Source organism: Salvelinus sp. IW2-2015, linkage group LG15, assembly GCF_002910315.2.
Source record: "Salvelinus sp. IW2-2015 linkage group LG15, ASM291031v2, whole genome shotgun sequence".
NCBI classification, from domain to species: domain Eukaryota; kingdom Metazoa; phylum Chordata; class Actinopteri; order Salmoniformes; family Salmonidae; genus Salvelinus; species Salvelinus sp. IW2-2015.
In genome coordinates, this window is record NC_036855.1 from 16615020 (window position 1) to 16757416 (window position 142397).

At 42.0% G+C, this 142397-nt stretch overlaps 11 protein-coding genes, 2 long non-coding RNA genes and 1 pseudogene across 29 annotated transcripts in view; 10 read left to right on the forward strand and 4 right to left on the reverse strand.

Moving 5' to 3' along the window:
* Positions 1-3746: 3746 nt before the first annotated feature.
* Positions 3747-7710, forward strand: LOC111974542 (protein SET). The gene is made up of 8 exons (XM_024002312.2): positions 3747-4045; positions 5178-5235; positions 5330-5472; positions 5562-5665; positions 5774-5887; positions 6165-6335; positions 6672-6806; positions 6897-7710. Exons 1-8 carry the CDS (start codon positions 3973-3975, stop codon positions 6915-6917), a joined length of 819 nt encoding a protein of 272 aa, XP_023858080.1. The 5' UTR covers positions 3747-3972; the 3' UTR covers positions 6918-7710.
* A 1330-nt stretch (positions 7711-9040) lies between these two features.
* Positions 9041-18220, forward strand: LOC111974541 (outer dense fiber protein 2). 11 transcript variants are annotated; one of them, XM_024002304.2, is made up of 19 exons: positions 9041-9161; positions 9618-9682; positions 9828-9953; positions 10187-10300; positions 11268-11452; positions 11639-11768; positions 11855-11986; positions 12104-12178; positions 12311-12382; positions 12691-12807; positions 13137-13361; positions 15129-15238; positions 15399-15534; positions 15675-15785; positions 15935-16198; positions 16295-16395; positions 16528-16690; positions 16831-16956; positions 17866-18220. In XM_024002304.2, the coding sequence occupies exons 1-19, from the start codon at positions 9065-9067 to the stop codon at positions 18034-18036; spliced, it is 2520 nt and encodes an 839-aa protein (XP_023858072.1). In that variant the 5' UTR covers positions 9041-9064; the 3' UTR covers positions 18037-18220. The 11 variants fall into 11 exon arrangements, with proteins under 11 accessions (XP_023858072.1, XP_023858078.1, XP_070303076.1 ...); XM_024002309.2 differs by having other exon boundaries at positions 9050-9161; positions 13137-13307; XM_024002305.2 differs by having other exon boundaries at positions 9073-9165.
* Positions 18221-34897: 16677 nt separating this feature from the next.
* LOC139028795 (uncharacterized) lies at positions 34898-35697 on the forward strand. The gene is made up of 3 exons (XR_011481006.1): positions 34898-35169; positions 35258-35397; positions 35562-35697. It is a non-coding gene; the product is annotated as an uncharacterized lncRNA (long non-coding RNA).
* Positions 35698-35779: 82 nt separating this feature from the next.
* On the forward strand, positions 35780-37310 carry LOC111973995 (mRNA export factor GLE1-like; annotated as a pseudogene).
* A 4029-nt stretch (positions 37311-41339) lies between these two features.
* On the reverse strand, positions 41340-47563 carry LOC111975185 (prostaglandin E synthase 2). Its single transcript, XM_024003396.2, has 7 exons — positions 46882-47563; positions 46469-46657; positions 46286-46341; positions 46055-46207; positions 43179-43379; positions 42909-43026; positions 41340-42757 (listed from the first exon to the last, which is right to left on the reverse strand). Exons 1-7 carry the CDS (start codon positions 47167-47169, stop codon positions 42602-42604), a joined length of 1161 nt encoding a protein of 386 aa, XP_023859164.1. The 5' UTR covers positions 47170-47563; the 3' UTR covers positions 41340-42601.
* A 60-nt stretch (positions 47564-47623) lies between these two features.
* LOC111975184 (ral guanine nucleotide dissociation stimulator) lies at positions 47624-80286 on the forward strand. 4 transcript variants are annotated; one of them, XM_024003395.2, is made up of 18 exons: positions 47624-47929; positions 71110-71414; positions 71532-71606; positions 71776-71969; positions 72133-72254; positions 72395-72610; positions 72721-72824; positions 73075-73159; positions 74705-74782; positions 74980-75066; positions 75166-75198; positions 75311-75432; positions 75528-75623; positions 75812-76016; positions 76313-76387; positions 76683-76940; positions 77117-77231; positions 77433-80285. In XM_024003395.2, the coding sequence occupies exons 1-18, from the start codon at positions 47909-47911 to the stop codon at positions 77606-77608; spliced, it is 2367 nt and encodes a 788-aa protein (XP_023859163.1). In that variant the 5' UTR covers positions 47624-47908; the 3' UTR covers positions 77609-80285. The 4 variants fall into 4 exon arrangements, with proteins under 4 accessions (XP_023859163.1, XP_023859162.1, XP_023859161.1 ...); XM_024003394.2 differs by lacking the exon at positions 47624-47929 and adding an exon at positions 55243-55538 and having other exon boundaries at positions 77433-80286; XM_024003393.2 differs by lacking the exon at positions 47624-47929 and adding an exon at positions 57466-57626.
* Positions 80287-80664: 378 nt separating this feature from the next.
* Positions 80665-86071, forward strand: LOC111974237 (SWI/SNF-related matrix-associated actin-dependent regulator of chromatin subfamily B member 1). The gene is made up of 9 exons (XM_024001896.2): positions 80665-80772; positions 81031-81142; positions 81252-81381; positions 81505-81642; positions 81790-81917; positions 82110-82276; positions 82740-82930; positions 85007-85138; positions 85629-86071. Exons 1-9 carry the CDS (start codon positions 80689-80691, stop codon positions 85657-85659), a joined length of 1113 nt encoding a protein of 370 aa, XP_023857664.1. The 5' UTR covers positions 80665-80688; the 3' UTR covers positions 85660-86071.
* A 344-nt stretch (positions 86072-86415) lies between these two features.
* Positions 86416-103445, reverse strand: LOC111975019 (stromelysin-3). The gene is made up of 15 exons (XM_024003153.3): positions 103241-103445; positions 94066-94331; positions 93236-93379; positions 92920-93053; positions 92529-92770; positions 91910-92114; positions 91261-91521; positions 91028-91140; positions 89069-89170; positions 88753-88818; positions 88202-88275; positions 87909-88002; positions 87357-87552; positions 87025-87115; positions 86416-86883 (listed from the first exon to the last, which is right to left on the reverse strand). The coding sequence occupies exons 1-15, from the start codon at positions 103349-103351 to the stop codon at positions 86760-86762; spliced, it is 2223 nt and encodes a 740-aa protein (XP_023858921.2). The 5' UTR covers positions 103352-103445; the 3' UTR covers positions 86416-86759.
* Positions 103446-117213: 13768 nt separating this feature from the next.
* gstt1a (glutathione S-transferase theta 1a) lies at positions 117214-120346 on the forward strand. The gene is made up of 5 exons (XM_024002360.2): positions 117214-117416; positions 117950-118037; positions 118236-118392; positions 119072-119248; positions 119435-120346. Exons 1-5 carry the CDS (start codon positions 117305-117307, stop codon positions 119633-119635), a joined length of 735 nt encoding a protein of 244 aa, XP_023858128.1. The 5' UTR covers positions 117214-117304; the 3' UTR covers positions 119636-120346.
* A 1110-nt stretch (positions 120347-121456) lies between these two features.
* On the reverse strand, positions 121457-122887 carry LOC111974562 (taste receptor type 2 member 40-like). Its single transcript, XM_024002363.2, has one exon. It carries the CDS (start codon positions 122436-122438, stop codon positions 121473-121475), a length of 966 nt encoding a protein of 321 aa, XP_023858131.1. The 5' UTR covers positions 122439-122887; the 3' UTR covers positions 121457-121472.
* LOC111974561 (P2X purinoceptor 4-like) lies at positions 122104-129266 on the forward strand. Of its 2 annotated transcripts, XM_024002361.2 has the most exons (13): positions 122104-124087; positions 124642-124789; positions 124937-125008; positions 125132-125204; positions 125537-125633; positions 126181-126261; positions 126486-126627; positions 126896-127032; positions 127226-127316; positions 127457-127522; positions 127617-127721; positions 127865-127972; positions 128159-129266. In XM_024002361.2, the coding sequence occupies exons 1-13, from the start codon at positions 123855-123857 to the stop codon at positions 128636-128638; spliced, it is 1833 nt and encodes a 610-aa protein (XP_023858129.1). In that variant the 5' UTR covers positions 122104-123854; the 3' UTR covers positions 128639-129266. The 2 variants fall into 2 exon arrangements, with proteins under 2 accessions (XP_023858129.1, XP_023858130.1); XM_024002362.2 differs by lacking the exon at positions 126181-126261.
* A 2155-nt stretch (positions 129267-131421) lies between these two features.
* On the forward strand, positions 131422-133529 carry LOC111974838 (uncharacterized). Its single transcript, XR_002878730.2, has 3 exons — positions 131422-132942; positions 133079-133126; positions 133349-133529. It is a non-coding gene; the product is annotated as an uncharacterized lncRNA (long non-coding RNA).
* A 5531-nt stretch (positions 133530-139060) lies between these two features.
* Positions 139061-140502, reverse strand: LOC111974490 (small nuclear ribonucleoprotein Sm D3). 2 transcript variants are annotated; one of them, XM_024002198.1, is made up of 4 exons: positions 140355-140502; positions 139949-140074; positions 139498-139690; positions 139061-139228 (listed from the first exon to the last, which is right to left on the reverse strand). In XM_024002198.1, the coding sequence occupies exons 2-4, from the start codon at positions 140072-140074 to the stop codon at positions 139164-139166; spliced, it is 384 nt and encodes a 127-aa protein (XP_023857966.1). In that variant the 5' UTR covers positions 140355-140502; the 3' UTR covers positions 139061-139163. The 2 variants fall into 2 exon arrangements, with proteins under 2 accessions (XP_023857966.1, XP_023857965.1); XM_024002197.1 differs by having other exon boundaries at positions 139949-140078; positions 140355-140501.
* Positions 140018-142397, forward strand: part of LOC111974489 (protein GUCD1) — a 4838-nt gene continuing 2458 nt past the window's right edge. The window contains exons 1-4 of one of the 2 annotated variants that reach the window (XM_024002195.2): positions 140018-140099; positions 141776-141860; positions 141964-142129; positions 142286-142377. In XM_024002195.2, the coding sequence (XP_023857963.1) occupies positions 140042-140099; positions 141776-141860; positions 141964-142129; positions 142286-142377 (401 nt within the window). In that variant the 5' untranslated portion in view covers positions 140018-140041. Of the gene's footprint in view, positions 140100-140874; positions 141238-141775; positions 141861-141963; positions 142130-142285; positions 142378-142397 lie in introns of those variants that run through there. The other variant, XM_024002196.2, reaches the window with a different exon arrangement.

Genomic DNA, 142397 nt, shown 5'->3' on the forward strand with positions numbered 1-142397 from the left:
CCATTGTTATGTTTGGAAGAAAAAGGGTGACGCTTGCAACCCGAAGAACACCATCCCAACCGTAAAGCATGGGGGTGGCAGCATCTTGTTGTGGGGGTGCTTTGCTGCAGGAGGTACTGGTTGAGGCAGGAAAATTATGTGGATATATTGAAGCAACATCTCAAGACATCAGTCAGGAAGTTAAAGCTTGGTCGCAAATGGATCTTCCAAATGGACAATGACCCCAAGCATACTTCCAAAGTTGTGGCAAAATGGCTTAAGGACAACAAAGTCAAGGTATTGGAGTGGCCATCACAAAGCCCTGACCTCAATCATATAGAAAATATGTGGGCAGAACTAAAAAAGCGTGTGCGAGCAAGGAGGCCTACAAACCTGACTCAGTTACACCAGCTCTGTCAGGAGGAATGGGCCAAAATTCACCCAACTTATTGTGGAAAGCTTGTGGAAGGCTTTGACCCAAGTTAAACAATTTAAAGGCAATGCTACCAAATACTAATTGAGTGTATGTAAACTTCTGACCCACTGGGAATATGATGAAAGAAATAAAAGCAGAAATAAATCATTCTCTCTACTATTATTCTGACATTTCACATTCTTAAAATAAAGTGGTGATCCTAACTGACCTAAAACAGGGAATTTTTTCAAGGATTAAATGTCAGAAACTGTGAAAAACTGAGTTTAAATGTATTTGGCTAAGGTGTATGTAAACTTCCAACTTCAACTGTAGAACACACCATTCAAAACCTCAAAAAACAAAGATACATGCCTCAATAACTTAAGCATATTTTAGACCATTTTGGGATTCAATACATTAGGCAGAAATACATGTAAAAGGTTGGAAACACTGGTTGACATTAAACAAATTATTGTTCACTGGCTGCTGCCTATTYATTCAGACTCATGAGACGGGTGTGTGCTTACTCAAGATTTGGTTTTGCCCTTAACACACTCTATTGCTAACAAGAGAGCAAATTTCCTCCCAGACTGCGCCATCAAGCATCATATGCCATTTTGTCACTGGATGAGGCTCAGGGACAAGCCCAAGCACATTCTCTGGTTGGTCCTCTCTCATTGGCCAAAATAATTAGTTGGCTCCCACAAAACTTATCGTTTGACTAGAGCGCATCTCTCTGCATCAACGTCTTGTATAATACCCGGGTAAGGGTCTTCATCATATTTCACAACACACCACTTTCAAATCAGTCCCTCATGTATGTCTGCTAGGAGATGGCTGTAGCGCTGTGCAGGTGGAAGTGGAAGGTTGTGCTTTGTCTGCTTCTGTATATTGAATTATTACAGTCTATGGGCCAAAACAATCACATAGATGTGGAGTCATTTGAGTCATTTGAGGGGCAGTTAGGTCATCATTCTGAAGCTGTAAGACTTCAGGTGAGTGTGGTGGTGTGTTCCTTGACAGGTATGACTCCATAACCACTATTTTCTAGATAGTTGATCTTCTGTTTCTTTGGTTTATTTTCTATGGCCTCCTTTTTTTCTTTTTTCTCGCTGGGAAAGTTGTGAGATGGATTTCAGCTCACCACTTTATTTTCTCTTGAGGTATCTTTCTTTTTGTTTCTTAAAAGATACTCCTGGTATCTTAAAGGATCTTGTTTGATTTTGTTAATATACACTACATGACCCAAAGTATGTGGACACCTGCTCTTCGAACATTTAATTCCAAAATCATGGGCATTAATATGGAGTTGGTCGCCCCTTTACTGTTAAAACAGCCTCCATTCTTCTTGGAAGGCTTTCCACTAGATGTTGGAACATTGCTGCAGGGACTTTCCTCCATTCAGCCACAAGAGCCTTAGAGATGTCGGGAACTGATGTTGGGCGATTAGGCCTGGCTCGCAGTCTGCGGTCCAATTCATCCCAAAGGTGTTCAATGGGGTTGATGTCAGGGTTCTTTGCAGGTCAGTCAAGTTCTTCCACCCCGATCTCGACAAACCATTTCTGTATGTCATTGTGTTCTGTAACGTTAAGGTTTCCCTTCACTGGAACTAAGGGGGCTAGCCGGAATCATGAAAAACAGCTCCAGACCATTATTCCTCCTCCATCAAACTTTACAGTTTGCTCTATGCATTTGGGCAGGTAGCGGTCTCATGGCATCCGCCAAACTCAGATTCGTCCATCGGGCTGCCAGATGATGAAGCGTGATTCATCACTCCAGAGAACGCTCCAGAGTCCAATGGCAGCTAGCTTTACGCTACTCCAGCAGACGCTTGGCATTGCGAATGGTGATTTTATGCTTGTGTGCGGCTGCTCTGCCATGGAAACCCATTTCATGAAGCTCCCGACGAACAGTTATTGTGCTGACCTTGCTTCCAGAGGCAGTTTGGAACTTGGTAGTGAGTATCGCAACCGAAGACACGATTTGTACGCGCTTCAGCACTCTGTGGTCCCATTCTGTGAGCTTGTGTGGTCTATCACTTGGCGACTGAGCCGTTGTTGCTCCTAGATGTTTCCACTTCATATTAACAGCACTTACAGTTGACCGGGGGCAACTCTAGCAGGGCAGAAATTTGACGAACTGACTTGTTGGAACGGTGGCATCCTATGACGGTACCAGTTGAAAGTCACTGAGCTCTTCAGTACGGGCAATTCTACTGCCAATTTTGTCTATGGAGATTGCATGGCTGTGTGCTCGATTTTATACACCTTTCAGCAACGGGTGTGGGTGAAATAGCCGAATCCACTAATTTGAAGGGGTGTCCACATACACTATATATTCAAAAGTATGTCCTTGTCATCTCCTTGGTTGATTTAGGAGGCATCTTATAGAAAAATAAAACATAATACAATTAAAGTCAGTAACCATAGTAAGTCATATAAATAGGCATCAAAATCCCTCAATCATCCTAACATAATAGAAAATGTAATGGTCTTATTTAGCAAATAAGTATTCAATTTCAACTAACCATGATCATATGTGTAGTTTGTGTGTCTTTTCAGGTCTTAATGTAAGTAAAATTGTATGAACTAATACATTTTGTCATTACCATCACATTCTGTCCTTAACATCACAGTTCATTATGTGGTGGTATTATTATGTGGTGGTAATGACCTGTGGTGGGAATTACATTTGTACAGTATTTGGTTATAAATAGCAGGGTTTCTAGCATGCTAACTCCAGTTGAACTGCTAGCATACAATGTATCCTATATACACATATTTAAAACATAATTCAAAAAATGTAACATAATTTGATTAAATTATATCCTATTTGGTAATGTGAGTCTCCCTCCATGACATCCATGTTCTCCACTGTCGCTATTCATATCCATGGTAACCAAGTACACAAACGTTTGAAAAAACATTATTATCATGTAATTTGCTTGTCGTGGTGGCAATGACACAATACTGACACAAATATTTTATATTTTCCTTTCAAGCCTATTTAAAAAAACGCATTACCAAGGACACCAAGATTTTTGCAGGGGTTATATATGTTGTTTTTAAAGTATATATCCACATAACCTGAAACAAATACATTTCCCTTTGCAGCAGGGTACGGTAGGAGGGCAAATGCGACGACAAAATAAATAGACTTATTTAAAAGTGAAACTGTTAGCCGTGATAATTTTAATGTACGTGATTATGTAAATTCATTCAACATTTTACAAAGACCATGTTGATGTAAAATCCCGCCTTTTCGAAGTTAATCTCACCTATGAGAAAGCAACACTAGAACCCAGCATGCAGACTTGTTCTCGAGAGGCGGAGCCCAATCGGTTCCATTTGCTGAGGCGCGTTCGTAATGAAAGGGAGCGCGTGAGCGGGCTAGAGCTTCTTGGTGGAGTGTCTAAATGTGCTTGACTTCTTCGCATTATATTGTGTGGAGGAGCGCTGCACACGTTGTTATAGCACACCGACATCGTACTTAGAAATACTAATCTCCTGTTCGGGGAGAATACAAAACCAAATTCAGTATTCTTTCCCGAAGTCTGTTATTCACAGCTTGCGAAAAAAATGTCGGCACCGGCGGCAAAAGTGAGTAAAAAGGAGCTGAACTCAAACCATGACGGAGCGGACGAGACCTCCGGTAAGGAATGGCGGCCTCCAGTTCACCGCCATTTTCACTTCCTTTATTACTTCTACCAAAATCTACTACTTTAAAGTAAAATAGTTCACAAACCGTAATTTGTCGTCTGTGGGCTTTTCACTATGAATCTGGCCGGTTTTAGGTCCAGTCAGTATTGTCTGTCGTGAGTGCGTAGTTAGTTCTGTCTCTAGCTGTTAACGCTACTACGTTAGACCGGTGATGGAGGCCATGTTACCTAGCTAGCAACATTTCCTAACTGGCTAACTAATTGTCCAATCAATGCATGTCCTGTTAAGTATTTTCGTTCTCAAGTCTAGTCGTTGCTACTATAAATACAATTACAAAACATTTGTTTTATAATAGACTGTATTTGTGCAGTTGACTGAGGAGTAATGTGTTTTCTATGTTGAATGAAATAACCGTGGCCTAGTGTTACTTTGTTGTTGTGCATATCCGCCATGATGAAGCAAGCCGTAACGCTAGCTAGTTTGCGAATGTGAAATTGGCAACATGGCTAACGGTAGTTAGCTACCATCTAGTGAACCACAGTTTTTGAGAAGAAGCCCATTGGAAGAGTTTAACGGATTTAACGATTGAGGGATATTTGTCTAACTTGGTCATAGTCTCGATACAATGCGCACTTACCTAGCTATTAGACAGTGTTGGGGAAGGAGGCAGAGTGTAGTGTGCGGAGTACCACATTTAAACCACGCGGCCATCCTCACTGTAGCCAGCAGGAAACGCCGTTTGCAAGCTGCTATGAAATCGCTACAAAAAGGTGCTGCTAAAACTCATGCATTGCAATTAACTTGTTGGTTAAGATTTATATAATATTTCCGCAAAATGTTCACCCCTTTTCAGATTGCAAATCGTTWGTGATTAGCTCATGCAACCTATTGCAATGCTTTTCCATCAATGGTCTTGAGAACAGCAGCTTGTTGAGGGTCAATTTCAAAACCACCAGCTCGTAACTTTGTTTGCTACAGTTAAGTTACATCTTTAATTCTTTGTTGGTAGTGCGCAGGAAGTTAGTGTGTAGTTACTCTTTAATTTTGACGTCTGGTGAACACCAATGCACTGAACCGATGGTTTCCAATATTTTCTGACATTATTGAACTTTGTTTCCTAATAGAAAAAGAGCAACAGGAAGCTATTGAACACATCGACGAAGTTCAAAACGAAATTGACAGGTAAGCCAGTCAAGTTAAAATGTATATGTATCAGAAAAACTAAAGTGTTTAACCGTGTGATAATGGTGCTTGATGTGCAATCTCTTTTCTCCAGACTGAACGAGCAAGCGAGTGAGGAGATATTGAAAGTAGAACAGAAATACAATAAACTCCGTCAGCCGTTCTTTCAGAAGAGATCAGAACTGATTGCTAAAATCCCCAACTTCTGGGTCACCACATTCGTCAACCATCCACAAGGTGAGCTTCAGCATGTCCCTTTGGGCTCTCAGGATTTTTCCACTGGAACCTAGAATATTCTGACTTTGTTTTCTTGTTTGTCCCTACAGTTTCTGCTCTTCTTGGGGAGGAAGATGAGGAGGCACTTCACTATCTGACCAGGGTGGAGGTTACAGAGTTTGAAGATATCAAATCAGGCTACAGAATAGATTTTGTAAGTGATAATGATTGCCACCATATTGTGTTCACYGGATATTGCATTAATGTCTGGACTTTATAGCGTACCTTAAAATGTACTAAATTAAATTGACGTGTGTTCCAGTATTACGACGAAAATCCATACTTTGAAAACAAAGTCCTTTCCAAAGAGTTCCATCTGAACGAGAGTGGAGACCCATCCTCAAAGTCAACAGAAATCAAATGGAAATCAGGAAAGGTATTTCACGTTTGTATTTTCAAATGCTTGGTAATACTGCAGTCTATTAATGCATGGCATTTGGCAGAAACCAGTGCGTCGCTTTCTTTAAAAAGTCCAACGTAAMGGCGAAACGCTGTACCTGAATGTTGTATGTACCTTAGTGATCGAGCCTTTTGGTTTTCATGCCAGGTAGTTGTGTTAAGTATTTCATTTGTTTTGCTATGCAATCAAACTCATCGCTTTAAAACAAGCAAAAACAAGCTGGTTTGTAATCCCTGTGACGTTGTCTCTGAAGGACCTGACAAAGCGCTCCAGCCAGACACAGAACAAAGCCGGCAAGAAGAGGCAACATGAAGAGCCAGAGAGCTTCTTCACCTGGTTCACTGATCACTCAGATGCTGGGGCAGATGAGCTGGGAGAGGTTATCAAGGATGACATCTGGCCAAACCCCCTGCAGTACTACCTGGTGAGTGGTCTCCACGGCCTAACACCTCCCTCTTATCAATGTTCTCTTTACTTTGAATGGGACTTTTATGCCCATTGTGCTACCTACTGTATTGTTAATTCTTTGGATGTGTCATTTTGATTGTTTAGTACTGTTCGTGTTAATATGTGTTTTTTGTTTTTATTTCACTTTGACCTGAGTTTAAGATTTCCACTGTACCCTGTAATTACAACAGCAACCCTGTACATGTGACTATTAAACGTCTAATCTATTGGCTGTAAATGTCACCCAGGAGATTGAAGTCTGCTATGTCGACAAAGGATGTATAGTTAAAAGGTTGGCTAATTTGATTGGCAGGTTCCTGACATGGATGATGAGGAGGGTGAAGGTGAAGATGATGACGATGAGGAAGGTCTTGAGGATATTGATGAGGAGGGTGATGAAGATGATGGGGAGGAAGATGAAGAGGAGGATGACGGTGATGACGGGGAGGTATGCCCTAAATAAATAATTTGCTCAATTCACTTTATTCAATAGTGAAATTTGTTTGCACAGTATTGATTTTTATTTCCTTTTGTTTAGGATGATGGAGAAGATGACTAAACCGGAAAGTTAGATAATCTACCAATACCCTTTGCTATTTCCCCCCATTTGGTTATCCACCCATATTTAGGAGCAAGATTTTTTTACTTTTATTTTGTGCTTCATTTCCTCATTCTGAAGCCTCTCCTGTCTGTGCCATGTTTCATTTTTGTCTCCTCTAAAACCAATGTCAAATTCCTGCCTTTGAATTGTCAAACCACAATAATTCCCACATTCATCTAGGGGGGGAACTACTAGAATAAGCAAGCCATCTTGTAGTTAAATGAATGGCAATTTCTATAAATTGTTCTTCCTGTTAAAGGTTGTGCGATTTAAATTAACAAAAGCCATGGTGCATTGACTTGGCACTAGTGGACCCCTCCAGTTTTTATACTTTTGTTCAGTTGGGAGTAGATCCCTAAAAAAAAATCCCCCTATGTGGTTAAAAGTCAACAGATAAAGTACTAGCTCATTCCTATCAGTTTTTGCAATGTTTGTGGTCAATGCTGGGGTAGGGTAGAGAGACATCTTAGGGTGTTGGGGAGGGTGGGAATTTTGAGGACATTACTATGTTTTATTTTTTTTCATTGTATTGTTTTACAGACATCCGTGAGATTTGAAATTACATTTTTAATAAACAAAACAAAACTTATTAAAAAAAATGCTTGTAAATTTGGGCCCCCACTGCTTCATGAAAAAGGACCTTGTTATCTCATGGAATTTGCATCTAATCACCATTTTATTTTCTGCTGGGGYAAAAAATGTTTTAAACTTAGTGTACAAGTTTCTTTGTTACAATAAAACTTAATGTGTACACGAATGTCTCATCTAACCAACCATAGTAGTCAATTGTAGTTCAATTAGTTATCTAGAGCCAGAAACTAAATGATAAATGTCTGGTTGTTACATCTAGAATTGTGGTACGCTTGCAGTATTGGACAGGTATGTTAAACTCAGTAACAGTATCGATCTCAAATGTGCGTACTTTGTGTATTACAATCACCGGAAATACTACATGCTGTATTATTGCCATTTTTTTTATTATGAAATGCAAAAAATAGTATCGTTTTTATAGCCAGGTATAATTTGTAGCTTTGAATGCAGTGGATGTCAACTTCTGAATGATTTCGGAGTCAGTAGTGTTGATGCAAATTTTTCTTGTAACAATCGATTAGTGACCAAAGCCACAAATGTCTCRTCCGATTCCTCAAATTCCCCTTTGGTTAAAGTCCTTGGCCATTCAATGGGTTGAAAGGCCCAACCTGGGGGGGAAATTACATTGTTACAAAACAGCATAAGGTAGAGCCATTTGATTTTGCAATTGATGCCTAGGGTTAGAATAGACCCACTTGCCAGACACGTTTAATGGATGAGACACGGAATCAAAATATATAATTCCCAACCCACCAAGGTGTGCGTTACATCGCGGACATGTAGCCACTGTCCAGGCATATCCAGGATACCAGGTGAAATGTTTGTCCGCAGGCCAGTGCTTGACAACGTCTGCCTTTCTGAAAGTCATGACTTCAAACTGGTAGCCCTGTGGGTTTTCGAACCGCTGGACGGGCACTCTTCTTTCTCCAACAACCGTATCATTTCTATAGGAGAGCGCAAGTCGACTGTGGATAAAGTTGGCATCTTTCTCAAAAGCCAATTCATGTCCACAGGACCTGCAGAGTAACAAGTCACCGACTTCTTCGCCAACACAGGATTCGACGAGTTTTAAATCGCACAGAAATGCAGTGAAAAACAGAAGTGTTTGTAGTCGAATTCCCCACAGCTGTKTCACTCTGACCGCCATTGTTGGCAACAATGTAGCAAATCGAAACGCATATTTATACTTGTGTATCATTATGAAAATCTAGCTCGAATATATTTTACACCTAGATGCAAATCAGGAACGAGCGAGTTCGGAAGAAACACGAGAGTAGTCGGAAATGGCGCTGCCTACAGCCGATCAATATATTTATAGACATCTCAAATTTGGTTCGTTTGAAAACCTCCCACATTAACTGGAAAACCACGTAATGTTTGCAAGGACCGTCAAGATCGAATGAATCCCTTATCGTATTGCGCCGTCTACAGGTGGAGGTGGGCATTTCGCGGAAATATTACGTGTTGACGTCRTGTTACTACTGGCAACGTAAAGTCGAACGTGGGTTCAACGAATGTTAACCAATCACAGACAGCTGTCGTTACAAATCGGTTATGAACGAGCCAATTGCGTACGAGATGACCGGATCGTGTCCCGTCAGCAGAGATTCAGTAGGTAAACAAAAGTTTGTAAGGGCTTCAGTAAGCTGTAGAGCACGTTTATGAATAAGGAACATCTTACATTTTTTAGGTTAGCTTGCTGGTCATGCATGTTGTGATCTCGTGAACTAGACATTTCAATTAACAATTTTGACAACATTTTTCAAATACATGTTCATTTAAATGGATAACGTTAGTTGCTGGTCGGAGCTAATCGTGAACATGATGCATTTACTGTTCTTGTCGTGGTTAGCTGAGTAAACTGAACTTGACCATATGGAGTTGAGTTTGACCAAATGGAGTTGACTTTACTCGGCTATGTCGTGGTATTATTGTCTCTGGTGTATGACTTTCTGGCAGCTAGAGCAAATTCTGTTCTATCATGTGCTCCAATTTCTAGATGAACTGATCATTGTTAAATAATGAAAACGCGTGATTCTTCCCCACCATTGCACGTTCACGTGCCAGAGACCACACCTGTACATGTACACCTGAAGAGGAGGCAGAAGAGCTGTACTACAACGACACCACAGGTTAGTTAATGTTTAGTCAATGACTAACCTGTGGTGTCATGATACACTTACTCAACCTTCGAAATAAAGTAGGCCTATAGCAGAAATAGGCCTCCCTTGACTGCCGCAACAGTTGCATGTCAGTCAACCACTGCTCTCTTTGCAGATGAAGATTAAAGAGGTGCAAATCAAAGGGGATATTGGGAACCTGCGTGCCAGAGCGAGGTCCCGGGCACCCTGGGTGCTGGCCCCAGGAAGAACCTCCACTCGGGATGACGCATACAAGTGGGAGGTCCTGGAACTGTTATTTGCTCCTCACAGATACATTTTCATCCAATGCTATAGATGTTCCTTATGTGTCACATTGACAAAGATACATTATTTCTCACTTCCCACAGATATAATATCCTACATGATATCATTAGATATACTACCAATGTTGATTTTCATGTCTCTCAGGGGCCTTCATACTGTCTGGAGCTCACAACTCTATCACAGGCTAACCCTTCCCTGTCCCCACTGCAGTTGACTGACCTGTCTGATGAGGATAAACAAGAACAGAGGATGCATAGCCAGTGTAACAAATATAGGAGGAAGATTGATGGACTCATGATGGATGTTGGGTCTCCAAAGAATGACGTATGTACAGTGCCTTCAGAAAGAATTCATACCCCTTGACCTCTGCCACATTTTGTTGTTACAGGCAGAGTAAAACATTTATTAAATCATCCATCTACATACAATGTCCCATCATGACAAAGTGAAAGCAAGTTTCTTGACATTTTTGCAAATMTATTGAAAATTAAATACAGAAATATCTAATTTACATAAGTATTCACACCACTAAGTACATGCTTTGTAGACACACCTTTAGTGCTGATTACAGCTGTGAGTCTGCGTTGCCACACACACCTCCAACTCAATCATCAAGTTTGCAGACCGCACAACAGTAGTAGGCCTTACTACCAACAATGACGAGCCAGCCTACAGGGAGGAGGTGAGGGCCCTGGGAGAGTGGTGCCAAGAAAATAACCAATCACTCATCAACAAACAAAGGAGCTGATCGTGGACTTCAGGAAACCGCAGAGGGAACACCCCACTATCCACATCGACAGGACCGCAGTGGAGAAGGTGGAAAGCTTCAAGTTCCTCGGCGTACACATCACTGACGATCTGAAATGGTCCACCCACACAGACAGTGTGGTGAAGAAGGCGCAACAGTGCCTCTTCAACCTCAGGAGGCTGAAGAAATGTGGCTTGGCCCCTAAAACCCTCACAAACTTTTACAGATGCACAATTGAGAGCATCTTGTCGTGCTGTATCACCGCCTGGTACGGCAACTGCACTGCACTGCCCGCAACCGCAGGGCTTTCCAGAGGGTGGTGAGGTCTGCCCATCGCATCACCGGGGGCAAACTACCTGCCCTCCTGGACACCTACAGCACCAGATGTCACAGGAAGGCCAAAAATATTTACTGCTTCATTACAATACAGAGCCACAATCTCACTGGAATTCAGCAATATCATGTTCATCCCTCTTGTTTGTTGCATGATTGTGTCCAGTAAACAAAGATGTGTGTGTGTTTATGTCTGCTTTTGGTAATCAGGTGAGGCTGTGGAAGAAGGAGCGTATGATGGAGCACCAGTTAGAGTGTCTGAGCGCATGCCAGCGTGTCATCGACGAGCAGGAGGAGGAGCTGCTGGATGCCACCAAAGAGCTGGACCTCAGAGAACGAGAGAAGATCTCCATCCAACACTCCCTAAGGAAGAGGGGCGAAGCAGGCTACAACAGGTGTGGACTCCACCTGTAATATCATAAGGACATTTAGTCATCAAGCATAGGATTATCAGTATTAGATTGAGTAGCCAATAGAATAGAATGAAAATACATCTGAACTATTTAATSTTTACAAGACAACTTAAAAATGTGTGAGGCAGTTTAGGAACAGCATGGTTTTAACCTTTCAATTCTGTGCAGTGCTTATTCGGGGACTCTACACGGGGAAAGATACATGCTACTGAGGAAGCTGGTAGAAGCGGAGTTTGACGGGGTGGCAGTGGTCACACAGTTGACAGCATTGAATGAGTCCATGGGTGGTGTGAAAAAGGTGAATTTGATACAAGTGACCATGTTAAATATTAAATATGGACTTAAAAAAAAAAAATCTTTAAGACTGTCCTTTCTCCTTGCTAGGATAAGCGGTTGTCCAAGGCGGACGCTGCCCTGCTTGGTAGGCAGCAGGAGCTGCTGACAAAGAAAATAGAAACATTTGACAGCACAAACCGCACTCTCCAAGAACTCCTCAGGGAGTGCCATGAGCGAGAGGTACTCTCCCCAATACATTGACTTGCTCAGACTGACGAGGACAGTGGCTTTGAAAGAATATCTAAAATGACAATTAGAATTGTGGTCTTATATTTTTGTTGATGTATTTATTGTTAGATAGAATCATTGAGGACATCAGAGCAAAGGCAAGGCATACTGAAGAGACTGGCGGACACAGAAGCAGAAAAAAATGTGTGTATGCATCACCATGTGCTTTTATCTCTTACATTCCCCTTTTATATTGGTTTCCTTTCACTCTGTGTGGTGCATATCCATGGTCATAGATGACATTAAGAATGTTGTTTCTGTTTTTCTGGCTTTCAGCATCTTGCTGCAAAACTCAACAACAAAGAGAAGGAAGCCACCCAGCTTGCAGTACGTTTGGATTCTGAAAAGGTACATCATTGGCTCTAGTTCTCTAGATTCTCATTCGTTTGCATTTGATGCGGAGCGAGATCATAAAGATCATTATTTATTTATAGAAATATAAAAAATATATATCAAATTGGTGGATACTTATTTTTGTCCTATTTCAGTCATGTACAAGTGTGTAATTTATACGTGTATGTAAATGAAAAATGCTCTGGGATTTGAAACAGCAACCTTTTGGTTAATGGCGCAACGCTCTAACCGCTAGGCTACCTGCCACCAGTGCTCACAAATAGCATCTTATCAATATTCATCATTCCATATCCTCCATACAGGACATTGTGAAGACCACAGGAGAGCTGTCTAAAGTTCTGGAGTCAACCTGCAGCCAGCTTATTTTTCAGTTACGCAGCAAAGAGACTGAAAATGACCGCCAGGCCAGCCGGAGTAAAGTGGGTACCAAGGTTTATAGGCCACAGAAGTAATAGAGTGTTATTTTTTGGTCCTTGGGGGCAATTCAAGGAGTTGGTCTGATGATGCACTCTGATGTCATCGGCCTCCCCCTTGCTTGCCAGAATAATAGAGGAGCAATTGAAGACACTTGTGCCATGTCAGAGGACACCTGGACCACCTATTGAGCCATTTGTTAAGTAAATCCGGTGATAAATGAGGTTCTAGGGAGGCTGGAGTGGGTCTTTAAAGTATAGACTCTGGAACATCTGACCACAACAATCATCTCTCTCCATTGCTTTCTCTTATCTCCCTTCCTTGTGTGGAGTAGGAGATGGAGCAGACCCAGGAGCAGCAGAAGGAGGAGATACAGGCCCTGCTGGAGCAGCTGAAGCGACAGAGTAAAGAGGACAAAGAGAGTCTGAAGCAGGTCAACCAGAGGCAGAGGGCAGAGCACAGTGAGGATTCAGCCAGACATCTCTCTGCACAGCTGCTGGAGAAGGTCAGACACTCACTGGTCCTCAGGCTGCTCTCATGGGTTGACACGTGGTGTTGGGTGAATATTATTATATGCTGTGCATATTATTAAATGGGAGGAGTACATGTATACTAACATTAACAAGCAATCTAAGAGGGCCCGGTTCAACGAGGGGGCAAAAGGGAACTTAGCCCCCTCTGAAACTTGTGCCACTTCAGTTTTAGTTTAATCTCCTTATATAAAAATAGCATAAAAGTTCAAATGATTGAGTGACAGGTTGGTGCGAAATCTGTATCACCACTGCGCTGTATCAGCACCATGGACAGAGCATGCCGCGGAGTGTGTGTGTTTGTGTGTAGGGGGCTATAGAAAGCCACTGGGCGGTTAGATAGGCTATGACTGCTTTCCATAAAAAAACAGGAAAAAACCCTGCTCTTCTGTGGTAGGCTACGTGAATAACATGGCAGGCAATGTGAATAAACTGATACGCCTCCCCCTGGAATATTGGATTTTGATTTATAAGGACGGGGTCAAGTTTACAGTTGAAGCTGCTTCACTCAACTCTGCCTCACTCCCCCCACAACAGAGTTTAGCTAGCTGTAAAAGCCATTCGTGTTATTAGCCTATTTAGCTCTAACCAGCAAATCTGCCACGATGGATATCAGAAATCAAACCACAGAGGCCGCTGCCAAGACCAGCAGTGATGATGCGGATAGAGCGCAAATGAGATTTTGCGTGCAACATGTCACTTCATGGTCAAAAGCACTCAAATGTCTCGGCATTTGAACTTTTATGTTTATTGTGGTATAAGCAGAATTCAATATAATTCCAATGCAAGAACCCAAATGACGCCCCTGCGTATAGCTACATATCGATATGTTTCATCATAGAAATAGATAACCATAGAAATAGAATGTAGGCTTTATTGGTAGGCTATTGCTTTTCATGGTTATAAATGGAAATGTACGTATTGAAAACATGTTTATAGTAGGCTGGCATTGCTTAATTGATTATGTGGGTCTAATTCGATCCACAGAAGTGTATTGTGCCATATCGCAACCTGTTACTGAACGCATGAGCTGCATGATTTTCCATGTTTTAAGCTGGACTATTTATTTGGCAAGACAGCTGTGCATGGCTGCATCTCACTGTAGTAGGCTGTAGGCTATGTTTTGGGTATTTGCTTTCGCCTTTTGTTTACTGCTTCTTTTTTTTACTGCTAATGTAACTAGCCTAAATATAGATTGTGTCATGCCTTTATCAATCTGATATTTAGTTTCTAGGCCTATAGTAGGCCTACCACTGTTTTGTTCTGTTCGCATTCACTTGTTCGCATTCACTTGTTCGCATTCACAGCTGTCGGTATTCTAAGCAAAACTGCTATTCAGTATTTTTGTTTTGCATGAATAACTAGACTACTACTTTCAGCATTTAGTTTGCATTATTGTGGTAAGACAGCTGTGTGTATGGCGGCATTCACATAGATAGGGTAATTCACCTATTACAYACAACCTATCTTGTAGCCTATATCCATTGCCAAATAGGCCTTGCTTTAGTGTGTAGGGCGCTATCCATTGTGCTGATACAGCGCAGCGGAGATTGGCTACAGATTTCGTGCCAATCTGTCTCTTCAAAAGCACTCAATGGTCTCCGAGTCTCTGCATTTGAACTTTGTTTATTGTGAAATAGAGGGATATAAGTAGAATTCAATGTAATTCTAATGCATGAACCCTGTTAAATTGTACCCTCTCATTGATTTCAACTGCCCCTTAGTTACTTTATCTTTGGTGCCGGGTCTGGGCCCAAGAGTCACACTTCCCTATGTATTTGTGTGCCATAATTCAGGAGACTGAGTTGGCAGAGGCCCTTACCTCAGCTGAGAGCTGGTGTACCCGCCACTCGAAAGAGGTGACTGTTAAGAGCCAGCTTGAAGTGGAAATCGCTGTTTTCAAGAAGTGAGTAATTGTGACTGTTTGTTATGAACGGTTCAAAAACTTTCACTCTGTAACGGTTCGTCTTTGGCAAATGATCTTGTAAAAAAAGTTGTCTAAAACCTTTTAAGTGTTTCTCATTTCTTATATCTTCATTATGTGCTCTGCTGTCTTGTCTGTGCAGCCAGGTGAGTGAGCTGACTGCACAGATCCACACTGTGGAGGAGAAAGGCCATCCAGAGAGGGAGGGGCTCCTGGACCAACTGCACCGCCTCACCTCTGACAACTCCTCCAACAAACTACAGAACCAGAAACTGAAGGTAAACATCTGTTTTTCTTCACTACCAGTCATCGAGTGTAATAAACTGTAGAATATTAGACATAGTAAGGATTGAAGATAAAACATTCTATAACTTTTAATGTCTGGAGAGTTTAGTTATTTGTGCATCTTCTTCTTGAGATCACCCTGTCTGCTGCAGAGGAGAACCTGATGCAGTCCCAGTCTGAAGTCCAGCAGCTGAAGAGTTCAGTCAAGAAGCTAGAGAGCCAGGTGGAAAACTATAAGCGCAAGGTACAGTTGATCAGCATACCAGAGTGTGGGCTGTACTTCAACCTTATGAGAAGCCAAGGCGTTATAATCCAGCAATAAATACTGTACATGCTGCATGCTATCCAGTCTGTAGCATAGATTTTGAATAGATAAGTGACCATGTGCTGCAGGTTCAGAGGGCTCGATTAGAGTCAGAGGAGTACTGCTTAAAGCTGGAGATCTCTGAGAAACATGCACAAGGGATGAAGGCTGACCTGGAGAGGGAGATTGAGCAGGTCAGGAGGCAGCTGCTGGGGCGTCTGAAAGAGCTGGAGCCTCTGCCTGAGAGGCTGAAGCGTTCTGAGCTACAGTTGAGAGTGGCCCAGGAAGAGACACAGACTCAGGAGAGGAGAAACACTGAGCAAAACAATGCCCTGTCTGAACTCAGACACAAGGTATGCACACATACTGTAAATGAACAGTTGTGTATTCACAGATTGATTCTGATCTGTGTTTGAATAAGAAGGGTGTCTGTGTGTGTCTCTGTGTAGGTGGAACAACAGGGATGTTGGGTGGAGACTTTTCAAGAGAATAATTTTCTTCTGGTGGAGGAGCACAAAAATCTGCAGCAGAAGATAGAGAGTATAGAGAGGTAAGTCATATCAATACCCGAGGGGGAGATCGCCTATTTGGTGTCCCTATGGACAATGATCACACTCAGGTCCACAAGACATCCTTACATGTTTCTGCTGGTCAATGTCTGGACTGTTCCGTCCCTCCCCAGGAAACTGGAGGAGGCAAACTTGCAGAACAGAGATATGGTCCATGTAATCGGCAAGCGGGAGGAGACCATCTACAGCACCCAGAAACAGCTGGAGGAGCGGGCCCGGGAGTGCAGCATCCTCTCCAAGCAGCTGGAGCAGGCCTTCGAGGATGGACAGAGAGAGGTCTGTCTTACTCCTGAATATCACTTAAATACCTCTGTAGTCTTTCAGTTTCTGTTTCAGCCTCAAGATTATTTCGTTTTTACCGGTTTTGTTAATGTTATTTCTGAGTGTCAACTTGATCATTTTGGTTGGACTTTTAGGCGGATCAGAGCCTGGAGCAGGCTTTATTCAAAGAGAGGTCCATCCAGACCAAGGCTCTGGACCTGGAGAGCCAACTGGGCCTCAGAAGGACAGAGCTCAGTCAGTTACGCAGAAGCAAAGAGGATGTGAGTGAGAGATTTTAACCCAACAACCTAGTTTTATAGAGTTATCTATGTGTTATACATTATACATCCAATATATTTTTTAATATTTGTTCTAACTTCCCAATCAATTGCAAGGGACAGGAATACTGTGTAGCTCTGTCCTTGAGCTGTTCTTGTCTATTAATGTTCTGTATTATGTCATGTTTCATGTTTTGTGTGGAAATAGGAAGAGTTGCTGCTGCTATCCAGTGGTGGAAAAAGTACCCAATTGTCATACTTGAGTAAAAGTAAAGATGCCTTTAATAGAAAATGACTCAAGTGAACGTCACCCAGTAAAATACTACTTGAGTAAATGTATAAAAGTATTTGGTTTTAAATATACTTAAGTATCAAAAGTAAATGTTATTGCTAAAATTTACTCAAGTATCAAAGTATAAATCCTTTCAAATTAAGCAAACCAGTCGGCACTTTTCTGATTTTTATTTATTTACGGAGAGCCAGGGGTACGCTCCAATACAGACATATTTACAAACAAAGCATTTGTGTTTAGTGACTCCACCAGCTCAGAGAAAGTAAGGATGACCAGGGATGTTCTTTTGATAAGTGTGTGAATTTGACCATTTTCCTATCCTGTTAAGCATTCAAAATGTATGGAGTAAAAAAGTACATTATTTTATTTAGGAATGTAGTGTAGGCAAAAAATATAAATAGTAAAGTACAGATACCCCCAAAAACTACTTAGCAGTACTTTCAAAGTATTTTTACTTAAGTACTTTACACCACTGCTGCTATCGCAAAAGCTAATGGGGATCCTAATAAAATACCCCAAAATACTGTATATCTATACAAACTTCAAAATCTGAACACCATAATAAGGTATGATGTTAACTGTGTCAAACTGAATGAATATGTGTCTTTTTTTTTTTGCAGATGGKGCGACGATTCCAGAATCAGTTGAAGAACATGAAGGAGAGACTGGAACAATCTGACTCTACCAATCGCAGCCTGCAGAATTATGTTCAGTTTCTCAAAGCTTCATATAGTAATGTGTTTGGTGACTCTGTGCTATCAAGSTCTCTACACACACACTTACCAATCTGATTGAAGAGTGTTAGCCTTATATTGTATGAGTTGTGTACCAATGATTTGTTATTTTCAGTATAAATGTACTGTATACTGTTTATCAAATCTATGATCAAATCTTAAAATGAAAATGGACTGTCAGACATGTTTCACTCTTTCACAAACAACAAACTCACAACATGAATAAAAAATGAAATATTTATCCAATGTTTTTCCCAAGTATTTTCCATAGATACATAACAAAAATATATATACGTTTTGATTTAATTGTATCCATTATGAGGTCAAAGTAGCTTTGTAACTGTCTGGTCCCTTGACGCGGAACCATTGTTGTATCTGAACTCGAAATAGACGGAAATTGAGCACTTCGGAGTTTTACTTTAGGCGGCCCCGTATGCAGCAAGCCCATTAAGCAAGCCGATGACAAGTTAATCACGGCATCACCGATTTCTCCGTGTCGATTGTGTGTTTATTTACACGCCGACATGCCTGTTGAACGTTTACGATGGGATTCATTGGAGGCCTTGAAAAACTCATCAAAAGGAAGACAGAAATACAACCCAGATTGGCCTGAAAGGGGGGAGATGATGAACGTGACCACTACCTAGCATTCTAGATACTGGTTCAGTTATTGTAGAAGTTGTGTTTTTACTAAAACAACATTGGAAGATGATCAGTATAGTTGGCTCATGAGTAGTCTGATTAATCTGGCTGTAATACACAATTAATTGGTATATACAGTACCAGTCAAATTCTTTGGACACCTACTCATCCCAGGGTTTTACTTTATTTGTACTATTTTCTACATTGTAGAATAATAGTAAAAACATCAAAACTATGAAATAACACATGGAATCATGTAGTAACCAAAAAAGAACTAATCAAAATTATTGTATTTTATATTTGAGATTCTTCAAAGTAGCCAACCATCGCCTTGATGACAGCTTTGCACATTCTTGGCATTCTCTCAACCAGCTTCATGAGGTAGTCATCTGGAATGCTTTTAAATTAACAGGTGTGCTTTGTTAAAAGTTAATTTGTGGAATTTCTTAACTTAATGCGAGCCAATCAGTTGTGTTGTGACATGGTAGGGGTGGTTTACAGAAGATAGCCCTATTTGGTAAAAGACCAAGTCCATATTATGGCAAGAACAGCTCAAATAAGCAAAGAGAAATGACAGTCCATCATTACTTTAAGACATGGTCAGTCAATCCGGAAAATTTCAAGACTTGCTTGGGCCAAGAAACACGAGCAATGGAAATTAGACCGGTGGAAATCTGTCCTTTGGTCTGAGTCCAAATTTGAGATTTTTGGTTCCAACCGCCTTGTCTTTGTCAGACGCAGAGTAGGTGAATGGAGGATCTCTGCACTTTGTGGAAAATGGCGCCGATAGATAGGGCAGCCGTGCTTCTAGCCCCAAGGCAACTTTGCAGTATTTTGTTTTTTATGTGTTATTTCTTATATTAGGTTATAAATGTTTTTGTGTTATTACATACAGCCGGGAAGAACTTTCGGATATCAGAGCGGCGGTAATTCACCAGCATTACAACCAGGAATACGACTATCTTACTTTTTCCGACTCAGGAGGCGCACACACCATGCACCGCTTCCATGTATATTACTTGCTAATCTTCAATCTCTGGATAATAAAGTAGACGAGCTCAGGGCAAGGATTTCCTTCCAGAGAGTCATCAGGGATTGTAACATATTCTGTTTCACGGTGACATGGCTCTCTTGGGATATACTGTCTTTGTCCATACAGCCAGTTGGGTTCTGAGTTCATCGCGCGGACAGGAAATCATATCTCCCCCCGGGAAGAAGGGCGGGGGTGTATGTTTCATGATTAACTACTCATGGTGTGATTGTGATAACATACAGGAACTCAAGTCCTTTTGTTCACCCGATCTAGAGGACCTCACAATCAATTGCCGACCGTATTACTTCCCAAGAGAATTCTCTTCGGTTATAGTGACAGACGTGTATATTCCCCCTCAAGCCGATACAACAACGGCCCTCAAATAACTTTACTGGACTTTATGCAAACTGGAAACCACATATCCTGAGGCTGCATTTATTGTAGCTGGCGATTTTAATAGAGCAAATTTGAGGAAAACGCTACCGAAGTTAAGTTAACACATTGACTATAGAATTCAAGCTGCTAAAACACTCGACCACTGCTACTCCAACTTCCGGGATACCTAAAAGGCCCTCCCCGCCCTCCCTTTGGAAAATATGATCACGACTCCATTTTGCTCCTCCCGTTCTATAGGCAGAAATTCAATCAGGAAGTACCCGTGCTAAGGACTATTCAATGCTGGTCTGACCAATCGGAATCCACACTTCAAGATTGTTTTGATCATGCGGACTGGGATATGTTCCGGGTAGCCTCCGAGAATAACATTGACGAATACACGGATACGGTGCCTGAGTTTATCAGGAAGTGTATAGGAGATGTTGTACCCACTGTTACTATTAAAACCTACCCTAACCAGAAATCGTGGATAGAAGGCAGAACTCGCGCAAAACTGAAAGCGCGAACCACCACATTTAACCATGGCAAGGTGACTGGGAATATGGCCGTATACAAACAGTGTAGTTATTCCCTCCGTAAGGCAATCAAACAGGCAAAACGTCAGTATAGAGACAAAGTGGAGTTGCAATATAAAGGCTCGGACACGAGACGTATGTGGCAGGGTCTACAGACATTCACGGACTACAAAGGGAAAACCAGCCACATTGCCGAGACAGACGTCTTGCTTCCGGACAAGCTAAACACCTTCATCCGCTTTGAGGATAACACAGTGCTACCGACGCAGCCCGCTACCAAGGACCGTGGGCTCTCCTTCTCCGTGGCCGAAGTGAGTAAGACATTTAAGCGTGTTATCCTTCGCAAGGTGTTGGTCAATTTCTTCAACAAATGATCAGGTCTATATAATTATCAAACATACATTAGTAATGGAAAGGAAACACAGACTCTTTGTTTAAGTATTAAAATGATCCTTTAGTAATTCAATTGTTGGCAGAAGTTGGTACAGAGTACAGTGTATGATAGCTCTCCCCAGGTTCTGCAAAATGTCTAAGACATCCTGTAACTCATATAGCCTTTCCCAGTCCTCCTTGCGTGAGTTTCCCTGGCAACAACATTTTAATAAATCTAACCTCCCCTGACAGCAGCAACCATCTTATCAGCAATTAAAAGCTCAGAAGTGGGTTTGACTGAAACTTGACCTTTCATCACAAGTATAGAGTCACAACAAGGTAAACGAGTCCAAGCATCTTCTGACAGGTGGCTGTTTCCATCAGGCCTGCGGAAGCCTTGTGTTCTCAGAAAAACAGATAACCACGGCGGGGCCCAGACAGAATGAGTATGAACGTACTGTAGTTTTCCTTCTTCTGATAGTGTCTGAAGGGCACAAAACTCAAAACAGGTGTTAAAACTTCTTATGGCTGCAGGGGCAGTATTGAGTAGCTTGGATGAAAGGTGCACAGAGGTGCCCAGAGTAAACGGCCTGCTCCTGAGTCATAGTTGCTAATATATGCATATTATTATTAGTATTGGATAGAAAACACTCTGAAGTTTCTAAAACTGTTTGAACTATGTCTGAGTATAACAGAACTCATATGGCAGGCAAAAACCTGAGAAGTTCCACTTCCTGTTTGAATTGTTTCTGAGGCTGGTAGTTTTTCAACCAAACTCTCATTGAAATTACAGCGAGATATGGATCTCGGCTTCCACTAGATGTCAACAGTCCATAGAACTTTGTCTGATGACTCTGCTGTGAAGGGGGGCCGAAGGAGACAGYAATGAGTAACCAAAGCCATGAGGTGACCACGCGCGTTCACGTGGGAGGCAGCTCCATTCCATCGCTCAACTGAAGTCAATGTAATTCTCCGGTTGGAACGTTATTCAAGATGTATGTTTACAACATTCATAAGATTGATTCAATACATCGTTTGACATGTTTCTACTGACTGTTACGGAACTTTTGGACATTTCGTCACGTTATAGTGGACGCGCTTTGTGACTTTGGAATTGTTTACCAAACGCGCTAACCAAAGTAGCTAATTGGACATAAATAACGGACATTATCGAACAAATCAAGCATTTATTGTGGACCTGGGATTCCTAGGACTGCATTCTGATGAAGTTCATCAAAGGTAAGAAAACATTTATCATGTATTTTCTGGTTTCTGTTGACTCCAACATGGCGGCTAATTTCACTATTGTTCTGAGCTCCGTCTCAGATTATTGCATGGTTTGCTTTTTCCGTAAAGTTTTTTTTAAATCTGACAGCGGTTGCATTAAGAAGAGGTATATCTATAATTCCATGTGTATAACTAACTTGTATTATCATCTACATTTATGATGAGTATTTCTGTTGAAACGATGTGGCTATGCACTATCACTGGATGTTTTTGGAACTAGTGAATGTAACACGCCAATGTAAACTCAGATTTTTTTATATAAATAACTATATAATAACTATCAAACAAAACATGCATGTATTGTGTACCATGAAGTCCTATGAGTGTCATCTGATGAAGATCATCAAAGGTTAGTGATTAATTTTATCTCTATTTGTGCTATGTGTGGCTCCTCTTTGGCTGGAAAATGGCTGAATTTTTCTTTGAGTTGGTGGTGACCTAACATAATCGTTTGTGCTGCTTTTGCTGAAAAGCCTATTTGAAATCGGACACTTTGGTGGGATTAACAACAAGATTACCTTTAAAATGGTATAAGATACATGTATGTTTGAGGAATTTTAATTATGAGATTTCTGTTGTTTGAATTTGGCGCCCTGCACTTTCACTGGCTGTTGTCATATCGATCCCGTTACCGGGATTGCAGCCATATGAAGTTACACACAGAGTTTATCATAACACAATTTATTAACCCTTTAAAAGGTTTGCGGCCTTGGTTTAACTCTTTTCAAAGGCTGCCGGGCCAAGACGGCATCTCTAGCCACGTCCTCAGATCATGCGCAGACCAGCTGGCTGGAGTGTTTACGGACATATTCAATCTCTCCCTATCCCATTCTGCTGTCCCCACATGCTTCAAGATAGCCACCATTGTTCCTGTGCTCAAGAAAGTAAAGGTAACTGAACTAAATGACTATCGCCCCGTAGCACTCACTTCTATCATCATGAAGTGTTTTGAGAGACTAGTCAAGGATCATATCACCTCCACCTTACCTGACACCCTATACCCACTTCAAATTGCTTAATGACCCAATTTATCCACAGACGATGCAATCGCCATCACACTGCACACTGCCTTATACCATCTTGACAAGAGGAATACCTATGTAAGAATGCTGTTCATTGACTATAGCTCAGCATTCAACACCATAGTACCCTCCAAGTTCATCATTAAGCTCAAGGCCCTGGGTCTGAACACCGCCCTATGCAACTGTGTCCTGGACTTCCTGACAGGCCGACCCCAGGTTGTGAAGGTAGGAAACAACACCTCCACTTCGCTGATCCTCAACACTGGGGGCCCCACAAGGGAGAATGCTCAGCCCCCTCCTGTACTCCCTGTTCAAGCATGACTGCGTGGCCACGCACGCCTCCAACTCCATCATCAAGTTTGCAGACGACACAACATTATTAGGCCTGATTACCAACAATGATGAGACAGCCTACAGGGAGGAGGTGATTGCTCTGGGAGTGTGGTGCCAGGAAAATAACCTCTCACTCAACGTCAACAAAACAAAGGAGCTGATCGTGGACTTCAGGAAATAGCAGATGGAGCACCCGCCTATCCACATCGACGAGGCCACAGTGGAGCAGGTGGAAAGCTTCAAGTTCCTCGGCGTACACATCACTGACAAACTGAAATGGTCCACCGACACAGACAGTGTGGTGAAGAAGGCGCAACAGCGCCTCTTCAAACTCAAGACGCTGAATACATTTGGCTTGGCCCCTAAAACCCTCAAACTTTTACAGACAATTGAGAGCATCCTTTTGGGCTGTATCACCGCCTGGTACCTTACTGCCCGCAACCGCAGGGCTTTCCAGAGGGTGGTGCGGTCTGCCCAACGCATCACCAGGGGTAAATTACCTGCCCTCCAGGACCCCTACAGCACCTGATATCACAGGAAGGCCAAAAAGATAATCAAGGACAACAACCACCTAAGCACTGCCTGTTCACCCCGCTACCATGCAGAAGACGAGGTCAGTACAGGTGCATCAAAGCTGGGACTGAGAGAACCTGTTTTTCCAGTCTATCTCAAGGCCATCAGACCGTTAAATAGCCATCACTAACACATTAGAGGCTCCTGCCCTATATACTGTACATAGACTTGAAATCACTGGCCACTTTAATGATGTTTACATATTTTGCATTGCTCATCTCATATGTATATACAGTATTGTATTCTATTCTACTATATCTTAGTCTATGCTGCTCTGGCATTGCTCGTCCAAATATGTATATATTCTTAATTCCAATCCTTTACTTAGTATTGTGTGTATGGTTGTGAAATTGTTAACTATTACTTGATAAATATTACTGCACTGTTGGAGCTAGAAACACAAGCATTTCGCTACACCTGCAATAAAATCTTGCAAACACGTGTATGTGACCAATACAATTTGATTTGATGTGTGGTTCCCACCGTGAAGCATGGAGGAGGTGGTGTGGGGGTGCTTTGCTGGTGACACTATTGGTGATTTATTTAGAATTCAAGGCACACTTAACCAGCATGGCTACCACAGCCTTCTGCTGCGATACGCAATTCCATCTGGTTTGCGCTTAGTGGGACTATCATTGTTTTTCAACAAGACAATGACCCAACACACCTCCAGGCTGTGTAAGGGCTATTATTTTATGAAACCATATCATGACCAAGACTTGGCATCTATAAGGTCTTATTTATGCATACATTTAAGCAATGAGATGAGATAAATATATATATGTTAGATACACACACAAAACTAGTCAAAAGTTGGAGTGTTGGAGATGACCTGGCCTCCACAATCACCCAACCTCAACCCAATTGAGATGGTTTGGGATGAGTTGGACCGCAGAGTGAAGGAAAAGCAGCCAACAAGTGCTCAGCATATGTGGGAACTCCTTCAAGACTGTTGGAAAAGCATTCCAGGTGAAGCTGGTTGAGAGAATGCCAAGAGTGTGCAAAGCTGTCATCAAGGCAAAGGGTGGCTACTTTGAAGAATCTCAAATATAAAATATATTTTGATTTGTTCAACACTTTTTTGGTTACTACATGATTCCATATGTGTTATTTTATAATGTCTTCACTATTATTATACAATGTAGAAAATAGTAAAAATAAAGAAAAACTCTTGAATGAGTAGGTGTGTCCAATGCTCCTTACAAGCCAGAATGTTGATTCAAATTACATTTAAACGTACTCTACCGGTTGTCTGTGCGGTTTGTCCTTCTACTAGAAATTTGAGATGAAATATCCACAGGGAAGTATTGTTTACCCAACTTTTTAGAGAGACTGTAGGTTAGAGAGCCTGTAGGTTATATGGCTCTAATATTGGCAGTTGGGGAGTAACGGATTTAAAAAAAAAAACTAACTGTAATCAGTTATGTTACCAGCAAAAATATTGTAATCAGATTACAGATACTTTTGAAAAAAATAGATTACTCTGAGGATTACTTTTAAAATTCAGGAAGGATGTTTGCGGGAAAAAAATTCTCTGTTTTCTCAATGACATTCAAATCAGCATTGAAAAAAGACACGTTTAAATTTGTTCAATGTGAGTGAGTCTGACCATAAATCAGAGACAACTATGATGACACCACAAATGTGTTTGATGGATCGCGGGAAAAGAGCAGGAATGGGCTTGACAGCAGTGGTGTAGTCTACGGCGATACGGATATCACTTATTATTGATATCTACATAGCACATTGATGTGAATCACAATGCTGCTCTCATTTAGCTATTTGCGCCTTACGGGTTGTGGTTGTTGTGGATGGCTGTTCACAAATCTAAATGTGTATTTGAACCCAATAAAGGTTGACCCCAATAATGGTTGAATTCAAGAAGTCTAAGCTGCCTATCAATCATTGATTTTGAAACCAGTGGACAGCCAGTGAAAAATGCGCTCTTGTAACAGCTGCATAGTGCGGATCCCAGCCTATGGAATAAAAGTGAGGCTTTTATTGTTCAATCTAATTCATGCTGATAAAAAAAATCATAGGCCTAATGGACAAACTCACACACTTTTGATAGACTTAAAGGGGCAATCTGTAGTTGCTACATCCATTTTTTGACTTATTTATTTAACCTTTTTAACTAGGCAAGTCAGTTAAGAACAAATTTGTATTTACAATTGTGGCCTACCCCGGCCAAACCCAGAGGATGCTGGACCAATTGTGTGCCGCCCTATGGGACTCTCAATCACGGCCAGTTGTGATACAGCCTGGAATCGAACCAGGGTCTGTAGTGATGCCTCTAGCACTGAGATGTAGGGTTGCAGGGACTGCTGCGCAATTCGGGAGCCCTTATAAATGATACATTGATTCTTGAAGAATAGAACTTATAGATGCCTCGTGAGCTTGGTTCAACTGTCACACTCCATGAGAACCCAAAATATAAGCTTGTTTTTCTGTAAACAAAAAATGTATAGCCTCATAACATGGTTAAAACTATATTTTTTATATAATGGATGGTCAGCCCTTGCATCCATCCTGTAAATCTGTCTATTATTCTGAGAGTGGTTACATTCATCCAGGCCCATCCCTCAGCTTTTTACGAAAACAGAGGCGGGCCGACGTTTTGTTATTGTTTCATCTGTGGATTTGCCCCTTAAACAGCTGCATATTATCAAGATATCAAAGTGTCACCAACAAAAAGGTAAATAGACCTATAGCAAATGCAGCATATGGCATTCATTTTTCACATGTAAATAGCACTTTTCAGTAGGGCTCAAAGCATGCCATTCCTTGAGCGCAGCATTTATTTTTCAACTCAAATCAATGAGCAGAGTAGAGCTGGCTAATAAATCCTTAGTTTTGGGGACATGCTGAGGTAAAACAATTTGCRTAATCTATACTTCCAAGTCCTATTCTTGAAGATCAAGGGTCTAAGATGTATTGTAATGACTGGAATTCTGATACTTAGATTTTTAATGTAAAGATATAATTTAATCATATTATTATATGTAGTAGAAAGCGATGGGTTAGAAGAAGCCTACATAACCAACCCATAAAGTAAAATGTAACATCCATATATGGCCAGCTATGTAAACTTTAACATTGATTTATCCTGCAATAGATGTCGTTCAATTGGTAAGAGACATTTTTGTCTTCTTCTAATGCCTCTTAAGGAGAAAGTCATCTAAAAGTAATTGGCTGTAATCAGTTTACGTTACTGAGTTTGGAAAATCCAAACTAGTTACTGATTACAATTTTGGACAGGTAACTAGTAACTGTAACGGATTACATTTAGAAAGTAACCTACCCAACCCTGAATATTGTGCATCCGCCATTCGCTCTCCCTTAAATGGGCAGAATAACTAGCGAGCTAAATTATTACAAACGTTATTACAGTGATTTAACAGTTTGCAATTGTGAGAAAATAAACAACAAACAAACCAGTAACTATGGCTTGCACAAATTCTGTGCAAGAATGTTGGTTACCAGTGCAGTGGCTTGATCAGCTGTGTAGCTAACTGTGGTATTTAGCAAGCTTACTGGCATGAAAAGCTTTTTTAGTCTGTTTTAATTACCCTGAAGTTGTAGACATGCAGCCCTACAATTAAGAAGAAATTACTGTTATCAGAAATCAGTCCGTAGGTCAGCATGTTTCTCTGCAATCGTATCGTTGGGTCAGCTGAGCACAGTCAGCAGCTGACTCGGGATACTACTGCAATGACTAGTTGTGGCAGAAGAACAGCTGCTTCATGAAAACTCATAATGTAAGAATTAGCACTAGTAACTACTTTAGCTTGCTAGCTAGCTTTTGATGGAAGATTCAACATTGTGTTTGCAGCACTAAGTAGGTAGCTGGTTTAGGGTTGCAAAGGGTCGGAAACTTTCTGGTAAATTTCCAGAATTTTTCTGTTAACTTTCCGGAGATTTTCCCTGGGAAGTTAAGCCCTAGAATTTGGGTGATTTTGCTTAAATTCATCAAAAAAGTTAGGTTATAACAGTGAAACTTTTTTGTGGGATACACATAAGGCAATTCTAGGTCTTGTGGCATATTTTGGTTAAACTATCCTCAATTCAACAGAATTGCAACCCTCTGCATGCACAGTGCATTCTTCCATCACATGATGCAGTGCACTCTTCCATCACATGTACAGCTGATTCTCAAGATCTTGCACACTAATGAGATGCTATTGAGCCCACACTACTACACTATCTGAGCCAAGGACTACATGCTTTCTGGTAATTTATTTTATTTGACATTATTTTTTGGTTAACTAGTAAATAGTAGCCTACAGCAAAATGTGTTTAAATCATTTCTAACTTGTTAACAATTTCTGCCAGTTAGTTTTTGCTACCATGTGGGTTTTAGCTTGCTTGAGCCTGCTAAATGAGGAGTGTTAATTCACCTGTTTCCATACATGTTTCATTTTAAAACATTTATCTTACAAAGGAGTTGTTTAATCGAACTGCTTAACTATTTATCTGTACATGGAATTGTATTTGGGTTTTTTTACTCATTTTTTTCCTAATCTTTGCAGGAAAATGCCACGGGCACTATCTGATGTGTGGAGATATTTCACTGCAGCTAATGTAAAAGGAAAAGCTGTGTGCATTTGCAAATACTGTGRCAAATCATATGTGAAGAATGCAACAAAGATGCAGAATCATCTGGCCAAGTGCATAAAGTTCCCTCAGCACTCACAACAAGCAACCTCTGACAAAAGTCCCTCTACTTCTATTCAAAGGTGAAAATGATGAATCAGACACCTTATCGATAGCAACAGCTCATGGTCCTCCTGGAATCAGAAGTTTTTTTGACTCAATGGAGGAACATAGTCAGACAAATGCTGATGAATGTCTTGCTCGAGCTGTGTATGCAACTGGTTCACCTCTGATGCTCACAGGCAATGTGTATTGGAAAAGATTTCTGAATGTTCTATGCCCAGTATACACCCCTCCAAACAGACATGCTTTATCTACTCATTTGCTGGATGCAGAGTTCAACAGAGTACAAGTGAAGGTCAAGCAAATCATAGAGAAAGCAGACTGTATTGCAATCATCTCTGATGGGTAGTCGAATGTTTCGTGGCAAGACTAATAAGCACAGTTCATCTCCACCCCTCAACCAGATTCTACAAGAGCAAAGACACAAGGACAACCGACACACAAGTCTCGACATTGCAGATGAGCTGAAGCCAGTCATCAATGACCTTGGACCACAGACGCGTATTTGCACTGGGGACAGGACAATGCTGCAAACATGAAGGCTGCTAGGTTTAAAGTGGAGGAGTCCTCCCCTCACATCACACCCATTGGCAGGGTTACATTCTTGCCGACTCTTTTCTCTGTATACATCAATGTGTCGCGTCTTGCTGCGTGGTTCTCCTGATCCACCTCTATGCAGACGACACCATTCTGTATACTTCTGGCCCTTCTTTGGACACTGTTGTAACTAACCTCCAGACGAGCCTTCAATGTCATACAACTCTCCTTCCAGGCCTCCAACTGCTCTTAAATGCAATAAAACTATAATGCGATCTATTCAACTGATCACTGCCCGCCCGTCCAACATCACTACTCTGGACGGCTCTGACTTAGACATACGTGGACAACTACAAATACCTAGATGTCTGGTTAGACTATAAACTCTTCTTCCAGACTCACATTAAGCATCTCCAATCTTAAAATTAAATCTAGAATCGCTTCCTATATCGCAACAAAGCATCCTTCACTCATGCTGCCAAACATACTCTCGTAAAAACTGAACCATCCTGCCGATCCTCGACTTCGGCGATGTCATCTATAAAATAGCCTCCAACACTCTACTCAACAAATTGGATAGAGTCTATCACAGGCCATCCTTTTTTCACAAAGCCCATACACTACCCACCACTGCGACCTGTACCTTCCGTTGGTTGGCCTCGCTTCCATACTCGTCGCCAAACCCACTGGCTACAGGTTATCTACAAGTCTCTGCTAGGTAAAGCCCCGCCTTATCTCAGTCACTGGTCACCATAGCAGCACCCACTCATAGCACCTTCTCCAGCAGGTATATTTCACTGCTCACCCCCAAAGCCAAATCCTCCTTTGGTCACCTTTCCTTCCAATGACTGGAATGAACTGCAAAAATCACTGAAGCTGGAAGACTCATATCTCCCTTGTTACGGATACAAGTATTCTGTGTGTATCCTGTGTGTATTTCTTTCTCTCCTTCTCCCCTAATCACAGGTGAAATCATCATTCCCCAATCAGTCGCTAATCAGAAGACACCTGCTCCTTTTTCTCCTACCCAATCACAGTTCCTTTCCCTTGGTTTAAAACCCTGTCAGTTGTTTTCTCAAGAGCTCAATCTCTCTGTAAATGCATATGTCTGTAGATCCATTGTGTGGTTTTGCATCTACATGTCACTTTGTCCCCACCTGTGAGTATTGTTTTTTGGTATGTGTGTTTGAGTGTTTGTTTGATAGTAGGAAAGGGGTAACCAGACAGTTCGCCCATGGGCATACACTACCGTAGGTAAACTTTGTTAAATACACTAGTTAGAAAATGGGCGGACCACCCACTGTATTTTTGGTTAGTTAGTTAGCTGTTTGTTGAAATAGGCTAGTCTAGCTTAGGGGTGTTTTTGATGCATATTCTGTCTTTCCTTGGGTCCAGCTCAGCCTCCCCCCCCCCCCCATTACCGTGTGTTTACTAATAAACCCTGAGTGTTTGACGGTAGATATTAGTTGTTGTGGTTATTTCGTTCTCACTCTTACTTTGGCACTACTATAATTTGCATGAGTTATGTTACGGGTCCCATTACCATCCCCCCTAGATTGTCGGGCCAAAGGGATTCGTAACATCCCTCAATAGCTTTAATCACCAGCTGTCAGAGCAGCTCACAGATCACTGCACCTGTACATAGCCCATCTGTAAACAGCCCATCTATCTACCTCATCCCCATACTGTATTTATTTATTTATCTTGCTCCTTTGTACCCCAGTATCTCTACTTGCACATTCATCTTCTGCACATCTACCATTCCAGTGTTTAATTGTTATTACTTCGCCACCATGGCCTATTTATTGCCTTAACTCCCTTATCTTACCTCATTTGCACTCACTGTATATAGACTTTTTGTTTTATTTGTTCTACTGTATTATTGACTGTTTTTTTAAATTGTGTGTAACTTTGTTTGTGTTGTATGTGTCGAATTGCTATGCTTTATCTTGGCCAGGTCGCAGTTGCAAATGAGAACTTGTTCTCAACTAGCCTACCTGGTTAAAAAAAGGTGAAATAAAAAAATGTTTGACAGTCTCCTGGAGGGGAAGGAGTGTCTCCAAGAAATGGCAATATCAGTCTGCCGATATGGACAGCCCCGTCAAGAGGATCCTCCTGGATTATGTATTTTTGGAGAGAGGGGTAAGCAGCCTGAAACTCCTGAAACCTATAGCAGTAGCTATTGCACGGATTGAGGGAGACAATGCCATCCTGTCTGATGTTCGGACTCTGCTTGCAGATGTAAGAGAAGAAATCCGTACTGCCCGCCCACTTCACTGTTGCTTCAAGCAGAGGAAACTGCAGTTCTGAAATACATTAAAAAGCGTGAAGACTTCTGCCTGAAGCCCATCCACGCCGCAGCGTACATGTTGAACGTATATGCTGGCAAGAGCATCCTGTCTGGTGCAGAGATCAACAAGGCCTATGGTGTCATCACTACCATGTCTCGCCACCTTGGCCTGGAAGAGGGCAAGGTTCTTAGCAGTCTGGTGAAGTACACTTCCAAGCAAGGGCTTTGGGATGGAGATGCAATATGGCAGTCGTGCCAACATATCTCATCAGCCACCAGGTGGAAGGGACTTTGTGGATCTGAGGCTCTTTCCCCTGTTGCCTCCATCATCCTCCAAATCCCACCAACATCAGCTGCCTCAGAGCGCAAGTGGTCCTTGTTTGGGAACACACACACCAAAGCACGCACCAGGCTGACCAATACAAGGGTTGAAAAATTGGTGGCCATCTGGGGAAATTTTAGGCTTTTTGAGCCTGACAACAAGCCATCCTCAACAAGGTTGGAAAGTGACAGTGAAGATGAGGCCTCAGAGTCTGATGTTCAAGAGGTGGACATTAAGGAGGTCCAGGGAGAAGACATGGAAGCCTGAGAGGAAGACAACCAAAGCTTTAGTTTCTAGACTATCATTTTACAGATGTATGTTAAATGTTTTTGGGAGATGCGGTAGATCATTGGGGATCATTAAATATTCCCTTTTGTTGTTCAGTGAAATCATCCCATGTGAGGCGTCATTTAATTAATGTTCAATTCGTACCTATATATATATATAATATATTTATATATTATATATATATACACTGCTCAAAAAAATAAAGGGAACACTTAAACAACACAATGTAACTCCAAGTCAATCACACTTCTGTGAAATCAAACTGTCCAATTAGGAAGCAACACTGATTGACAATAAATTTCACATGCTGTTGTGCAAATGGAATAGACAAAAGGTGGAAATTATAGGCAATTAGCAAGACACCCCAATAAAGGAGTGATTCTGCAGGTGGTGACCACAGACAACTTCTCAGTTCCTATGCTTCCTGGCTGATTTTGTCTTTTGAATGGCGGGTGCTCTCACTTAGTGGTAGCATGAGACTGAGTCTACAACCCACACAAGTGGTCAGGTAGTGCAGTTCATCCAGGATGGCACATCATGCGAGCTGTGGCAAAAAGGTTTGCTGTGTCTGTCAGCGTAGTGTCCAGAGATGGGGCGCTACCAGGAGACAGGCAGTACATCAGGAGACGTGGAGGAGGCCGTAGGAGGCAACAACCACAGCAGCAGACGCTACCTCGCACTTGTGCCAGGAGGTGCACTGCCAGAGCCCTGCAAATGACCTCCAGCAGGCCACAAATGTGCATGTGTGTCTGCTCTCACGGTCAGAAACAGACTCCATGAGGTGGTATGAGGGCCCGACGTCCACAGGTGGGGGTTGTGCTTAGCAGCCCAGCACGTGAGGACGTTTGGCATTTGCCAGAGAACACCAAGATTGGCAAATTCGCCACTGGCGCCTGTGCTCTTCACAGATGAAAGCAGGTTCACACTGAGCACATGAGCACATGTGACAGAGTCTGGAGATGCGTGGGGAACGTTCTGCTGCCTGCAACATCCTCCAGCATGACCGGTTTGGCGGTGGGTCAGTCATGGTGTGGGGTGGCATTTCTTTGTGGGCGCACAGCCTCCATGTGCTCGCCAGAGGTAGCCTGACTGCCATTAGGTACCGAGATGAGATCCTCAGACCCCTTGTGAGACCATATGCTGACACATGCACATTTGTGGCCTGCTGGAGGTCATTTTGCAGGGCTCTGGCAGTGCACCTCCTTGCACAAAGGCGGAGGTAGCGGTCCTGCTGCTGGGTTGTTGCCCTCCTACGGCCTCCTCCACGTCTCCTGATGTACTGGCCTGTCTCCTGGTAGCGCCTCCATGCTCTGGACACTACGCTGACAGACACAGCAAACCTTTTTGCACAGCTCGCATTGATGTGCCATCCTGGATGAACTGCACTACCTGAGCCACTTGTGTGGGTTGTAGACTCCGTCTCATGCTACACTAGAGTGAGAGCACCGCCAGCATTCAAAAGTGACCAAAACATCAGCCAGGAAGCATAGGAACTGAGAAGTGGTCTGTGGTCACCACCTGCAGAATCACTCCTTTTTTGGGGGTGTCTTGCTAATTGCTATAATTCCTCACCTTGTCTATTCCATTTGCACAACAGCATGTGAAATTTATTGTCAATCAGTGTTGCTTCCTAAGTGGACAGTTTGATTTCATAGAGTGTGATTGACTTGGAGTTACATTGTGTTGTTTAAGTGTTCCCTTTATTTTTTTGAGCAGTGTATATATATATATATATTTTTTTTTTTACTTCTATTGGAAGGATTTAATCATTTGCAATTATTTCTACTTATGATAAGGTAAAAGGTTTATGTTTCTGTCTCAATATGAAATGAATAATATACCGAATGCAAAAAACATCTACATCTAAAACATTAAATGGTATTAATATTAATTTCCATATATTCCTGTTAATTCCCATATTTCCATTAATTCCCCCAGAAATTTTCCACCTCTGAAAACTCCCAAAATGTCAACCCTAAGCTGGTTGGTTAGGAGCATTGTTTCAGTCAAAAAGGATTTCAGTGACGGCTCAGCTAACATTAGCTCTAATGTTGGACAATTTATGCTAGCTTTCCTGCCATAGTCAAACTTCAGAAATACTGCTCATTGACGTGAAATAATCCTTTGTCACGACTTCCACCGAAGGTGGCTCCTCCCTGTTCGTGTGGTGCTCGGCGGTCATTGTCGGGGTCCTACTAGCTGCACCGATCCATTTTTCCTTTTTGGTTTGTGTCTGTCTGTTTTGTTTACACCTGTGTCCTATTAGTTGATTTCGGTGGGTTTATTAACCTCCGCTGCCTGCTAGTCTTTGTGCTGGATTGTTTGCTGTGGTTACTTTGTTAGGGGTGCGTGTCTGCACCACGGGGTTTTCTTTCTCACAGCAGTTGTACCGTTTTGGAATGTGTTTAGGAGTAGAGGTTTCTCCTCCGTGTGTAGCGTTTATTTCCCTGTGTGTTGCGACCTCGTTTGGGCGTGTTCCCCCCCATGTTGTTGAGTTGGGACTTCTGAATAAACGATTGTGCCACTGGGACTTCCTTGCTCTCCTGCTCCTGATTCGTGCACAATAATCAGCCTTTCATTGGAGTAAATGTGATATTGCTAGCTAGTTTATTATTATCCTTTCTCATGTCTCCTGCAGGCAATTGTCAGGTTGTAATGAAGCTCCCAGCTTGTTCCCGCTCTCTGGCGTTATCCTGAAGAGGCTTAATGTAAGCCCTCGTCCCCTTCAAAAGACCTTCTCTTTGGGCTCTGCTTCCTGTGACCCAAGCCCTAGCCTGTCTGAGGAGACCCCAGTCTCCTCAACCAGCTCATTACCTTCAGCCAATGATCAGCCCACTCCCAGGTCGAAGAAGGAAGAGGAGCAGGTAAGTCTCTCTCCCATATTTTAACTGCCCACCATCTTTGTACATTCTTAATAACCTATAACAAATTTATCTTAATATCAATCTGCAGCAGATTGTTGGTGATGAAGAAAGTGCCCCAGATGCCAGCGATGATCTCAGCCCAGTTTTCAACCCCACCATCTCCCTGCTGTCTCCCAGAGCAACTCAAATGGCAGGACTTGCATGTGTGTGAAGAAACATCGTGCCAAGGTTGCATAGGCTACTTTCTGTTTTTTTCTTAGTTTGTTCATGAATCAACATATCACTGTTACATATTGTCTCCAACACTGTTTGTTTACTATATATGTGGGAGCCATCATGGCGTTATGTTAGCATTTCAAACCTAATCTAGAGCCTTGAATGTCCTGGTGCAGATGAATCTGAGGCAGGAGCTGCAGGAGATGCTGGGACTTCAGTGGCGAGTTGTGAGTCAGAGCAGCTCAAACGCTTTGAGGAGTTGATGGAGCTGAAGCAGAGGCAGGAGTACCAGAGTATGAGGGACATGATGAACAGAGAGTAACTGCTTGTTTTACCTCAATTTTTTTCTTCCTTTTCACCCACCAATAGGCTTCTGTCCCTGTGACAGGACTGAATGTGTTACGTGTCAATCTTCATTTGCTGCTTGTCTTTCTCTTGTTTAAAAGAACACAAAAAAGCCTTGGGCTCCAAGAAGTTGTAAGAAGAGCACAAAAACAGAGTAAAGGTATTGAAAGTTTAACTACTAGAAATTCAGAAGGCAAAATGCAAAACAATAGTGTTCAGATAAAGATTGAAAAACCTCCTCCACAGATCCTGAACCTGCGGGAGGAGCAGCAGCGTTTGCGGGAGGCGGAGTTTGAGAGGCAGAGACAGCTGGAGGGCATGGAGAGACTGCGTGCTCAACGCCATCCAGGAAGAGATACTGCAACTCAATCAGTTCCTGAATCAGACCCCACCCCTGGTCTCACATCCTATAGCACCTGCGCCAACTATCTATGCTCCCACGTGTCGGAGGTGGTGCGCACGACAGCTGAGGTCAGTTAGATCCTATTCTTCATTCATCTATAATGGCATGAGTCTTTAATGGCCTAAATTGCACTTTCAATAGACATTATAGCACCACGTGAAATGGTGGAACTCTTCCATCATGGTTTTTCATCAGAGTATTGGGGGAAAGTAAACAACTCCATTGTTGCCATCCTGTTTTATGTTCCTGCTCTGGTCAATATGTGGCTGTGTGCTTGTTTAGGGGGAGTTCTCCCGTGTGGAGGATATGATGGTGGCAGAGCGGGCACGGCATGAGATGAGGTCACTGATCCGGGTGATGCAGGAGGCGGCTGCCCAGGTGACGAGGAAGAAGGAGCGGGAGGGGAAGAGGAGCGCAGGAAGTTGGCAGAGCTGCAGGAGGAGCAGAAGAAGAATGCAGCTCTGTCAGCCAAAGAGAAAGCACGGAATAAGGTTAAGGAGAGGGAGGATAAATGGATGGATAAAAGGAAAGTCAGGAATGTTTTAGTTTGGATACGAATGAGTGAAAGGTTAGATTGAACAATCGGTTTAAAAGCACTGTTCTGCCGAGTGGTGCAGCGGTCTAAGGCGTCACTATAGACCCTGGTTTGATCCCAGGCTGTCTCACAGCCGGCCGTGACCGGGAGACCCATGAGGCAGTGCACAATTGGCCCAGCGTCATCCGGGTTAGGGGAGGGTTTGGCCGGCCGGGTGGGGGGCCGCGACTCCTTGTGGTGGGCCAGGTGCCTGCAAGCCAGTGATGTAAAGTACTTCAGTAAAAATACTTGAAAGTACTACTTAAGTCGTTTTTTGTGGTACCTGTACTTTACTATTTATATTTTTGACAACTTTATACTTTTACTTCATTACATTCCTAAAGAAAATGATGTACTTTTTACTCCATACATTTTCCCTGACACCGAAAAGTACTCGTTACATTTTGAATGCTTAGCAGGATAGAAAAATTATCTAATTCACACAATTATCAAGAGAACATTGCTGGTCGTCCCTACTGCCTCTGATGTGGCAGACTCACTAAATACATGCTTAATTTGTAAATTATGTCGGAGGGTTGCAGCATGTCCCTGGCTATCCGTAAATAAAACAAACAAGAAAATGGTGCCGCCTGATTTGCTTAATATAAGGAATTTGAAATGATTTATACTTGTACTTTTGATACTTAAGTATATTTAAAACCTTATACTTTTACTCAAGTAGAATTTTACTGGGTGTCTTTCACTTGAGTCATTTTCTATTAAGGTATCTTTACTTTTACTCAAGTATGACAATTGGGTACTTTTTCCACCACTGCTGCAAGCTGACTTTGGTCAACACTTGTACGGTGTTTCCTCCGACACATTGGTGCGTCTGGCTTCCGGGTTAAGCGAGCAGTGTATCACTACCGAGTCCGTACGGGAGTTGCAGTGATGGTACAAGACTGTAACTACCAATTGGGGAGGAAAAAGGGGTAAAAAAATAATATATATATAAAGCTCTCTTCTTCCCAAAGGCCTGCAGACTAAAGCTGAGCAGATTGGTACCAAGAGCTCCAGGTCTCAGCTAACCAGTGGTACCAAGAGCTCCAGGTCTCAGCTAACCAGTGGTACCAAGAGCTCCAGGTCTCAGCTAACCAGTGTGCGCAGTCTTTTGAAGGCCTGAACAACTCTAAGGATATCCAAGTTGGTTGATCCTGCATGAATGAGAAATGCCGTTATAGGAACATGCAGTACCCACTTTATGATACACCTTCACATTAAAAGCTGCATTAAAAATGAATGGCAACATTCCTATTGCTTAGTTTTTTTTATGTTTCAGAAAAATAAGGTAAGAATGAAGCTCCAGAAGGCAACCGCCATCCCTGTCAGCTAGATCTCAAGTATCTCAGGTGAGTCTGTGGGTTATGGACATGGATCAGAGACTAATAATGACACTCATATCTATGGTACAGTGAAAGAAGGTAAACATTGCTAAAACATGTGAGATTGAAATTGTCTGCGGCATGTTTGTCAAATACCCAGGTTCCAAGCTCAGCGACAAGATTGACAAGCTGTTGTCTGGGCGATCGGTGGTGTCTGTGTGCACCTCCCAGCATCCCAACAACATAACGGCATGGACTTTGTCAGCTTATAACTGTCCGAGAAGTTTGTGGGGAGTTCACATGACCTTGAATTTGAACTGGTGGAGACACAGGACTATTGGTCTGTATTTTCTCTTTACAATCCAATGTGTCTTCCATACAGTGCCTAATGTTTAATCAAATCAAATTTGATTGGTCACATACACATGTTTAGCAGATGTTATTGCGGGTGTAGTGAAATGCTTGTGTTTCTAGCTCCAACAGTGCAGTAATATCTAACAATACACACAAACCTAAAAGTAAAATAATGGAATTAAGGAATATATAAATATTAGAATGAGCAATGTTGGAGTGACAGACTAAAATACAGTAGAATAGAATACAGTATATATGTATGAGATGAGTAAAGCAAAAATATTGAACATTATTAAAGTGGCTAGTGATTTCAAGTCTATATACATAGGGCAGCAGCCTCTAAGGTGCAGGGTTACGTAACTAGGTGGAAGCCGCCTAGTGATGGCTATTTAACAGTCTGATGGCCTTGCGATAGAAGCTGTTTTTCAGTCTCTCGGTCCCAGCTTTGATGCACCTGTACTGACCTCGCCATCTGGATGATGGTGGGGTGAACAGGCAGTGGCTCGGGTGGTTGTTGTCCATGATGATCTTTTTGGCCTTCCTGTGACATTGGGTGCTGTAGGTGTCCTGGAGAGAAGGTAGTCTGGTGATGCATTGAGCAGACCGCACCACCCTCTGGAGAGTCCTGCGGTTGCGGGCAGTGCAGTTGCCGTACCAGGCGGTGATACTGCCCGACAGGATCCTTTCAATTGTGCATCTGTAAAAGTTTGTGAGGGTTTAAGATGCCAAGCCACATTTCTTCAMCCTCCTGAGGTTGAAGAGGCACTGTTGCCCCTTCTTCTAGGGTGTCCAGCTGTTGCCCCTTCACCACACTGTCGGTTTGGGTGGACGATTTCAGATTGTCAGTGATGTGTACGCCGAGGAACTTGAAGCTTTCCACCTGCTCCACAGCAGTACCATTGATGTGGATAGGGGCGTGCTCCCTCTGCTGTTTCCTGAAGTCCACAACATTGTCGACATTAAGTGAGAGGTTATTTTCCTGGCACCACACTCCAATGGCCCTCACCTCCTCCCTGTAGGCTATCTCGTCATTGTTGGTAGTCAGGCCTACTACTGTTGTCGTCTGCAAACTTGTTGATTGACTTGGAGTTGTGGGGCCCCTGTGTTGAGGATCAGTGAAGTGGAGGTGTTTCCTACCTTCAACACCTGGGGGCGGCCTGTCAGGAAGTCCAGGACCCAGTTGCACAGGGCGAGGTTCAGACCCAGGGCCTCGAGCTTAATGATGAGCTTGGATGGTACTATGGTGTTGAATGCTGAGCTAGAGTCAATGAACAGCATTCTTACATAGATATTATTTTTGTCCAGATGGGATAGGGCAGTGCAATGGCGATTGCATCGTCTGTATCTATTGGGGCGGTAAGCAAATTGAAGTGAGTCTAGGGTGTCAGGTAAGGTAGAGGGGTGGTCCTTAACTAGCCTCTCAAAGCACTTCATGATGACAGAAATGAATGCTACGGGGTGATAGTCATTTAGTTCAGTTAACTTTGCTTTCTTGGGTACAGGAACAATGGTGGACATCTTGAAGCAAACAGCAGACTGGGAGAGATTTGAATATGTCTGTAAACACTCCAGCTGGTCTGGGCATGATCTGAGGACGCGGCTTGGGATTCCGTCTGGGCTGGCAGGGTTTAACACGCCTAAATGTCTTACACGTCGGCCACGGAGGAGAGCCCACAGTCCTTGGTAGTGGGCCGTGTCGGTGGCACAGTGTTATCCTCAAAGTGGACGAAGGTGTTTAGCTTGTCCGGAAGCAAGARGTCGGTGTCCGCAACGGGGCTGGTTTTCCCTTTGTAGTCCATGATAGTCTGTAGACTACATACGTCTCGTGTCTGAGCCGTTGAATTGCAACTCCGCTTTCTCTATACTGACATTTTGTCTGTTTGATTGCCTTACGGAGGGAATAACTATACTTTGTATTCGGCCATATTCCCAGTCACCTTGCCATGGTTAAATGTGGTAGTTTCAGTTTTGTGCGATTGCTGCCATCTATCCAGTTTCTGGTTAGGGTAGGTTTTAGTCACAGGGGGTATAACATCTCCTATACACATCCTGATAAACCGTGTCAGTGTATACGTCGATGAGGCTACCCGAAACATACCCCAGTCCACGTGATCAAAACAATCTTMAAGCGTGGATTCCGATTGGTCAGACCAGCGTTGAATAGTCCTTAGCACGGGTACGTCCTGCTTGAGTTTCTACCTATAGGAAGGGAGGAGCAAAATTGAGCTGTGATCAGATTTGCCGAAGGGAGGATGGGGGAGGACCTTGTAGGCATTTTGAAAATCTGAGTAGTAGTGGTCTGTTTTCTCAGTGTGAGTGCTACAGTCAATGTGTTGGTAGACCTTGGGTAGCGTTTTCCTCAAATTTGCTTTGTTTTTATTTATTTAATCTATTTTAGAATAAGGCTATAATGTAACAAAATGTGGAAAAAGTCAAGGGGTCTGAATACTTTCCGAATGCACTGTATAGTATGCCAAAACTAAATTTGCGTATCGTGAATGCAACGTTGGATAAAATAGTTAATCTTGGCGCTCACTGCAGTGGTAATCTTTGGGTTCGCCAAAGTCATATGGCATTACTTGTAAATTTCAACCTATGGGGTATTTTTATTGGATGGATTTCTGTCCCTTAAGGTTTTGAGAATGGGATTACCTTGTCTTTCTGTTCTTATTTGTTGATTACTTTTAGAACCAGTAACAATCATGACATCCACTCTTCAAGTCGTGTTGTCGTAGAGAATGTTAGGTAATCCACAAACATTTGTTCATAGACATGTAATTTGCTCATGTTTTTAGTGTACAACTATTTCATGTTTTTATATTATACAACTATTTCTCAGTTGGTGTTGAACCAAATAATTATATTTCGAATACTTGTAAATTGTAAAGTATGACATTTTATAGCCATATCTTGCAAAATAGAAGAATGTAGTGTTCCTGAATGAAAACATGATACATTATCAGTTTACTTATTTTTATTGAACATTTTTACATGTCTGCACATCATTGGGGTGTTTTGGTACTAGTTTGTCCAATGGATGCTGCCAAATTATAACAATCATTTCACTTCTTACACCCCATAGTTGATAAGAATGATGATAATGTAATTCATCTGGCTATGACTGGAACCCTCAAGAACAACAATGAGGAAGACTTAGCATCAGTCAAGTTAACCGATGAAAGAGAATCTTGAAACAGGATTACTGTGCATTTTTTTAGGGGAATTCAAACCCTGAGGAAAAGAATATATTGATTATCAGATGTAGCTAATTAAACAAAGTCATGTTAGCTTGTGAAATCATTTTAACCTTCAAGTAAATTGGAATGGGGGGGGAAATGTAATCCAAAATGCTAAGACTGCGTGTAGGAGGTATTTGACAATGTTTACACAGATGCAATGTAAATTTTAATGCTGCTCATTTGGTTTTACTTATGTTATATACACTGAGTATATAAAACATTAGAAACACCTAATGTCGTCTCCCCTTTAGCACTCAATTCGCCGGGGCATGGACTATACAAAGTGTCGAAAGAGTTCCACAGGGATGCTGGCCCATGTCAACTCCAATGATTACTGCAGTTGTGTCAAGTTGGGTGGTGGACCATTCTTGATATACACAGGAAACTGTTGAGTGTGAAAAACCCAACAGTGTTGCAGTTCTTGACACAAACCGGTACGCCCGGCACCTTCTACCATTCAAAGGCACTTAAATATTTTGTCTTTCCCATTCACCCTCTGAATGGCACACATACACAATCCATGCCTTAAAAATGATTTAACCTGTCTCCTCCCCACTGAAGTGGATTTACCAAATGACAAGGTTCCTAGCTTTCACCTTGTCAGACTCATGGAAAGAGCAGGTGTTCTTAATGTTTAGTATACTCAGTGCACATGTCACTGCAGCCTTGACACTGTGGGACACCAGGTAGACAGAATGCCACAGTAACCAAGGATCTACAACTAAACGGCTTGCTGCTACCAGTTTATTCAAGCAAATTAACAGATCATTTGGGTGCATTTTCACAGGAAATAAATCAAGAGGTTGGCCTTTTGCCTAATCCATATTAGCTAGAGAAGTAAATTTCTGTGAATTGCATCAGGAGGACAAGATCCTTAGGACAAATGTATAGCATTTTCTTCACCCATCTCTACTTAATGCAATCACTCTTCGCATCTCCTGATTAAGTGAGGGCTGGAAGTGCTATTGAATCAGATCTCCTAGTGCTGGTCAATATTTGGAGCKGGGTCAGTTTGGCCCTTATCGCTTTCTGTAGCTTTCTCCATTCGTCTGTACCAGCTCTTCACCTTGGTGTTCTCCATCATGTCATCCCAGGCCTCAAGACCCTCCATCACTCTCAGGATCCCATACACTGCCTGCAGAGAGAAGAGTCGTGACATTAGCAAACACTTCCTGTTTACCATGTGTCTATAGTAAACAAAAAGCCAAACAAATGTCTCATCAGCAAAACTGCATAAGACAATAGAAGTCTAAGATAATACTTCACATGACATGTGGTGCTCTTACCAGGTCAGCCAGATTGGGCTGGTCTCCGCCCATGAACTTCCTCTTCTTGCCAATGGCCACCACCCACTCATTGACTGCCTTGTACAGATCCTGTCTCACGTCATCCTGCAGGTTGTGTCTGCAGGATAGAGGCGTTTAATATAAAACAGAGCTCATCACCAAACATTGGCTGGATATTCAGAAAAATCCACTTATTCAAGAACTATTAAAAATTGTATACATGTACAAAACCTTATAGAGCAGATCATATTTTTTTATTGGGGCACCCACCTACTTTTCAGTCTTTTTGAGATGACAAACATGGCAGCTGCTCCAACATACTTTGCAAAGAATCCCTCATAAGTGCCAAACTTGCCCTCACGGACGATATAGTCAAAAGAGGCCAGGGCCTCTCCGGTGGTCCGGTAAACATTGGGTGAGATCAGGTGCACCAGCCAATCATCTGCCCACTTACGCCATTTGATCTCCTCCCTAAAGCAGATTGAAGGGAAAGAGAATAAGCGAAAGGGAAATTTAAGCCGAACTGATGCTTGACATGTAGTATTTTATTAGCATCCCCAATTACTACTCTTCCTGGGGTCCAAACAGGAAACAAAACACAAGTAAAATACATAACACAATACAAAATACACTACATGACCATAAGTATGTGGACATGCTTATGGTACTGCTCGTCGAATATCTCATTACAAAATCATGGGCATTAATATGAAGTTGGTCCCCTTTGCTGCTATAACAGCCTCCACTCTTCTGGGAGTTCCACTAGATGTTAGAACATTACAGCAGGGACTTGCTTCCATTCAGCCACAAGCGCATTAGTTAGGTCAGGCACTGATGTTGGGCGATTAGGCCAGGCTAGCAGTTGACGTTCGATAGGGTTGAGTGCTCTGTGCAGGCCAAGTTCTTCCACACAGTTCTTACCAAACCATTTCGCGTTGTGCATGGGGCATTATGCTGAAACGGGAAAAAGGGCCTTCCCCAAACTGTTGCCACAAAGTTGGAAGCACAAAATCCCCTAGAATGTCGTATGCTGTAGCATTAAGATTTCCCTTCACTGGAACAAAAGGGGCCTAACCCGAACCATGAAAAAACAACCCCAGACCATTATTCCTCCTCCACCAAACTTTAGTTGGCACTATGCATTGGGGCAGGTAGCATTCTCCTGGCATCTGCCAAACCCAGATTAGTCTGTTGGACTGCCAGATGGTGAAGCGTGATTCATCACTCCAGAGAACGCGTTTCCACTGCTCCAGAGACCAATGGCGGCGAGCTTTACAACACTCCAGCCAACGCTTGGCATTGTGCATATGGTAATCTTAGGCTTGTGTGCGGCTGCTCGGCCATGGAAACCCATTTCATGAAGCTCCCGACGAACAGTTCTTGTGTTGATGTTGCTTCCAAAAGCAGTTTGCAACTCGGTAGTGAGTGTTGCAACCGAGGACAGACAGTTGTGTTAAGCGCGTCAGCACTTGAAGGTCCCATTGAGTTTGTGTGTCCTACCACTTCGCAGCTGAACCGGTGTTGCTCCTAGATGTTTCCACTTCACAATAACAGCACTTACAATTGACCAGGGCAGCTCTGGTTGGAAACTTGACAAACTGACTTGGAGAGGTGGCATCCGATGACGGTGTCACATTGTAAGTCACTGAGCTCTTCAGTAAGGCCATAGCTGTGTTTGCATAGCTGTGTGCTCGATTTTATACATCTGTCAGCAACAGGTGTGGCTAAAATAGCCCAATCTACTAATTTGAAGGGATGTCCACATACTTTTGTATATAAAAATGTCTGTCTTGACAGTCCCCGTCGCGCCATAAGATGTTCTTTTATCTGGTTTTATTGCTAGCTTGAGTTACCTGGGGTGGCAGAGAGTTCCATGTAGTCATGGCTCTACTTAATACTGTGTGTTTCACAGCATCTGTTCTGGACCTGAGAACTGTGAAGAGACCTCTGGCTGCATGTCTTGTGTGGTACCGATGATTGTCTGAACTATGTGCAGACAGTTCGGTACATTTAACCCATCAACATCTCGCACAAAGACCAATCGTGATGCAGTCAAATCTCTCAACTTTGAGCCAGGAGAGATTGACATGAATACCACTGACATTCTCCCTCTGTGTACATCTACAGTAAGTGCAATACACGCTGCTCTGTTCTGGACCAACTGCAATGTCCTTCTTTGCCGCACCACTGGGCAGTAGTCCAGCTGTGACAACTAGGGCCTGTGGGACCTGTCTGGTTGATTTAGATGTCAAGAAAGCAGAACACCTTATCATGGACAGATTTCTTCCCATTTTAGCAACCATTGAGTCTACAGTATATGTTTTGACCATGCCAGCTTGCCATCTAGTGTTACACCCAGAAGATTTGTCTCCAACTTGCTGAATCAACACATTATTCAGTAATAGATTTAGATGAGAACAACGTTGTTCACCTCTCCTACACCAACACCGTTGTTCACCTCTCCTACACCAACACCGTTGTTCACCTCTCCTACACCAACACCGTTGTTCACCTCTCCTACACCAATTTTGCAGAACTCAAAACTACAGTGCTTGTCTTTCATTATTTGGTCCATTAAGCATGAATATGAAGACTCAGCGTTTGCTGTTTGCATGTGATGCCTAAATTTGCTAATCTGGTCAACAAACAAAAAAATTCAAGTGAATATATCAAAGGGTTTTGTTATGAACAAACCATCTGCCTCAATGAATGATGGAGCCAAGTTTGCTTTTTTTACCTAAGAATTTCATTTAAGGTACTCCAGAGCTTTTTACTATCATTCATCTTTGTTCCAAGGTATATTTTCTCCTTTTTGTTTAGTTACGTGATTTCTCAATTTACTGTATGTTTGCCAATCTGCGGGGTTGTCAGACTTATTTTCTATGCCTTATCCCTCTCAGCCATATAGTTGTTTAATTCCTCTATCCATGGGGATTTGGCAGTGCTAACAGTCAGTTTCTTGATGGGCGCAGGCCTATCTGTAACTGGAAGAAGCAATATCATAATCTAAAAAGAGTAGTGATGTATGTACACCTTTAGAGAGATTTAGACAGACATACATGTATTTTCATGAATGACTAATGCACGGAATGGTTTTTGGTCATTATATGTTCAGCAGTAATTTGGCACCCAATGTGAACACCTACTTTCTGGAATCTTTCTCGGGGTACATCGTCTGACCTTCAGCTTCATTCACCATCACCCAGTACTTGTTGTTGAACTCGATCACCTCTTTCCCCTTATCATTGACGGCCTTCATCTCTGGGTAACAGCGCAGAATTTCTGAGATGGTTTTATCCCTGAGGGGGAGATAGAGAAATCAGACCACTTCATGTAAAGAAAACACAAGAACACTTTTCATATAGGTAGTTACTTACTTGCTCATCAACTGTGTCTTCAAGGCACTGATTATTAATGAGGAGTCATTCAGTTGCTGATGAGTCAAGAGCACAGAAGGGGAGAGAGAGAGAACACCTGACAAGTTTTCCCATCATCCCATACACACCTGTACGTTGTAACTATAATACCAAGTCATGCAGAGTGCCTGTGTCCCCTCTTACCACATCATCATTCACCATCACAATTGGCACTTTTCTGTAAGTTGACCACTTGATTTCCTTCCTCATGACGGGGTTGACCTCCACAATCTCATATGGAAGCCCATGGTAGTCTAGGAAAGTTCGCACTTTACTGCAGAACGGGCAGGCCTTGTACTGATACAGGGTCAACTTCAGGCCACCAACAGAAGGCTGAGAAAGACAGGGAAGTCAGTTAAAAGTCAATTTCATTCATTAACGTTACATTTACATTGCAAAATGTGGCACATTTGAGGATGTAACATTGGCCAAGCTACTTGACAAAAGCACACCACAGAGGTTGTTAGCTGACAAACATAAGATTACTTTGCTTCAGGTATACATGGCCAGTAATGAAAATATTTTTCACATCTAATATTCTTGCCCAGTATTATTACCTTGACATCTTCTTCAGCAAGGTGATGTTGGACGGAGAGCTTTATTGTTTGATACAAGCCAAGCCCCCCTCCAAACAGGAACGCACACCCCAGGACCCTGCCACCGCGCAGAGGTGTGCTGAATAGCAGTTTTGAACGGAATCCTGCACCACCTGTTCTGTAGGCCCTGCTCGATCCATGTAGTGGGACCCTTGGAATCAGGGAGGCAATTTTCCCAGCACGACATGGTGGAGACTCCAAAATGTGCCATCCGACCTTACCGAGAGTTCTCGCACAGGCGGCTGCCATCTTAATTTCACATAAATTCCCACAARTCTGTGCGTTGGGACTTGTTCAAGTACATCGTATCAACGCTGAATTTGCGTTTTTGGTAATGSGTTTAGGTGGGATGTTCAAGAGCAAACACTATCTATACGCTTGAGCTAACGCATACTGTAAATTCCTATTTTTTCTTGACTGGTTACGAGCTGGATTTGAAAGATTTCACATTTAAAAAAATGTGAGTCGCACAGCTGTAAATCATATTTGCTTAAAAGTTTATTTTGAGCATCAGTCGACATAATGCATCACTGCTTGATGCGATGTACACCAACGTAAAATGATAGTATCTAGCATTACATGACTAGTGTTTGTATTACTATTGTGGCTGGATTAAATTAACTATTCCAAAGAAAGAAATGGCATCATGAAATTGTTCAAATCAGACCAATGCGCATTGCACGCCCCCCGTGGTTGCAGGGGGAGGTTTGAGAATGAAGATAGAGGATGACCTAGAAATTAAATGCAGATCGATTGCAATGGATTGTGAAGTTTAGACTAATAGCTGAATAAACTATTACAGTATCGTACTACACATCAACTCAAGGTGGTGCTGAACTCACTGAGGACATTTCCACAAGGATACCTTTCGCTGATTTGGTACACGAACTGTGGATAATCAAAATGCTGGATGCCGGTACAGAAGAAATGAGAATCTATTCTGAACGTGCACGAGAAGACATATGAAGAAGGTCATGAAATTGAGAGGATGATAATGCTGGAAAAACAGGTATACTACAATCACCTGGGGTAACGTTCATTATGTGAGGTGCACTAGCTGTCACGGTGTTGTAGTGTTGCGTCGACACACATAATAAATAATACATCATATTATTATTTTGATCATGGTGGATTATTTTAATCTGAAACCTCACTGAATAAACCCCTAATCTGAATGCATGTGAATAGTAATTTGTCAGCATGCCCATGACCCCAAATATGTTTATGCCTTTCTTGGATGTGTGGATAATTCTCCCTGTGGTCTACTATGCTGAAGGTGAAATATCATCCCCTCATCGTCGGTGCATGAATAAACATCATTATCTCACATCCATCATTGCAACAGCATCTGTTAGTCAGCTTCCTTAGATATGGTCTGAATGTGATATACATAGGCTCTCTCTCTCTCTGTGTATCTCACTCACTCACTTATACACTCATGCATGCTTTCTCTCTCTCTCTCTCTCTCTCTCTCTCTCTCTTCTCTCACTCACCTTCAACTCAACAAACACCACACACCAACACACCACACACACACACAACACAAGACAGAACAGGCAAACCCATGCACATGTTGCAATACACAAATGCATCCACATAAACCACTTTCTGGAAGTCTTTTGCATTTACAATGTTTTCATCATGTGTGTTTACCTGTCTGTGTTTCCAACAAAGGCCTTGTTCAATACATATTTAGTCTATAGTATAACTGGTCCTTTCTCTGTCTGTGTGTTTCCAACAAAGGCCCCTGTGTAGGCTGCCTTCACATTTAATGACATACACACATGCACACTTTTCTGATTAAAAGATAAAGGGCATGACGCTGAATATTTAAATCTCTGTTTGTTGTTTTTATAATAAGCTGTGCATTGATAAGAATTAACAATAAACACAATGATATTCTTGGCAAGGAAGTGAAGTTCTCTAGGAAATATCCTTTTTGGATCAGGCCCTCTGGCCTTCAGCGTCTGAGGGAGGGTGACCTCCCATTGTTAAACTCAGCTCTTGTGCTATAAAGAAAGCAAAGAAAGCCTCCCCAAAAAACAACAAACTCTCCAACAGCTTTTGAAATGGACTTGTTTGCTCTCTCTGGATTTTGATATATTATACATATGTGAGAGGAAATATCTGGGGTTACCATGGTAACATCACCTGTTGACCATGAGTTTTCAGGCGGGGAGAGGTTTTGCAGGATGTTGCTCCCTGCGTCACTCCTGGAACACAGGTCTTCCTTTGTACATAAACCTATCATGAACTGCCTCACAAAGTTTTTTTTTTTATGTGCACGTGTCTGTGTGCTTGTGTGTGTCTGTCTGTGTCTGGTGGGGGGGGGGTTGAATATTAAGAAACATGCCTAAAAAGGCATGAAATGATGGCTCTGTTCATTTTCGATCTCGGTCTTTCTCCTTCCCTGACTTCAATACTGTAGACAATTGATATTCTTCATGCATTTGCTCTTCATTGTTGTATGACTTTAAGCAGTTTTGATGTGGCGTATGAGCTCATTTCTGATTCTGAATAGAAAAAAGCAGGCCTCCTCTCTAATAGACTGGCCTCACTGCACACATATGGCTCCTTCTTCTTTATGGAATCTGGGAGTTTTTTTATCACACGCCTTAGTTTTCTGTGCACAAGGCAGAAGAGGCACCTTATAATCCTTCTATATATTTTTCTCCCTGTCCTTTAATCATCAGAATGAGTTGCAATGTGAGTTAAATTATGATACAATGCCTTTGTGTGTAACCTTACTTTGCAAGCTGTCATTGTTCCAATAGTGTAAAGGCCATGCCATTACTACTGTAGGAGCCATTTCAGCCTACTTACAGTGCATTCAGAAAGTATTCAGACCCCTTGACTTTTTCCACATTTTGTTACGTTACAGCCTTATTCTAAAATGGATTAAATATATCTATTTGTTCATCAATCTACACACAATAACCCATAATGACAAAGCAAAAACAGTTTTTCTTAACATTTTAGCAAATGTATAAAAAATTTAAAACAGACACATTATTTACATACAGTGGGGAGAACAAGTATTTGATACACTGCCGATTTTGCAGGTTTTCCTATATATATATATATAMAGAGAGGTCTGTAATTTTTATCATAGGTACACTTCAACTGTGAGAGACGGAATCTGAAACAAAAATCCAGAAAATCACATTGTATGATTTTTAAGTAATTCATTTGCATTTTATTGCATGACATAAGTATTTGATCACCTAAACCAAACCAGTAAGAATTCCGGCTCCACAAGACCTGTTACTTTTTCTTTAAGAAGCCCTCCTGTTCTCCACTCATTACCTGTATTAACTGCACCTGTTTGAACTCGTTACCTGTATAAAAGACACCTGTCCACACACTCAATCAAACAGACTCCAACCTCTCCACAATGCCAAGACCAGAGAGCTGTGTAGGACATCAGGGATAAAATTGTTAGACTTGCACAAGGCTGGGATGGGCTACAGGACAATAGGCAAGCAGCTTGAGAGAGGGCCAACAACTGTTGGCGCAATTATTAGAAACAATGGAAAGAAGTTCAAGATGACGGTCAATCACCCTCGGTCTGGGGGCTCCATGCAAGATCTCACCTCGTGGGGCATCGAATGATCATGAGGAAGTGAGGGATCAGCCCAGAACTACACGGCAGGACCTGGTCAATGACCTGAAGAGAGCTGGGACCACAGTCTCAAAGAAAACCATTAGTAACACACTACGCCGTCATGGATTAAAATCCTGCAGCGCACGCAAAGGTCCCCCTGCTCAAGCTAGCGCATGTCCAGGCCCGTCTGAAGTTTTGCCAATGACCATCTGGATGATCCAGAGGAGGAATGGGAGAAGGTTCATGTGGTCTGATGAGACAAAAATATAGCTTTTGGTCTAAACTCCACTCGCCGTGTTTGGAGGAAGAAGAAGGATGAGTACAACCCAAGAACACCATCCAACCGTGAAGCATGGAGGTGGAAAACATCATTCTTTGGGGATGCTTTTCTGCAAAAGGGGACAGGACGACCTGCACTGTATTGAGGGGAAGATGGATGGGGCCATGTATCGCAAGATTCTTGGCCAACAACCTCCTCTCCCAGTAAGAGCATTGAAGATGGGTCGTGGCTGGGTCTTCCCAGCATGACAACGACCCGAAACACACAGCCAGGGCAACTAAGGAGTGGCTCCGTTAAGAAGCATCTCAAGGTCCTGGAGTGGCCAGCCAGTTCTCCAGACCTGAACCCAATAGAAAATCTTTGGAGGGAGCTGAAAGTCCGTATTGCCACAGCGACAGCCCCGAAACCTGAAGGATCTGGAGAAGGTCTGTATGGAGGAGTGGGCCAAAATCCCTGCTGCAGTGTGTGCAAACCTGGTCAAGAACTACAGGAAACGTATGATCTCTGTAATTGCCCCAAAAACAAAGTTTCTGTACAAATATTAAGTTCTGCTTTTCTGATGTATCAAATACTTATGTCATGCAATAAAATGCAAATGAATTACTTAAAGATCATACAATGTGATTTTCTGGATTTTTGTTTTAGAATCCGTCTCTCACAGTTGAAGTGTACCTATGATAAAAAATTACAGACCTCTACATACTTTGTAAGTAGGAAAACCTGCAAAATCGTCAGTGTATCAAATACTTGTTCTCCCCACTGTAAGTATTCAGAACCTTTGTTATGAGACTCGAAATTGAGCTCAGGTGCATCCTGTTTCCATTGATCATCCTGGAGATGTTTCTACAACTTGATTGGAGTTCACCTGMGYTAAATTCAATTGATTGGACTTGATTTGGCAAGGCACATACCTGTCTATATAAGCTCCCACAGTTGACAGATCTGGGGAAGGGTACCAAAAAAAATTCTGCAGCATTGAAGGTCCCCAAGGACACAGTGGCCTCCATCATTCTTAAATGGATGAAGTTTGGAACCACCAAGACTCTTCCTAGAGCTGGCCACTCGGCCAAACTGAGCAGTCGGGGGAGAAGGGCCTTGGTCAGGGAGGTGACCAAGAACCCGATGTTCACTCTGACAGTGCACCAGATTTCCTCTGTGGAGATGGAAGAACCTTCCAGAAGGACAACTATCTCAGGATTCTCAGGTCTGATGAAACCAAGATTGAACTCTTTGGCCTGAATGCTAAGCATCACATCTGGAGGGAACCTGGCACCATCACTACGGTGAGGCATGGTGGTGGCAGCATCATGCTGTGAGGATGTTTTTCAGTGGCAGGGACTGGGAGATTAGTCAGGGAAAGATGAATGGAGCAAAATACAGAGAGATCCTTGATGAAAACCTGCTCCAGAGCATTCAGGTCCTCAGACTGGAGCGAAGGTTCACCTTCCAACAGGACAATGACCCTAAGCATACAGCCAAGACAGCGCTTGAGTGGCTTCGGGACAAGTCTCTGAATGTCCTTGAGTGGCCCAGCCAGAGACCGGACTTGAACCCGATCGAACATCTCTGGAGAGACCTGAAAATGGCTGTGCAGTTACGCTCCCCATCCAACCTGACAGAGCTTGAGAGGATCTTCAGAGAAGAATGAGAGAATCTGAATACTTATGTAAATCTGATATTTCCGTTTTTATTTTTTTTAAATGAGCAATTAAATATTTTTTTGTTGCCTTGTCATTATGGGGTATTGTGTGTAGATTGATGAATGAGGGGGGAAAACTATTTAATCAATTTTTGAACAAGGCTGTAACATAACAACATTTGGAAAAAGGAAAGGGATCTGTGTCACGTTCATTGAAAGGATCGGACCAAGGTGCAGCGTGCGTAGAGTTCCACATTGTTTAATAGTGAAACTTACAACAAAACAACAAAGAATCTAAGAAACGTGCAGTATTGCAGTGCACAAGGCAACTATACYAAAACAAGATCCCACAACACAAATGAGGAAAATGGCTACCTAAATATGATCCCCAATCGGAGACAACGATAAACAGCTGTCTCTGATTGGAACCATATCAGGCCAACATAGACATACAAAAACCCCTAGACATACAAAAAACCCTAGACATACAAAAACTAGCGTACCCACCCTAGTCACACCCTGACCTAACCAAAATATATAGAAAAACTGAAAAATCTAAGTTCAGGGCCTGACAATCTGAATACTTTCCGAATGCACTTTATGTGGTTGTTGTGTGTTATGTTGTCAATAGTTTTTGTCTTTGTATATTCCACGTAATTTGTACACTAGAGGACACACTATATGTTGGGTTATTGGTCACATGTATATTGGCACACAGGTGACCAGGAAGTAGGGATGCACAGGTATGGCGAGCATATGCTGTTTTTATCTTTGCTGATGAATGGGCAAAAGACCCAACAAAAGAGTGACATTTGGAAAGCGTTTTGTTTTGCAAGCCATTTTGCAAATCCCATTGTATCCCACCTGTGCTAGAGTGGCTATCAAGAAGGTTGGCCAACTACAGTTTGGGTCCTGTTAGTAACTATCCCTTTTATGTAGTCTGCCTAACTAGTAGCCGACATTGAAGTTCCATAAAACTATTTGGATATCACCAAAGACGTTTTGTGTTTACAACATGCTGAAATTGGAGAGCAAAGACGATGTTATTAATAACGAATAGATGATGTCCGGTGGCATAGTGTCACGTTCTGACCTTAGTTCCTTTTTTATGTCTTTATTTTGGTTTGGTCAGGGCGTGAGTTGGGGTGGGCATTCTATGTTCTATATTCTATGTTTTGTTCTATGTGTTGTAWTTCTGTGTTTGGCCTAGTATGGTTCCCAATCAGAGGCAGCTGTCAATRGTTGTCTCTGATTGAGAATCATACTTAGGTAGCCTGTTCCCACCTGTGTTTGTGGGTAGTTGTTTCCTGTTTTGTGTTTGTTTTCACCATTCAGGACTGTTTCGGTTTTCTTTGTCATTCACTTTATTACTTTTGTATTTTTTCGTGTTCTGTTATATTAAAGTAACATGGACACTTACCACGCTGCATTTTGGTCCGATCCTTCCTATTCCTCATCTGAAGAAGAAGAAAATCGTTACACATAGACTATTATACTTTCAAGCAGAACAAAACTCACCTTGTCTGCATGGTGTGGGTTCTGAGTGTGCTGTGCACCACCCTGTCCTGCCTTTGTCTACAGGAAGTGGACGTGTAGCCTATGACACAACCAGCTTCCTGTCCTGGCTGTAGCAGTGAGGCAAGACTCGCATGCATGCAGCCATCGCATTGGCCACACGATGTAGCTCTATGAGGGGACATATTTGCCTTACAGTTTCCCTGACAACTACTATTCTACATTATGCAGGCAGTGTGGGACAGGCACTGCATCTGAAAACAGTTTTCAGTGTCTCAACCCTCATTCTATTGAACATAGAGGACACATACTCTTTTCACTGCCCACTTATCTGTCTACCTATAGCCAATGTTAAATTGCACCCAATCTACGAATTAGGGTTTGATTTGGTTTAGATTACAAATTGGTCTCCTCTCACTTCTCTGAATGACCATTGTACGCTAGTACTACATGTAGATGCTTTTGAAACTTACCCTTCACAACAGCTACTGTGAATCACTCTTGTAAATTATGAAACAGGGTGTTTTAAATCAAAATGTACCAACTCTATACGTGCTTTTTTCATGGGAGAAACAACTTATTTGTCTAATCTTGTAAAAAAGGACTTTASTCTTTAGCCATTTGAGCTAAAAGCTGTGTGACCTAAATGCAATATCATGTCTGTGATTCATTTGAGTTCTGCTCTGTTTTAAGTCCTAGTGAGCTACTAGAGAGGGTAGCTGGGGCATTAACAGGAGCAGTACTTCATGCAGAAAGATGTGTGGACTGAGTGTGGACACATTGCACCTCTAATGTATCACTTTCAGCCAAACAAACACTTCTAATTTTGCCTTGACATGGATTTGCCCCAGAGCTATTTTCTCTTGTTTTACCTGGATGTGTTGTTTTTTCAGCACCTCTCTTTACACAACGCAGCCTTGCTTCCAGTGTTAACATTGACTACACTGCAGCACAGTCAGAGAGGAGAGAGAAATGAGCATACCTGCTGCATTTCACATTACTTTTTTTCTCTGCCTTCTGCATACTTCTGTAGGCTGTGGTCCGTGTGAAAAGGTGTGCGAACAACATTACAATGCTACTGAGGAAGGAAAATCAGCCACTAATGTTTGAATGTGCTGCTGAATGCTAAGGGGTTCTACCTACAGCAGGATGAAATAGAAGAAAGCGGCTAGGGCAGCTGCTGAGAACACAGACATTCCCTTGTGAGAAACACTCTGTGGAGCTGAAAAGAGAGTGAGAGGGGGAGTGAGAGAGGGAGGGAGAGAGAGAGAGAGAGAGGCTAGAAGAAGCAGATGAGGGAGCGGAGGGGTTCCTTCCAGTCTGCAGTGGTGGTGTTTCTGTCAGCAGCAGCCCGAAGTTCCAGTTTGTTTGTGTGTGTATGTCATTGATGCAGAGTGAGAGTTAACGCGAAAGGGAGAGTAGCGATCTGTTGCTGCAGGAGCCTCTACCCTCTGTGTTCTGTCTCTGGGAGTGAAATTAGCAGCATGGAGACCAAGTCCCTCTCCAGCTTTCACAAAGCCCTGGCTCAGCCAGTCAAGATGTGTATGTTTGATTTCCCTGTCAACATACTGGATGATCTGGTAAGAAAGAGCTCATCTGTTGTTATTTGAGGCAGTCGCAGTCTCTTTGGCTGTGTGTGTGTGTGTTTATGGGTGAGAGAGAGGGTTGTGATTGAGAGAGGGAGGACTTGTTTGTATGCTACAGTATGCTACCACCAGAGTGGGGTTCAGCTGTTCAGTGTGTCTGGCACACATTCACAGTATAGTTAGGCAACCATTCCCCTGTGATGTCATTCACTTCTGCTTTTTTTCTCAAACATGTTTGATCATGCCCACTGTTGAATGTGGATGTGTTTTTATTGTTTATTACATAGTTATAAATATGGTAATATTGCTGATGGTTTCGTGTTGTTGTTACTCACTGAGTTTGGAAATAGATCTTCTGACTGTGACAGGTGCATCTCTGTGTGTTTCATTGTGTCAGCTGTTTTGCTCTAGCTATACTCTTCTTACTCACACCCTCTTACACTTAATGACAGAGGAGCTTGTTTTTGTTGTACTAGGTCCCTGTGGTAGCTGCTGGTCTAAGATGTATTTACAATTACCTGTAGAACAAATTGGAAAATAGAATCATTGCACTGGGGGCATTTTAAAGAAAAACGTTGTGTTCCCTCTGGCAGTCTTAAAAATGTTTAGTGTAGTATTTCTAAATTAAAAAATGGGCCCGAAAATGAGTCATTTCTTGTTGAATGACAACAAAGAGTTTCCTGAAGGATCCATACTGTTGACCAATCACAGACAAAAGGGCGTAGACTTCAGCTAACGACTTCGGCTTGCCTCAAGAACATTTTTTGTGTGGCTGAACAACCGGGATTTTTCTTTTACCAAAACAAACAAACATCACAAAAGTTGTCATAATATATGCACAAACTCTTCCGAACTGTTTCGGCTGTGAAGCATGCCGACACCCCAAACCATGTCAGAAAGACCATGTTTCCCCTGCTATTAGATAGGCTGTCTCCTCAAGGTATTGTTAAACTGCCTAAGAGTGATTGCTTTTCAAATGGTTCTCAGTTGGCTGCAGTGCAGTTGGTATTGTAAAATGATTTTTAAATGCAAAGACCTATGAGCTAGGAGTGCCTCAGAATGGGCTAGCAGCTGCTTGAAATAATGACAAGCAATAAATCCAGCCGTTCATAAGAGCAGCCTCTTTCTGTCAGGAGCGCCGTGGTTCGCAGGAGTTATTTCACTGTGTTTGAATGGAAGGTTTCTTTAGGAGCCACCTCTCCGTCTGTCAGGGGGAAGTTCCTCTAAGACCTATATCTCTGTGACTTGGTGGACTTTTTTGTTCAGCTTGTTCAGCTTCTAGTTCACATAACGCCCCATAAAACTAGGCTCTGTAACCTTTATCAGAGATTCACCACAAAAACACCTGTAACTTATAGTTCGAACTATACGTACTCCACCATAAAGAAGCTGTGCTTGTGTTGGCAGTGGCACTACTTTTGGTTTAACTGCTTATGCTGACCATTTTTGCTTTCGGTTTAGCTGAAATCTAACATGTCTACATTTGTCAATCCATTAGTTGATTTTCTGATGCAAATATAGAATTATCATAATCATATTTTGTTAGGCCTAATAGCTTTTGTATACATTTTGCCTCACAAAATGAGTGAGACAACGTTAGTTGAATGGGAATACCCCTGGGAATTTCAGGGTAACATGATGCCAGTGATTTCATTTTCATTTTCTGTTCAGAGAAGTAAAGTGCAAAGTTTCTTAAGGTTTGTGCAGTTGAACATAGGGACAGTGTATTCACTCTTACAAGCTATTAACAGGCTTTTTGGAATCCCTATTATTTTTGAGTAGAAGTTAATGTTTTATTGTTCTGTGCGTGTTGACACAGCTGTTTAAGTAAACACCCACTGGGGTGGGCCTGAAGTGGTCACCCAATCTGTGACTGGGGTGGGGAGCGAGGGGAGGGTGAACTCTGAGAACCTGCTCGTCCCGGTCCGGTTTCATCTCCAGTGTTATCTCCTGGTTCTGAGGGAAGCAGTGATGTGGGCTCAGTGGACCTGTGGACTGCTGAGGAGTGGAGGCTGCTGTAGGACTCAGTCTATGTGCCAGGCTGCCTTCATTACTGTGAGACACAGAGAGATAGACAAACAGGTAGGCGTACAACTCTGATACACMTAATATTACGCCGGGAAATGTGAGTTTCTTTGATATCTGATATTTTTTTAAATAGCTTCTTTTAGCATGTTATACATGCTTTTAGTGAGCCTGAGCATGTGCGTGTGTGCATATGTGTGTGTTCCTCACATTTGACAGTGGCATATTATCCAATAGCTTGGCTTTGTTGACTCTATTCTACAGTGTCTTTAGAAAGTATTCACACCTTGACTTTTTCCACATTTTGTTGTGTTACAACCTGCATTTAAAATMGATTAAATTGAGATTTTGTGTCACTGGACTACACACAATARCCCATAATTTCAAAGTGGAATTATATTTTTAGGGATTTCACCATGAGGCCAATGGTGACTTTAAAACAGTTACAGAGTTTAATGGCTGTGATAGGAGAAAATTGAGGATGGGTCAACAACATAGTTACTCCATAATACTAACCTAACTGACAGAGTGAAATGAAGGAAGACTGTACAGAATAAAAAATATTCCAAAACATGCATTCTGTTTACAATAAGGCACTAAAGTAAAACTGTAAAAAAAATTACATAGAAATTAACTTTATGTCCTGAATACAAAGCGTTATATTTGGGGCAAATCCAACACAACACATCACTGAGTACCACTCTTCATATTTTCAAGCATGGTGGTGGCTGCATCATGTTATGGGTATGCTTGTCATCGACTAGGAAACATTTTTAGGATAAAAATAAACGAAATAGAGCTAAGCACAGGCAAAATCCTAGAGAAAAKCCTGGTTTAGTCTGCTTTCCAACAGACACTGGGAGACAAATTCACCTTTCAGCATAACCTAAAACACAAGGTGAAATACACTGGAGTTTCTTACCAAGACAGCATTGAATGTTCCTGAGTGGCCTAGTTACAGTTTTGATTTAAATCAGCTTGAAAATCTATTGCAAGACTTGAAAATGGATGTCTAGCAATGATCAACAACCAACTTGACAGCTTGAAGAATTTTTTGAAGAATAATGTGCAAATATTATACAATCCAGGTGTGCAAAGCTCTTAGAGACTTACAGCTGTAATCACTGCCAAAGGTGATTCTAACGTGTATTGATTGACTCAGGGGTGTGAATACTTATGTAAATGAGATATTTCATTTTCATTTTCAATAAATCTGAAAAATTCTAAAAACATATTTTTACTTTGTTGTTATGTGGTTTTGTGTGTAAGTGGGTGAGAAAAAACATATATTTAATCAATTTTGAATTCAGGCTGTAACACAACAAAATGTGGAATAAGTCAAGGGGTATGAATACTTTCTGAAGGCACTGTAAGTCCGATATGCTCATACTCCTGTATTTTGCAGTTATAGGTTAGTAGTAACAGATAGTACAATTGCACAACCTGAGGTGAGCCCAGTGGCTAAAAACACAATGACAAGTGTCATAAAACGGAAAAGGTTAAGGCCAGGGACTCCTCTCAATTAACTCACGCAGAGAATTGTTCTGATCAACTAGCATTATTTGTATTTCTTCTGAATAGCTTGCACATGATTCATGGTTAAAACAGTCTGTCTGGTGATATAAAGGCCTGTTGTTATATGGTGAGACCGGTCTCTCTGGGTCTGTTAGCTCACAGGGGCTTGTCATGAGACGAGCGGTCAAGGACTGAACTCATGTAACACTGACCTGAGACTGAAAACACCATGGCCTGTGTTGCCTGGCCCTGACCCACTATTGGCAGAGGTCTGCAGCTGCGGAGCTTTGAATTATCAGCAACAGGGCAATTCCACAGTAACAGATTGATGCTGAGACAAAGATTTTTCACATTAAAATTTATACCAAGCAAAAACCAATGATTACAAAGTTAAATAAACCATCAAATTCTGTGCACAATGACAACCTTTTAAGAATTTGCACTGAACATTTGACAAAAACACACTTACTTAAAGAACAGTGCAGATGCAAAGTTTGGTAACAGATTGACGTTTTTTGCTGTTGGTGCCATCATTCTGTTACCATGGAATTGCCCAACAGCAATTTCATGAGCAGCAGATTGCAGCGAAATCATTCAAGTTTCCTAGTCAACAGATACCACCATGTAGATTTMCTGATGACAATGCATGCTTTTCAAGGTGGATTCATTTATGCTTGGTAATTCTTGTTGAATTATGGATAATGGGAACCTTTTTGCCATGGCAACCTCAGGAATTGTGGTCACTGGGTTGAGTGTGTTGGTTGGCTGAAAATGTCAGAAAACTCACATGATTTCAATTAAGGTAGAGTGTGCTGCCTGTATTATGCAAAGTTTGTGTGTTTTGTTTGTGTGCATGCGTGTGTGAATGAAGTCCCTCTCCTGAGAGAGTAGTAAAGCATGTTGGGGTATTTGCCAGAGCCATAGTTTGAACAACACTGCTATTTGTTGATTCCAGAAGGAAGCCTGACAAATGGAATAGCGTGGACTGTTGTTAAATCATCGCAGGGCAAAAGGTAGCAGAGTAATTACATTGCATTGATTGCAACCAACTGCTTGCACCTACAGGCTGACAACTTTCCATTTCCATCTCTCTATCTCTCTCTCTATCTCTCTGTCTCTCTGTCTTTCCTCATCCCATACAGCTGTTCAGGGAGAGATTTGTGAATTTGAAGCGTAGCAGCACTGGTAATCTGTATTTTGTGCTGCTGAATGCTGGGAAAGGGTATAAAATGTGGGCTCAGGAATGTATTGGGGAAAACACCCCCTGTTGTTGAAGCAGATGCGAATGAACCAATTCACATTCACACCTGTTTTTCTTTTTTTCTTTCTATGTTGTTGAATATTGTATTATATTGCTTGGTTCCAAGTGTGTTCCAATTCTGACCAGTAGAGGGGAGTGTCACTCAAGAGAAATACCAGCAAAATGGTCTGGGCACTCATCCACAGAATATAAGAGGCATAAATAACACCAATGATACCATTCCTTTGAACTGCAAATGTATAACCCTTGTGATATAAGCAGCTGTTTTAAAAAATGCGAAAAGTATTGAATGCTATAGTTGATGCCTCACCTCCAGGTAACAGGATAAATAATAACTGAGCAGTAATAATACCTAAGAAAGCCTCATCCTTTGTTCAAAAATTGCCTTTTTGCCTTTATACAGATTATAACTTCTCATTTCCGACTAATTGAAAATTAAACGTAAAGTTTAAAGTATCTCCATTTCTTAAACAAGCCATACAAAGCTGGTTACAATTTCAATTTTATTCTCCAGAAAATATATAACAAATATTACAACAAATATTATGCTTAAATTCCAATATATTGATTGATAAAAAAAACATTCTTTATGGAAAGATTTAAAAAATGGTATTGTATTTATTAAAGATATTATTAATAGAAATGAGTTATGTCACAGACACTGTATTTTTGTTCAGTGTATATGGGAATGTCTGCTAAATCCAAAATTACAACCAACTGATTGCAGAATTACCACAAAAATGGAGGAGGGAAGTGGAAGAAGGAGAAGGTAGGGAACTTGTCTGCCATATATTAAAGATATAAATTGGCTGAAATGGATTGGCATAAATATAAACTTTTTCCTAGTTTCATTTGAGGACAAAAATGCTGACAGCTGCGCCATAAAGGTTGCAAAAGAAATGTGAAGAGATTTTCGATTCCGTGGCACATGGTATATGAACTGATACAAAAACTAGTTTCGACACTTCCGAGTTTTTCCATTTAAATTATAATACAAAATTCTTGCCACCAACAGAATGCTATATATATGGGGCATACAACAATCTCAGCTCTGTAGATTTTGCTTGCAAGAGACAGAATCACAAAATAATTTATTGTGGTAATGCCCCTATGTAGCTTGTTTCTGGTCACAGGTTCAGGAATGGTTAAAAAACATTCACTTAAAATGAACCTTACAAACAGTGTCGGGGGATTTGGAAAGCTATAGTCAATCGATCAATAATATAATAACACACGTTGGAAAGGTTTTCATCTTTAGCTCACAATCTGTCGATACTATGCGATTAGAAAGGTTCAAAATTAATGTACGTCACAATTCAAAAATATATGGCACATGGAAATCAAACGAGGGTGATAGGTGATAGGTGGAATGGGCTGAGAGTGGCTGAGGGAGTGGGATTAAAGAGCTCGTGTTCGGTAATGTTTATTGGTATGTGTTTGCTGTATATAAACGTATATATATATATATATATATATATATATTATAATACCCCAGCGCTAAATTAAGTTATGCTGTTCTACTCACTAATTCCCAGGGAATTGCCCTCACAGTGGTTCACTGACTATGGTCCATCCAATTGTAACACGGATGCGTTTTTTTATTCATAATATTTATTCTAAGGTTTTAGTGGATTATAGCCTACGCTTTAGTTTTTTCTATCCTTTTCCTGTTTCTACTGAGGTGATGCCTAATACCTCTTGCCTGTATGGATATCTGCATTGGAAACATTTTAACAGGACCAATATTTCAGTCTTGAATATACCTTATCTAGAAACGGTTACCACAGCGACCTAATAGCAACAACATTCACAGAGGGACGGGTACCYTAAGAAAGGAGGAGGAGCTATGAGAAACATTCCGCAATGAGTCATGCATTTCTAAGTACAGTAGGTCGAGGCGCCTGCCTTTAGCAGTCTACAGTAGCCAGCGCCGTCTCTGTACTCCACTTTTTACTGTGTGGTCCTCTGGTAAAATGAAATGTATTGTAGCCTATCATCAGACGTAACTATGGATGTACGACAAAGAAAGCTTGTCACATCTATTGACTGCCGTAATCGTATCCGTTACTAATGGTCCACTTTATGGGGATGTGCTCTGATGCGCAAAGCATCAAATCGGGATACCTCGATGAGATGTTCGATGCTGGAACATGGAAGGTGCGCAATATTTGGGATGGGGTAAAGCTGGAGGTTGGCGAGGACGAAAGCCCGGTGGTCCTTAACAGTTTTACACATTTGGACCCTGATCTACCACTATTTGAGGTAAGTTGGGGAACTGTGCGTAAAGAATTCTCCATCAATACTGAGACAGTATTTTAGGCTTACGTTCTATAGCTAGTGTGTCACTATACTGAACATTTGGTGTGATAGTTGCCTAGTGATTTGTGTCTTATTAAAATGTAAAGAATTTAGGCCTACTGAAGTTCATAGTGATGTGGCAGAGTTTTTCTGTGGTTGGTATCATGCTCTCCAGAAATGTGTCCGGAGTGTCCTGTAGCCTACTACCCATTGCATAAGGACACATTTCAATTCTCTAGGAAGGTCCAAAGAGTGGAATATGTTGGTTTTAATTTACTATCTGCTGATGCTCAGTATTGGCCTTATAGGCATATGGGGAAAGAGTAAAGAAGCACATATAATTCAGCACATATTATAAAGTGGGTCGGTTCCTTTAGCAGTTGTTATTCACTAAGATGTTGCACCAAATAAAGCAATGTGGATGACTAATCAAATTGGTTGGCCTTACATAATGCCTCTTTCGATCACATGGAATCAGATGAGGGCAAGAGCGTAATTGATACAGTGACTTTGAATGTTGGAAAAGTAAGTAAGTGAGTTGATATTGGCTTGGCTATTTGGTTAGTTGTTACATCAGATCAAGATTTTCCAGGCAAAACATCGGTAATTCTGTGAAAGTGCATTGTTATGCACACCCTGTCTGTGTATGTGTGTGTGTGTTTTCAATAACATCACTGTCTGGCATGTATGTTTTAAATATGTTCAATAACCTTCTGAAGAATAAAATATGCCTTTATTTTCACCAAGCTTGTGAAACTAAAGGCTGGAACTCAGACGATAAGTTATTTTTATTTTTTATTCAAATGTTTTATTATTAAAGACAGTATGTTTCCTTCATTTATACATGTCACATGCTTAGAGAGGGCAATTCAGGCTCCACTCCTACATTTCTCTCTCTCTCTGTCTCTCTGTCTCCTCTAATCTAATCCTCTCTAGTAACACAATTACTTGATGCTTAATCCCCCTCTTTCATTCTGCTAGGAGCTGCCTCTACAATCACAGCCATTCTTCTCCTTCAGATGAGAATGTATGGTGAATGTACAGTATTGGGATCCAATGGTTCAGTTGTGTATAAACAAACTCAGGACACTGCAATTAATGTGACACTTCAGCCAATGGCCATTGATCGCTTTAGGGCCCCTGTAACCCCACCACAGTTATCCTTGAGCTGAAGCAGTAAGAGACTGTCGATATAGCATCATTTGGTCTATCTCAGTAGTGCTGTGTCACAGGCTTGTTGGCATAAGATTGATAGTGTTATGGTCACTCTGTCTTCTGAAAGATTCAATTACTGGTAGTGGTACAACCAAGGGCAGTGAGGAGGATCCACTCTGTCATCACTCTATACGCGTGTCCTTAGGCCCTATTCCAAAAGCTGTGATGCGTAGTCATCTAGCCAATATTGTCACGTATACTCCCTCTCCGGCCTCTAGGTCATCAGGCTGCTGATTATCCCGCACACCTGTCACCATCATCTCGCGCACCTGCGCCTCATGACACTCACCTGGACTCCATCACCTCCTTGATTATCTTCCCTATATCTGTCACTCCCCTTGGTTCTTTCCTCAGGTGTTATTGACTCTGTTTTCATGTCGGTGTGTTGTTTGTGTTTTGTGTTTATTTTATTTATTAAAACACTCACTCCCTGAACTTGCTTCACGACTCTCAGCGCACTCGTTACAAATATACTGTTATGATGATAAAGTACTGCACTCTATAGCTAATTGTTTATTTAGGGGAATTAATTTATTAGGGCAATCCAGAGATTAAACTGGTGTAACTGGTACAAATTCTCCTTGGTAAAATATGAAGGACCAAAAGCCTGTTCAGATCAAAAAGTCTTATTGTTAATCTTGCATTAATGAAAATATTAGGAAATATTAGGAATTAAAGTGAATTTCCACATATGGGGTTGTGAGCATATTGGACATGTTATTTTGTCAACCAAATATGTCAATAGCAAATCATACTCTCCCTCTAACTAGTGAATTACATACTTTGTTGTTGTTTTGTGTGTGTTTGGAAATGGTCTAGAAATGTCTTGCTGATGTTAAGGAGACCTTTGTTTGTTGTATCTTATCCTGCAGACTGCAGGCGGAAGCCTAACTGAGTCCTCTAACAAGAAACTGGAGGTGGATTTGTAGAAACAGACACAGAGGAGCTTTTGTTGTTGTAGATCATTAAAATGGAGACAGAAAGAAGAGCGAGGGATAGCGAGAAAGAGGGAGAGTGAGTGAAAGGGTGAGGAGCACTGAGYTTCAGGGAGGTTGAATGAGAGAAACAGACAGTGGATGGAATGTTTCGGCCTGAAGCCTGGAAAATAACTTTATTCCAAATTCTCTAGACTTAATAATACCAAATAAGTGGTAGTCTCGGACTTACTAGGTTTGTCTGACTACTCAAAATCTAAGTTTAGTGGATACAGCTCCTGATCTAAATTCACATATAAAAAATAACTCTTACAGTGTGGCATTCAAAAGAGAATGTGGAAGTCAAGCAGATAATGCACTCTTGCATTCCTAATTACTAAAAGCTCAATCAGTTTACACTTGCATTACTAAGTTTTGTGCAAATTGATGTCTATGGAACATTTTCTGCAAAGTTTGCATATATTTTGGGTTTAAAGTTACAATTCTGCTCCAGATAAAGTGATCCTAAGCGGTTCATGCTCTCATTGGCATTCTACAGTCGTTGTGTGTGAGAGGAAGCTGCTGCCTGTGCTAGAGGGCCACTGTTGGACTTCATTATTGTTTGTGTTGTGTATTGTGTAATTGTGTGTACTCTATTTTGGAGCATCTCTTTCTGGTGCGGACTTTCTATGTGTCCTTCCCTGAACAGCTGGAGGAGATGGTGATTATCATCAAACCAGTTGTGGATTGGCCAACCGTTTCCAAATAGCCAACACTATCAACACACTACTGAAATACAATTAGGAAAAGTAGATGGTTATAGCGATGCTATGTGCATTTGCATTAGCTGTTATTGTGCCATGTGACATTGTCTATTCAGGCACATATATAGAACTGATCATCTGTCCACTGATGACTGAAGGATGGATGCCTCTGTTGACACTAGCTCAAGAGTCCAAAGATCAGTGCTTTGTTAATGTGGTCATTGTGGCTACAGCTTCTGTACATGCTATTCATAAGCCTTCTAACTGACTGAATCTAACACATGTTCCAGATAGATAATTTTTATGGATGGGATGTACAATACATAGATGAGACCATTAATATGCCCACTCATTGTTGACATGCTTTGATAGAGGAAGTTCCCCATAGAAGTTTTTATTCTGATGCAGTCTTGCATAAAAAGTGATCTTGTGAAACGGYACCCATTCAAATGTTGCAGTTGTTGTGGTTACGGAGAGGTCCTCAGCCAGTCCATTACAGGCTAGTTTTTTATTTCTTCGTTTTTGACGGACTTTCCAGTTGGATTTCGCTTTCTGATAAACTGCATGATTTATTGGACTTTAGTTCTTCCTCGTGTGAGGCTCCTTTCCTTTCTTCCCTATAGGGATTTCCCACTATTGTCTAGTATCTCGCTTAATCATCACTCTCTCATGAAAGCGCAGTACCTGTTTGTCAATGTCTTGGTTTTTATTTATTAGAATGTATGGTGCCACTCTATTAGTGTGTGCTCAAGTACAACACTTGATAAAATCACCTTAAAACCTCTTTGGGCTAGGGGGCAGTATTTTCACGTTCGGATGAAAAGCGTGCCCAGAGTAAACTGCCTGCTACTCAGGCCCAGAAGCTAAGATATGCATATTATTAGTAGCTTTGGATAGAAAACACTCTGACGTTTCTAAAACTGTTTGAATGATMTCTGTGAGTATAACAGAACTCATATGGCAGGCGAAAACCTGAGAAAAATCCAACCAGGAAGTGGGAAATCTGAGGTTTGTAGTTTTTCAAGTGATTGCCTATCCAATATACAGTGTAAATTTGGTCATATTGCACTTCCTAAGGCTTCCACTAGATGTCAACAGTCTTTAGAACATTGTTTCAGGCTTCTATTGTGAAAGGGGAGCGAATAAGACCAGTCACAGTAGTGGCTCAGCTGAAAGCCTTTAGTTTAGTCACGCGTGTGGCCGRGAGCACGAGCTCCGTTCCCTTTCCTTTCTAAAGACGAAGGAATTGTCCGGTTGGAATATTTTTGAAGATTTACGATAACATCCTAAAGATTGATTCTATACATTGTTTGACATGTTTCTACAAACTGTAATGGAACTTTTTTGACTTTTCGTCTGGACTTAGTGCCCATGCCTTGTGCATTTGGATTAGTGTACTAAACGCGTGAACAAAAAMGAGGTATTTGGACATAAATATGGACTTGATCGAACAAAACAAACATTTATTGTGGAACTGGGATTCCTGGGAGTGCATTTCGATGAAGATCATCAAAGGTAAGTGAATATTTATAATGCTATTTCTGACTTCTGTTGACTCCACAACATGGCGGGTATCTGTATGGCTTGTTTTGGTGGCTGAGCGCTGTACTCAGATTATTGCATGATGTGCTTTTGCTGTAAAGCTTTTTTGAAATCTGATACAGCGGTTGCATTAAGGAGAAGTATATCTTTAATTATATGCATAACACTTGTATCTTTCATCAACGTTTATGATGAGTATTTCTGTAAATTGATGTGGCTCTCTGCAAAATCACCGSATGTTTTGGAAGCAAAACATTACTGAACTTAAGGCGCCAATGTAAACTGAGATTTTTGGATATAAATATGAACTTTATCGAACTAAACATACATGTATTGTGTAACATGAAGTCCTATGAGTGCCATCAAATGAAGATCATCAAAGGTTAGTGATAAAATTCAGCACTATTTCTGCTTTTTGTGACTCCTCTCTTTGGCTGGAAAATGGCTGTATGTTTTTGTGACTAGGCGCTGACCTAACATAATCACATGGTATGCTTTCACCGTAAAGCCTTTTTGAACTCGGACAKTGTGGTGGGATTAACAAGAAGTTTATCTTTAAAATGGTGTATAATACTTGTATGTTTGAGGAATTTTAATTATGAGATTTCTGTTGTTTGAATTTGGCGCCCTGCACTTTCACTGGCTGTTGTCAAATCGATCCCGTTAACGGGATTTGATCCCTAAGAAGATCCCTAAGAAGATCCAACACTTAATAAAACATCTACTCAAGTAGGCCTATCGACACTTGATAAAATCACTTTAACTTAAGATACAACACTTAATAAAACATCTACTCAAGTAGGCCTATCAACACTTGATCAAATCAACTCAAGATCCAACACTTAATTAAACATCTACTCAAGCAGGCCTATCAACAATTGATAAAATCAACTTAAGATCCAACATTTAATAAAAAATCGACTCAAGTAGCCATATCAACAGTTGATAAAATCAACTCAAGATCCAACACTTAATAAAACATCTACTCAAGTAGGCCTATCAACAATTATCAGCAGACTCAACAGTTATCGGCAGACTCAACAGCCTTGGTTTCTCAAATGACTGCCTCGCCTGGTTCACCAACTACTTCTCAGATAGAGTTCAGTGTGTCAACTCGGAGGGCCTGTTGTCCGGACCTCTGGCAGTCTCTATGGGGATACCACAGGGTTCAATTCTCGGGCCAACTCTTTTCTCTGTATATATCAATGATGTCGCTCTTGCTGCGGGTGATTCCTTGATCCACCTCTACGCAGACAACTCCATTCTGTATACATCTGGCCCTTCTTTGGACACTGTTGTTAACTAACCTCCAAACGAGCTTCAATGCCATACAACACTCCTTCCGTGGCCTCCAACTGCTCTTAAACGCTAGTAAAACTAAATGCATGCTCTTCAACCGATCGCTGCCGGCACCCGCCTGCCCGACTAGCATCACTACTCTGGACGGTTCTAACTTAGAATATGTGGACAACTACAAATACCTAGGTGTCTGGCTAGACTGTAAACTCTCCTTCCAGACTCATATTAAGCATCTCCAATCCAAAATTAAATCTAGAATCAGCTTCCTATTTCGCAACAAAGCCTCCTTCACTCACGCTACCAAACATACCCTCGTAAAACTGACTATCCTACCGATCCTCGACTTCGGCGATGTCATTTACAAAATAGCCTKCAACACTCTACTCAGCAAACTGGATTCAGTCTATCACAGTGRCATCCGGTTTGTCACCAAAGCCCCATATACCACCCACCACTGCGACCTGTATGCTCTCGTCAGCTGGCCCTCACTACATATTTGTCGCCAGACCCACTGGCTCCAGGTCATCTACAAGTCTTTGCTAAGTAAAGCTCCGCCTTATCTCAGCTCACTGGTCACCATAACAACACCCACCCGTAGCATGCGCTCCAGCAGGTATATCTCACTGGTCATCCCCAAAGCCAACACCTGCTTTAGACGCCTTTCCTTCCAGGCTGCCAAGGACTGGAACAAATTGCAAAAATCGCTGAAGTTGGAGACATATCTCCCTCACTAACTTTAAGCATCAGCTATCTGAGCAGCTTACCGATCGCTGCAGCTGTACATAGCCCATCTGTAAATAGCCCATTCAATCTACCTACCTCATCCCCATATTGTTTTTATTTATTTATTGCTCTTTTGTACGCCAGTATTTCTACTTGTACATCATCATCTGCACATCTATCACTCCAGTGTTAATTTGCTGAATTGTAATTACTTCGCTACTATGGCCTATTTATTGCCTTACCTCCTTACTCCATTTGCACACACTGTATATAGATTTTTCTATTGTTATTGACTGTACTTTTGTTTATCCCATGTGTAACTCTGTGTTGTTGTTTTTTGTCGCACTGCTTTGCTTTGTCTTGGCCAGGTCGCAGTTGTAGATGAGAACTTGTTCTCAACTGGCCTACCTGGTTAAATAAAGGTTAAATAAAAAAAATACTTGTTTTGTTTGTTGATAAAATCAACTTAAGATCCAACACTTAATAAAACATCTACTCAAGTAGCATTTCAACACTTGATAAAATCATCATATGATTGCGTCGAGTACTCACAAAATATTAACCAGAATAATAAAAGTCTGTCAACAAGATGGTTGGTGACAAAGTTATTTCTTAATTTACCTGAATCAAATGTTGTATATTGTATGTGTGTGTGTGTTTGTCGGTGTCTATTTTTGCGTGAGAACTACAGACATGTGGAATTAAGACCATGAAAGGCATACTACTATTGTGTATGTGTTACCAGGGCTCCCCATGCATTCTCTGTCTGTTGACTAAGCTATGATGCAGGCAGAGAGGGATATGACTGCTCAAGGCTTAATAATGGGGGAAGCCGTTCTCGCTTGTATGTCTGTTTCCTGGCCCTAGTATGCCCTGTTCTTTTGGGTCTTTGGGAGTTCCCCCTGGTTTCCATGGTAACCTGGTCTCTGAAATCCTCTGAGAGTTCCCTGACTTTCCACAGTTGTAAATAGGTCCTGTGTGGCATGGCCAGACCACAGGCTGCCACAGGTCACCACAGTATACGTTCACACACAGTCCAAATGTTATCTACAACCCTTTAATCTATATATAATCTTATATATAATTAGATTTTAAAAAATTCAAGACCTGGTGAATCTGAATAGGTCTGATTTGAGTTGTCTTAGGCCTTGTTCCATTAACATAGAGAGAGAAAGATTGGCCTTATGTCAAGAACAGGGCTGTGTTCCATTGGGTTTAGATTGATAGGCCAGCAGTATCTGTGTGCTCAGCTGATAAGGGCTAATCTCACTGTGAAGTCCAAGGCCTGTGTGCTCAGCGCCTGCTTTCAAACACAGCCATACAAACATGTTACAAATGATTTATAACCACGTACAGTCAACTCCTCTGTTTTAAAATAGAGTGTTAGTAATATAGCACTCAAACTGGATTTGAATCTCTGCTCAGCTCCATGGAAACCAAGCAAAACAGAGTGGCTGTGTGATTGAAGGTGGGAGAAGGCTATGACTAACAGCGAAAGTATTTTGGAGGTGCTGCTGTATATCTAGCTACCGAAAGATTCTGATGAATAATGTGCTACAGATGCATAAGTAGGTGTATGACTGATGCCTGTGTCATGCTTGATTAGTGTACATACCACTACCCCACTGAGGAAGCCGCAGTCGTCAAACCCATGTTGTTTGGCTATCTGGGTCAAGTGCCTGGGATGCTCACTGTAAAGTCCTCGAATATACCATTACTGTCCATATCATTATGTGTTGGAGAGCTGGAGAAAAAAGGAATGGTGACAACAACCAACAACCACAAACTGTTTGGTACAGACCCCTCTTTCATTGAGGAAGCAGCTTGTGTTAATTCCTTGTTTGTAAAGCATGAGCTTTTGCCTGTGTTGTTGGGCTGTGTATCTAGCAACCACTGTTTGATGTAACAGTATTGTTATTCATAGCCACACATGTAGGGAGGGAGGGCCCGATTTTTGTATATGTTTTTCAGACAGACCATTACATCTCTTTGTCTTATTTTTCCTGTAGAACTCGACACAGGAGATCGGAGAGGAGGTGGAAGAGGGGGCAGTCTTCACCATCACCCTGAGGAAGGTACAGTTGCACCAGTCGGCCAGTAAGGGACAGCGATGGCTGGGCGTGGAGACAGACTCTGCTCTCAGCCTGTATGAGACGTGTAAAGTACGCACCATAAAGGCTGGTACGCTGGAGAGGCTGGTGGAATACATGGTGTCTGCGTTCAGGGGCAAGGACTCCACCTACGTCACCATCTTCCTCTGCACCTACCGCTCCTTCGCCACCACCAAGCAGGTGCTGGACCTCCTACTCAACAGGTACAGAGACGACCATGAAGCTAGAACCGCACATACATGTGTACACACGTAAGCACATAAATACAAAAACACACTATGCACAGTGTAATGCTGACAGATGTGTCCTTCATGTCTTAGGTATGCCAATCTACAGAACCAACCTGGGATAGATGTACACAGACACACTCAGGATGACAGCACAGAGCTCAGAAAGTAAGCGTCTGGGGAGACCAGCATTATCAAACATTTTGATATGTTCGTTTTTTGTGTGCACATTTTTTGTGCACAGTGTACACACGTGTACTGTACCATACACTCTTCCCTCTGTCATCTGCACGTCTCCTCATTCCCTGCCTCTTCCCTACTGGGTTGTGTCCTGCAGCACTGTGTCGTCCATCCTGGGGGCGTGGCTGGACCAGTACTCAGAGGACTTCTGGAGCCCTCCACAGTATAGCTGTCTACACCACCTGATGTCCTACCTGCACCACCACTTCCCTGGCTCTGACCTGGAGCGCCGCGCACGCAACCTGCTGGCCCTCTTGCACCGAAAGCAGCAGTGTGAGCCCGACCTCGACGGTGAGAGCCAGGATAGGGTTCAACTGGGGCTTGTCTGTGTCTCAGTGATATCAGACATGATGGGGATGCTGTTTTTGCTTGAAGTGTTAAGGGCCTGTGCTGAACTATAGACCGTCCTTTAGGCAGTCTGATTATTAGCTCATCTGTGTTTTCTTTACAATAGAGCACATTGGCTGTCCCTTCGCCATGCAGGAAGAGAGTGGCTTTGAAGACGAGCTTCCTGCCCTGAACTTCTTGTCCTTTGACCCAATCATGGTTGCCGAGCAGTTCACACTCATGGATGCGGTGAGACATCCCCCCCCCCCCCCCCTCCAATTTCAACAAACGGCTCGATTTCAAAGAAACTTCAATTTTAGCTGCTCTTGCGTTGTGCTTTGTGCTCACCCTTACTCACCCTTACACCCTCCTCTGACCTCACCCTGTAGGATCTGTTCAAGAAGGTGGTCCCTTACCACTGCCTGGGGGGCATCTGGTCCCAGCGGGATAAGAAGGGGAAGGAACACCTGGCCCCCACCATTCGGGCCACAGTGGCCCAGTTCAACTGTGTCACCAACTGTGTCATCACCACCTGCCTGAGCAACCCCTGTCTGAAACCCACCCAGCGAGCCAGACTGGTGGAGCGCTGGATAGAGGTGGCCAGGGTAAGGCATCAGACCCAGTCTCTGGGTCAATCACTCAGCAGTTAGTTTCAGTTGTGGATGATTGGTCATGCTGTTTTTCTCACTCTATGGGTTCTTTCTGCTGTGTTCAGGAATGTCGTATCCTCAAGAACTTCTCGTCCCTGCGAGCTATTCTCTCTGCCCTGCAGTGTAACTCTCTCCACCGACTCAAGAGGACATGGGATGAGGTGTCCAGGTGAGACAGGGGATCAGTGACTGAGGCTTCGGTTTGGAGGGTTTACTATTGGATTATAAATTGGACCAGGGAGTTTTCATGGCCAGGTTACATGTTCAAAAAAAACATAATTAGTGCCGTGGGTCTTTGGTTGGGTTGATGGGAGAAGTTAACATTTCGTTGTTATTTGGAGGTCTTTTGCAGTGGTAGTTTATGTTTGTCTTTGCCCCTGAGATGTCAGGTTCACCTTTTGACCTCATTCTGCCAACAGAGAGAATTTCCGCACCTTCCGTGAGCTGTCAGAGATCTTCTCAGATGACAACAACTACTCTCTAAGCCGAGAGCTGCTGGTCAAGGTGGGTCAATGATCAGAGGGAAAAACCATACTCCTGAATGTAACTTACAGGTGCCTGGAATCTGTGTAATGGGTTTGTACAAACTACTGTGGGCTGTTGTGTATGTGGTACAATGTGTCTGTGTTTGTGTAGACCTTTTCCTCCTGCCCCATATGTGTAAGTGGATGTGGAGACAATAGTTGGTACAAATGACCTACATGTCGTCCCACACGTTACTCTATGTGTATGTGACAATGTCCCTGTGTTAGTTTTGTCTTTTTCCACCTGCCTCTTATATTGAATGTGTTGAACTGGATATGGAGACCATTGTGCACATAATTGACCTGAATGTTACTCAGCAGCTAATAGATCTTTAAGATATGAACTGCGTTTGAAAACAGGAAGTGGGTATGTGAAAAGTGGTTTTGAAAACTAGTAGTTGACAGGAAATATGGCTGGCTGACCCGTTACTGCTCTATAGATTCTCCTCTCGATCTATACAGCTGGGTKTCCATAGCAACCAGAACATAAATAGACAAGCTAGCTAACACCTTGTCTCCTCTCAGATGCTAGCTCATTCATCATTCATCATGAGTTGTACAACACAGTATAGAATCTTACCTTGTAGTGTTCTCTCTAAAATGTATGAGATCCACAAGTGCAAGTATCAGTGTGAGTGTGGTTTGAGAGGACTTGATATGCGTAACCGCATGCCTGTAGAAGTGTGTCACCAGCAATGTAGGCTGTGGCAGTAGTCATGAATATTTTACTCGTTCAACATGAGGCTCAATGCTTCTGTCAGGACTAGAGGCAGATCAGATTCCCTTTGATTAAGACCACATAGGATTAGATAGCAGACAACATGTTTGGTTATATCTGAATCCTCCAAGAGAAACATATTTAGTCTGCTCACCTGAATACATTCCTGCACAAAGAAATAGGAAGTGCCCTCGCCGTTGTTATGCCAATTTTGCATAAGTTACTCTTTAACTTGCAGCATATTCTTTCACTGGTTAAATAGTGAAATATGACTGCAAAAAGCAGAGGGTTTCTCCAACAGGAATGGCTATCCACATTCCTAGGCTTTTAGACAGGTATTTGAATTGGCCCTAATATTGAAGCTTGGGGTTTTTGGCAATGAGTTGAGGAAACCTGTGCTTGCTCAGAGGGAATCCCAGCTGACGTTGTAGGCAGTTGGCAGGTACAGAAAAGAGCCCCACCCTGACGATGCATGAGTCTAAGGGAAATTCCAAGGCGGTGTCCCACTTACCTCCTTTCCTACATTCCACTAGTGCTTAATCTATCTGGGCCAGCCCAACCAGGCCTGTGTAGGATTGCAAACTCTGGTTAGGTTGGGTAAAAAATTCCCCTGTTTTGTATCATTCACAGAAACATTAGAGCTAACTCAGCTGTAACCCTTCCTGCACCCTCTCATTCATACATTAGTGAATTAGTTTAGCCCTGTATGTCTACTCTTCTGAAAGTGTAATCATGGCCATTTCAAACTAGTTTTTGCACTGTTCTAGGGATTGTTTTGTGAAACCAGATTATCCTCTCTCTCTGCAGGAGGGCACCTCCAAATTTGCCACCCTGGAAATCAACCCAAAACGAGCACAGAGGAGACACCAACAGCAGAGAGACTTGGTGAGTCTAGATCTTTTTTGAGCTAAATAATTTATCATGAAATACCAACTTCAACCACTTTATGCCAGGTATACTTGAGTGCTGTTATTGGGTTCATAGCGCCATCTAGTGGTGAAATGAGAGCGTTGTTATTGCTCATGGAGCCTGTGGTCACTGCGCTCTTATAAAACTTCTCTCTGACTATGTCTCTGTCATAGGGGGTGATGCAGGGGACCATTCCTTACCTGGGCACCTTCCTCACTGACCTGGTCATGATGGACACAGCTATGAAAGACTACACAGAGGTGAGAGTCTATCTCTATCTATCTCTGGATCATGTAGCCTATTCAGTCTACTTGTTTAGTCTCTGTTCACATCTAATTATTATTTGTTCTCTATTCCAGAGTGGACTCATCAACTTTGAGAAGCGACGAAAGGTAAATTAAATTCTTACGTGCTACTGATAAATAGGCGTTGATAAACAGGGAGACATCGCCGGCATTGTGGCTATGATTGGCTGGAGACTCCCCCCCCCCCTTCTCTCTACAGGAGTTTGAGGTGATAGCTCAGATTAAGCTGCTGCAGCTGGCATCCAACAACTACAGTTTCACCCAGGACAGCTTCTTCAGGGAGTGGTTCTCAGGAGTGGAGAGACTCAGTGAGGCAGAGAGGTGAGGAGAGGCCTAAAGATTTTTATGAAATGTAAATTAAAATAATGAAATGTATGGGCATACAGTGTTGTTATTTCCATGCCTTTTTCCCATAGCTACACTCTGTCCTGTGAGATTGAACCGCTGTCAGAGTCATCCAGCAATACTATCAGAGCCAAGAAAAACGGCGGCATCATGAAACGCTGGAGCGAGTAAGTCCCATATTGTATAGATAACTTTTCACACTATGCCTATGTTTATTATAGTTGCAAATTAATAATAATTACATTTTTATTTTGAGCATACATCCTTCCCAGTGTGTTTTCCACTGTGTACAGTTCATTATGTTTTTATGGGGCCCTGTTCGCATACGTCTCCATGTCTTTCCCTTTTTCTCCAGTCGCCAGTTAACTGAGGCCAGCTGCAGCAGTGCAGGAAGCTCCCATTCCAAGTTGTTTGACCAGTCCCACATCAGACCGTGCCAGAGAGGGGGAGGTGATAGTGGGGACACCCTCAGCGTCACCTCAGCTGGCTCCAGTGGCTCTGACCTGGAGGATGTCAACGCCAGCTTCCTGTCTGACTCGCCGGATGCCCACGAGAGAAAGGTGAGAAGGAGGAAGGGCCAGGGTCACATGGGGGAGGAGAACACTCCCACCAGAGAAGCATCTCATCATGATTCATGCCACACACATCCACCTTGATTTTCTTTCTTCCTAAGATACTGACATTTCTGCATCACTGCAGCAATTTCAGTCCTGACATTTCAATATCTTCGAATTCATCTTCTGTAAGGGCCATGTTGAGGATAAGGGCCATGTGAATTGAGACTGACCCATGTATTACTTTACTTTACCTGCCTGTCTTGACTTGTGGCTGACTGTGGCTCTGATTCCCTCTATAGACCTCTACATCCTCAGTAAAACATTCCGTCTCTGCTTTGGGGAAAGAAAGCCAGACTCCTGATCCCAACTCCACGGTACTTTCACTCACCAGCCTTCTCTTTCCATCTCTCTCATCACTGGGGTTTTTCTTCTGTTCTAARTGTCTCTCTCACTACTTTCCCTCTCCCAGTCCCAGAATATCACTGGGATTCTTACACTAATGCTGCACTCTCATCATATTACAAACCCTTTCTCATTCTCATATTCATACTTATGAGTCTCATATACTGTCATATTCCACATTCTATTTGTTTATAGCAGCAACAGAAGTTTGTTCTGTGGACTGTAAATGGTTGTAATCATTCTCTGTCTCTCTCTCTCTCACTCTAGTTTTGGGAGTCCACCTCCCTGTCTTCTCTAGACACCTCAGGGATGGGTTCTGGTTCGGGCTCCAGCAGCGCCTCGTCCTCCTCTGTGTCCTCCACCACTCCTCTCCCAGGTGCCTCACGCTCCCACAAGCGCTCCGTCTCAGCCGTGTCCTGCTACTCTACACTCTCCCTGCCCCTCTACAACCAGCAGGTGGATGACTGCTGCATCATCAGAGTCAGCCTAGACGTGGACAACGGCAACATGTACAAGAGCATCCTGGTAAGACAGAGGGAGAAGAAGAGGAGAGAGCTAATATAGATTAATAGATTCAAAATGTAAATTGTTAGCAGTGTGCGGTTGATTCAATGAACAATGTCTGAGCCAGAGAAGAGGCAAATCAGGCAAATCAGTTTTAAATGTCAACAAAAAAAGGTATTTTTCATCTCCTGGTGCAGGTGACCAGTCAGGACAAGACACCAGCAGTCATCAGTAAAGCCATGGTGAAACACAACCTGGAGCGAGAGAAAACGGAGGACTATGAGTTGATGCAAAAAATCTCTGAAGAAAAAGGTAATATCATATGATCATTTTCCCAAAAAATATACCTTTCATTTTCATTCAAATAGATTGTCATTAATAGTATATTAATGTGTTGTTCTTACAACTGACTGACTCTAATCCATTCATCTTGTATAGTGTCCTAATTTATTCATTACTTAAATGAAAAACAAATGTTTTTACTAACAATATATACCTCTCCTCTCACCATAGAGCTGCGGATCCCAAACAATGCCAACGTTTTCTATGCCATGAACTCTACCGCCAACTATGACTTTGTGCTGAAGAAACGTGGCTTGTCCAAGAAAGGCCGTGCCAAGAGTGTAGCCAGCTCCACGCTGCCCCGCATGAAGCAGAAGGGCCTAAAAATCGCCAAAGGGATCTTCTGAGGACGAGTGTCCCAGCTCTCTGTCAGTCTGATGGATTAAGGCCCTCTAAATTCACCTAAGCTAAAGGATCTAAGAACTACGCTAGAGACGGAGCCCAGTGGAAAACAACAACAAATCATGTCTGCATGCATCACAAGCAGGCAGCAAAGCAGGAAAAGCAATTACCAGTATCAGACTGATGTCTTCTTGGCTCAGGCCTTGATGAAGGGGAGCTTAACAATGTGCTGTCCCTAACCCTTCGTGCCTAAGTTTGTGTCAGTGGTGTTTACAAAGGGAATATCATAGAGAGTGTATAGCGTACATATGGCCACGTTATAAACTCTCTCTGACTGTGTGGTGATTAGAGTGGTGTTGGTAAATGTTGTACTGAGGAGCATAGAGGAAGGCACAGAGAACAATGGTGGCCAGATTTATTAAGCCAAGTTAGTCTCGTGAGATAAAATACATTTTCAAGAGAGACCTGGACAAAGAGACCCGATGTGCTATCCTGGTGGGGTGTGGCACTTTTCCACTGTGAATAGATGGAAAGGTGGTCCATTGTAAGTTTGAAGAGTTGAATGCAGATACTGCCATATTGAATATGGGTCAAGGTGTGTGATCATTTCAGAGAAAACAAGGTGTGAGAAGTGTACACTCTGTACATCTTGTTTTATTGAATTATAACCAGGACAAGGAAGAAGGACATCACAGTGGGGCTCAATATGCTCAATAGAAACATTTCAAAGATTACGGAGGGTTGGTGTAAAACAAAAAATAGATAAACAGTGAGGAGTGATAGATATTTACAAAATACCCACACAGTATAATATCAGCATTACTTTGCAATGGACCTTTATGTTTGATGATGTTACCATTACAGTTATGCTATTTGTTTGGTACTCTTTACTTTGCTATACTGCTGCTAAATGTACATTTTATAAAAGGTCAATAATTTACCTTATTTTTTTACAAACCTTTTGGGGGTGAGGACAGGCATGARGTTGGGACTCCGATGACGGCATTGTATTGAGTATCATTAAGTGATTCAGGGGCTCCGATGACAGCATTTCATACCACCCGTCCCTACTGGACTATCTCTGTATGGAAAACAATGGTTTACATCTTTGTGCTAACAGTGGGATAGTGGTATCATGTATAATCTGTAACTGCCAATGATTCTCCTTATGGCTGCCCAATGCCTGCTCCATGCATGCAAGAGGAGGTAACAGTCCTCGCCTAACAACAAAAAGCAGTGCACTACCCCACACCAGCTTATTCTTACTTGCAATCTTAAAGACAGAGTGAGAGTAATGACACAAACTCTGAGATTCTTACAAGCATGCCAGTGGTTGTTTAATGTCATGGAAAATACGGACAAAAAGTTGTTTGTCATTTCACTGACATTACATGCCTTTATTGCTCAGTGCTGCATGCTGGTCCCAACCCCTTTAAATGGCTTTTTAAACTGTCCTTTCCTTGATGACCATGATAGAACCATAGAGGTAGGGGAAAGCAATATGGTGTAAACTCCCCTGTGATGGGTACTATCCAGACCTCTTGTATGCATGGCCTGGAAGGGGCGGAGAAGAGGCTGTTCTTTTGGGACATACATAGCATAATGATTGGTTGTCTCTGCTGTGCTTTGTCACTGTAATTTGCTACTTACACTGTGATTGGGTCTTTGCCGATCACTCTGATTGGCTCCCTTCTATGCTGAACACTGTGAACACACACACATTGGTCGTGTTCCTCTGCTCAGACGTTGCATGCATCAATCAATGGTTGCGTGCCACATCATCGGCTGTGCAGTCGGGAACCAGATTGCTATAACATATGATTTGGTTAGCTGACACATAAAATACCCATCTAGGCGTTGTAAGATCTGTCATGCATCAGCAGCGTCTGAGCAGAGGAATACGACCCTTCTCTCTCTGTCTCGCTCTCCATTATGACACAATTAAATAGTAAAAGTCAACCCTGACAGAGAATAGATAGAGGTCCATGTGGTGGTAGAAATGTGTTCAGGGCATGGAGAAAAGGTGGCAACTGGTTTATCACTATATGTGCCAAAGAGATGAGGGGGTCTGTCACTCTCAAAAGACAATGTTTGTTTCATTTCTCTATCACTTGAATTTTCTAGGGGAGTTTACCATTTCTGAGTGTTATGTTCTGAACACTACAACACCATTCTAAGAACCTCAGATACACTGTTCAAGCCTAGGTGGCAGTGCGGTTACTACTGGTTACCCTTGGAGAAACTGCACCACTTCCCTAAATAGTAACAATCCTTTGTTTCTTTTCAAAGAATGGGTTCAGTATAATTTATGCTTTACATAAGTGGCTGTGTTTACTACCACTTGACTGATTGTTTTGTGGTGTTATTCATAATTACTGGAGCTTGCTTTGCTTGACCTGGAATGACTGGTCCTCTGCAGATTTATTTTGCATTATCTGTCGCCTTTGCCATTATAACTGAGTTAAAACCTTTGTATGTGTTTGCAGTGTCTTGTCTCTCATGTTTTTCTATTCCTAATGAATTAACAAAATATTGAGATGTCATACTATATGGAATTGTCTTTGTTTATGTCTTTGTTGACCTGGCATTATTTATTGGTTTGTACAGAAAGATTTTGTTATGCATTGTATATTATTTCCTCTCTTGTGTAATTATAGATTATTATATATTCATGTAAATACAAATAAACACTTAAGTTTACAAAAGTAAATACTCATTTGTTTAACGTTTTTGGTGTAATTTAGTTCAAGTGAGGTGAGAAGATGGCTCCTTCCTTGGCAGATATGATAGATAGTTACCCCATGGTATTAACTTACAGCCTACACAATAAATGAAAGCAATAGAAGAATATTCACAGGAAAGCATCTAAGATGATGAACATAATAGGCTACAGTATTTTATCAGTTCTGGACTACGGAATTCGTTATGTCCTCTCTGGTGCTTCAGACTGGCCACGAAGGAAAGGAGACAAGCAAAGGAAGTTAGATAAGGAAGCCATTATACTGACGTCATTTCACAGCGCCAGTTAGTTTTTTACACAATGCGCATGCTCATCCGCGCTGATCTTTGTTGTTACATTTCCAATATGGCGCTTAGTAAGACATTTGGACAAAAACCTGTCAAATTTCAGCTTGAAGAAGATGGGGATTATTATATGATTGGGTCAGAGGTTAGTATTTTCTTTGGTTATAGTATATTTTAAGATGAGTCATTTAGTGTAATTTAGCTGTAGTATAACCAAAGTTAGTTACGACGGTTTGGTGCGTTTGCTTGATAATTACCGGAGGTAACATTAGCACCTAGCCGAGGCGAGAGATAGCAGCTAACAGTAGCTAGCTTGTTGATAACAGTAACAGATGCTACCCTCGTAAGTTAGCTAAACCTAGTAAGCCCTTACATTTTCTCAATTTGCCGTTTTTGATTTTAGGTAGGAAATTACCTGCGTATGTTCAGAGGTTCCTTGTATAAGAGATACCCATCACTATGGAGGAAACTGGCATCAGTGGAGGAGCGGAAGAAAATAGTGGAATCATCACACGGTTAGTAACCAAGCTAGTTAGTTAATTACCATGAAACGATAACATGGGATAACGAAGGCATACTCTTGTAATGTGGTTAATTGTTAAGCACTTCCTTCACTTCTATCAGATCATGGTTACACAACCTTAGCTACCAGTGTGACCCTTCTGAAGGCATCAGAGGTAGAGGAGATCTTCGAAGGAAACGATGAGAAGTACAAAGCTATCTCCATCAGCACAGAGCCCCCAGCTTACCTCAGGTATTGTCATCAGCATTCTCTCATAAATGTTTTGCCTGGTCCTTGATGGTCTAGGTATTGTAGTCAATAAATCTTGTTTCATATATTTTCTTCACGTGTCACTGTGTCTGGTCTTGCCAACAGGGAGCAGAAGGGTAAGAGGAATAGTCAGTGGGTCCCCACGCTACCCAACAGCTCTCATCACCTGGATGCTGTCCCCTGCTCCACCACTATCAACCGCAGCCGCTTAGGCCGAGACAAGAAGAGGACCTTCCCTCTCTGGTGAGCCTGATTAAAACCTAAACCGCTGTCAGAACAGATGAACTCTGATGTAAAGGCCTATCACAGTCAATCATAATGTAAACAAAACTGTTTGAAACAATTTTTCAAATGTGTGACTTGTGTTACTGTTCTCTCTCCCATGCACAGCTTTGATGACCATGATCCTGCAGTGATCCATGAGAATGCCACCCAGTCTGAGGTTCTGGTTCCAATCCGACTGGACATGGAGATAGAGGGGCAGAAGCTTAGGGATGCTTTCACCTGGAATATGAACGGTAGGATTGCATTGTAGCTCTCAGTCTAAAACTGGTGTCCATAACGTTGGTATTTGAATCCCTTTATATCTCTTTAGTTTTCTAGAACAAAATTATTTAAACATGACAACGTTCTTGTCATCTTCTGCCCAACCACTTTTTCTTCTCAGTCCTAGTTCAAGTTCTCATGTCGTACATGCTGTTGTTCCTCAGAGAAGCTCATGACTCCTGAAATGTTTGCGGAGATCCTGTGTGACGACCTGGACCTGAACCCCTTGGCCTTTGTCCCGGCCATCGCCTCAGCCATCCGCCAGCAGATAGAGTCCTATCCCACAGACAGCATCCTGGACGAACAGACTGACCAGAGGGTCATCGTCAAGGTACAACCAAGATTGTTATGTTAACTTACTGTGTGTGCAACAATGTGGTGAGACCAGAGTTACAGAACTTAGACTGTGTCTGATAATTAAAAGGTGCAATTTGTAGAAATAGCACCACCATTTCCTGGTTTCAAAAATATTCAAACGTTCACCTGATTTTAGTTTGACACAACAATAAATGTATAGTGTAGAAAATCATTGTACCATCTAAACTGCTGTGAAATATATTTTGAATAACCAAAAATATTGTATTTATCTGTTTGAACCCGATGGAAAAAAAGTATAAAGAAGCTAATATAAAACTTACGGAGGGGAATCATAGAAATATCACACAAAGGTCATGCCGCGTATCAGACTTGCTTTCAATGAGAATGGCAGATCTATAACTCGCATTTCTATCTGAAATCACATAATGGACCTTTAACTGATTAGTTAAAACATGATTTCTTATCTTTACCATAAGCTAAACATCCACGTTGGAAACATCTCGCTCGTGGACCAGTTTGAGTGGGATATGTCAGAAAGGGAGAACTCCCCAGAGAAGTTTGCCCTGAAACTGTGCTCGGAGCTGGGCCTAGGGGGAGAGTTTGTCACCACCATTGCTTACAGCATCCGAGGACAACTTAGTTGGCACCAGAGGACATACGCTTTCAGGTAATATATACAGATTGGTCTTCACACCCGAGACCCGAATTCTACATTTTTTCACAGGTCTGGGTCCAATCTGATATAATTACACATACCTGAGACCTGTGAGAATCATAACGTGTTTCCCCTTAAGGACCCGTACAGAGCTGAACGCAACTGCTGCAGTAAAGAAAGAGAGAACTATATTTATGTTTTTGCTCTTGCTTTTCACGAGTGGCGTGTAGCTTGTTGTCGTCCGCCAATCATAAGTCATCAAAGCGGCACTACAGTCATAGAGCCTCCGTGTGTGGCAAAATAAGTTAGGAGGTCTCTAATCGCTCAGCTCCGGATAATAAAGTAGCTTAAAAATGGGCTTTTATGCTGCTTCCCTCATTGGGATCGGACCGGGTCTGGATCCAACCGGGTCTATACGGAACGGGTCTCTAACATACAGTACCAGTCAAAAGTTTGAACACACCTACTCATTCAAGGGTTTTTCTATATTTTTACTATTTTCCACATTGTCGAATAATAGTGAAGACATCAAAACTATGAAATAACACATGGAATAATGTAGTAACCAAAAAAGTGTTAAATAAATCTAAATATTTTATATTTGAGGTTCTTCAAAGTAGCCACCCAAGGTAGGGGTGGTATACAGAACATAGCCCTATTTGGTAAAAAACCAAGTCCATGTTATGGCAAGAACAACTCAAATAAGCAAAGAGAAATGACAGTACATCATTAAGACATGAAGGTCAGTCAATACGGAAAATTAAGACATTTGAAAGTTTCTTCAAGTGCAGTCGCAAACACCATCAAGCACTATGATGAAACTAGCTCTCATGAGGACTGCCACAGGAGAGGAAGACCCAGAGTTACCTTTGCTGCAGAGGAGATGTTCAATAGAATAACTGCACCTCAGATTGAAGCCCAAATAAATGCCTCAGAGTTCAAGTAACAGACACATCTGAACATCAACTGTTCAGAGGWGACGGTGTGAGTCAGGCCTTCATGGTCGAATTGCTGCAAAGAAACCACTACTAAAGGACATCAGTAAGAAGAGACCTTCTTGGGCCAAGAAACACAAGCAATGGACATTAGATCGGTGGAAATCTGTCCTTTGGTCTGATGAGTCCAAATTTGAGAGTTTTGGTTCCAACTGCCGTGTCTTTGTGAGACGCAGAGTAGGTGAACGGATGATCTCCGCATGTGTAGGTCCCACCGTGAAGCATGGAGGAGGTGTGATGGTGTGGGGGTGCTTTGCTGGTGACACTGTCAGTGATTTCTTTAGAATTCAAGGCACACTTATCCAGCATGGCTATCATAGCATTCTGCAGCAAACGCCATCCCATCTGGTTTGGGCTTAGTGGGACTGTCATTTGTTTTTCAACAGAACAATGACCTCAAACACACCTTTAGGCCATGTAAGGGCTATTTGACCAAGAGGGAGAGTGATGGAGTGCTGCATCAGATGACCTGGCCTCCACAATCACCTGACCTCAACCAAATTGAGATGATTTGGGATGAGTTGGACCGCAGAGTGAAGGAAAACCAGCCAACAAGTGCTCAGCATATGTGGGTACTCCTTCAAGACTGTTGGAAAAGCATTCATCATGAAGCTGGTTGAGAGAATGCCAAGAGTGTGCAAAGCTGTCAAGGCAAAGGGTGGCTACTTTGAAGAATCTTAAACATATCAAAAGATATTTTATATTTAACACTTTTTTGGGTTACTACATGATTCCATAGTTGATGTCTTCACTATTATTTTACAATGTAGAAAATAGTAAAAAATAAAGAAAACCCTTGAATGAGTACTGTATGTATAGCAAATACTCAAAGCTGAGCTGGTAAGAGGACTGATCTATCTCCAATAGTTTTTGTATTTGGGTGAAATGTAATAGACGTTCTTGACTTTGTAAAGTCTGTTTGTGAAGCAATGTATGAATTGGGTGAAAAGTAACTCCCCGGGCAGTAACACTGACCTCTGCTTCTGTTGGGCTCCTATCCTAAAATATCCCTTTCAGCAACATGCTATTTTCCTGTTTGGCTGTGTCTCATGGTTGTGCAAGTAATTTGTTGCGGCTCTTTGTCTCCTTGCAGTGAGAACCCGCTGCCCACGGTAGAGATAGCCATCCGGAACACAGGTGAAGCTGACCAGTGGTGCCCACTGCTGGAGACACTGACAGACGCAGAGATGGAGAAGAAGATCAGGGACCAGGATAGAAACACTCGGTGGGTGGTGCCGCGTTGGACTACTGTCCTAAAAATATACTTCATGATCTATAGACGGGTTGGTTGTTTAGCAACAAAACCGACGCCTGTGCAACTGTGGCAAAACAGACTGGGTGGGCTTAGATTGTTGACAACATGTAAACTATATTTTGTTTCCAATGTTTGTGTAAATTAATATGTTCAATAATGAGCACTTGTCTCTCAAATACATCGTTACAATTGTTGGTTAGCTCGCTAGCAAATTTTAGCCATATTAGCATAGACATCCAGTCAAAACAAGACATGGTATCAAGAACAAGCTGAAACAAGACCAATTTTCCCCATGCGGCAGCTTCTTGTCATTGACCAATTAGTGAACAAAAGATCAGATTTGGGCTGCCTGTCTAAACGCAAAGTTTGGTAAATGGAACTATCCATCTAGCTTCTGTTCATTCAATGAAATGTGTTTGTGTCGTTACTGATATTGACTCCGTGTACATTTGCATTGCAGGCGCATGAGACGACTGGCAAACACGTGGTAGTTGATGCAAGAGGAATGTCTTGCTCCTTCAACAAGACCGACAGTAGGCTATTTGATGAAGTACGAGAGTGTTGGGACTTGCTATGCTAACAGCATTAACACAGGCAGTGCTTCAGCCTGTTTACCAGAGCAGGTCCTCCTCTTCACCGATCACCTCAGCTCTCTACACAGCCTACGTCCCCTCCATGTGTTTATTTGAGCAAAGCTCCACCACAAACACCCCCTACAATGTGCTCCCTCCCCTTCCCCTGTGTGGTGAACCTGTTCCCACTTTGACCACTGACTCTTCTACCCACCCACAGAGGAGTGAAAAAACACAGGAAAACTCAGACAATATATTCTGTTATGTTGTATTTGTTGTCTTTTTGTACATTTGAATAATTCTTACAAAAATAAAAGTGAAATTATCTTGATTGCTTTTGATAAGTGTTATGTCTTTGTAAATTGCATTAAATCATAGTGACCATACAATCAAATGAAAGGTTATTAAACTAATTTAGGGAGTAAAAATACGTTTGCTGCCTTATTACAAAGTTGTTGGGCTGTTTTGCATGCTTTGTTCACGCTTACAACACCCGGCACAACCCAGTTGTTGGTGGTGTGCTAAGCCATTTCTATTTGGCAGCAGTGCTTCACCCACAAAGGCAATAGTTGGAAAGTGCAGACAGTGCAGGTTCCCTCGGTAACAGGATTCCAGATAGTCGGCAGATTTATGAATGAGTCGAGCAGCAGGTCAATAACAAAGACGAGGCAAGAATTTTGTTTGCACCTGTATTTAAAAGGTGTGACTCTGTTTGAAATGGCAAATGGTTGTGTGCCATTAGTACCACAGCCAGAAATGCATGTGGTGATGGAAAGGTTGCGATGCACATTGGCCTCTGATTGCATTTGACATTTCTAGTTACAACACTCGGTGAAAGAGAAGTCTGCAACAAACTCACTACGGTGGCTCCCAGTGGACACACTGAACTGTACAGATGGTACGTTGCTGCACTCTTCATCCACATCCCTCTGAGGAGTAAACCCTCTATCCACAGCTGGATGGCTCCTGGTTTCTTCAGTGGGGCTGCGAGTATTTCTTGAGTTTATATGGTCCCCATCCTACTGCCCCTGGTCATTGGGCTCCCCTCCGTCTCCACCTTGGTCATGCCTAAACTCGCCAGCCTGCTCCTCAGGGAGTGGGAAGTAGCTGGGGTCTTCCTCTGGGGTGTCAAACACGGTTCGACTGCAACAACAAAGTGTGCATCAACTGACATTGCTTTGAAACGTCAGACACTGAGGGATACTTTGAGGGGCCAGAGCCCAAATGTAACTTGAGAAAAAGGCAGAGTCACTAGTCAACAACACTAGTGATATTGATACTCACAGAAGTTCTGGTGTCATCAGCAGCTTCCTGCCTCCAGGCTGGTTTGGAAACACATCTTCCAGAAAGTAGTAGATGTGTCCTACTCCGATTCCTGAGGTGGAGGAGCAAACCAGTAGCATTTACAGTTAATGACATGACTTCACAAAATAAATAGGCCTGGCAATGACTGACCTCATTGTTAAACAGACAGGAACTGACAACACAATGTCCAGGGGGACACATTTGAGCCTATGCTCTGTAGATACAAGAGATAAACGGTTAAAGTAGGGGAAAACCCATGTTGTTCCTCACTGCCATCTCAGGGTATGTGTGAGACACATAACATACTGTACCTAGAAGGTCAACGACAATGGAATTGCCAAGCAGCAATGAGAATCCCATGAGCACCCAGGGCAGAAACGGTGCCTGGAAGTTCAGAAGGCCGAAGAAGTTCATGCGTATGTAAGGATTCCTTCTACTCCACACATACACCAGCATGATGGTGAATGCCTGGCCCAGGAAGAATAGGTTGGCAAAGAGGCCAAACAGCTGTGTAGACCTTCAAGTTAAAGACACCAGTAGAAACATAAGCTACACCTGCATTATGCCAACCTGAGAATATACCAGGTGAATAGACATGTAATTTCTCAAAACACATGGCAACCCATAAAATGTATTGCTGCCTATCACAATACAAAAACATACTAATACAATTTGACCTAGAACATTGCACAATAGAAGGAGGTTATTAACTGGAAAAACAACTGGAGACTACAATATATTATTCTTCAGGAATGCACAGTATGGCTACAGCTGTGACGGAACAGGGAACTGCTGGATGACATTTTTTACTTGAATACCTCGGTGCATTGGGTACATTGTGTCAGTTCTAATGTAAAGGATACAGTCATGAGGACACCCCCAAACAGGAACATATATACGAAATCTGCAGTGCGGCCTCGGAAAGACCCTTCCTCCAGCATACGACAATAACGATACCTGTTTGTCTGGTAAAGGAAAGGAACCGCAATAACTCCAAAACAAACAATAGACATGGGTAAGAGGGAATTAGGAACATTCCATTTGTTTTGAGTTCAGGATGACAAATATTGTATGTTTTTTTTCTAACATCTTTTGTAAAAACTAAATTGAGTTTTAGATTAATAGATTTCTTTTAAGATGTCCTGACAAAAGATACAGAAAGATGATGTTGAACAAAAAACTGAATCCAAGTGAGCCGAAAAAGAGGAAGTTGGTGATCAGTCGCCATATCTGCAAAACAGAGGGAAAACGCAAGTAATATTAAATGGACAGTTCACTCAAATTACAAAAGTTCACATTGGTTTCCTTATTCTGTAAGTAGTCTATGGACAAGTTATGACAGGGAAACTAATCCAAAACACAGATTGCTGTCATACCTTGTCCATACACTCTTAGAAAAAATGGTTCCAAAAGGGTTTTGGCTGTCCCCATAGGATAACCCTTTTGGTTCCAGGTAGAACCCTCTGTGGAAAGGGATTTATACATGGACCCCAAAAGGATTCTAACTGAAACTAAAAGGGTTCTTCAAAAGGGCTATCCTATGTGGACAGCCAAAGAACCCTTTTAAGTTCTAGATAGCTCCTTTTTTTCTAAGAGTGTAGACTGCTTAAAGGGTAAGGAAACCTAAGTATAATTTTGTAATTTGTGTTTACTATCCCATTAAGTATGAGGTATACATTGTGTTTATTAACAGAGGTTCTCTCTTACCTGGTATCTTCTAATGATAAGGTCTGGGTTGAAATAAAGCTGAAATGGGGTGATTACCTCCAATTGCTACAACCCCAAAGAAAGATAATACATTGAATGTATGAATTCATCAGCAGATACAGTTACACTGTTTCAATATGGTATACCTTCAAATAACGTATAGTGAAAAAGTGTTATGTCCCTTGATTTGTTTTCTCTCATCTTTGAGTATCTGTATATTATTTCTAACCAAACACGCCAAAACATCCAGTGCACAGTCGGCGAGCTGTTTACTGCAAGCCTGCTGAAAAATAGATGCCACTCGTTAGTCGCTTACCACCGCTGCTGTAGTCAAAACGCAAGCTGTAGTGTACGCTCTGGTAACGGAAGGAATCTGGAAATATTCTTGAGTGAAGCTGTGAGCCATGGTCAGAAGAAACTAGTTTTTGCCTATGACGCTTTATACATTTGTTGATCCATTACGTCCGAGTACAACAGCGACGCACCTTTAACAGAGCAACATGAAAGCGACATTATAATAGTCATGGCACGCCCATACTTATATTAGCCAATCAGACTATATATCTATCCGTCTATTTATTTATCTGATTCACAAAAATGGACAACGTACTTAAGCTTAAATATTTTATTTGTACCAAAATACAGTACATGATTAATATTTTTGTATTTGCATAGTAAATGTGACATTTGAGTAGAAAAACATGTTAAAACATAAAGATATGTAATCAGAACAGATGATGGCTATTTTAATTAAAGGACAATTATGTCTTGAAATGATTCTGAGCTCTATAGTCAACACCCAAAACGTTAGAAGAGGTCTGCCACTGCCAGGCTGCAGCTATTGGCTGTCAAACACAATGACAAAAATATCACAAATACATATTTTACAGTAAAGCAGATATAATAATACTAATACTAATAATAACTTTATTTGTACAGCGCTTTTCAATACAAGTAACAAAGTGCTTCACATCATAAAATAATAAAATAAAAGTACTAACAAAGAAACAAAGACAGGAGAAAGAATAGCTAATTAAAATAATTTAAATCGTACATTAAAAGCATCGTTATAAAAGTGTGTCTTCAGCAGGGATTTAAAAAGAGCCACTGAATCTGCAGCCTGGTCTCCTCTGGCAGACCATTTCAAAGGCTAGGGGCCCTAATGGAAAATGCCCAGTCTCCTTTCGTTTTCAACCTACACTAGATTTTGGAATGGTCAATAGTGCCCTACCAGAGGATCTCAGGCTGCGTCCTGGCTAAGAAGAACAAACATATCAGTGCCCTGCACTTACAAAATGCAATGAATGGCCCTTCCAAAAAGTAATTATCCTCATGGCTTAGATTCACATCATGCAGCACCAAGGATGGAACATTCCATCCCTTTGGACTGACTGAGAGCACCATGGATGGACCATTATTGAATTAAGTACAGCTATCTTAGAATGAACATAAATGTGACCGTGATAGCATACTTGATGTCATACAAGTAAGACTGTGAGTAGGTGTTCATAACTTTAGAGGACAAAAAGTGTCCCTGATTGTCAGTGATTTCCAGATTTAGCACCTTAATTAGTAAAAAGAAAAAGAAAAAAAGACTTCATAGAAAATTGCAGTGCCTTAAACATATTTCCCTTTAAGAAGAAAACAAACTGCAACATCTCTGGAGTAAATTAGACATCACGATACAGTTACTAACCTCCTGCAGATGGCACTGTCTTCTCAGCCCACGGTCTTTACCAACGCCTCTTCTGACCGTACACTCTTGCAAAGGGTTCTACATTGAATCCAAAATGGTTCTACTTGGAACCAACAAGGGTTCTACCTGGAACCAACAAGGGTCCTTCAAAGGGTTCTCCTATGGGGACAGCCAAATAACCTTTTAAGGTTCTAGATAGCACCAGAACGTAAAACCCAACCCAGCAACAAATAAATACAACTATATAGCTGCACATGAAGTCCAAACTCTGAGGAAACATTTGAATTTGTGTTTTCCTGAGAAGAAAAAAGGATCTAGTCCATTCAGTGTTAAGATAATGAGTAAATAAAAACATATTTGAGGAATAGCAAACATTTTGTGGAAATCACTCAAGTGAAGTAATAAAGTCTTCACCTAAATCATTTGTCTCTGGTCTTGTTACGCAAAATGGTCTTGTTCCCCAAAATGCACAACATTATAACGTTGTATTTGAAAGGACCATAAGGACAAGAGCATGGTTGGACTTGACTTGGACTTGAATTTGATCTTGAGAGCATTATCACATAATGATATTCATACATTTCTGCAACCAAAGAAGTCCATGTGAAAATAGCGAGGATACCCCTGTAGTGAATTCATCTCCACAGGATCAAACTTCCAGTACTGCCTCCCTCTGATAAAGTGGGCATAGCCTGTCAATGGGAAAAAAATCTATTCATCAATACAATTCAATAATTATCCTATGATCTAACTTTTCAATGTCGGACTCACTCCCAAATTGAGGTGATTAGGTGATTCACTCATAATATTACCATATTGGTCCTTGAAGGCTGCGTCTACATCACTGGGTATGCCGCGCCAGTCCTGCATGTTGCGAGGGTAGACAGAGTCGACGCGGTTCTCCTTGGGGCTAAACCTCCAGTAGCTGCCTGACTTGAATAAGTAGGTGTTGTAGTTGTTGTCCTGGCCCCAGCGCAGAGCTGCTTGGATGTGGGAGACTGACAGGCCGAGGCTCTGCACAGAGTCTGGCCCTGTGATCTGTCTCTCTGCATCAAACACCCAGTAGCTTTGACCTGCAATAGCGACTGAGAAAGAGACGATAGAGAGATGAGAGACGATGAGACGAGACTGAGAGAGAGGGATGGAGAGAGACGACGAGAGACCGAGACGTACGGGATAGAGAGAGAGAGAGAGAGAGAGAGAGAGAGAGAGAGAGAGAGAGAGAGAGAGAGAGAGAGAACTCTTGGCTATTCAACACTCTTGTCACTCTTGACATGCCCTACTTAAAGTTGCAGAATAACACTTTTCTGGCTAACCAAAAAGTTCATAAAGCTATAATGCAGTTGTTTTCCTGCTTGTCTGCCTACATGTATGTTAACCTGTTTGTTTTCAACTTGGGGCTTACCTAATCCTACACTTATAAAATATAACTAACCACAGCACAATATCTCTGTCACCCACCTTGAAAGAACCAGATATTCCCTGATTGYTCTTCAAAGGCTGCATCAATACTCTCTGGAATCCCCCGCCAATGGCGGGATGCCAGCGCGGGGTAGCCTGCTTCCAGCCGCCCCTCCCGAATGCGCCACACATAGCGTGACTTGAAGAAAAACAGCTCTCCGCGAATCATAGACACAGCATCGAAGTCTGTCTGGCAGGCGTCAGGCTGGAGACAGAAAGAGGACCACTAGACTCTTAGAAGAAACTGTGCTATCTAGAACCAATAAGGGTTGTTCAGCTGTCCCCATAGGAGAACCCTTTGAAGAACCCTTTTTATTTCCCGGTAGAACCCTTTTGGTTTCCATATAGAATCCTTTCCACAGCTGGTTCTACATGGAACCCAAAATAGTTATACCTGGAACCAAAAAGGGTTCTACCTGGAACCAAAAAGGGTTCTCCTCTGGGGACAGCAGAAGAATCCTTCTGAAACCCTTTTTTCTAAGAGTGTAGAGTATTTCCATACTGTCATATCATGTTTATTCTTGTGTGGCTAGTATCTCAGTTGTATTGTGTGTCTTATATTATTATTATTTGCCTGTGTAGCACCTCCAAAGAAAAATATGGCGAGATTAACACTCACAATACTACTAATGATCTCATTGGTATCTGTGGTGATTTGTGGCAGTGGTTGGGGTGGAGATGGGGGCTGGACATGTGGACGAGGGCCATACAGGTATTGGATCCCCAGCTTGTCATCCTCGCTCAGCTCCAGGGGATAGGAGAAGCTGTAATAGGGGGACATCACTGCGCCCGGTTCCTGGGAGTGCTGCAGACCAAGAACATGCCCGAACTCATGAGCAGCCACTTGGAGGAGGTCTGTGCCTGCAGTAGAGTCAGGGCGAGGGTCACACCTCCAGGGATAATACACTACAACCGTAGAAATACCTCCTGACTTTACTAATTTTACATAGAGCTCTATGTAAATCAACTCTCCATATTTCCTGCATGTTCCCTGCCAAGAAAACACTCACCCATGTAGTTGCCAAGGGACCACGCCTCATCATAGTCAAAATGGATGTCGCCCTCCCTGTGGGTCTTGGGGAAGAAGGCATGGGCTAGAATGCCCCCAGGGCCGTCAAAGGGCAGGTTATCTCCATGCCAGTAACTACAGAAGAGATCCATATCAGGGCAGGTTATCTCCATGCCAGTAACTACAGTAGAGATTCATATCAGGGCAGGTTATCTCCATGCCAGTATCTACAGTAGAGATCCATATCAGGAAAGAGCTGGCTGAGCAGTAACTTAAAGTCTGACATTTGAATACACATAATGTACACACATGCGTACCTAGTGAAGTCAATGACAATGTCAGCCTTTCCACTGCTGACCTCAGTGAATGTGAGGGGTGTGACCTCAGTCCACACTGTCAGGGCTTCCAGCAGGACACGCCGCACTTTGTCTTCACTCATCTGCCAGGGGAAACGAACCACTCTGAGGAAGAAAGATGTATAGATATAAACAGATATAAATCAGAGAACGTAAACTCCACGCACACATGCACACACACACACCATAGTCTGTAGCCTGTAGAAACACACCAGAGACCACCAGCCTTGTTGCATACCTAGAACCTCCCTCTCATTTGATYTCTAACCATCAAATCAACAGATATGTGTGCTGTTACATAGACCCTCAGGCTCTGTAAAATAACAGTGTATCATAGTCCTGTTCCTTACTATTTACTTAATCTGTAAAGTCTCATTAGCCCATCATGGCTTCCCCTCTCCTCTCTCTGAACGGCTTCTGAAATTCCATTGCATTTTGATAAAGAACAGCCACAATGAGAGGAACCAGGGTAGACACAGACAAAGAGGCAGCAGCCAGTCGACAGACAGCCCAGCCCAGACAATCCATACAGTGAGTCTCAGAAGGAGGAAAAGTAATACCATAAAAGCTACTTTATGACCAAAACAGGAGACTAATGATGGATAGAGTAACACTGGATTCTGAACATACAGTACCTTTCCCACCAGTACAGGCAAATATGCACCAAAACAGGATACAAATTCTATTTCCTTTGTTGGGACCAAGTCCATCTCTAAATACAAGCTGTACACGAGTGTGGTTATGCTATAATAATAATAATAACAATAATAATAAAATATTATTATCCTTACTTGTAGGTGAGGTCAGTTTTCTCCAAGCGCCCCCCAAACAGGACAAAGCGTTTCTGCCTGTGTCTCCCCCTGTAGATGACATCCTTCAGTGTGGGGTAGTCAGGGACGCCACACCGGGGGCGGTTAGACTCCTCAGTGTTGTTAGTTACCAGTGCTGCTCTTACAGGGTCTCCTATGGCCAAGGCGGTGTCTTTGAGTGTGTCCTGAGGATGGGCCACTCTTCCTCTCTTCTTTAGGTCATGGAGATCAAACCTCTGGAGCCATCCCTTTGAAACAGCAGGATCATGAGCAATATTTATTAGATAACATGTTTACAAAAGTGTCACTTATAAGGATGAACATCTTTAATTAAAACGCATTAGAAAACAATAGATTTGGTGCAAATATGTATCCTGATGCATTGTACTTTTTTGAAATCCATGCATGCACTGACATTGCCTTAAAGGGAAATGTTTAAACAAATTCTACTTCACATTCATCATCTCCAGCACCACCCTAACATCAACATATGTGAAAATGGTGCGTTCCTATGTTTTGTAGTAAAATAGATAGAGAAAGATTAGTGGACAATTAGTAGGCAGTTAGTAGGCAATGCCTACTCACAATTGGTAAAAATCACACGATGCACACCGATGATGTCATTGGAAACACTTATATTTCTCTATCTATTTTACTACAAAACATAGAAACGCACCATTTTCACATATGTTGATATTGGGGTGGTGCTGGAGATTATGAATATGAAGTTGAAAAAATGTGAAGTGTCCCTTTAACATGATTGCTAGTATCTCTGAGAGTGGGAGTATGAGAGGTCAACAATAACTGGAAATAAGTAAACAAACAAAAATTGCCCGTCAGAGAGTGTTTTCCCTTGTTGACTTGGAGTGGGCTTGTAGCTTACTTTACTGTCAGTTATCATTACACATAGGAACTATTACAGTAAATATCCCCCTGCAGAACCCAGAGGAAATTACTTTGCTCATCACCTCCTACCTCAAGCATAAATTACAGAGAGGAGAAATACTGTCAGTGGCACAGCGTCTCCATGGCTTTTTGAAGTTGTACAATTCAATGTCTTTTACAGCTTTGCAATTCAGGAAGCATTAGGGTGCTCTCATGATCACAAAAGTCTTAACATTTCCTCTGACACTGCTACTGTAAAACACATTGGATTTCTTAATGCACTAAGAACACGAGGATGTAGCGTATTCGACACTCTTAGAAAAAAGGGTTCCAAAAGGGTTCTTCTGCTGTGCCCATAGGAGACCCCTTTTTGGTTCCAGGTAAGAACCCTTTTTTGTTTCAGGTAGAACACCTTTGGGTTCCAAATAGAACCCTCTGTGGAAAGGATTGTACATGGAACCCAACAGGGTTCTCCTATGGCAGGGTTCAACCAAATGGCGGCCTGCGGGCCGGGTGGTTTTATTAGGCCCCCCAAGTTTTCTGAGTAAAAGAAAAAAAATCATTGTGGAATTTCATTGTTGGACATAAAAGGCTGTAAAAACAACAGGAAATCAGCTCCAAGTGATTTTAATTTAAGAATTCCCATGCATAATAGAGAGACATGTGACCGTATACAAATGTAAGCTAGGTTTGAAATGATCATGTTTTAGTCTAACATTATATCTGTTTGGGCTTCTTGCGGTCAATTTGCAGTCTACAAAATATTTGTAATTATGTGCAGGCCCTCCTACCATCCACTCCAGGCCCGCGGCTGAATCTAGTTCATGATCGCTGTCCTATTGGGATATCCGAATAACCCTTTAAGGTTCTAGATAGCAAATATTTTTCTAAGAGTGTAGCATATTCTAGATGAATGATAATCAGACATAAGTCCTAATCATTCTGTCATTGTGTCAAGCCAGCCCTCCCTCTGGTAGCCTACTGCTTTGTGAGGCTTTAGTGTTGTGGAGTTGTGGGATAATGGGAACAATGCCCAGCAGGATTCGTGGAATGTGCTCCAGACCTCAAAACGAGAGGGCCTTACCCTGAGTTATGTGCCCCAATCAAGGAAGAAACACTAGGCAGCAGAACTCTCAGTCATTCTGCCTGCATTTCACATTTGTAATTTAACCCTAATATATGGATCTTGGGCTTACACTCTAATCTAGTTTGGCAATAAGATGTATACCCAACTGCATGAGAATGGGAGTGTGGGCTATCTACAGTGCATTGTAAAGCGTGGCTAACAAGCAGGAGGAGTGTGCACTCAACATATTTCAAAAAGGGAAATGAGAAGAGAAATTAGTGCTGTTGACAAGTTGCTGACAATAACACCCTCCCATCTGTCAAATGGATCAGTCTAGCCCCTGAGGTGAGAGAAAGCACAGCTCCTCCCCTCAGATTGCCAACAGGGTAATGGCCAAAGTTCACTTCCATGGTGTCACAGGGGTTGAACCATGAACTTATGAAAGCTTTGACTGTCCTCAAATTGCCTGTCTTTGTTTACATTTACGGCTGTACTGCATATGCTCTTCTGCATGTATGTCCACTGAGCAGACAGTCTGGACACATATTTAAATTTGTGCATATGCTGTGTATACCCAACACGTGGTGTTCAGTTGTGTCTTCTGTGCTTTCACTGCTCTGGCTGGGACTCAACAACAGCGGCTTGAGATTCCTAGATTGTCACGACTTCCGCCAAAGTCGGTCCCTCTCCTTGTTCGGGCGGCGTTCAGCGGTCGACGTCACCGGCCTTCTAGCCATCGCCGATCCACTTTTCATTTTCCATTTGTTTTGTCTTTGTCTRACACACCTGGTTTCAATCCCCCAATTACTTGTTCATTATTTAACCCTCTGTTCCCCCATGTTTGTTTGTGAGTAATTGTTTATTGTATTGCGGTCCGTATTTGTGGCCTTGTATTTATACGACGTGTATTGTGATATATTTGAGTAAAATTGCTTTCATTACTCATATCTGCTGTCCTGCGCCTGACTCATCTCACTAGCTACACACAGACGCATTACAGAATTACTCACCTCCGAATGGAGTCAGCAAGAGCAGACGCCCTCCCTGTGGCGGTAGAGGAGCGCARCCAGCAGCACGCGACCATGTTGCAACGTCTGGGCACCGCCATGGATCGCGTTCTGCAGACGATGGATTGTTGGGAGAGAGGAGGAGGTCGTTCAGCGCCTTCACCAGCCCCACTACAGCAGGCCCCACTGTCCACCCCTCCTTCACCCGGTCCCAGCGGGATTCGGCTTGCGCTCCCGAGGGAGTATGATGGGACGGCTGCCGGATGCCAGGGGTTCCTACTCCAGCTGGAGCTCTACCTGGCGACCGTCCACCCGGCTCCTTCGGGATGTGAGAGCGTGTCTGCCCTCGTCTCCTGCCTCTTAGGAAAAGCCCTGGAGTGGGCCAATGCCGTATGGAGTGAAGGAGACGTAATGGACCATTACGCAGGTGAACGTCTGTTCCACCTGAGGCAGGGGACGAGGAGCGCGCAGGATTTCGCTTTGGACTTCCGGACCCTGGCCGCCAGCGTGAGATGGAACGACAGGGCCCTGACCGATCACTACCGGTGCAGTCTGCGCGAGGACGTTCGTCGGGAGTTGGCCTGCCGAGACACCACCCTCAGGTTGGACCAGCTGGTGGATCTGTCCATCCGGCTGGACAACCTGCTGGCTGCCTGCGGACGTCCAGTTTGGTGCCTGTCAGTTCCATCCCCCAGCACCTCCGCTCCGACGCCCATGGAGCTGGGAGGTGCTGCACTTAGGGCGACCAGAGGAGGGGCCATTCCCTGCACCATCTGTGGCCGCAGAGGGCACACTGCTGTTCGGTGCTGGGGAGGTTCCTCAGGGAGTCGAGGCAGCAGGCAGGGCACTATCGTGTCATCCCAGGTGAGTCGGCACCAGGCTCACCCAGAGCCCCCTGTTGCTCACATGTATGTGTTTATTACATTTCCTGAGTTTTCCCCGCATTCCCAGCATAAGGCGCTCGTAGATTCAGGSGCAGCTGGGAATTTTGTTGACCGTTCATTTGCTCATAGTTTAGGGACCCCCCTTGTTCCTGTGGATATGCCCTTCCCTGTGCACGCCCTAGATAGTCGACCATTAGGGTCAGGGCTGATTAGGGAGGCCACCGCTCCACTAAGCATGGTTATGCAGGAGGGTCACAAGGAGAGAATCAGTCTCTTCCTTATTGATTCTCCTGCGTTTCCCGTGGTGCAGGGTAGCCTGGTTGGCCTGTCATGACCCCACTATTTCGAGGCAACAGAGGGCTCTCAAGGGGTGGTCACGAGAGTCCTCAGGGAGGTGTGTAGGAGTTTCCATCGGTGCGACTACGGTGGAAAGTCCAGACCAGGTCTCCACCGTGCGCATCCCCTCAGAATATGCCGATTTGGCTCTCGCCTTCTGTAAGAAGAAGGTGACTCAATTACCACCCCATCGATGGGGGGATTGTGCGATAAATCTCCTGGTAGACGCAGCACTTCCCAGGAGTCACGTGTATCCTCTGTCACAGGAGGAGACGGCGGCTATGGAAACATATGTCTCCGAATCCCTGGGGCAGGGATACATTCGGCCCTCCACTTCACCTGCCTCCTCGAGTTTATTTTTTGTGAAGAAGAAGGATGGGGTCTGCGCCGTGTATTGACTATCGAGGTATCAATCAGATCACAGTGAGGTACAGCTACCTCATCGCTAGTGCGATCGAGTCAATGCACGGGGCGCGCTTCTTCACAAAATTGGATCTCAGGASCGCTTACAACCTGGTGCGTATCCGGGAGGGGGACAAGTGGAAGATGGCATTTAGTACCACCTCAGGGCACTATGAGTACCTCYTCAAGCCGTACGGGTTGATGAATGCTCCATCAGTCTTCCAGGCCTTTGTTGACGAGATTTTCCGGGATCTGCACGGGCAGGGTGTAGTGGTGTATATCGACGACATTCTGATATACTCCGCTACACACGCCGAGCATGTGTTCCTGGTGCGCAGGGTGCTTGGTCGACTGTTGGAGCATGACCTGTACGTCAAGGCTGAGAAATGTCTGTTCTTCCAACAGTCCATCTCCTTCCTAGGGTACTGCATTTCCACTTCAGGGGTGGAGATGGAGAGTGACCGCATTTCAGCCGTGCGGTAAAGGAAGTGCAGCGGTTTCTAGGGTTTGCCAACTACTACCGGAGGTTTATCCYGGGTTTTGGTCAGGTAGCGGCTTCCATTACCTCACTGCTGAAGGGGGGACCGGTACGACTGCAGTGGTCGGCTGAGGCGGACAGGGCTTTTGGTCACCCGAAAGCTCTGTTTACCTCGGCTCCCGTGCTGGCTCATCCGGATRCCTCTTTGGCGTTCATAGTGGAGGTGGACGCGTCCGAGGCTGGGATAGGAGACGTGCTCTCTCAGTGCTCGGGCACGTCACCAAAGCTCCGCCCCTGTGCTTTCTTTTCGAAGAAGCTCAGCCCGGCGGAGCGAAACTATGATGTGGGGGACCGGGAGCTGTTGGCTGTTGTCAAGGCTCTGAAGGCATGGAGACATTGGCTTGAGGGGGCTAAACACCCTTTCCTCATCTGGACTGATCACCGCAATCTGGAGTACATCCAGGCGGCGAGGAGACTGAACCCTCGCCAGGCAAGGTTGGCCATGTTCTTTACCCGTTTTGTTTTCACTCTGTCCTACAGACCAGGTTCCCAGAACGCTAAGGCAGACGCACTGTCCCGGGTGTATGACACAGAGGAGCGGTCCATGGATCACACTCCCATACTTCCGGCCTCTTGCCTGGTGGCACCGTTGGTGTGTGAGCTGGACGCGGACATCGAGCGGGCGTTACGCACAGAGCCCACTCCCCCCCAGTGTCCAGCTGGGCGCCTGTATGTTCCGTCTGCTGTCCGCGACCGTTTGATCTATTGGGCCCACACGTCACCCTCTTCTGGACATCCTGGCATCGGTCGGACGGTGCGTTGCCTTAGTGGGAAGTACTGGTGGTCCACTTTGGCCAAGGACGTGAGGGTTTATGTTTCCTCCTGCTTGGTGTGCGCCCAGTGCAAGGCTCCCAGGCACCTGCCCAGAGGGAAATTACAACCCCTACCCGTTCCACAACGGCCGTGGTCGCACCTGTCGGTGGACTTCTTGACGGATCTTCCTCCCTCACAGGGCAGCACCACGATCTTGGTCGTTGTGGATCGGTTTTCTAAGTCCTGCCGTCTCCTCCCTTTGCCTGGTCTCCCTACGGCCCTACAGACTGCGGAGGCCCTGTTCACTCACATCTTCCGGCACTACGGGGTGCTTGAAGACATAGTCTCTGATCGGGGTCCCCAGTTCACGTCCAGGGTCTGGAGAGCGTTCATGGAACGTCTGTCCTGCGCCTGACTCATCTCACCAGCTACACACAGACGCATTACATAGATGACCACTCTGGGTAGTAGAGCCATTGGAGGAGCAGAGTTCCCCAGACAATATTGACTTGTCTGCAGCCGCCTTGTGTGTTCTCACATCATCTGAGAGCAGACAGAGGATATCCTTATAGGAGTCTCTGGCACAGTGTTTCTCAGCTAAGCCCTGGGAGACACAGTCAGTCCATCATCTTCTGTCCTGCTGACTATGCAAGATGCCCATTTACGAAGTAGTTCACCCTCCAAAAGAGCCCTCTAGGTGACTCAGGATGTTTTATCATTGTGTTTGTGAACCAACGTGTTTTGGGAGGGGGATCCATTACATGTATGGACACATCTAGCTTCTGGTTACAGTGATGACAAGATCTGTGAGTCACTGCAGTGGAGTGACAGTGTGGTATTCAAAGAGCACAACTCAACATGTCTGTACAAGTATACAAGTATCCTAAAGCCTAGACATTATAACATGTGGTCATTCTGTCAGTTCTTGTAAGAATTTGTAAAAAGGAGGTCACTTAAACCCTTTCATATAGGAACAATACTAGAGGACATTGTCTGCAAACGGAGCAACTTGGTAATGTTTACACAATGCATCAGATATGGTCTTGATTTGGAGAGGGTATGTATACTACTGAGTAAATACAGACAAACTGTTTCACTATAACAGGATAGAAGATTCAACTGATGAGGTGAAAGATAGATGCACCACTATCAACACATGCCTTGGTATCTGCCTCCTTATCCTCCTTAATCCAATACATCAGCCACAATCAGTAACACCAGGCAATGGAAGATAGGTTACAAATCTCCTGGGTTCTTACTGTGCTCTCTTATCTTTCCTGGCAAACAAACTTCCTCCCCTGAGACCTCAGGCTTCCAGATTCTCTGTCTGCCGAGCAGAGAATCAGGGGGATAATGCCACCCTCACCTTGCATGACCTGATCACACATTAACTGGGTTTTGTGACCCGCTGTGACTTAATTCAATAGGTGGATGCTATGGGAACTGAGGCTAGTAATCTCTGATGTCACTTCCAGTCTCATGGGTGTCTGGCAGTCAGTTTGGCCAGAGGACAGAACTAATGGAGCAAAACAGGAAGAAAAACCAAGGGACATGGCTTTTATTCACAAAGGGATATCCAAACATTGAGCCCATCGTATTATTTTCCCTCCATTTTCCCTGTGAGAGCAAACAGGCACTGTGTTTCCTGACCCAGATACAGAGAAACTTGTCCCTGCTTGTATAATCACTAACTCTTTTGTCAACAATGGGAAACAAATTGACAAAACTACAGATTATGCTTTCCAGTTCAGTTAACAACTAGACATAACAATTAATTATTATTTGTATGTGTTGCCATCGCAGCTGCAAGTAATTTCGGTAAAGGAAGAGAGTAGAAACTAAACTAACAACTTTTCCTCCATGGCATTGAGGGGACGTTTGTCATACTTGGTCCTTCATACAGTTGGTTTACAGTAGGCTACCTCAGACATTCTCAAATGAAGGAGTTTGCATTTTTTCCAGTTTTCATCAAGAAGCCGATAATCTCTGTCATTGAGGCAGTAGGCTAATATTGCAAGTTATCCGCTATATATAATCTAAAACATCAATTTGGACAATAAAACACCCCCAATGGCAATGTGGAGCTTCCCTCTTTATCCTCTCATTCACAGAGTTGTTGACAAAATGTCTTTACAGACCAGTTATTATCATTTCCTGCCCTGCGGAGACAAGAACTCAATTACCTTCTCTATTTACCACACGCCCAGACCCTGCAGGACTTTCAGTTGTGCCATGTTAGCACAAATGTTACATATCAGATCAATTAACATTGCATGAAGGTTGAAAATAAAAGCCTTTTTGATGTCAGTGTTGATGTTGTGGCAGTGGCTCTGTGAAGTTTCTAAATGCCACATTACTTAGACTTAGTCCCATCCTGGGAGGGTTATGTGTTTGACAGATAAATATTTTTGTTTAGGATTAATGAGGCAGTGAGGGCAAATCAGCAATTGAAACAATATTAAAGCGTCTCCCAGCCCTGTTTCGGTAAAAAGCTGAGGGACGGGCTGGAAACATGTAACCACTCTCAAATTCATAGACAGAGCTATGAATGTAAGGACTGATCATCCTTGACATCAAAATGGTAGTTTTAACCAAGTTTTGAGGCTATATAGTGTTTGTTTACATTTACTTTGTTAACAAACATTCAAGTGAAACAAGCTTATATTTTAGGGTTCGATCGGGTACCTTAATCTAAGCTCATAAGTCATTTATAAATGATATACTTCAAAAATCAATGGATACATATCACAACTGTATAAATCCAAAAATGGATGTAGCAACTGCTGATTGCCACTTTAAAATATTATGTTGTAATATACTCATTTCATATCGGTCATCTTCGAAAGATATGACACTTTGTCCTCTGCACAGGTTCATCATCTTAACACTAAGTATTGACATAGAGCCCTTCTAATAATATTGAGCATAAAATCTACAAGATTATTTGTTTTGACAGATGGGTTTAAAATATTTAGCAGGTTGGTGTCAGTCAACCAGGGCGAAGCATAATCATAACTGTAAGCAAGCACACTGTAGTGTGGGTATAGCACACTGAACATTCGAAAAAGCCTGGAAAACTGGGATTCACAACTAAGAAAACTTTTCTGCACTCTCATGTGTGCATGATTTGAAATAGCAGGTGAATTGGGAATGCACGAATAATAGTTGGCAGTGACTTGCAACACCGATGAAACTTCCAGTAATTACACTATCAAGCTATTTGTGTCTGCTGAAAGATATTATCAAACAAAGAAAAGGTACTACAACTAAAGTATTCTGCACTCACCGGCGTCGCTTTGTACCTGATTGCTTCGGGCACTGGCGAACAATGCATGCTTCGGAGGCATTGCAGCGTAAAGACGCAAGATAGGACAGAAGTCTGCATCATTATCATCATCTTCTGGACCCGTGGACAGCTTTCTTCAGCTTTCTCTTCAGACTGAAAAGTGACGGCTCAGCTTCTTGTGGGCTCTTATATAGGTTCTGATTCTTTGTTCTTTCTTCAAATACGCGTTTTATAGCCTGGACTCTGGAGTGATAATACCACCGCAACAACGTAACATTTAACCCATTTTGTGCTGCGCTAACATGGATTTTTTCGATTCAAAACGGATGATCTACCTGCAATGGACAGAAAAGGAAACTAATGCATTTTCTCTTTGGAAAAAATTACTTATGTGAAACTCAAATGTGTTATTCATCAGTAAATATTTCAAGAACGCTATTGAAGGTTTTGGTTTATTTTTGAATTGATATTAATACGCGTATGGCTATTCATTTCAGCCAACTGGTAATGACACATATACTGTAGGCTACATACATTTTGTTTGCAACAAGTTGTGCGATTGTTTCCATATAAAAACAGCCCATTCACCATTTGTGTCTTTGATTCTGAAAGTAATGTGTCACAACAACTCTCATAACCCAAACTTTGGTCCTAGGAGTGGTGCCCATCTCCAAATTGGCACCAGTCACACCAGCCACAAAGAAGCTGCAAAACCCACAGAAAGGCATTCCCTGAAACTCTATTTACAGTTTTTTCCAACTGCTTACACACAAAATCTTTTCATGTCACACGATTTTTGAAACCTCTCACTCAAAGTGCAAAACTACACACCAAATATCCAAAACCATAAGCTATTTCTCAGCCTTTGACTCAGTTGTCAATTGCATAAAACACTTTTTTCAAAACACTACACACAATTATCTACCTAAAACACAAAAATCTAACAGGAAGTGACTTGCTTCCCTTTTCCAAACACAACCAATCAAAATGCTACACTTATTTACCAGGTCACACATACACTCCTTACATGTGCAAACACTAATAGCTTAACTGATCACTAACCAATCACTGCTTTACTGTAGTATAGGCCTAGAAATAGGTCAAAGGTCAGATTACCTGTTTTGAACAATGGATGCCAACAATGGACAGAGAGCAAGAGGAGTAGGAGGGAGAGGAAGAGGAAGAGGAAGAAGATGACGAAGGCAAAGTAGAGAAGGAAGGAGAGCCATCTCTGATGAGATTAGGGCAACACTTGTTGATCATGTGATCAACCACGGTTTGACCATGAGAGAGGCTGGACTGAGAGTCCAGCCCAACTTGAGTCGATTTACAGTGGCGTCCATAATTCGAACCTTCAGAAATGAGAACAGGTATGCAACTATCTAATGACTATTTTAGCATTACAGTAATGTACTGTAAAATACGTATGACTGCATAGTATTGCATAAACATTTGTAACTCTAAGCCATCCATTTACTGCACTGCATTGAATGAATGAGGTTGGTTATCATGCTGTACTACATTTTTTTGTACATTGTTTACAGTTCCTATGCTGAACACATACTGTGTTTGAATTCTGTACAGAGTGGAAAGGCAAAGACATCATGGAGGACGAGGACGCTTGTTTACAGATGTACAAGAGACTGCAATTATAAATATGGTTTTGGCCAACAATGCAATTAGGATTCGAAAGATAAGAGAGCATATCTTGAATAATGACACCATATTTAACAACATCAATGCTGTAAGCCTGTCGACCTGTCACGACTCCGACCGAAGGTGGCTCCCCTTCCCGTTCGGGTGGCGCTTGGCGGTCGTCATCGCCGGCCTACTAGCTGCCACTGATTCTTTCCTCCCCCTCCTTGAATGTTTATTGGTTACACCTGTTATGCGTTTGTGGTGATTAGTTGGGCTTTATTAGTCAGCCGGCCCGCCTGTTTCTTTGTGCGGGATTGTTTGTGGTAACATTTGTGTATGTTGGAGACGAACGTGTTTGTGCCTGTTCGTGGGTTTTTGCTGGACTGTTTTAGTCCCCGTGTTTGGGGCATTTGTTTTTCAGCACCCAGTGTTTCGTGGGGTAGCCTATGTCCGCCGTGTGTGCATTAAAGAGCACTACCTTGAACTCTCTGTTTCCTGCGCCTGACTTCACACCCACGACACCCAGATCGTTACACGACCATACAACGCATCCTCCAACGACACCGAGTGACGATGAAACAACTTTACAAGGTGCCATTTGAGAGAAACTCTGACAGAGTCAAGAATATGCGACATGACTTTGTAGAGGTATGTATGCAACACTACTTCCAGTACTTCAGACATGCCATATTTACTCATCTGTATATCCTTTTGTCTGTTACAGAGAGTATTGGAGCTGGATGCCCATGTAATTCGCCATGAATTTATTTATGTGGATGAGGTTGGCTTCAACCTCACCAAAACCAGGCGCCGCGGAAGAAATGTAATAGGACAGAGGGCAATTACCAATGTCCCTGGACAGCATGGGGGTAATATAACTATGTGTGCTGCCATCACTCAAAACGGGGTCCTCCATCACAATGCCACACTGGGTCCGTACAACACCGGCCATATGCTCACTTTTCTGGATGCAATTTACACAATGCTTGTCCCTGATCCAGATCAGGAGCCTGCTAGATTTGTGGTTTTATGGGACAATGTTAGTTTTCACCGGGCTGTTCTGGTCCAAAACTGGTTTGCCACCCATCCACAATTTGTAGTTTTGTACCTACCCCCATATTCACCTTTTCTAAATCCCATAGAGGAATTCTTCTCAGCCTGGCGCTGGAAAGTGTATGATCGCCAACCCTATGCCCGCATGCCGCTTCTCCAGGCAATGGAGGACGCATGTGGGGACATAGAGGTTGCCTCTGTCCAAGGTTGGATACGCCATGCTAGGAGATACTTCCCTCGATGTTTGGCAAGAGAAAACGTATCTTGTGATGTGGACGAAGTATTGTGGCCAGACCCAGGCCGGAGAAGAGATGAAGCGTAGCTTAGCACTGGTGACTGCCCCCCCCCTACCAATTCCTGGACTGCCCCCCCGGGACCCCACACACACAATTGTGTTCTTTACTGTATTCTAAAGAATATACTTTTGGTTTACATATGTTTATGATTTTGTTGTATGCTACTGTATACAACAGTAATGTTTGGCCTAATAAATATTTTCTGTTTCTACATTGCATTGGTGTTTACAGTGTACTTGTTACCCCTCTCAGCAGATTACTTTCACTGTAGAACATTGTATTGAAATGTAGATATAAGCCTATGAAAGACCAAAGAGCTTTAGATTTAGAACAACAGTGTTTACATGGTATATCCAAAAATGTACTATTATGAAAGCAGTGTTTGCTATTTGATGCAAATGCTTCATTCTGACATGTGTTTATGGCATTTTGAATGCAGTGTTACATTTTGAAAGAGATGTGAGGCATTTTGCATTTTGTGTGTGCAGTTTTGGGAATTGTGTGTAGAGTTTTGAAGAAAGGAGACAGTTTTGAAAAGTGTGTAAGCAGTTGGAAAAAACTAAGTTAATTTCAGTAAGAATGGGCATTAGTTTTTCTCAATTGCTAAAACACAATTTCTGAAACCTTGCTCCATTTCCTGAAAACATTCAACACAAAACCTCATCTTCAAGCACTATTTACATAACCTCTGACTCCTCTCGCAAAATGAAACATTCGCCTCAAAACAGTTTTACCTGTGTTCAAAAACAAACACTGCTCTCAAATCATAAACAAAGTGATCAAAATGATATATACTTTCAAGCAGTCAGTAAACAATACACAGTCAGTAAACAAACAAACAGTCAGTAAAAACAAACACTGCTCTCAAATCATAAACAAAGTGATCAAAATGATATATACTTTCAAGCAGTCAGTAAACAATACACAGTCAGTAAACAACAATACAATACACACATTGTTCAAAACATACAATTCTCAGGGAGAAGTACATTTTTAATCTAAAAAAATATTCATATTTTTCCGTCATTTCGTTTGAACGAAAACATGGTCTATCATAGTAGCTCAAAATTGATCAGAAATTACTACTCTGCTTTGCTCTTTGCAATTTTGTTTTTTGTTCTTCCTCCTCCTTGTACCCCTATTTTTACAGTACTGTACCCTGCATCTCACAAACTTGTCCTTTGTCTTTGTGATACTGTAATTCTTGTTCTTTGTTGATATGAACCTGCAACCAGTCAAAATCTATTGAGCAGTCAGTACTGTTAATAAATGGAAAGCACAATGTTCAGGGCCATACAATTTGTCCATTGTACAGTATACAGCCTACAATGCACTGTACTACAGTATACAATACTAAAAGGGACAAAAATCAAAGGAGTAAACATGTGATCAATGTGCTTCTTCTTGTCTTTGGGCTGGGTCAGGCCAGAGCACTTCGTCGACATCACAAGCAATATTGTCCCTCCTGAGGCAACGGGGGAAGAAGCCTCTTGTGTGCCGTATCCAGCCCTGACATGATTCCTCACCTATATCACCACAGGCTAAATCCATGGCTTGCAGCAGATTTACTCTGGTGTAGGGTTGTCTATCACACACTTTCCATCTCCAAGAGGAGAAAAACTCCTCAATCGGATTCAGGAAAGGCGAGTATGGAGGAAGGTAAAAGTTCATAAACTGCCCATTGATGTTAAACCATTCCCTTACCTGAGCAGCTCGGTGGAAACTGACATTGTCCCACACTATCACATAGGTGGGAATGGGATTCTCATTTAGCTCTTGACCCTGCTGCTCTTGAACCTGCTGCTCAAATAAAATATCTCTTAGATTGGCAATAAATCTTAGAAGGTGCTGGGTGTTATATGGCCCGAGTGTAACATGGTGATGTAGAACACCATGGTTGCTGATAGCAGCACAGATTGTGACATTGCCACCTKGTTGACCAGGGACTTCAACAATGGCCCGCTGTCCAATCATGTTTCGGCCTCTCCTTCTCCTCATTGTTAGATTGAAGCCTGCTTCATCGACAAAGATGAACTCATGGGGTCTGTCCAAGGATTCCAAGTCAAATATTGTCTGTGTAGAAYTACAATATACTGTATGTAGGATTTTGTAAGTCGTACAGAGACAGTGCTATACTGTAGAGTACAATTAGGCTTCTGATTCACATACATTGTATGTACTGAAGAGTAATGTCATTCACATAGTATGTGTTAGTACTGTAGACAATCTGGATTACAGTAAATGTTTKTGAATGTACACTTACTTGCACATACTGAGCTCGCAGTTCTTTCARCCTTGGTGAGTTGCGCTCAAAAGGTACTCTGTATACTTGTTTCATTCGCATCCTGTTACGATGGAGGACATGGTCAATTGTGGAAATGCTCACACTGTCGATTCCCTGGAAGTGTGTGTTGTCTTGTATCACTCGTTCCTGGATTTCTCTGAGTCGTATTGTATTATCTTGAAGGACCATGCCAACTATAACGGCCTCTTGCTCCCGAGTGAATATAGCTGTCCTTCCACCTGCATGTGGCAGCCTTGCAATTCTACAAAAAGTAGTTGTGCAGTTACAAAACATATTCATGCAGTACAATACATACGGTGATTAACTTTACAAATGTCTATTGAAACAGCTGCATATAGTGTAGTACAGTAAATTTTCAATTATAAAAATACAGTAGTATACTGTACCTGTTCTCTTCTCTGAATGTCCTTACTATGGTGGACACAGAAAATCGGCTCAAATTGGGTTGCACTCTAAGTCCTGCTTCCCTCATTGTCAGTCCATGGACAAGAACATGGTCTATAACTGATGCTCGAATTTCATCAGATATTTCCACTCTTTGTCTTCCTCTTCCTCTTCGTCCTCCTCTTCCTCTTTCTTGCCCTCCTCCTCCTCCTCTTCCTCCTCGTCGCCCACCTCGCATACGCACTCGTCCTCGTCCTCTCACATTGTTTCTTTTATCCATTCTCAGACTTTCTCCTTCCCACCTTCAACAACCTGTTTGCTCTCTGAACTGGCTTATATTGGTTGTGTCGCATCATTTGAAAAAGGTTAAATCAATTTTGAGTGGTTGTGTTCAATCAATGACATGTGTTCTCTATTTGTATTTGATTGTTGCCACTTGTGTTTACCAGTATGGATGACATGTGCATTAGAGTGCAGAATGTGTTTTGAGAATGAAAATGTGTTTAGAGTTTTGCTGAAAAGTCTAAGTGAGATCTGCAAATTGTGTTTTACCATGTGAAATGGTTTAAGGTATTGACAACAGACTGCATAATTAGCTAAATGAGTCCAGGCAACTGAGAACTTTGTTCAGCCAATGGGTTTTAGTGTTTTAGCAATTGAGAWAAACTGTAAATAACAGGATTGAGGAATTTAACAGGGCTAGTCTATTTAATTACTGACATACAGGTAGGCACAGGGAAAAAGCCCTAATAAATCTAATTTGCCTGAAAGAGAATTACAACACACAAACCACAGTGGGCTTGTTTAACCAGAAATAAATAATATAAGAGGTGTGTGTGTGTGTGTGTGTGTGTGTGTGTGTGTGGTGTGTGTGTGTGTGTGTGGTGTGTGTGTGTGTGTGTGTGTGTGTGTGTGTGTGTGTGTGTGTGTGTGTGTGTGTGTGTGTGTGTGTGTGTGTGTGTGTGTGTGTGTGTGTGTGAATGCTTTTGAAATTGCTGACTAACTAAAGCTTTTCAAGGACTTGAAGACTTGGGTGGACACCCAACAAGAAGGTAAGACCTTCCAGGAAATAGATTCCCAATAATCCAGTGCTGTGCCCACTGCCCATCCTTCTTCTTGATTACTGTTTATAACTGTGTCACTATTAAGTTTCTCTCTTGAACCGGGCCAGGTGGCTGAACACTGACCTCAGCGTCGCTCTCAACCACCTCATCTCACCTACCTCATTGGCCCCCTGTTGGTCAGACAGATACATGATGAGGTGAATACCTTTGTTCAGGTGATGTGAACTCAATGAATAGTATGGACTATTGCAAGTATTATGCTCCACTAACTACAGCACATAAAATATACTTTTGTTGTTGTAGTATTTTGCCCTTGAACCTAAAAACATAGCTTTACCCAATGTGCTATGAATTGAAGCTACTGTTTGTTTATCAGCTGCACAGATTATATAATGTTGGAACGGATCGATTTCCTCTGTTGTATGCTTAGGATTTTGACTCTTAACTGTGCGCTGCATTGCTCTCCAGTGAGATCATCCTCTGGGTGGGGGTGAAATTAATTTTAAAACTTGGCTGCATTAGGCCTCTCTGCCTCAGTCTGTTTCAAATGGCAGACACCAGCGTGATGTCTTCAGGACCTTGTATTCCCTTCTCAGGAAAGGGTTTCTGTTTAATATCACCTGTGAGCAACACTGAGAAAATCGCACTGCTCTTTACAGAGAGGGCCAGCCATAAATCCTAAGAGGTGTTTGATATATAAACCTTAGCCTTAAAAGCATGTCAGGTCTGTTTCAAACTCCAGTCTGTGTGAGTAACATTCTCTGTACAGTAGCCTAATACTCAACTCATGTTAATATTGGTTCATCTGTAAATGCAAATCTATTCTTACAATATGAACATATTCACATGTATTATTGTGTACAGTGCCTTCAGAAAGTTTACACACCCCTTGACTTTTTCCACATTTTGTTGTGTTACAGCCTGAATTTAGAATTGATAAAATGTTTTAAAAAATTGTCACTGGCCTATACACAATTCCCCAGAATATGTTTTTAGAAATGTTTACAAATGAATAAAAACTGAAAAGCTGAAATGTCTTGAGTTAATAAGTATTCAACCCAGGTTTTCCAAGCCTACCACTGCGTGGCCATGCACGCCTCCAACTCAATCATCAAGTTTGCGGACGACACTACAGTGGTAMGCTTGATTACCAACAACGACGAGACGGCCTACAGGGAGGAGGTGAGGGCCCTCGGAGTGTGGTGTCAGGAAAATAACCTCACACTCAACGTCAACAAAACAAAGGAGATGATTGTGGACTTCAGGAAACAGCAGAGGGAGCACCCCCCTATCCACATCGACGGGACAGTAGTGGAGAAGGTGGAAAGTTTTAAGTTCCTCGGTGTACACATCACGGACAAACTGAATTGGTCCACCCACACAGACAGCGTTGTGAAGAAGGCGCAGCAGCGCCTCTTCAACCTCAGGAGGCTGAAGAAATTCGGCTTGTCACCAAAAGCACTCACAAACTTCTACAGATGCACAATCGAGAGCATCCTGTCGGGCTGTATCACCGCCTGGTACGGCAACTGCTCCGCCCACAACCGTAAGGCTCTCCAGAGGGTAGTGAGGTCTGCACAACGCATCACCGGGGGCAAACTACCTGCCCTCCAGGACACCTACACCACCCGATGTCACAGGAAGGCCATAAAGATCATCAAGGACAACAACCACCCGAGCCACTGCCTGTTCACCCCGCTATCATCCAGAAGGCGAGGTCAGTACAGGTGCATCAAAGCAGGGACCGAGAGACTGAAAAACAGCTTCTATCTCAAGGCCATCAGACTGTTAAACAGCCACCACTAACATTTAGTGGCCGCTGCCAACATACTGACTCAACTCCAGCCACTTTAATAATGGGAATTGATGGAAATTATGTAAAAATGTATCACTAGCCACTTTAAACAATGCCACTTAATATAATGTTTACATACCCTACATTAGTCATCTCATATGTATATGTATATACTGTACTCTATATCATCTACTGCATCTTGCCATCTTTATGTAATACATGTATCACTAGCCACTTTAAACTTTGCCACTTTATGTTTACATACCCTACATTACTCATCTCATATGTATAGACTGTACACTATACCATCTACTGCATCTTGCCTATGCCGTTCTGTACCATCACTCATTCATATATCTTTATGTACATATTCTTTATCCCTTTACACTTGTGTGTATAAGGTAGTAGTTGTGGAATTGTTAGGTTAGATTACTTGTTGGTTATTACTGCATTGTCGGAACTAGAAGCACAAGCATTTCGCTACACTCGCATTAACATCTGCTAACCATGTGTATGTGACWAATAAAATTTGATTTGATTTGAAGAGCACCTGTTGATAGATGGGTAAAAATAAAAAAGCAGACATTGTGTATCCCTTTGAGCATGGTGAAGTTATTAATTACACTTTGGATGGTGTATGAATACACCCAATCACTACAAAGATAGACGTCCTTCCTAACTCAGTTGCCGGAGAGGAAGGAAACCGCTCATGGATTTCGCCATGAGACCAATGGTGACTTTAAAATAGTTACAGAGTTTAATGGCTGTGACAGGAGAAAACTGAGGATGGATCAACAACATTGAATTTACTCCACAATACTAACCTAATTGACAGAGGGAAAAGAAGGAAGCCTATACAGAATACAAAATATTCCAAAACATGCATCCTGTTTGAACAAGGTACTAAAGTAATACTTCAAAAAATGTTGCAAAGAACTTAACTTTTTGTCCTGAATACAAAGTGTTATGTTTGATGCAAATCCAATACAACACATAACTGAGTACCACTCTATGTAATGAATATGAGGGGAGACAGAGAGCTGGTTTCAAGCGCAGGGCGCAGCAGGTGTTCATTGCAAAGGACCACAGGAGGAGGCAGGTAGCTGGGTCCAGGGGCAGGCAGAAGGTCATACACAGGGGGTCCAAAGGGGCAACAGTACAGGCAGGGAAAAGGCTAGTAACGTAGTCCGGGAGATCAGGCAATAGGTAGAGAACAGGAAATCCGATAGGCTAAAGTACAGGCAGGGAATAGACAAAAGGCGTCATTAGTGAGGCAGGCAAAAACTATCATACACAGGAGGAGTAAATCACGGGAAAAACAGAGCTCCGAAAGACGTGTGTCACAAAACAAACAATACCTCACAGTGATGGGGAGCAAATAACTGAACTAAATAGTGTGTGATAATGACATACAGGTGTGTGATCAGGTGATTAGAATTCAGGTGATTGGGATCTGGAGAGTGAGCTGCATTCAGGGGTTCTAGGTGTTTGAGAGTGTGAGTTGGAAAGTGCGCTGGAAAGTGAGCTGCGTTCAGGGGATCTACGTGTTTGTGGGTGTGAGTTGGAAGCAGACGTTATACTCTCCATATTTTGAAGTATAGTGGTGGCTGCATCATGTTATGGGTATGCTTGTAATCGTTAAGGACTGGGGAGTTTTTCAGGATAAAAAATAAATGGAATGGAGCTAAGCACATGCAAAATTCTAGAGGAAAACCTGTTTCAGTCTGCTTTCCACCAGACACTGGGAGGTCAATTTACTTTTCAGCAGGACAAACCTATAACACAAGGCCTCAAACACAAGGCCAAATATACACTGGAGTTGCTTACCAAGAAGACAGTGAATGTTCCTGACTGGATGAGTTACAGTTTTGACTTAAATCAGCTTGAAAATCTATGTCAAGACTTGAAGATGATTGTCTAGCACTGATCAACAACCAATTGACGGCACTTGAAGAATTTTGAAAATAATAATGGGAAAATATTGTGCAGTCTAGGTGTGCAAAGCTCTTAGAGACTTACCCAGAAAGATGCACAGCTTTAATCACTGCTAAAGGTAATTCTAACATGTATTGACTCAGGGGTGTGAATACTTATGTAAATGAGATATTTCTGTATTTCATTAAAAAAAATTATCGCTAAAATGTTTAAAAACATGTTTTCACTTTGTCATTATGGGGTATTGTGTGTAGATGGGTGAGAAATGTAATCCATTTTTTATTTCAGGCTGTAACACAACAAAATGTGGAATAAGTCAAGGGGTATGAAAACTTTCTGAAGGAACTGTATGTGTAATTGTTGTGTGGGTTTATTTTTTACATTGACACACAGTTTAATGGTAAGAACAATATATAATCTTTCTGAAAAGAAACAGTCAGTCATTACTTTAGAGGGAATTGTCAATTCAACAACCAATGTATTACATCACATCCCTGAGAACCCCATTCTCACATGTTCAGTTATGTTATGGTTTGGTGATACGCCCCCTTTCTTAAAACAAAGACCACATGTCATCCTAAATGCAAACCAGAACCTGGGCTCTAGTGTGTAACCTGTCCCCAACAGTCTGGTCTCATAGCAGGGTCATGAAATAGCAGGGTCATGAAAGTTGGCCCTATGGGAGCACCATTGTCCCTCTTTCACTCCCCCAGAGTGACCTGGTTTGACCGCCTGTGGGACTTACCACAACAAAGGACTGAGGTGGGAGTTTGGTTGGGTCCCTTACTGCAACTTAAGGAAAATCAAACCACGATGAAATATGGTAGTGATTTTATGTGTAATGATGTCATGTACAGCTTTCGTTATAAGTTCATTATTTTCTTTAAAACTATTTTTGTTCATAAGTAAGTTTTTTCCTGTTTTCCAAGCAAGATACAAGTTGATGCTCTATCATGACAAAATAATAATAATACATTGGGCAAAACTGTGCACGTAAAGTGGAAGTGACAAAAACACCTGAAACTCTACAACTCAGCCTTTAACACCATAGTACCCTGCAAGCTCATCACTGAGCTCAGGACCCTGGGAATGAACACTTGGGACTCCCTCTGCAACTGGATCCTGGAGTTCCTTAAGGTCCGCCCCAAGTGGTGAGGGTAGGCAACACCACATCCGTCACACTGACCATCAACACGGGGGACCCTCGGGGGTGTGTGCTTAGTCCCCTCCTTTACTCCCTGTTCTTCCACGTCTGCGTGGCCATGCACAACTCCAACACAATCATTACGTTTGTTGAAGACACAACAGTGGTAGACCTGATCACTGATGACGATGAGACAGCCTATAGGGAGTAGGTCAGTGACCTGGCAGTGTGGTGCCAGGACAACAATCTCTCCCTCAACATCAGCTAGACAAAGAAGCTGATCGTGGACTACAGAAAACCGAGGGCTGAGCACACCCCCATCCACATCGACGGGGCTGTAGTGGAGCGGGTCGAGAGCTTCAAGTTCCTCTGTTTCCACATCACTAAGGGATTAACATGGTTCACACACACCAACACAGTCGGCAAGAAGGCACGACAATGCCTCGTCGCTCTCAGGAAGCTGAAAAGACTTGGCATGGGCCTGCAAGGCGCTACAGAGGGTAGTGCTTACGGCCCAGTACATCACTGGGGCCTAGCTCCCTGACATCCAGGACCTCTACACCAAGAGGTGTTAGAGGAAGGCCGTAAAAATTGTCAAAGACTCCAACCACTCAAGTCATAGACTGTTCCCTCTGGTACCGCATGGCAAGCAGTAGCGACGCAAGTCTGGAACCTATAGGACTCTGAACAGCTTCTACCCCCAAGCTATAAGACTGCTTAATAATTAGTTAAATAGTTAACCAAATAGCTAACCTGACTATCTGCATTGACCCCCTTTTGCACTAACTCTTTTGACTCAGCACATGCGCTGCTGCTACTGCTTAACATCTATCCTGTTGCCTAGTCACTTTATSCCTACCTATATGTACATATCTACCTCAATTACCTTGTACCGCTGCACATCGACTCGGGACTGGTACCCTGTGTATATAGTGGAGTTATCGTTACCCATTTTGTAGTTATTCCTCGTGTTATTATTTWAAAAAAAGAAAAAAAAAGCATATGACAAATAAAATGTGATTTTAATTGATTTGACAAAACTGTGCATGTAGAGTGGAAGTGACAAAAACATCTGAAACTTGAGCAATAGGGCTATGTCAGGTGTTCTGAGACACTGCTGAACAAAAATGACAATATTCACATGCCGTCATCAGGGACACGCATGTACTCTCCAAGGCTGTTAAGCCCATTTATTCATTTGCTAAATGTTACAGGAGTCTACTGCATTCCAAGTGGAGGTGAAAGAGTTTAAATGGACTGCCACTTAATAACCAAAACCATTGCTAGACTAGGCCCTTGTCTCTGGGGGCTGAGAGCAGAGGCGTCATGCCCATAGCGGTTTTGGTTAAGATTTGTCCTGTTTCAAATAATAATAATTTTACATAATTTTTTGTTGTTGTTGTTTCTCTGTAATACCACTAGCCATCTAGGAATTTTATGAAGTAGGCTTTAGCTAGCCCAGATAGGTTCCCAATCTCCCAACCTCATAACTAACTACCAAGAAGCCATTTCAGGCTATACAGTTAGAGTAGTTAGCTTGTCTAACTATCTTAGCTGGCATACCTGCTGGCAAGGTTGGTAGACTTGAGAAAAGCATGCAATAACTAAATGTACTGAATAAGACTCACATTCCTTTCAATCTTTTACCCAGATTTTAGCATTGATGCAGAAAAGCATATTTAGTGTCTTTAAAAAATACAGACAGCTCAAGAGGTATGCTTAGCTATGCAGAAAAATATACATATAAATATATATATWTTTTTTTACATAGAATTAAGCATAACAATTATGGCTCTAGATTGTAGGAAAAAGCTGTTTCGGATTTTTTTTTTATGCAAAAGGACATCCACATGTAATTTGTGACCCCTCAAATTTTTGGGGTGCGTGATGTCCCTGGGTGATAGAGTCTCTGGACTTAATGTCTTCCTCCCAAATTTGTCTTAAAGGCCCATTATCTTTGTAAACAAAAGACTTGACCTACTTATAACATGATCAATACTGTGGTGAAATTGATAACGCTAGTTATCAACTGCACTACTGGTTCAGCTGTACCACTGGTCATCAACTTTGGTAAAAAAAAATATTTGTAAATTGCACCTAGTGAATGCCCAAAAATTTGTTCATGAAATGATCCAGACTCGCAAACAATAACTGTCTGAGACATTGCTCATTATATTACATTATAATAAAACAGTCTATATGCAAATAATAACTGAACCATAGCATGGTCCATTGCAAAGAGTCGCCTTATGGCTCAGTTATTTTGTCTGGATAAACATTTACAAAATGTTGCCAACGCCTGACCCCGACAACCAGAAGCAGACACTACATTAATCTGTCGGAACCCTTTATAATCATTTGACTATATGGGAGGGGCTCCATACCAACATAAAGGATAGCGGGTGCTGGGAAGAGATTCGGCACATAACATCCCTTCTACATCTGTGAAAATGCCGTTGGAATTGTATCTTGATCTGCACTCTCAGCCATGTCGCTCTGTGTTCATTTTTGCAAAGAAAACAAACATTCCGTTTGATTTCAAGTTTGTCGATCTGGCTACAGGTAGGCTACTGCGAGATATTTGGAATGTGATTTATAACGTTTTGAATGTATAGGATTTATGTTGACGACTTCTACACAACAGAGTTTTGGTGTGTATAAAATATGTTCAAATATAGTGAAATTCTATTCGAGGTAAATCAAAAAATTTATTATTTTGAAGCAAGCACCCAACCATTTTAGTAAATATGGGCCTACTGCAAATACAGTTAGGAAGTAGCCTAGCCTATTATGACAATGAAAGTTAGATTTTATATGTATATATGTAGGCCATAACCTTCTAGGTGAAAACAACCAATTGCAAACTTTGAACTTATTACATAATGACCTTGTTTGTTTATTCAGAAGGTAATATCTAACTGGACCCAATAACTAGATAGAAGTCATGAAACATGAAAGACACTGTATATGGAAACGTTTTTTCACCATAGATAATCATCATGCTATATGTGTAAATTCATTATAACAACAAAATAACTATATTTTCTTAAAAGTAATATTGGATAAATCAGTGTCACAATTGTTTTGCTCCTCAGGCCAGCAGTATGGGGAAGACTTTGGTAAGATCAGTGTGGTGAGAAAGGTTCCGGTCATGAGAGATGGAGACTTCATTCTCACAGAGAGGTAAAGTAGCCTACAGTAATCTACACAGAGAGACTTCCCACTGGGCACACACTGGTTGAATCAACATTTCAATGAAATTACTTTGAACCAACGTGGAATAGACGTTGAATTGACGTCTGCCTAGTCGGTTACATGTCGACTCTACTTAGGTTTCTAGGGAGTTCCTTAAATTAATTGTATATCTCTCCTTATTTTTAGTGTTGCCATCCTGAAGTACCTGGCTGAAAAATTTGGCACCTCAGATTCAGACCACTGGTACCCAGCAGACCTGCAAAAGCGAGCCCGGGTCAACGAGTACCTGTCCTGGCAACACGCAGCCATGAGAGCCCATGGCTCAAAGGTGTTCTGGTTCAGGGTAAGATATAAACATCCAATATGTCCTGTAAGTGGAACTGCACTTAGAAAAAAAGGTGCTACCTAGAACCTAAAAGGGTTCTTAGGCTGTCCCCATAGGAGGACCCTTTGAAGACCCATTTTTGGTTCCAGGTAGAACCTTTTTGGTTTCAGGTTTGGTTCCATTCCACAGAGGGTTCTACCTAGAACCAAAAAGGGTTCTCCTATGAGGACAGCCCAAGAACCCTTTTGGAAGCTTTTTTTCTAAGTGTGGCCCTTGGCTGGTTATTGAACCATTTGTACACAAATAATTTCTTACGTAATAACTATAAATAAATAAAGGAAATCATTAGCGTCGAACATTTAAGTCTATGGCATTGGTGAATAGACATTTTATCACTGGATTATTTATTAAATGTAGACTCAGCGACATGACTCAGGTGCATAAAGTTAACAGCATAGTGGGTCAATTTCTGGAATAACTAAGAGCATTGAAGCGCGAGGCTCAACTTCTTTGTTGTTTTGGTACCCTGACTACCACACTGTGAACAGTGTTGCAACTTGCTAATTTCAATATCTCCGGTGCTGCTTGTGGCAAGTTCATTTTGCTCAGTCTACCTTTAAATCATATTGAATAAGTATGGGTATAGACACGTAAATGTAATGTAAATGAAATGTAAAAAATATTTACATATTTTTAGGCAATAGTTCCCATCATAACTGGTTCAGACGTCCCTAAGGAGAAAATGGACTCCGCTATGGAGGACCTGACACTGTCTCTGAAGGTGTTTGAGGAGAAGTTCCTGGACGACAGACCCTTCATCATTGGGGAAAAGATCTCACTAGCAGACCTGGTGGCAATAGTAGAGATCATGCAGGTAACATTAAATTTGTAAAAATGTGAAAGGGTAGGGAAGAGTGAGTTGTGCATGATTTTGAAGCTATTGTGTGAGGGATTCTCTCACTAACTGTTGTAAATGTCCCTCCCGATGTCTTTGGTTGCAGATTTGCYCTGTACTTTCCCTGAAATGATATGGGTTTTCCTGTGTGTGCATGTTTTTCAGCCGGTTGGCACTGGTCTGGATTTGTTTGAGAACAGGCCCATTCTCGGTGCCTGGAGAGACAGGGTAAAAATGGAGCTTGGCGAGGCTCTCTTTGACGAAGCTCACAAGACCATCATGGATGTGGCCAGCCTGCCTCAAACCTTTGAGAACAATGGAATGCTGGAATTTCTCAAGCCAAAGATACAGAAGATGTTCAACTAACTCATGATGAGAACATTTTGACCACCAAGTATTGTGTGACAATGCTTTTAATTTTTGTCTTAATATTTTTTATTAGCAACCTGAACTCAAGTTTAGACGTAACATAGTAAACGCACATCCGATACTCCAATTAGTATGATATGTTATATTTCGTATTTTATGTATTAATTTGTGGAACTCCATCAACCATTTTGTGTGATATGTTACAAATTACAATTCGCATGATATGTTACGGATTGCAATTCATACAATATGTTACAAATTTGCAAATCGTATGATATGTTACGAATTCCAATTTGTTGCGGCTAACGTTAGCTAGGTGGCTAACGTTAACTAGGCTAGGGGTTAAGGTAAGGGTTAAGGGAAGGGTTAGCTAACATGCTAAGTAGTTGCAAAGTAGCTAAAAAGTAGTAAGTTGTTGCAAAGTTGCTAATTATCTAAAATGCTAAAGTTGTCCGTGATGAGATTCAGAACACACAACCTTTGGGTTGCTAGACGTTCCCGTTATACGCCCATCCAGCCACTCTGACTAACCACCCTACTTTTTGCCTTAAGTAACCATCTGTCTTATGTTACCATACCAAATATAACATATCATACTAATTTGAGAGTCCCGGATTTACATTTACTATGTTATGTCTAGTCTATGAGACCAAGCTGTTATTAGAATAAACCCTTAATTTCTTGATAATAAATCAAATAAAATCTAAATGTGTCTTTTTTTCAATTTTTTCAAATGATTTTTAATTCTTTAAAACAATTAAACAATAGAATGTAAAGTACTATTTGGTGAGAGATGCAAAGGTTCTGCAGTCCAAAACCTGAAAGAAAATTGTTTAAACTCTTCCCATTTTTCTAAAAAGGTTTAGTTCTAAAAATAAAACGCCCAATTAACAATAGAATGTAAAGTACTATTTGATGAGATATGCAAAAGTCCAAAACCTGAAAGAACATTCTTCAAACTCTTCACATTTCATTTACAGTGCCTAGTGAAAGTCTACACATTCCTTGCACAGTTTTCACCTTTTGCTGCCTTAATAAAATTATGTAAATCTAAAAAAGGAAATAATTGGATTTTAGTGGATTTTTCCCCTGCTTATCTACCCAACCTGCTTCACATTAACAAAGTGACATTTATAGAAAATGTTCTTAGTTAATAAAAATATTAAAGAAAGATGTCTTGCATAAGATTGCACATGTCTTCACACTCCAGAGTTAATACTTGGTGGAAGCGCCTTTGGCAGAAATTACAGCTGTGAATAATTTTGAATAAGATTCTACCAAATCTGCACAACTGCACAACTCTATCCATTGTTTTTGTTAAAATTGCTCCAGTTCAGTAAATTTGGTTGGGAATCATTGATGGACAGCCATAATCAAACCTTACCTCTGATTTTCAAACAGATTCAAGTCAGGACTGCTACTGGTCAACTCAGGAACACTCAGCACAATGCTGGTGTGTCATTGGCATTAACATTTGTATAATTGTCCCTCTGAAAAATTTAACTGACATTGAAATAGTGTAGACTTTCACTAGGCACTGTACATAAAGCCACACTCTTTAATTTGTGCAAATCATCATTACAAAAATACATAACAAATATAAAAAGACAAATAAAGCCAATACATGCACCGCTACTTAAAAGTAAAATACTATGAAACCCAGTACACCTAAGCATAAAAAGCCAACAACAGCAGTAGCAAAAAGGGATTTTACAATAAAATAATTAGCACTTGCTTGTAATATCTGTCAATGACAAACATTAAGTATATTGTGACATAATACACTGTCCTGAAGAACTGAAAAGGAGACAATGTATTAAAACTCAAAAGCATATCAAGCTGCCCCAGTTTCTCCACTCAGGCTTTTGCTTGATGCATTTGATGCCTTGGTACCACAGAAAAGAGCCCAGAGTTTCTCCCTCAGGTTCTTATTGGAGATAGTCAAGAGAACGCCTGATGCTATGCAATAGAAGGAGTAACCCAGCAGGAGTGAGTTAATGCTAATGTCAGAGCCATATAGTTTAGAGAGATAGAACAAGGAGATGGTGGTCAGAGTGGTTATGTAGACGCCCACCAGGGCCACAGTAAGCTTGCACACCAGCAGGTAGGAGTCAGCACTCTGAACATCGGTCTTGTTCTTTCTCATCCCCAGCGTGTGTTTGCAGAGATGGACCACCAGTCTGATGGAGGAGGGAACCATCACCATCACAGGTAACGGAGCCAGGTAGCAGATGAAGACTAGCACATAAAGGTTCATGTTGATCCAAGTGGGGAATAGAGGTGTCTTAATCACGCAGGTGGTGTTCTTTGTCACAGGTGTTACGTATGACTCGTTACGGTAATTAAGGGAGAAGAAGGGGGAAAACATCACACAGGAGTTCAGGAAGGTTACTGCAAGAGCCACGTTGATGATGGGTGAGATGTTTGTCTTGATCTTAGCGAACAGCTCAGAGGTGAAGTTGACCACCTTCACACAATAGAGGACACTCAGCCAGGCGATGGACCAGAAGCTCAAACAGCTGCTGCTCAGCCACACATACAACATGGCACAGAAGAACATGGGTAGATCATCCCAACACAACACCCCACGCCACATAGTGACTACGATGCCAAAGGTGGAGAGGTGCAGGAAAACATTGCCCAGGGAGATAGTGGAGATGATCAGTCCCACAGTCTGGACACCACCAGCCTTCCACTGCTGGAACATGGTTGTTATCAAGTTGAATGTGTTCCATAGCACTCCAATAACGACCAGGACAGCTATACCATACAGCTGGACTTCATGTTGTCCAAAACCCATAGTTATAACCAGAGGAGAACGATTTGGCAGAATTCCTCTTTGTTATGAAGCAGAGTATTATTCACATACCATTTTATAGAGAAAATGAGTATTCCTATGCAAATCTGTTTCTGTGAGTAATGACTCTCTGAGATAATGTAAATGAGGGACAATGTTGATTGATGGTAGGGCATGGCCATTCCACAGCAGAATTTGAAAACACAAATTAGCCATGAGGAAGACAAGTCACGTTATTCATGACCATTTTGCTTTTATGAAAAGCATGCATGAAGTATACATTGACTAGAATGTAGACTATTACTGGATTTGTAATACTGTAACCAGACACAGATTAAATTGAAGATGGAGGGAAGGAGTAGGGATGCAAGATAGTCAATACTTGTATCATCTCAACCACTCTCATTGTCCCTACTGAGGATAAACATGACATGTTACTTACTGTCTGCCTTGCCACTGTCCATCGTGCCATGGCTTTTGTTTACAGACCAGACACTCATTTACTTACAAGCATCTTCTGGGGCTGGTTTTACATTTTTAAACCATGGAAATGATATGTATTTTATTTTCCTTTGCCTGATGAGGCTGGATGTATTTCCTTATTCAAATCCATTATGTATTTCATTTGTACAAGTTAGCTTATTCAAAATGAAGTTCTGTGCTTTTCATCCTGTTTCAATGTTATGTAATTCACAATGTAAATGGTTTTGAGCCCATAGTCTCTTTTCTCAGGCATAATTGCACAAGCAATTTTAATGTCACACAATAACAAAAACGAAATATATTTAACTACTGTGAAACTAAAGCTAGTATGTGACACAATTATATAGTCCTCCTTTTCAAGCTCCTGTGGTGGCCAAATACATCCATTTCCGTTCCATACTAATTATTTACTGCTATCTAGAGTTTTAAATGATTTCTTGATTGGGCACCAAATCAGGAAACTTGTTTGGCACAACTTTCCCCCCAAAGAAACTGTCACTCATACTGCATAAAAAAACATCAAGCCTACTGTAGCCTATATCATATCTGGACTAGGATGCAGTGCACATCTTCACAATCAAGTTAAGTGGTCAGGATACAGCCATGCCCAGATACAATGACTTCCTTCATAGGGATATGTGACCCTTTGATTTGCAAATACTGATAGTGACAGAAATCTTCATTTGATCTAATTTATCGGTATACCCCATGGTAGGCCTACTTCATATGTTAGTCTTTAATTCATATGAATGCATTCGTGTAATTTTCATGTAATAAATGATCAAATAATTTCAAAGTAGCAAATAACATAAAACAATAGACAAACGCTACTTTGTTCCAGCTTTGGCTGCACAACAGGGATACATGCATAATGCTATACAACAACGACGACTGGACCAGTCTTGAATTTCACAGACTTAGAATATTGTTTGGTCAATGGAACTGAAACAGCTCCAAGCAGATGTACATGTGATCACTGACCCACACAGGAAGGAGAAGAACCAGTATGAGTCAGAAGAAAGAGATTCACTCTCTCTGACAATTTCCAAAATGCCTTGTAAACGGCTAAATCTATGTGAATATGAAACACATAAACTGGTCCGAATACAAAGTGTAAGGCTGGGATCGCTGAAATGGACATTTAACGGTGTCATACTGATGTTCATCTGGTGAGTATTCTGCAGAATGATTCAGTTTGCGGTAATAACGGTAGTAGACAAGGAACGCCCACGGACCTTGATCAAGAATGTGTGCATGAAAATAAAGTATGAACGTTATTATAGATAACGAATACATTCTGAAATAATGATGTACTGTATTACTTTTATCAATTGTATTAACTATTTATTTTAATGTGTTTACCATCCATCTTCTAGCCATACCAATAATATTTCAAAATGAATGTTATTATAGATAGTGAATACATTCTAAAATAATGATGTATTACTTTTATCAATTGTATTAACTATTTATTTTAATGTGTTTACCATCCATCTTCTAGCCATACCAATAATATTTCAAAATGAATGTTATTATAGATAGTGAATACATTCTAAAATAATGATGTATTACTTTTATCAATTGTATTTACTATTTTTATTTATTTATTTACCATCCAACTTTTCTAGCCATACCAATAGTATTTCAAATCCATCAGGGACACATACAAGTAATTTACTCCAATTTGCAACATTCTATAATAAAATACTGTTTTACATTGTAGCATTGTAATGTTCTGGAACAAGGAGTACCAAGAACACGACTATGTGGTCAGCTCTGTTACTGCTAAGGTCAAGGGAGTGGCCATGACCAGCTTGCCAGATGTTGGTGATATAGTATGGGATGTTGTAGATTACAGTGGGCCATCACAGGTGTGTGTGTGCGTTCATACGTGTGTGTTTTACAAACATTGTTGTTTTATTGTTGTATATTATACACATATTAGATTTGTATAATACATGCATATATTTGTACATTGGTTCTGACTTTCTATACATTTGTTGYACTTTCTGTTTAAGGGAAAGAATTCATTTTTCGTGGTGACCAATGTCATTGTTACAAAAAATCAAAGGCAAGGAAAATGCCCTGAGGTAGAGTGCCAGTAGGACGTCCCTACCCAATTCCTGTAAATGATAATGTCTGATATCACTTCTATTAACCACACTACTTGATGACTAGAACCAACTCATCTCCCAGGAGTCTGTGTATTACAGGTCCCTCCTTACGGAAAAGTGTGTTGGACAGACAAGGACTGTGTGAAGGGGTTCTGGGATCAGAACAGCCACGGTACAACTACAGCTGTCTACAACTTTTCTCCTGATCATTCTCCTCTGTTTGTGTCATCTCTATCTGGTTAGACCCTGAGTTCTTGCAAGGAGGGGAGGAATTTGTCCCTGATGTGTTGAGGTTTCAGATGGTCTGCTCTGTTCTCTCTGTCTTTACTGTAGGCAGATACATTCTGTATCTGTAAGGTTATGTAAGGGTTACACAGTAGTAGTAAACATGTAGACACATGATAATAGAACAGCTAGGACAATTTTTGTTATTATTTGTCATGTGAACCATATAATAGTTCAAATTGAACTCATTCTAAATTTCACATTTTGCTTTCCTTTCAGGGGTTCAGACAGGTGCATGTGTGAAGTTTGATGTAACACAGAAAACATGTGAGGTGTCTACATGGTGCCCCATAGAGACCAAGAAAACGCCCCCCAAGTAAATAAGCTCACTATGATTTGTATTCTCATTATCAGTATGTGTGCCTGCCTTCCCCCTCTCATCATATTCAGTGTGATTTTACTTGCAGTCTCTGCAGAGGTTAATTACTCAGTAAATCAAGTTATCTTCACTTCTACATAGACCACTGCCTGACAGCTATATTTATACTTTAGTTCCTCTAATGTGGAGGAAGCTCACCACATTACCGCTGCATGAGTGTATAGTCAAATATGATGAGGAACATTGTTTCAAAGTAGTTTCACAACAACTTTGGAATGAAAATGAATGGCTCTATTCAATTGTGGAAGTTCAGCTTTGTAGCGTGATTTAAATTCAAATGCAATGTTCCCGTTTTAGCGGAGACTGCATTCACYGTAAACGCTGCATGTCGGCTCAATCTGAAATSACCTTTACATTTCTATCACGGAATCTGTAACGCTTCAGCTTTAAAGACTGAATAGAGCCCTAAACCGTCAGCTGTAAAAACATATTTTTTTCACAACTATGCTTCAATAGTGCAATTGATGACTGCTCTGACATCTAGGCCTGCTCTCTTGGCATCAGCTGAGAACTTCACAGTCCTCATCAAGAACAACATAAGATTCCCAAACTTTAACTTCATTAGGTGAGACTGCCCAATTCAATGTGAATAGATTTTTATTTTTAGCTTGCACACCACAGTTAAGTATATTATATATATTATATTCAGAGTAACCTTCACCACCCCACCTTTACATACTCAAAGGGTCATAATCACAAAAAACAGAATTACATGAATTCATAAACAGATGGAAAACGAGCACCGTCTTTACATTCAGCTGATCTTACTAATGTGTGTTTGTCTCACAGAAGGAACATCCTCCCTGAGATGACGGACAGCTACCTGAAGCACTGCCAATTTAACAGGCGTACCGACCCCTGGTGCCCCATCTTCCGCCTCGGGGACATTGTGCAGGAGGCCAGAGAGAACTTCTCAGAGATGGCAGTTGAGGTGGGCTGCTCTGTTAGAGGAAATTTCTCAAATAACCACAAACTTACTCTATGACTCTCAATTATGTATGTATGTCACTGATGTCTGCATCTATTTTGGCATTGCACATACTGGCAATTCATAAAGTTGAACATATTTGATTACTTAATGAATTACAGAATGAAATCCCCTTAATTACTTCAGATGTGAGAGGGTTTACATGATTGTCAGGTAAGGTTGACGTACAACAAGTTGAGTGGATCATCTCCACCATGCTCTCTCACCAAAGGGTGGCGTCATTGGGATCCAAATTAAGTGGGATTGTAATCTGGACGGGTTCTTGCGGAACTGTCTGCCCAAATACTCCTTCCGCCGGCTGGATGAGAAGGAGAGCAACAGAACTCTGTACCCTGGTCTCAACTTCAGGTAATTGTGACTGGCCTTGTTCTTTAGGCCGAATGTCATAGACCATACATGGCCAGTTGACCCATTTCAAATGAGATTATGGAAAACTGTCAATCTATACTGGAATAGGCATTTGTAATTGTAGATATTGGTGCATCCAGATATTACAGTGTAACATAGTTTTTTACAGTTTTATAACTACATGTGTTGGCAGGTTTGCTAGATATCAGACAGAGAAAGGTGTTGGGGAGAGAACCCTGTTTAAAGCGTTTGGGATCAGGTTTGATGTCATGGTATTCGGAAAGGTTTGTATGACTTATTAAGTCTTATCATTCAAACCTGCAATAATGATGATGGTAATCTTACAAATGAGCATATATTATTCCAATCAGTGCATGAATCAGAATAATACAAATGGTCATTTATCATGTGTGTTCTTTTAAAGGCAGGAAAATTCAGCATAATCCAACTGATCATCTATATTGGATCAACTCTATCCTATTATGCACTGGTGAGCTTTATTCAGATGTTTTTATTCAACTTTTTTTTTTAAATTCAACATTTTAACAGGCAAAGAAGCCTAAATTGACTGTGACTTTCCCCAGACCACTTTATTCATTGACTGGCTCATTGGGACCAGCTGCTTCTCTAAAGAAGCCAGGCAGAACTACTCAGAGAAAAAGGTTGAATCTGTTCAGGACAGACAACAGGTAGGAGTGGGATGGCATTCCCCACTGGGGATTATACATGCCCTCAAATCCACAGCAACATTTGCATTCCCATTGACTGAATGTTGGATGTAAATATGTGGTGAGACGCTGAACAATGGCACTATTCTTCTTCTGTGTTCCAGTGCATTCTTTGTGTCTCGTTTGTGGACGAGAACCATATAAGAGRGGTGAAAAGATCACATAGGAAAAGTTTACAACAAGTGAAGCCCATGTCCGTTCACCCATTCAAGGTTAGCATAATTGTGTTTTCCCAAATGTAGTGCCATTCTCACCCCCTGATACAGTAGATACTCACTTTTAACCTCACTTTATGTTACCCTTCTCTTGTCTTTTACACAGTTACTGAGTAAGGTAAACTATTGTATATAAGTACATATGACTACTGTAATATGTATGTATTGCACTCTTGTTGTCAGGACGACATAAAGCACATGAGTGCCATGGCTGGTGTATTGCAGAAAGGGCACATCATAGACAAGCTGCCCCAGGCTCTCACTCGGCCCAGCCGTCCAGCCTGGTGTCTGTGTGGCTGCTGCCTCCCCTCCACCCATCCCCAGGAGCAGCTGTGCTGCAGGATGAGCAGAGGTCGCTGCATCACCACCTCCTCCCTGTTTGAACAGCTGGTGCTGAGTCGGCCCTTGTTGGAGGCAGTGTTGCTGTACAGGGAGCCTCTTTGTGAGCTGACCGAGGGGGAGCAGGGGACCAACGCCCTGCGCCACTGCGCCTACAATCAGTATATCACCTGGAGATTTGGGGCCCCACCCAGAGAAAGCCTCCCTGTCATACCCAGTTGTAGTGTGTGGAGAATCAGAGAGGAATACTCCAGCCAAGATGGAGAGTACACTGGCATGAGACCCAGTAGAACTACTTCTCCCCAGTCCAGCCCTAACACATAGCTTTAGGGAAGAGGGAGAGTCAGTGTTCTAGAAAGCAGTGTTCTACATAGAAAGCTCCATCAGAGACTGGTCCTCATCATGTAGCAGCTGTATCATGCATTTGTACTGGTGTATTTATCTAATCTTCCATTCTGCATTAAGGTTAACATTTTCAACTTGATCATTATCCTCGCCTATAGATATTGTGTCTATCCATCCCACTGTCTAGAGACCATGAATGATGAAGAGGGCTCCCAAGTGGCGCAGCGGTCTAAGGCGTTGCATCTCAGTGCTAGAGGCGTCACTACAGACTCTGGTTTGAATCCAGGCTGTATCACAATCGACCGTGATTGGGAGTCCCATAGGGTGGTGCACAATTGGCCCAGCGTTGTTCGGGTTTGGCTGGTGAAGGCCGTCATTGTAAATAAGAATTTGTTCTTAACTGACTTGCCTAGTTAAATAAAGATACAATTAAAAATATATATTTTTAAATTTTAAAACTAAAAAAGATTGCGGAAGATCCATTATCTTAGATGACAATGAATTGGAGCTAACTGGAGAAGGGAATTGTGTTATCATTTTGTTGACTGTCTGCATACATGTAACCTATTTCAATTCTTTTTTATATWGAACAAATCTTTTTTGCCATGTCCAATAAATGTAATTTTGAAAATATTGTTGACTTGATGATAATGTAATTTCACATCTTCTCCAGTTCTTATGTGCATACAATAGTACATACCGTTTCTATGGATCCATTGTAGTCGATGTACAGTAGTTTTATTATGCCTCTACTCAGATGAGTTAGATTTGCGAAATGAGCTAGGGTCAGTTGCAGTGTAGATTTTAGCATGTAAATCTACGTGGGGCAAAAAAATAATTAAAGGTGGGATGCATGCCAGCAAAGCCACAAAACAACACAACACTAAACAATACATTAATTGCACTATAACAGTGACAAACGGTTCCCACAAACTGGCCTACATAGAGCTGTCTCAACAGCAGAGTCCCAACAGCAGTCCCAACACCTTACTACTGCTACACCTGGCTATCAGGGGAGCCTTGTCTAGCAGCGAAACAGTTCATTCAGCCTCATTTACTGCCTTTAAAAAAAAACATAGCTGATATGACTGACTTACTTAAACAAATGTGGTTTCTACTGACATTTGAAATGTACAAACTATGGCATAAGGGGATGACAAACGGATAAAAGGCAATCCGTAATTTCGATAAAGACATGAATGAGCGAGCTAGGACGGACGTTGTCAATATATGGATCCGCACTTTTGAAATGTGCAGCGACAGAATTCAGAACATGGGCCATTCTTACAGTATTTTCCCTGTACACCAAGTCAGAACCATAAGATAAATAACGGGGCATATAAGCAGACAATGAAAGCTCTTACAATATTTGATGATTACATTTCTCTAAAAACAGGCAATAGGCTAATTAAGAGAGGAAAAGGGACCAAATTACTGGCGTGAGGCACATGGGCTACTAACAACTTACTAAACAACATACACTAAGTAACGTTATTACTTTCTTAGCTACAGTATACATATCTCCCTGGCATATTACATCATTTATGCAGCAGAATACAATACATTTTTGGACTTCAAAACCACTCATTTTTTAAATTTGAGATTTCTAACTTGTTGTGTAATGTTTATGTCCAATGAGCACTGATAAGTTGTATCTATAATTTCTCTTCATTATTTATCTTCATGTGACAAGGATTAAAAAGGATTTACCAGTAGATTGTCAACTTGATTCATGATGATTACTGCTAGCTAAGATTTTGAAAGTATGATGTTGACATGATCAGTCCAAATCAAAGCTACTGTACATGTAACGTGATTTGACGTCATTTTATCTGTGGCCAATGACCTTGAGTCTTCTTGGATGGGCACTTCTAAAGTCAGCAGCCAAAGGGCTAGAATGTTTGAAGTCTCCCCTTACACTTCACGGTGACGTAGTTTCCCCATGAGTGACAGAACACTGAGCCAATCACGGCGCAACACTCCGTATTTTCTGCTGGCTTGCCCCACCACCACAGAAAGCACTGAGCTAGGCTGAATCACCTGCATTTTGGAGCTGCCTTACTCAAGAAAACAAAAAGAGACCATGTTTGTTTGCAGCTTTCTTAACTCATTGATAAACTCAGCAAAAAAAGAAATGTCCTCTCACTGTCAACTGCGTTTATTTTCAGCAAACTTAACATGTGTAAATATTTGTATGAACATAACAAGATTCAACAACTGAGATATAAACTGAACAAGTTTCATAGACATGTGACAAACAGAAATGGAATAATGTGTCCCTGAACAAAGGGGGGGTCAAAATCAAAAGTAACAGTCGGTATCTGGTGTGGCTACCAGCTGCATTAAGTACTGCGGTGCATCTCCTCCTCATGGACTGCAACAGATTCTTGCCAGTTCTTGCTGTGAGATGTTACCCCACTCTTCCACCAAGGCACCTGCAAGTTCCCAGACATTTCTGAGGGGAATGGCCRTAGCCCTGATCCTCCGATCCAACAGGTCCCAGACGTGCTCAATGYTATTGAGATCCGGGTTCTTCGCTGGCCATGGCAGAACACTGACATTCCTGTCTTGCAGGAAATCATGCACAGAATGAACAGTATGGCTGGTGGCATTGTCATGCTGGAGGGTCATGTCAGGATGAGCCTGCAGGAAGGGTACCATATGAGGGAGGAGGATGTCTTCCCTGTAACGCACAGGGCTGAGATTGCCTGCAAAACAACAAGTCAGTCCGATGATGCTGTGACACACCACACCACCCCAGACCATGACGGACCCTCCACCTCCAAATCGATCCCGCTCCAGAGTACAGGCCTCGGTGTAACGCTCATTCCTTCGACGATAAACGTGAATCCAACCATCACCCCTGGTGAGACAAAACCGCGACTCGTCAATGAAGAGCACTTTTTGCCAGTCCTGTCTGGTCCAGCGACAGTGGGTTTGTGCCCATAGGCAACGTTGTTGCTGGTGATGTCTGGTGAGCACCTGTCTTACAACAGGCCTACAAGCCCTCAGTCCAGCCTCTCTCAGCCTATTGCGGACAGTCTGAGCACCGATGGTGGGATTGTGCGTTCCTGGTGTAACTCGGGCAGTTGTTGTTGCCATCCTGTACCTGTCCCGCAAGTGTGATGTTCAGATGTACCAATCTTGTACAGGTGTTGTTACACATGGTCTGCCACTGCGAGGACGATCAGCTGTCCGTCCTGTCTCCCTGTAGCGCTGTCTTAGGCCTCTCACAGTACGGACATTGCAATGTWTTGCCCTGGCCACATCTGCAGTCCTCATGCCTCCTTGCAGCATGCATAAGGCACATTCATGCAGATGAGCAGGGACCCTGGGCATCTTTCTTTTGGTGTTTTTCAGAGTCAGTAGAAAGGCCTCTTTAGCGTCCTAAGTTTTCATAACTGTGACCTTAATTGCCTACCGTCTGTAAGCTGTTAGTGTCTCAACGACCGTTCCGCAGGTACATAATTGTTTATGGTTCATTGAACAAGCATGGGAAACGGTGTTTAAACCCTTTACAATGAAGATCTGTGAAGTAAATTGGATTTTTACGAATTATCTTTGAAAGACAGGGTCCTGAAAAGGGACGTTTCTTTTTTTGCTGAGTTTATAGTATATATATATTTTTTTACATTGTTTGCAAACTGATATGTGACACGTATTAATGCCAAAATGACTTGCAAAACATGCAAGCCCCTCCCCCCAAAATGTATGACCACTGGGTTGTTGTAGTTTTCTTACTAGCCATGAAGATGATTTTACTATTATCTCAGCAGGCTGTGAGTGTGAGACCTGTTTACCTCTTGTATTACTCCCATTGCTAGTTTGCTACAGTATATCCATAACTCAGAAGACGGGCTGCTGTAGCTGTCAGAGCTGCCTGTCAGAGCTGCCTCTGCTGTTTGTTTGATTATGAAACATTAGGAATTATTGTGGCTAAGAGCAAAGTGGTGGGAGCTGTCTTTAGGTTAATCCAGTTTCTGGTCATCTTTGATGTGTTTGGGTAAATTGGGGTTTCAATAATTCAGTTTCTATTACAAAGCCATCTATATTAAGTCAGAGTGGATGGTGTGTGATTGTATCACATTGTCTCTACACTTGTTTCCTCTTGTGTCGTGTCTAACCTGTTATACTGCAGGTGTGTCTGTACGGTGCAAAAGTCTTACCAGGAGACCGACTCCTGGTAAGCTCTGTCACCACCTAGGTGAAGGACACTGCCTTCCCCAACATCTCTGATCTGGGTTCCCGTGTGTGGGATTTGTCTGATTACAACATCCCCTCAGGTAGCATCATATACTCAATACACTTKATCTACAGTGTATCACATTTTGGTCAGTTTCAGTTCAAATTGTATTTAACTGTTTTTATATTTGTTAATACGGGGATTTGTTTGAGGAAAATGTGATCTTTGTCTGGCAGACTAACATGATCGTCACCCCCAATCAAACTCAACTGAGCTGTCCAAAGGTATGTTTCTGATTTCTTCTTTAAAATATACCGAAAAGTATAATAGGCTATATTGTGAAAAGTTATGTTATTGTTTGAATTGAACACTACTAAAAATATATTGTAAAATGTATAATGAGACTGTAGTTACACATTAATAAATTTACTTATACAACCTTTATTTCAATTGTAGTCAAAAAGGTATTTGAATGTTAGTGAAATGTGATCCTGTATCTTATTAAGCTCCCAAGCCAATCCACCATTTGCATGTCAGACAGTGACTGCACAGAGGGATCCAGTGATGTCCGTGGCAACGGTAAACCTCCATGTCTTGCTGATGAATCCTTGTAGAATTGTTAACATGGGCAGCAACCAGCAAAGAGATGGCTGAAACATTCATTCAGTGTCATAAGTAAATACATATCTACTGCTCCAGAGAAATGTGTCCTAAAATTCATTAACATTTTCTGAATCATTCTGCAATATATTTGAATAACTATATAGCAATGTCTCTAATCATATTACTCTCTTCAAAGGTATGCAGACAGGGCTATGCGTAAACTACTCAGAGACTGTCAATACCTGTGAGGTGTTATCTTGGGGTCCTTTTGAAATAGACACTAACCTAGCTGAGTAAAGAACACATTACAGTGCATTCGGAAAGTATTCAGACCCCTTGACTTTTTCCACATTTTGTTACYTTACAGCCTTATTATAAAATGAATAAAATGTTTTTTTCCATCATCAATCTACACACAATACCCCATGATGGCAATGAAAAACAACAAACAACAGAGATATCACACTTTACTAAATTAGTTGACGTACGTTTGGCAGTGATTTCAGCATCTAGTCTTGGGTGACGCTATAAGCTTGGCACAACTGTATTTGGGGAGTTTCTCCCATTCTTCTCTGAAGATCCTCTCAAGCTCTGTCAGGTTGGATGGGGAGCGTCGCTGCACAGCTATTGTCAGGTCTCTCCAGAGATGTTCAATCAGGTTCAAGTCCGGGCTCTGGCTGGGCCACTCAAGGACATTCCGAGACTTGTCCCGAAGCCACTCCTGCGTTGTCTTGGCTGTGTGCGTAGGGTCGTTGTCCTGTTGGAAGGTGAACCTTCGCCCCAGTCTGAGGTCCTGAACGCTCTGGCTCAGGTTTTCATCAAGGATCTCTCTGTACTTTGCTCCATTCATCTTTCCCTCGATCCTGACTAGTCTCCCAGTCCCTGTTGCTGAAAAACATCCCCACAGCATGATGCTGCCACCACCATGCTTCACCGTAATGACGGTGCCAGGTTTCCTCCAGACGTGACGCTTGACATTCAGGCCAAAGAATTCAATCTTGGTTTCTTTAGACCAGAGAATCTTGTTCTTCATGGTCTGACAGTCCTTTAGGTGCCTTTTGGAAAACTCCAAGCAGGCTGTCATGAGCCTTTAACTAAGGAGCGGCTTCCGTCTGGCCAGTCTACCATAAAGGCCTGATGGGTGGAGTGCTGCAGAGATGGTTGTCCTTCTGTAAGGTTCTCCCATCTCCACAGAGGAACTCTCGAGCTCGTCAGAGTGACCATCGGGTTCTTGCTCACCTCCCTGACCAAGGCCCTTCTCCCCTGATTGCTCAGTTTGGACAGGCGGCCAGCTCTAGTCTTAGTGCTTCCAAACTTCTTCAATTTAAGAATGATGGAGGCCACTGTGTTCTTGGGGACCGTCAGTGCTGCAGAAATGTTTTGGTACCTTTCCCCAGATCTGTGCCTAGACACAATTCTGTCTCGGAGCTCTACGGAAAATTATTTCAATCTCATGGCTTGGTTTTTGCTCTGACATGCACTGTCAACTGTGGGATTTAATAGACAGGTGTGTGCCTTTCCAAATAATGTTCAATTGAATTTACCACAGGTGGACTCCAATCAAGTTGTAGAAACATCTCAAGGATGGTCAATGGAAACAGGATGCACTGGAGCTCAATTTCGAGGGTCTGAATACTTCTGTAAATACGGTATTTCTGTTTTAAATCTAAAAACCTGTATTTGCTTTGTCATTATGGGTTAGTGTGTGTAGATTGCTGAGGATTTTATTTATTTAATCAATTTTAGAATAAGGACGTAACGTAACAAAATGTAGAAAAAGTCAAGGGGTCTGAATACTTTCCAAAGGCACTGTATGTTTGTGTTGCACTCAAGTGAAACATGTAGGAATAAAGGCAGGACACCTGCTTAAGAGTTTTCTTTTATTCTGCAGAATACCCCATATTTTCTCTGTTAGTCAGAAGAAACATTTTGCCTGATGTTAACCCTTCATATCTGAAGCAATGTGATTTCAATCACACATCAGACCACGACTGTCCCATCTTCCGCTTCAAAGACATGTTCACTGAAACTGAGGAGGACATTCAGACCATGGCTATCAGGGTATAACATGTAGCCACTCACTTTCTTTTCTCAGGTCCCATTTAGATTTGATTCTGCATAAGCCCATATTAGATATTCTTGAAGTTATTCTCAGCAGTTATGCCGTGTTTGGTTTGTGTCACAATTTAATAAGGGCTTCATCCATGCCCATCAGGCTATAGGCTATTTGGGCAGTAGTGTAACTCTGTGGTGTATATACACTAAGTATACCAAACGTTAGGGACACCTTCCTAACATTGAGTTGCACCCCKCCACTTCAGAACAGTCTCAATTCGTCGGGGCATGGACTATACAAAGTGTCAAAAGTGTTCCTCAGGGATGTAGGCCCATGTTGACTCCAATGCTTCATACAGTTGTGTCAAGTTGGCTGGATGTCCTTTGAGTGGTGGACCATTCTTCATACACACGAGAAACTGTTGCGCATGAAAAACCCAGCATTATTGCAGTTCTTCACACAAACCGATGCACCTGGCCTGGCACCTACTACCATATCCCATTCAAAGGCACTTAAATATGTTGTCTTGCCCATTCACCCTCTGAATGACACACATACACAATCCTTCTTTAACCTGTCTCCTCCCATTCATCTACACTGATTGAAGTGGATTTAACAAGTGACATCAATAAGGGATCATAGCTTTCACCTGGTCAGTCTTTCAWAGAAAGAGAAGGTGTTCTTAATGTTTTGTATATTCTGTGTAAAATTCGCTAAATAGCTGAATTTTGAAATTAGACTATATCATGGTTATGTTGTTACGGGTGGCGTTCTTGGGACTGTGATTGGCTGGAGCTGGGACCTGTGGCCCTAAATAGTCTTTCTGCAGGCTGGACATAAAAACTCWGAGAACAATGTACAGTTGAAGTCAGAAGTTTACATACACCTTAGCCAAATACATTTAAACTCAGTTTTTCACAATTCCTGACATTTAATCCTAGTAAGAAATTCCCTGTCTTAGGTCAGTTAGGATCACCACTTTATTTTAAGAACGTGAAATGTCAGAATAATAGTAGAGAGAATGATTTATTTCAGCTTTTATTTATTTCATCACATTCCCAGTGGGTCAGAAGTTTACATACACTCAATTAGTATTTGGTAGCATTGCCTTTAAATCGTATAACTTGGGTCGTTTCGGGTAGCCTTCCACAAGCTTCCCACAATAAGTTGGGTGAATTTTGGTCCATTCCTCCTGACAGAGCTTGTGAAACTAAGTCAGGTTTGTAGGCCTCCTTGTTCGGACACACTTTTTCAGTTCTGCACACACATTTTCTATAGGATTGAGGTCAGGGCTTTGTGATGGCCACTCCAATAKCTTGACTTTGTTGTCCTTAAGCCATTTTGCCACAACTTTGGAAGTATGCTTGGGGTCATTGTCCATTTGGAAGACCCATTTGCGACCAAGCTTTAACTTCCTGACGGATGTCTTGAGATGTTGCTTCAATATATCCACATAATTTGACTACCTCATGACGCTATCTATTTTGTGAAGTGCACCAGTGCCTCCTGCAGCAAAGCACCCCCACAACATGTTCTTCGGCTTGCAAGCCTCCCCCTTTTTCCTCCAAACATAACAATGGTCATTATGGCCAAACAGTTCTAATTTTGTTTCATCAGACCAGAGGACATTTCTCCAAAAAGTACAATCATTGTCCCCATGTGTAGTTGCAAACCGTAGTCTGGCTTTTTAATGGCGGTTTTGGAGCAGTGGCTTCTTCCTTGCTGAGCGGCTTTTCAGGTTATGTCAATATAGGACTAGTTTTACTGTGTTTATAGATACTTTTGTACCTGTTTCCTCCAGCATCTTCACAAGGTCCTTTGCTGTTGTTCTGGGATTGATTTGCAATTTTCGCACCAAAATACATTCATCACTAGGAGGCAGAACACATCTCCTTCCTGAGCAGTATGACAGCTGCGTGGTCCAATGGTGTTTATACTTGCATACAATTGTTTGTACAGATGAACGTGGTGCCTTTAGGCGTTTGGAAATTGCTCCCAAGGATGAACCAGACTTGTGGAAGTCTACAATTTTTTTCTGAGGTATTAGCTGATTTATTTTGATTTTCCCATGATGTCAAGCAAAGAGGCACTGAGTTTGAAGGTAGGCCTTGAAATACATCCACCTCCAATTGACTCAAATGATGTCAATCAGCCTATTAGAAGCTTCTAAAGCCATGACATCATTTTCTGGAATTTTCAAAGCTGTTTAAAAGGTACAGTCAACTTAGTGTATGTAAACTTCTGACCCACTGGAATTGTGATACAGTGAATTGTAAGTGAAATAATCTGTCTGTAAACAATTGTTGGAAAAATTACTTGTGTCATGCACAAAAGTAGATGTCCTAACCGACTTGCCAAAACTATAGTTTGTTAACAAGATTTTGTGGTGGTTGAAAAARGAGTTAATGACTCCAACCTAAGTGTATGTAAACTTCTGACTTCAACTNAGAAGCTTCTAAAGCCATGACATCATTTTCTGGAATTTTCAAAGCTGTTTAAAAGGTACAGTCAACTTAGTGTATGTAAACTTCTGACCCACTGGAATTGTGATACAGTGAATTGTAAGTGAAATAATCTGTCTGTAAACAATTGTTGGAAAAATTACTTGTGTCATGCACAAAAGTAGATGTCCTAACCGACTTGCCAAAACTATAGTTTGTTAACAAGATTTTGTGGTGGTTGAAAAATGAGTTAATGACTCCAACCTAAGTGTATGTAAACTTCTGACTTCAACTGTAGCCCCTGGATACAACTTTAGGTGAGATCAATGAATATGTGGCCACAATACTCTAAAGAGATTAAATATAGCTTTTCAATAAGAGTATGTTATTTCCACAGGTTTGCAAAGTACTACAAAACCGCTGATAATGTGTAAACAAGAACCTTGAAGACATGCTCTTTTTGTCCAGACCTTTACCCACCTCCAATATCCAGCCCGCCACTAAACATCATGCATACACTCGTATTTCCTTAACTTTCCAACGAAGCCTCTTCAGTGTACGACCTATCAAACTGCTCTGAAGTTTAGCCAGAATGCTTGCTTATATGTGGTATAGTATGTGCACATACCATAATACAGGGATAAGAAATGCGTTGTACTCAGAATTGTCCCTTTATCTCAACTGTTATACCGATAAGATTGAAAGACTAGAAAACGGCCCTTTTCGTCCTAATGCTAGGTAGCAGAGGCAAGAGCAGCCGTTTTGTAATGGCAGTGWCAGCCAATCAGCTCCTTTGTTGTTCAACGGAACATTCCATAACGGCGGCAGTGGCTACTGCTAGCTAGCATGAGAATGAAAACAGCAGTTTACTTAAAAACTAGCTGTTGTTCAATCTCCTCAATGTTACAGTTGGTATAATGGGACAATTCGACATACAACTAATTTCTCATCCCTACATTGAGGTACGTTTCCCGAGCCACATCTCACACCGGCTCCGCTGTGTTTTAAATCTAAACAGGAAACCTGTTCAACCCCAGTGCAGCTGTAAGCAAGCGTATTGTCGGAATCTATTATGGCTACTCTAAAGTTATTTGCTACCTGATAACAAGGAACAGATAAATATTAAGAAAATCATTTTAATATGGAAATGGTATTTCGCATCATTTGTCAACAAAATAACAAACAAGCGGTATTATAGAAAGTTGAAAATAATTTTTAAAATTATCGCCTTTTCGGGAATATATTTCCTCTTCCCATCCCTCCACGTCCTCGACCCCTAGCAGCCACTGGGAGAGGAGACAAAGCAAATTGTTCATCAATCAACATACATTATTACAATAATCTGCTTCCATAATTTATGTAGCAAATCCAATAGGATACTAGCCTGGGCCTAGATCTATTTGTGCTCCTGCTAATGCCAACTCCATTGCTGTCATAGTCAAGCCAAACATGTTTGGCATCAGAATGACTGACAAAGAGTTGGCATGATGGCGCACGCAGGCCAGTTGGATTCAAAGAAGATCTGATTAGGGCCAGAATGTAATAAAATCTATACCTTGTGCTTTGAGAATGGCAGCTTTGCCTCTCCCAGCTCCAGCTCCCTGGTTCTTGTTCTTCATACTCTTTAGCATTGGTGCGTTCTTCAGCATGTCTGGTAGAATAAGGAATCGAATCTTGCTGCCTCGGATGTACACCTGCTCCAGCTGGGCTACACGGCCATCTCTGTGAGTCACTGTGATGTTGGCCATCTGGAGGGAACAGAATGTTGAATAAGAAATACAATATTAGGAAGGGAGGGGTTGGGAGTAGGTTGTGGAGGACTACTTTATGAGGGATTCAGGGAAAAGAGATGCTGATTTGTAAATCATAATATTAAAATATAGACTAGTAAGGAACTTAGAACTTAAGAGAACTTGATGCAACATGTTCAGAATGATACTTTCTATAAAATTGTAATTCATGTTAGGCATGAAATCAACTTTAAAGTTTGCGACGCATGTTATTACCTGGCAGTTCATGTTGTCCTCAGCTTCAATGAGTTTCCCCCGGTACACCTCCCCGGTGTTGGTCTCGCAGGTAACGATGTGGCCCTCAGCTTCATGAAGGACTTTGATTGGCACTCCAATGGACATCTTTCTGAGCACCACCACAAATACAGTAATGGTTTTGGTCAAATATAAAACAGTTACCTTCTGGTTGATGTTATTTGTCACAAAAAATCAGTAGTTAAACGTTAGTACCTAAAACAGGAAGAATGGAATTGGCTAGCTGGATGTTAGCTAGCAATGCTTGGTAGCTAACGATAACTATCTAACGTTAGCGCCGAATGATACGTACTGTAGCTAGCTCATTTCCGTGTGCACTGCTATAATGCTAATAGCTAGATAGATGATGATAACCGTAATATCTTACCGTTTAAATCCTTGCAAACAAGTTCGTGGAAATTATTCAGCTAGATAGCTAATAATTTTATTTAGGTCTAGTCTAGCGATGGGTGAATGGCAAAGATGTCCTGCTTGTTTGAAAGCTAGCCTCTCCAGCCCCGTGTATTTCCTGTTTGATTCATTCATAGCCATGGCAAAGATGTTTTATAACTAATAGCTCATTGTTCTATCTGTGGCGATGCAGGGTGAAAACTAGAGCGAGAACTGTGCGTGCTGCCACCTACTGATGTCCTGCCAACGGTGCAGTTTAGTTTACTAATAAAGCTTTTTTATTTTACAGACAACGCTCAATCCAATTTAACACCTTTTTTAATATTCCATCTATAGTATGAACAACAATTAAGCGACTCTAATAATGTGGGATACACTCTGTGACAGATGTTGTTCTTGTTCGCGACCAGGGTTATTTTGGTGGCAGTGTAGTTTCTGGATCCACTTTTAAGTGTGTGCGCGCGCTATTAACAACATTTGGGTGTGCGTGCGCCACTAGCTACCGGAAGTGAGTTTGACTCGCAATCCTCGTTCGTATCAATTATTTGAAGAAACCCAGCTAGCTATCTGAACAGAACTAGCTTAGCTATCAGTACAAGAAAACACTAAACAATTAACATGAACCCACTTTGAACGATCTAACAGTTAGTGGGAGAATTGACTATTAAGTCGACCAACCAAGATGTAAATAATGATATGTTCTAGAGTACACTGATTTGGTTGCTAGCGCCAGGCAGTGCTAGCCAACACCCTCATGAGGCAATCCAACTCCGGAGGATTAACTAGCTACCGACCGTAATCAAGTCTAACTAGTTGGTGATTTGCATCTAGTAGCAAAGAACAAACCAACAGAATGTCAGGTATGTGTGCTTTAGTTATCTAGAGAGTGTTTTTGAAATGTCACGTTTGGTAGTAGAACCCACCTAACTTAGCTAGCTAACCACAAATTMAATGTGAAGCAAAAGCATATTTTTTTATTTAACCTTTATTTAACGAGGCAACGCAATTAAGAACATATTATTATTTACAATGACGGCCAAACCCCCAACTAACCCGGACGACGCTGAGCCAATTGTGCGCCGTCCTAAGGGACTCCCGATCACGACCGGTTGTGTTACAGCCCGGGATCGAACCAGGGCATCCCATCCATCTCATGACATTGTCACATGTAAWTAACACTTGCTGTGTTTATCAATGTTGCTAAAGGAATGTCCAATCCATTAGAAAAACATTAGTTAGCTAGCTACAGTAGTTATTTACTTTTGTAAACATGATTTGTATTCATTTGGAGAAGCTTGCCACAACAGCAAGAAACGGACATATTATAGGCCGGGTGAGACCAGTAGCTAAGATTGTGTAATTCTTTCCATCAGCCTCATCACATCTTGTTTTTGACAGATGATGCTGTCCTGCTGAATGTACCCGTCATTCGGCAGCTGTACCACTGGGACTGTGGATTAGCCTGCTCCAGAATGGTTTTGAAGTAAGAGGACATTTCATCATATACTGCATACAGACATGGGTCTGCATTTTAACTACAGTGCATTGTGTAGCTGAAGACTTCATCATATACAATAATTTGGCAGGTACCTCCACCCTGTGAGTGATGAGGAGTTTCAGGGTGCTTGCTGGGAGTTGAAGCTGACGCAGAGTGTCTGGACAATTGACTTGGCCTACCTCATGTGCCAGCTGAGGGTCCGGCACCGCTTCTGCACTCAGACACTGGGTGTTGACAAGGGCTTCAGGAATCAGGTAATGAGTCAACACTTTGCAGGCCATCACAAGTACACTAGGTATAATGTAAGGTTAAGTACATTTAATCATCATATAGCCAACTATAACAAATGTCCTTAACTAATACGTACCTGAGAGACTTACCATGTTTATGTTTCTTTCATCTGTTTCCAGTCCTTCTACAAAAAGCATTTTGACACTGAGGAAGACCGAGTCAACGAACTCTTCCTAAAGGCTGAAAGCAAGGGTGTGGTGGTGAATAAATGGTTAGTTTGTGAAAAAATTG

Bases quoted from the DNA above. Each gene is read 5' to 3' on its own strand.
- LOC111974542 (XM_024002312.2), top strand. From the start codon at position 3,973: ATGTCGGCACCGGCGGCAAAAGTGAGTAAAAAGGAGCTGAACTCAAAC. The intron at 5,473-5,561 runs GTGAGCTTCAGC...TTGTCCCTACAG, and splicing joins ATTCGTCAACCATCCACAAG to TTTCTGCTCTTCTTGGGGAG. The intron at 5,888-6,164 runs GTATTTCACGTT...TTGTCTCTGAAG, and splicing joins TCAAATGGAAATCAGGAAAG to GACCTGACAAAGCGCTCCAG.
- LOC111975184 (XM_024003392.2), top strand. From the start codon at position 62,416: ATGGTCCACTTTATGGGGATGTGCTCTGATGCGCAAAGCATCAAATCG. The intron at 75,199-75,310 runs GTAAATTAAATT...TTCTCTCTACAG, and splicing joins ACTTTGAGAAGCGACGAAAG to GAGTTTGAGGTGATAGCTCA. The intron at 75,624-75,811 runs GTAAGTCCCATA...CTTTTTCTCCAG, and splicing joins ATCATGAAACGCTGGAGCGA to TCGCCAGTTAACTGAGGCCA.
- LOC111974237 (XM_024001896.2), top strand. From the start codon at position 80,689: ATGGCGCTTAGTAAGACATTTGGACAAAAACCTGTCAAATTTCAGCTT. The intron at 80,773-81,030 runs GTTAGTATTTTC...TTTTGATTTTAG, and splicing joins ATTATATGATTGGGTCAGAG to GTAGGAAATTACCTGCGTAT. The intron at 81,143-81,251 runs GTTAGTAACCAA...CACTTCTATCAG, and splicing joins AATAGTGGAATCATCACACG to ATCATGGTTACACAACCTTA.
- gstt1a (XM_024002360.2), top strand. From the start codon at position 117,305: ATGCCGTTGGAATTGTATCTTGATCTGCACTCTCAGCCATGTCGCTCT. The intron at 118,038-118,235 runs GTAAAGTAGCCT...CCTTATTTTTAG, and splicing joins GACTTCATTCTCACAGAGAG to TGTTGCCATCCTGAAGTACC. The intron at 119,249-119,434 runs GTAACATTAAAT...CATGTTTTTCAG, and splicing joins CAATAGTAGAGATCATGCAG to CCGGTTGGCACTGGTCTGGA.
- LOC111974562 (XM_024002363.2), bottom strand. From the start codon at position 122,438: ATGGGTTTTGGACAACATGAAGTCCAGCTGTATGGTATAGCTGTCCTG.
- LOC111974490 (XM_024002198.1), bottom strand. From the start codon at position 140,074: ATGTCCATTGGAGTGCCAATCAAAGTCCTTCATGAAGCTGAGGGCCAC. The intron at 139,691-139,948 runs GTAATAACATGC...TGTTCCCTCCAG, and splicing joins AGGACAACATGAACTGCCAG to ATGGCCAACATCACAGTGAC. The intron at 139,229-139,497 runs GTATAGATTTTA...CTCCTCTCCCAG, and splicing joins TGCCATTCTCAAAGCACAAG to TGGCTGCTAGGGGTCGAGGA.